The sequence below is a fragment of the Lampris incognitus genome, chromosome 1, assembly GCF_029633865.1.
Source record: "Lampris incognitus isolate fLamInc1 chromosome 1, fLamInc1.hap2, whole genome shotgun sequence".
NCBI classification, from domain to species: Eukaryota; Metazoa; Chordata; class Actinopteri; order Lampriformes; family Lampridae; genus Lampris; species Lampris incognitus.
In genome coordinates this window covers 74,163,304-74,297,157 of record NC_079211.1, presented here as the reverse complement: position 1 = coordinate 74,297,157, position 133,854 = coordinate 74,163,304, and the positions used below count along the sequence as shown (strand labels likewise).

The 133,854-nt window shown below is 48.7% G+C and overlaps 1 protein-coding gene across 2 annotated transcripts; it reads left to right on the top strand.

Moving 5' to 3' along the window:
• The first annotated feature begins 15,801 nt into the window (after nt 1-15,801).
• LOC130108544 (far upstream element-binding protein 3-like) lies at nt 15,802-75,126 on the top strand. Of its 2 annotated transcripts, none has more exons than XM_056275530.1 (19): nt 15,802-15,960; nt 22,780-22,888; nt 30,424-30,457; nt 30,824-30,870; nt 31,345-31,416; nt 31,540-31,597; nt 33,083-33,245; nt 33,513-33,611; nt 40,995-41,099; nt 54,796-54,898; nt 55,147-55,247; nt 55,514-55,652; nt 64,385-64,545; nt 65,686-65,756; nt 68,803-68,888; nt 69,077-69,145; nt 72,999-73,070; nt 73,223-73,323; nt 73,464-75,126. In XM_056275530.1, the coding sequence occupies exons 1-19, from the start codon at nt 15,868-15,870 to the stop codon at nt 73,470-73,472; spliced, it is 1,692 nt and encodes a 563-aa protein (XP_056131505.1). In that variant the 5' UTR covers nt 15,802-15,867; the 3' UTR covers nt 73,473-75,126. The 2 variants fall into 2 exon arrangements, with proteins under 2 accessions (XP_056131505.1, XP_056131511.1); XM_056275536.1 differs by lacking the exon at nt 15,802-15,960 and adding an exon at nt 16,201-16,556.
• Nucleotides 75,127-133,854: the final 58,728 nt, after the last annotated feature.

Genomic DNA, 133,854 nt, shown 5'->3' with positions numbered 1-133,854 from the left:
TTCTTTCCCATTCTTGCTTGATGTACGACTTCAGTTGCTCAACAGTCCGGGGTCTCCGTTGTCGTATTTTGCACTTCACAATGCGCCACATATGTTCAGTGGGGGACAGGTCTGGACTGCAGGCAGGCCAGTCTAGTACCCGCACTCTTTTACTACGAAGCCCCGCTGGTGTAACACGTGCAGAATGTGGCTTGGCATTGTCTTGCTGAAATAAGCAGGGACGTCCCTGAAAAAGACGTCGCTTGGATGGCAGCATATGTTGCTCCAAAACCTGTATGTACCTTTCAGCATTAATGGTGCCTTCACAGATGTGCAAGTTACCCATGATGCCATGGGCACTAACACCCCCCCAATACCATCACACATGTTGGCTTTTGAACTTTGCTCTGATAACAATCTGGATGGTCCTCTTCCTCTTTAGCCCGGAGGACACGATGTCCATGATTTCCAAAAACAATGTGAAATGTGGACTCGTCAGACCACAGCACACTTGTCCACTTTGCGTCAGTCCATCTCAGATGAGCTCGGGCCCAGAGAAGCCGGCGGTGTTTCTGGGTGGTGTTGATATCTGGCTTTGGCTTTGCATGGTAGAGTTTTAACTTGCACTTGTAGATGTAGCGACCAACTGTGTTAACTGACGATGGTTTTCCCAAGTGCTCCTGAGCCCACGTGGTAATATCCTTTACAGAATGATGTTGGTTTTTAATGCAGTGCCGCCTGAGGGGTCGAAGGTCACGGGCATTCAGTGTCGGTTTTGGGCCTTGCTGCTTTCGTGCAGAGATTTCTCCGGATTCTCTGAATCTTGTGATGATATTATGGACTGGAGATGAGGAAATCCCTAAATTCCTTGCAGTTGTACGTTGAGAAACGTTGTTCTTAAACTGTTGGACTATTTGCTCATGCAGTTGTTCACAAAGTGGTGAACCTCGCCCCATCCTTGCTTGTGAACGACTGAGCCTTTCGGGGATGCTCCTTTTATACCCAATCATGACACTCCCCTGTTTCCAGTTAACCTGTTCACCTGTGGAATGTTCCAAACAGGTGTTTTTTGAGCATTCCTTAACTTTCCCAGTCTTTTGTTGCCCCTGTCCCAGCTTCTTTGGAACGTGTTGCAGGCATCACGTTCAAAATTAGTGAATATTTGCAAAAAACAATAAAGTTTATCAGTTTGAACATTAAATATCTTGTCTTTGTAGTGTATTCAATTGAATATAGGTGGAAAAGGATTTGCAGATCGTTGTATTCTGTTTTTATTCACGTCTTACACAACGTCCCAACTTCATTGGAATTGGGGTTTGTATATGGACTACCTCCGGAGACTGAGGGATCGCCTGCAAGTGATCCATGACTACACCCACCGGATCCAGGCCAACTCCGGGGTATGGCAGAAGAGGGCCTATGTATCGTCCCGTTAGCAAGAAGAGGATTTTCCCCAAGCTTTGCAGGGGCCCTGAGAGGTCATGGACTGTCTGTCTGAGGTGGTGTAGTGGGTGCACATGCCCGGCCAGGGGCGCATGTTGGTGCTGCACCAGGACAGACTCTCTCCATACCGCCCCCTTGCTCTGCCTGTTGTTGGGGGTTAGGGGTGACAGTAGCACCCCATACGCCTATCAGTGTTTTTCTCCTCCAGTTGCACTTCCTGTGAGCCCTGGGCGGCCTGTTCACCAGCGATGGTCCCCTGGACATTTGAGGGACTATGTCTTGGGTGATGGGGTCGTTGAGGACCACTGACCTCTTAGGTGGGGGCTATGTAGCGACTGGAGGAGATGGTTTGCTGGACTGATGATGGCTATGTGCTGGGGAAGCACAAGGGAATATGGGACTGTTAAGCTCATGTTCAGATCATTGTTTTATTAATGTTGTGTTCATGTTTTGATTATTGTTGTGTTGCTGTTTGGGTGGTTGACTCGGACTGGGTAGACGATCATTGTTACGTGAAGCGGTTGTTCAGTAACCGTTGAGGAGGGGCAGAATAAAGGAGCACTCCTGGGGTCGTGCGGTGTATGGGACACGGGAGTTGCCATTCAAACTGAATCCTTGCTTCATGCCCATCCTTTCCCCTCAGTTCGGTTCTGGTGGTGTGTTTAAATTAAACAGCACTCCCGGGGTCGTGCGCTGTATGGGACATGGCAGTTGTGATCGAAAGAGACCTCTACCTCTCGTGTTCCGCGCAAACTCACCACAGTCTTGTTCTTGCAACCTGCAGATTATCTGTGTAGGACACATTGGCATGACGATTCCCTGTGCTGTATGCCAAGCCTGCCGACAGCACAGGTTAGAAATAAATACATGTAGGAAATAACTCTTGCATGCTTTATCACATTAATATTGCACCCATTAACAATTCAACAACTCAACATAGTAGTCCTAAAAATGTCCACTGAAGTGTTACAAATGTGTGTTGTGTGTTTTATCCCGGATAAGAATAATTCTTGTCGTTTTGTTTTCTGGCATGTTCATAAATCTGACCATACCACCTTTAAGTCCAGCTGGTGTTCAGTCGTCATGTGGCTGGAGAGCCAAACAGATGAATGTGTTTCCTCTCAGAAAAGCCTCGTCGCCTTGCTCTGAATAAAGGTTTGTTGAAGACCCCGAACTGCAGCCCCATGAGCCAACATGCACATGTGGATATGAGAGCTGTGAGCTGGGGAAATATCACGAATCTTCACTAGTGTTCGGTTCAGCCCAGAAAAACTACCCCCTGAGCCCTTCTCCTTCATCAGAGGTCATCAAGTAGGAGCCTGAGTATAGTTATTAAAAAAATCAATACTAAACATCTTGTTCTACTCTGCATGATCTGCACTTTTACTGGTTTACCTTTATCAGCATTTTACTGGACTGAACTGCGCTACATTAAAGTGGGTGGTCGCTGGGTCCGGTGTTCCCTCTCTGTCATGGAAACCTGTCCCTGATCCATCAGGGAGCAGCAGGAGCAGCAGAGAGGGGTGGTGGAGCCCGAACAGAGGAGAAAAATCCAGGAGAGAGAAACTTCTTCTGTCCCGCCACGTCCACCTGTGGATCAGGTGCCAGAGGGGGTAATCTAATGTCATCAGAGGTCACGGAGGGGTCACTGAAAGGTCACAAAGAGGTCACAGGGTCATTGTAGGTTATCAGTGCCTTCTGTAGGGTTGAAAATAAAACCCATCTCTCTGTCTCTCTCTCTCAGCAGCCATGCTTCCATTCAACAGTGATCTGGATCTGCGCAGACAAGAGCAGTGAAAGAAATGAAAAGCTGCTTTTCTTTTGGCTCATTTGTGTGAATAATGTCCTGGATGCAACAAGAATCCTGCCTTTTAAACACTCAAACAAACAAACGTTTAGAAGATACCATCTCCCTCATCTGTAATTGCATCGTGTCTTCTGGTAGGTCGTGGTGTTCGGCTGTCGGCAGAGGACAGAAGCAGAGGAAGCAGCTCCGCACACACCCACAGCTTCACGCTGTCTGCACCCCAGATAGCAAAACTGCTGTGGCCCGGACCCGTCCCACACCCGACACTTCATCCGGCCCACATACCGTGTGGAATGATGGCACTGTTTGCCAGATCTGGGCCAGAGCAATGCCGCATGTGCCACGTATTTTCCAAAGGTGGCCCATATTTGTTTTGTGATATTTGCGCCATATTCACCATTTACCACACGGGGCGCTGCAGGGTCACATCCAGATCACATGTTGTGAGAGCACCGCATCTTTGTCAAAAAAGGCCCTCATTTGATTTGGCCTATTTGGGCCATATTTGCTATTATACATGTGGGCCACGTCAGGCCCACATCCATTTTGTCAGGGCCAGAAGAAGGCCACCAGTGCCACATCATTGCCTGAAGTGGCCCACATCCAGAAGCTATCTGGGGAGGCTGTTCTTCTGCAGGCTGTCCTGCTGCTGCTGTACAGCTTGCATGCATGTTAAGGATATAGGTTCATGTACGTTGAGGGTAGATTTATGTTGAGGGTAGATGTGTGTTGAGGATAGATGTGTGTTGAGGGCAGATGTGTGTGGAGGGCATAGGTTTATGTGTGTTGAGGGTAGATGTGTGTTGAGGGTAGATGTATGTTGAGGGTAGATGTGTGTTGAGGGTAGATGTGTGTGGAGGGCATAGGTTCATGTGTGTTGAGGGTAGATGTATGTTGAGGGTAGATGTGTGTTGAAGGTAGATTGTGTTGAGGGTAGATGCATGTTGAGGGTAGATGCATGTGGAGGGTAGATGTGTGTGGAGGGTAGATGTGTGTTGAGGGTAGATGCGTGTTGAGGGTAGATGCATGTGGAGGGTAGATGTGTGTGGAGGGTAGATGTGTGTTGAGGGTAGATGTGTGTTGAGGGTAGATGCAAGTTGAGGGTAGATGCATGTGTTGAGGATAGATGTGTGTTGAGGGTAGATGTGTGTTGAGGGTAGATGCGTGTTGAGGGTAGATGTGTGTGGAGGGTAGATGTGTGTGGAGGGTAGATGTGTGTGGAGGGCATAGGTTCATGTGTGTTGAGGGTAGATGTGTGTTGAGGGTAGATGTATGTTGAGGGTAGATGTGTGTTGAGGGTAGATGTGTGTTGAGGTTAGATGTGTGTGGAGGGCATAGGTTCATGTGTTTTGAGGGTAGATGTATGTTGAGGGTAGATGTGTGTTGAGGGTAGATTGTGTTGAGGGTAGATGCATGTTGAGGGTAGATGTGTGTTGAGGGTAGATGCGTGTTGAGGGTAGATGCATGTTGAGGGTAGATGCGTGTTGAGGGTAGATGCGTGTTGAGGGTAGATGTATGTTGAGGGTAGATGCATGTTGAGGGTAGATGTGTGTGGAGGGTAGATGTGTGTTGAGGATAGATGTGTGTTGAGGATAGATGTGTGTGGAGATGTATGTGGAGGATAGATGTGTGTTGAGGGTATAGGTTCATGTGTGTTTAGGGTAGATGCATGTTGATGGTAGATGTGTGTTGAGGGTAGATGTGTGTTGAGGGTATAGGTTCATGTGTGTTGAGGGTAGATGTGTGTGGAGGGTAGATGTGTGTTGAGGGTAGATGTGTGTTGAGGGTAGATGTGTGTGGAGGGTAGATGTGTGTGGAGGGTATAGGTTCATGTGTGTTGAGGGTAGATGTGTGTTGAGGGTAGATGTGTGTGGAGGGTAGATGTGTGAGGAGGGTATAGGTTCATGTGTGTGTGGAGGGTAGATGTGTGTTGAGGGTGTAGGGTCTGACATCCAGCGGGTCCACAGGCTTATGTCACACCATCACTCATATTAACTATACAACAGATCATGTCTGATCACTGCTTCATTTAACTAACCCATAATAGAGTCCCCAGTTTCCTCCTCCAGTACATTACCATAATCACACAGACACTGCGGTAGGTCAAGGGTCAGAGCCCCCACAGAAAGTGCAGATGGAAAAACGCCTGCCAGGAAAGTGTCTGACAGCAGGTGAGGAGATGTGGTAGGTGAGGAGATGAGGCAGGTGAGGAGATGTGGCAGGTGAGGAGATGTGGCACATGAGGAGATGTGGCAGGTGAGGAGATGTGGCAGGTGAGGAGATGTGGCACATGAGGAGATGTGGCAGGTGAGGAGATGTGGCACATGAGGAGATGTGGCAGGTGAGGAGATGTGGCAGGTGAGGAGATGTGGCAGGTGAGATGTGGCAGGTGAGGAGATGTGGCACATGAGGAGATGTGGCAGGTGAGGAGATGTGGCAGGTGAGGAGATGAGGCAGGTGAGGAGATGTGGCACATGAAGAGATGTGGCAGGTGAGGAGATGTGGCAGGTGAGATGTGGCAGGTGAGGAGATGTGGCACATGAGGAGATGTGGCAGGTGAGGAGATGTGGCAGGTGAGGAGATGTGGTAGGTGAGGAGATGTGGCAGGTGAGGAGATGAGGCAGGTGAGGAGATGTGGCAGGTGAGATGTGGCAGGTGAGGAGATGAGGCAGGTGAGGAGATGTGGCAGGTGAGATGTGGCAGGTGAGGAGATGTGGCAGGTGAGGAGATGAGGCAGGTGAGGAGATGTGGAAGGTGAGGAGACGTGGCAGGTGAGGAGATGAAGCAGGTGAGATGTGGCAGGTGAGGAGATGTGGTAGGTGAGGAGATGTGGCAGGTGAGGACATGTGGCAGGTGAGATGTGGCAGGTGAGGAGATGTGGCAGGTGAGGAGATGTGGCAGGTGAGGAGATGTGGCAGGTGAGATGTGGCAGGTGAGGAGATGTGGCAGGTGAGATGTGGCAGGTGAGGAGATGTGGTAGGTGAGGAGATGTGGCAGGTGAGGAGATGTGGAAGGTGAGGAGATGTGGCAGGTGAGATGTGGCAGGTGAGGAGATGTGGCACATGAGGAGATGTGGCAGGTGAGGAGATGGGGCAGGTGAGGAGATGAAGCAGGTGAGATGTGGCAGGTGAGGAGATGTGGTAGGTGAGGAGATGTGGCAGGTGAGGAGATGAAGCAGGTGAGATGTGGCAGGTGAGGAGATGTGGTAGGTGACGAGATGTGGCAGGTGAGGAGATGTGGCAATTTAGATGTGGCAGGTGAGGAGATGTGGCAGGTGAGGAGATGTGGCACACACACACTTGCACACACACACTTGCACACACACACACACACACACACACACACACACACACACACACACACACACACACACACACACACAGACGATGAAACCATATGATGGAATGAACATACAGATGTTTACAGAGGGAAGGTGACCGTGGAAGTGTGTAGAACTTGGAGGTGTGTGAAACTTAGAGATGTGTAGAACTTAGGGGTGTGTAGAACTTGGAGGTGTGTAGAACATGGAGGTGTGTAGAACATGGAGGTGTGTAGAACTTGGAGGTGTGTAGAATTTAGAGGTGTGTAGAAATTAGAATTGTGTAGAGCTTGGAGGTGTGAAGAATTTAGAGGTGTGTAGAACATGGAGTTGTGTAGAACTTAGAAGTGTGTTTAGAACTTAGTGGTGTGTAGAACTTAGAAGTGTGTGTAGAACTTGGAGGTGTGTATAACTTAGAAGTGTGTGTAGAACTTGGAGGTGTGTAGAACTTAGAGGTGTGTAGAACGTAAAGGTGTGTGTAGAACTTAGAGGTGTGTAGAACTTAGTGGTGTGTAGAACTTAGAGGTGTGTAGAACTTAGTGGTGTGTAGAACTTAGAGTTGTGTAGAACTTAGAGGTGTGTAGAAATTAGAATTGTGTGGAACTTGAAGGGAGTGTAGAAATTAGGGGTGTGTAGAACTTGGAGGTGTGTGTAGAACTTAGAGGTGTGTAGAACTTAGAGGTGTGTAGAACATAGTGGTGTGTAGAACTTAGAGGTGTGTAGAACTTGGAGTTGTGTAGAAATTAGAATTGGGTAGAACGTGGAGGTGTGTAGAACTTAGGGGTGTGTAGAACTTGGAGGTGTGAAGAATTTAGAGGTGTGTAGAACTTATAGGTGTGTAGAACATGGAGTTGTGTAGAACTTAGAAGTGTGTGTAGAACTTGGAGGTGTGTAGAACTTAGAAGTGTGTGTAGAACTTGGAGGTGTGTAGAACTTAAAGTTGTGTGTGGAACTTAGAGGTGTGTAGAACTTAGAGGTGTGTAGAATTTGGAGGTGTGTAGAATTTAGAGGTGTGTAGAACTTACAGGTGTGTGTAGAACTTAGAGGTGTTTAGAACTTAGTGTTGCGTAGAACATAGAAGTGTGTAGAACTTAGTGGTGTGTAGAACTTAGAGGTGTGTAGAACTTAGTGGTGTGTGGAACTTAGAGGGGTGTAGAACTTAGAGGTGTGTAGAAATTAGAATTGTGTAGAACTTGGAGGTGTGAAGAATTTAGAGGTGTGTAGAACTTAAAGGTGTGTGTAGAACTTAGTGTTGTGTAGAACTTAGAAGTGTGTAGAAGTTAGAGGTGTGTGGAACGTAGAGATGTGTGTAGAACTTGGAGGTGTGTAGAACTTGGAGGTGTGTAGAACTTAGAGGTGTGTAGAACTTAGTGGTGTGTAGAAATTAGAGGTGTGTAGAAATTAGAATTGTGTAAAACTTGGAGGTGTGTAGAACTTAGAGGTGTGCAGAATTTGGAGGTATGAAGAATTTAGAGGTGTGTAGAACTTAGAGGTGTGTAGAACATGGAGTTGTGTAGAACTTAGAAGTGTGTGTAGAACTTGGAGGTGTGTAGAATTTAGAGGTGTGTAGAACTTAAAGGTCTGTGTAGAACTTAAAGGTGTGTAGAACTTAAAGGTGTGTGTAGAACTTAGAGGTTTGTAGAACTTAGAGGTGTGTAGAAATTAGAATTGTGTAGAACTTGGAGGTGTGAAGAATTTAGAGGTATGTAGAACTTAAAGGTGTGTGTAGAACTTAGAGGTGTGTAGAATTTAGAGGTGTGTAGAACTTAAAGGTTTGTGTAGAACTTAGAGGTGTGTAGAACTTAGTGTTGTGTAGAACTTAGAGGTGTGTAGAACTTAGAGGTGTGTGGAACTTAGAGGTGTGTGGAACTTAGAGGTGTGAAGAACTTAGAGGTGTGAAGAACTTAGTGGTGTGTGGAACTTAGAGGTGTGTGGAACTTAGAGGTGTGAAGAACTTAGAGGTGTGTGGAACTTAGAGGTGTGTAGAACTTAGAGATGTGTGTAGAACTTAGAGGTGTGTAGAATTTAGAGGTGTGTAGAACTTAAAGGTGTGTGTAGAACTTAGAGGTGTGTAGAACTTAGAGGTGTGTAGAAATTAGAATTGTGTAGAACTTGGAGGTTTGAAGAATTTAGAGGTTTGTAGAACTTAAAGGTGTGTGTAGAACTTAGAGGTGTGTAGAACTTAGTGTTGTGTAGAACTTAGAAGTGTGTAGAACTTAGAGGTGTGTATAACTTAGAGGTGTGTAGAAATTAGAATTGTGTAGAACTTGGAGGTGTGAAGAATTTAGAGGTATGTAGAACTTAAAGGTGTGTAGAATTTAGAGATGCGTGTAGAACTTGGAGGTTTGTAGAACTTGGAGGTGTGTACAACTTAGAAGTGTGTGTAGAACTTGGAGGTGTGTAGAATTTACAGGTGTGTAGAACTTAAAGGTCTGTGTAGAACTTAGAGGTGTGTAGAACTTAAAGGTGTGTGTAGAACTTAGAAGTGTGTAGAACTTAGAGGTGTGTAGAACTTAGAGGTGTGTAGAAATTAGAATTGTGTAGAACTTGGAGGTGTGAAGAATTTAGAGGTATGTAGAACTTAAAGGTGTGTGTAGAACTTAGAGGTGTGAAGAACTTAGTGGTGTGTGGAACTTAGAGGTGTGTGGAACTTAGAAGTGTGTAGAACTTAGAGGTGTGAAGAACTTAGAGGTGTGTGTAACCTAGAGGTGTGTAGAATTTAGAGATGCTTGTAGAACTTGGAGGTTTGTAGAACTTGGAGGTGTGTACAACTTAGAAGTGTGTGTAGAACTTGGAGGTGTGTAGAATTTACAGGTGTGTAGAACTTAAAGGTCTGTGTAGAACTTAGAGGTGTGTAGAACTTAAAGGTGTGTGTAGAACTTAGAGGTGTGTAGAACTTAGAGGTGTGTAGAAATTAGAATTGTGTAGAACTTGGAGGTGTGAAGAATTTAGAGGTATGTAGAACTTAAAGGTGTGTGTAGAACTTAGAGGTGTGTAGAATTTAGAGGTGTGTAGAACTTAAAGGTGTGTGTAGAACTTAGAGGTGTGTGGAACTTAGTGTTGTGTAGAACTTAGAGGTGTGTAGAACTTAGAGGTGTGTGGAAGTTAGAGGTGTGAAGAACTTAGAGGTGTGAAGAACTTAGTGGTGTGTGGAACTTAGAGGTGTGTGGAACTTAGGGGTGTGAAGAACTTAGAGGTGTGTGGAACTTAGAGGTGTGTAGAACTTAGAGATGTGTGTAGAACTTGGAGGTGTGTAGAAATTAGAAGTGTGTGTAGAACTTGGAGGTGTGTAGAATTTAGAGGTGTGTAGAAATTAAAGGTGTGTGTAGAACTTAGAGGTGTGTAGAACTTAGAGGTGTGTAGAAATTAGAATTGTGTAGAACTTGGAGGTGTGACGAATTTAGAGGTTTGTAGAACTTAAAGGTGTGTGTAGAACTTAGAGGTGTGTAGAACTTAGTGTTGTGTAGAACTTAGAAGTGTGTAGAACTTAGAGGTGTGTAGAGCTTAGAGGTGTGTGGAACTTAGGGATGTGTGTAGAACTTGGAGTTGTGTAGAACTTAGAAGTGTGTGTAGAACTTGGAGGTGTGTAGAAATTAGAAGTGTGTGTAGAACTTGGAGGTGTGAAGAATTTAGAGGTTTGTAGAACTTAAAGGTGTGTGTAGAACTTAGAGGTGTGTAGAACTTAGTGTTGTGTAGAACTTAGAAGTGTGTAGAACTTAGAGGTGTGTAGAGCTTAGAGGTGTGTGGAACTTAGGGATGTGTGTAGAACTTGGAGTTGTGTAGAACTTAGAAGTGTGTGTAGAACTTGGAGGTGTGTAGAAATTAGAAGTGTGTGTAGAACTTGGAGGTGTGTAGAATTTAGAGGTGTGTAGAACTTAAGGTGTGTGTAGAACTTAGAGGTGTGTAGAACTTAGTGTTGTGTAGAACTTAGAAGTGTGTAGAACTTAGAGGTGTGTAGAGCTTAGAGGTGTGTGGAACTTAGGGATGTGTGTAGAACTTGGAGTTGTGTAGAACTTAGAAGTGTGTGTAGAACTTGGAGGTGTGTAGAAATTAGAAGTGTGTGTAGAACTTGGAGGTGTGTAGAATTTAGAGGTGTGTAGAACTTAAAGGTGTGTGTAGAACTTAGAGGTGTGTAGAACTTAGAGGTGTGTAGAAATTAGAATTGTGTAGAACTACGAGGTGTGTAGAACTTAGAGGTGTGTGGAACTTAGAGATGTGTTTAGAACTTGGAGTTGTGTAGAACTTAGAAGTGTGTGTAGAACTTGGAGGAGTGTAGAATTTAGAGGTGTGTAGAACTTAGGGGTGTGTAGAACTTAGTGGTGTTTGGAACTTAGAGGGGTGTAGAACTTAGGGGTGTGTAGAACTTAGAGGTGTGTAGAAATTAGAATTGTGTAGAAGTTGGAGGTGTGTAGAACTTAGAGGTGTGTGGAACTTAGAGGTGTGAAGAACTTAGTGGTGTGTGGAACTTAGAGGTGTGTGGAACTTAGAAGTGTGTAGAACTTAGAGGTGTGAAGAACTTAGAGGTGTGTGGAACTTAGAGGTGTGTAGAATTTAGAGATGCGTGTAGAACTTGGCGGTTTGTAGAACTCGGAGGTGTGTACAACTTAGAAGTGTGTGTAGAACTTGGAGGTGTGTAGAATTTAGAGGTGTGTAGAACTTAAAGGTCTGTGTAGAACTTAGAGGTGTGTAGAACTTAGTGTTGTGTAGAAATTAGAAGTGTGTGTAGAACTTGGAGGTGTGTAGAATTTAGAGGTGTGTAGAACTTAAAGGTGTGTGTAGAACTTAGAGGTGTGTAGAACTTAGAGGTGTGTAGAAATTAGAATTGTGCAGAAGATGGAGGTGTGTAGAACTTAGAGGTGTGTGGATCTTAGAGGTGTGAAGAACTTAGAGGTGTGAAGAGCTTAGAGGTGTGTAGAAATTAGAATTGTGCAGAAGTTGGAGGTGTGTAGAACTTAGAGGTGTGAAGAACTTAGTGGTGTGTGGAACTTAGAGGTTTTGTGGAACTTAGAAGTGTGTAGAACTTAGAAGTGTGTAGAAATTAGAGGTGTGTGGAACTTAGAGATGTGTGGAACTTAGAGGTGTGTAGAATTTAGAGATGCGTGTAGAACTTGGAGGTTTGTAGAACTTGGAGGTGTGTACAACTTAGAAGTGTGTGTAGAACGTGGAGGTGTGTAGAATTTAGAGGTGTGGAGAACTTAAAGGTCTGTGTAGAACTTGGAGGTGTGTAGAACTTAGTGTTGTGTAGAACTTAGAAGTGTGTAGAACTTAGTGGTGTGTAGAAGTTAGGGGTGTGTAGAAATTAGTGGTGTGTGGAACTTAGAGGGGTGTAGAACTTAGAGGTGTGTAGAAATTAGAATTTTGTAGAACTTGGAGGTGTGAAAAATTTAGAGGTATGTAGAACTTAAAGGAGTGTGTAGAACTTAGAGGTGTGTAGAACTTAGAGGTGTGTAGAACTTAGAAGTGTGTGTAGAACTTGGAGGTGTGTAGAATTTAGAGATGTGTAGAATTTAGTGGCGTGTGTAGAACTTAGAGGTGTGTAGAACTTAGAAGTGTGTAGAACTTAGAGGTGTGTAGAACTTAGAAGTGTGTAGAACTTAGAGGTGTGAAGAACTTAGAGGTGTGAAGATCTTAGAGGTGTGTAGAACTTAGAGGTGTGTGGAACTTAGAGGTGTGTGGAACTTAGAGGTGTGAAGAACTTAGAGGTGTGTGGAACTTAGAGGTGTGTAGAATTTAGAGATGCGTGTAGAACTTGGAGGTTTGTAGAACTTGGAGGTGTGTAGAACTTAGAAGTGTGTGTAGAACTTGGAGGTGTGTAGAACTTAGAGGTGTGTAGAACTTAGAAGTGTGTGTAGAACTTGGAGGTGTGTAGAATTTAGAGGTGTGTAGAACTTAGTGGTGTGTGTAGAACTTAGAGGTGTGTAGAACCTAGAAGTGTGTAGAACCTAGAGGTGTGTAGAACTTAGAAGTTTGTAGAACTTAGAGGTGTGAAGAACTTAGAGGTGTGAAGAACTTAGAGGTGTGTAGAACTTACAGGTGTGTGGAACTTAGAGGTGTGTGGAACTTAGAGGTGTGAAGAACGTAGAGGTGTGTGGAACTTAGTGGTGTGTGGAATGCACCGGTGCAGCCTCTCACAGAACTGTCTGATAATAATCTTGTGGTATGTAAACTATATATTGTACACCACTTTATGCTGCACACCTGTGATCACACTACATATTGTACACCACTTTATACTGCACACCTGTGGTCACACTACATATTGTATACCACTTTATACTGCACACCTGTGGCCACACTACATATTGTACAGCACTTTATACTGCACACCTGTGGTCCCACTACATATTGTACACAAGTTTATACTGCACACCTGTGGTCCCACTACATATTGTACACCGCTTTATACTGCACACCTGTGGTCACACTCCATATTGTACACCACTTTATACTGCACACCTGTGGTCACACTACATATTGTACACCACTTTATACTGCACACCCGTGGTCACACAACATATTGTACACCACTTTATACTACACACCCGTGATCCCACTACATATTGTACCCCACTTTATACTGCACACCTGTGGTCATCCTCCATATTGTACACCACTTTATACTGCACACCCGTGGTCCCACTACATATTGTACACCACTTTATACTGCACACCTGTGGTCACACTACATATTGTACACCACTTTATACTGCACACCTGTGGCCACACTACATATTGTATACCACTTTATACTGCACACCTGTGGTCCCACTACATATTGTACACCACTTTATACTGCACACCTGTGGCCACACTACATATTGTACACCAGTTTATACTGCACACCTGTGGTCACACTACATATTGTACACCACTTTATACTGCACACCTGTGGTCACACTACATATTGTACACCACTTTATACTGCACACCCGTGGTCCCACTACATATTGTACACCAGTTTATACTGCACACCCGTGGTCCCACTACATATTGTACACCACTTTATACTGCACACCTGTGGTCACACTACATATTGTACACCACTTTATACTGCACACCTGTGGTCACACTACATATTGTACACCACTTTATACTGCACACCTGTGGTCACACTACATATTGTATACCACTTTATACTGCACACCTTTGGCCACACTACATATTGTACACCACTTTATACTGCACACCTGTGGTCACAATACATATTGTACAGCACTTTATACTGCACACCTGTGGCCACACTACATATTGTACACCAGTTTATACTGCACACCTGTGGTCACACTACATATTGTACACCACTTTATACTGCACACCTGTGGTCACACTACATATTGTACACCACTTTATACTGCACACCCGTGGTCCCACTACATATTGTACACCAGTTTATACTGCACACCCGTGGTCCCACTACATATTGTACACCAGTTTATACTGCACACCTGTGGTCACACTACATATTGTACACCACTTTATACTGCACACCTGTGGTCACACTACATATTGTACACCACTTTATACTGCACACCTGTGGTCACACTACATATTGTATACCACTTTATACTGCACACCTTTGGCCACACTACATATTGTACACCACTTTATACTGCACACCTGTGGTCACAATACATATTGTACAGCACTTTATACTGCACACCTGTGGTCCCACTACATATTGTACACCAGTTTATACTGCACACCTGTGGTCCCACTACATATTGTGCACCGCTTTATACTGCACACCTGTGGTCACACTCCATATTGTACACCACTTTATGCTGCACACCTGTGGTCACACTACATATTGTACACCACTTTATACTGCACACCTGTGGTCACACTACATATTGTACACCACTTTATACTGCACACCTGTGGTCACACTACATATTGTACACCACTTTATACTGCACACCTGTGGTCACACTACATATTGTACACCACTTTATACTGCACACCTGTGGTCCCACTACATATTGTACACCACTTTATACTGCACACCTTTGGTCCCACTACATATTTTACACCACTTTATACTGCACACCCGTGGTCACACTACATATTGTACACCACTTTATACTGCACACCTGTGGTCCCACTACATATTGTACACCACTTTATACTACACACCCGTGATCCCACTACATATTGTACCCCACTTTATACTGCACACCTGTGGTCACACTACATATTGTACACCACTTTATACTGCACACCCGTGGTCCCACTACATATTGTACACCACTTTATACTGCACACCTGTGGTCACACTACATATTGTACACCACTTTATACTGGACACCTGTGGCCACACTACATATTGTACACCAGTTTATACTGCACACCTGTGGCCACACTACATATTGTACACCAGTTTATACTGCACACCTGTGGCCACACTACATATTGTACACCACTTTATACTGCACACCTGTGGCCACACTACATATTGTAAACCACTTTATACTGCACACCTGTGGCCACACTATAAAAAGGAAGGTGACAGAGGCTTGGAGTAGCTTGTAATGGTGCAGTGAGAATACTACTGGAAAGCCCCGGATGGTGCAGTGCAGGTGAGATGTGTGTGGCTGCAGCAGGCAGCACCTTTCAGGCTCTTGTAAGAAAGCTCATGTGGAGCTTTCTTTGCCGGCTCAGGGACTCTGATCATCAGGAGTCTAACTAACACAGGACTCAGGGCCCCACGCCAGCAGCCCCGGCAGTGGGACCACCGGCACAGCTGCCTTCTGATGACACACTGACTACTTCCTGTCATGTTATTTTACTGTGTTTACTCTGTGCATTGTCTAGGGTTTATCTTTTACCTGCGGTCCTCGTGTTATTGGCGTTATTTATTTGTTAGTTTATTTATTATACCATGTCTTTGAAATGGACGCCGAGTGTGCAATAAAGTTTTGAGTGTTTTTGTCACAACACACAAATTGCAAATTAAGGAACAGAAGCGGTACAGTGTTGTGGAAACCTATGGAGGAGGTGTCAGTAATACAAAGGAAATGAGTCATTTGAAGAAGAAAATAAGACCAAGATAATAAACTTAAGAGCGGAAACGATGAAAGAGAACAACGGAAGATCAGCCGTGGCCGGAGCACATGTGTGGACGCTGCGATCGGTCGAATAAACCCGAGTTGGGAGTTAATTGATCGGGAGTCGTGCTGGAGCTCCGCCGGGCTGCGCTCCTCCGCCTGTACCACGTGACCGAACGCGGAAGCGGAAACGGAGCAGCGAGTCGCCAACAGCTGAGCAGCAGGCGGCTAATCCGGCTAACAGCTAACCAGCTAAGCAGCGAGCTAGTGGCGCTATGATGGCGGAGCTGGTGCAGGGACAGGCCTCCATGAGCCAGCCGGGGCTGAAGTCCGACGGCTTGGCCGACGCTTTACAGAGGGCCCGGCAGGTAACAACTCCCGCGGGGCTCGGAACCGAACCGATCCGACGGGGACGGGGGTCTTTTAGACCGAACCCCGACACTTTTATTCGAACTTGTCTGTCGGTAGTTCTGCAAGCTTGTGCTCAGCGCTGACGAACACACACTCTCTCTCTCTCTCTCTCGCTCGCTCTCGTTCTCTCTCGCTCCCCCCCCCTCACACACGCACACACACACACACACACACACTAGCATGCTAACTAGCTCGCAAAGCGGTCCGGAGTTGGCGACAAGCGGCACTTGTTGCTGGTTCGGCGGAGTTCTGCTGCGGGACGCGGTGGCAGGAGGACTTTTCGGGCAGTTTGGAGGCGCTGTCATGCGGAGCACGGCGGACGCGGATCGTGTCGGGGAGGCGAGGAGAAGTTTGGCCACACGTGTCACTCAGACGGGCAACCTGTTGGGGACTCGACCCCACGGCCTTCGTGTTTAAAACTAATAAGTTGGCGTGTGGGGGCTGTGAAAACCCGCCTTTGCGGCGGTAGACGTGTCTGCTGCGGCGGTTGATCCGCTTTCCAGTAGTTGGTGTGAGAGTTGGACCCCCCTCCCCCTATAGAAACCTGTTTACTGTAAGTTGGTGTGAAAGTAGGCTGACGTTATGCAACCCACTCACGAGCCCCATATATGCACCGTGGGGGTGTGTCGGGCTTCCTATAGACGGCGCGGCGGCGGCGGCGGCTCCGCCGCATGCGACTAGGGACGTTCGGCGGCCCGGTGTGGCTGTACCTGCCCGCCGTGCACCGGCGGACTGGCTGGCGTGTGTGCTGCGTGAGGTGGGACGGGATTAGTGATGGGCCGAGGAGGAGGTGGTGGTGGTGGTGGAGAGTCAGGTGCATGTGAGGTGCTGTTTTCACACCGTCTATTGAAACATGCTCTCGGGGCGAGCCAGAGCCAGCCAGGCTGCAGGACGGGCTTGGGTTTGGGTTTGGTTGGTGGCTGTCAGGTTGTGTGCAGCTAGGTGGAGGTTGGGGGGGGGGGTGGGTGGGTGATCTAGCCAGTTTCCATGTGGGGTGGAGGTCAGAGACCTCCCCTCTGGTGGAAACCAGAGTCTCTGCAGAGCTGGTGAACTTGAGCAGGAAGTTCCTGTTTTCTCTTGGTAAACATCTGCCCCGCCGTCATATCTCCTGCCCCGCGGCCTTGCCGAACATCACCCGGCCTCCACCTTCCTCTGTACTTTCAGGGCAGAGGAGTCATTTCAGCCTCTTCAACCCAACGGGTGAATACCGGGGCCCCCACTCACCGCTGGACAGGGTGGGTGAGTTTCGGCACGGTGGTTGAGGCGTACAGCCGAGATCCAGCATGGTGGCCGGTGGACCGGCTGGTGTGGGGTCAGACGGTCTGACCCCAGACAGTCTTAATAGGATTTCTTTCTTCACACGGTCGCCTTGTGAGAACGGAGTGCAGCAACGTGCCGCCCCATCACACTACCGAGCAGTGTTTGTGTCACACCGGTCCCCCCCCCCATCATAACCGGCGAGGTGCCTTCATGTGGAGTAAACCTGTCATGCCGAAGCCGAGCCGAGCAGTGTCGGTCCTCCTGATAAAAACCTGCCGTGACTAGAATCGGAGACCCGGGTCGGGTGACCCGCATCGACCCAGTCGCACCAGCAGCCAGCAGATTTGTCTTTTGCTGCTTCAATGAGAAATGGGAAGTACTTTGTTAGGGCTGTTGGCGGGCGACCCTGTCACAGTGCCAGTCCCCAGGCTGTGGTACTTCCATGACTGAGTACTTGTCTCAGTGTGGCGGTCTGCAGGCTTCACTCCTGCTTTCAGGTATTTGCTTTATAAGTTGGAGGTGGTTATCAGGTCAGTGTTGGTCGTTGTGTGGACAGACAGACGGATGTAGGGACAGACAGGGGCGAGAGAGAGAGATGAAGAGATAGACAGGTCCAGGGCCAGGTCACATTATTCCCTCCACCGGGTGCCGGTGTCTCGGGTTTGGGTTCGGTAGCCGGGTCTGTTTTGATCAAGTGTCCACATTGGGTAAGCTCTGAGCTTAGTGAGAAGGCAAACGGTGATTAGATCTTTAACGTGGTTTCATATCATGCAGGTCTATCTGCACCCACGCAGGCAGCAGCACGCGGCACCTCGTCGTGGTCCGCCGGCAGGACCCTGTCTCACCATCCGGGATCAGAAACGACAAGCTGCCTTCCTTTTGCTTTTACAACCCGGTTAACACAAGACTCGATAAGCAGATTTGATACTGGATTCAGATTTGATGATATGCTGTTGACCTCCAGCTCTACAGGTGTCGGACTCGGGGCCCTGGAAGGCCATGCTAGTCGACACCAGATATCTACAGGTGACGAACTCGGGCCCTGGCAGGCCATGCTAGTCGACACCAGATATCGGTGTGATCGAGTCATTCAAATCCATCTCAGAATCCAGCTGTCCCGAGACGATGGTAACCCTCCACATAATATGTCACACTTCAGTCATGTCCCGGCCCGCCGTCTGTGAGGTTGCCGTGCCGACCGCCGTGATAACAGAGCGCGGTCACGGCACTGTTCTGTCAGCCCAGTCCAGCAGAACCCGGCCCAGGTTCTGTTCCACAGCAGCAGCTAACCTGACAGAGGAGATGGATGGAAAGAGGAAGGGGGTGGGAGGAGAGCGATGGGAGGGGGTGGCGTACCTCCACAGGCCTCTGCTGCTCTTTTCTTCGCTTGTCTTTGTTGTAGAGATTGCTCAAGGTTATAGTGTGTGTGTGTGTGTGTGTGTGTGATATATTCTTGCGGTTCTTTGCTGGTATGTCTACTTGCCAAGGTGAGGTCAGCTTGCCAGTTGCAGGCAGGTCTTGGTCAATAGACGGTAGTGCTGTTGACTCTTTGACAGCCGGTTCAGGATGAACCCGAGCCCGTCCACATGCATGGTAAACCATATCTGGGCAGGTTCAGCAGAAGGTTTTGGTTTTGGACTATTTTGCAGGTTTCTGTGCTGCAAATACTGCCGTCAGTAAAGTTCTGCAGGTTTCCACGTCAGTGGTTCTGTTGTGAATGTGAATGATGGGTTTTAGTCTCTTCACCAGACCGCGATTCGAAGACGGTTTACTACAGTGGGCTCTCATCATGTCTGGTTTCTGCTGAAGTACCGGGCCACATCTTTTTACACATACACCACCTGTACCTAGTACCTGTACCTAGTGCTGGCCCACTATTACTTCGTACACTTCATATAATATTCAGGGTACTTCAGAACAAGGTCGCGGTCTGTATGAGGGGGGGGGTCCATATATATTTTAGCAACTTATGAATGAATCGTGCAACAATGCAGGGAGGGATTTTTGTCGTTTCTATTTAGATGGTTCAAAAAATGTATTGCAACTAGGTGAAGCATATTTGCTCAGTTCCTCAGATCAGATGCAACTTTGTGCTGCCATGTTTGTCATCCAAAAACGCCAACTGACAAACACGTCAGTTGGCGTTTTTGGATCATCGGCGGTGAGATCAAGATCGTAAATATCTCCTCATAAACGAGTAACTTGCTAACTTTTGTTCTACTTTCATTTTGGGGGGGGATTTCTTCCCCCCTTTTTCTCCCCAACATTACCCGGCCCACTACCTCACTCTTCCGAGCCGTCCCGGTCGCTGATCCACCCCCTCTGCCGATCCGGGGAGGGCTGCAGACTACCACATGTCTCCTCCCATACATGTGACGTCACCAGCTGCTTCTTTTCACCTGACAATGAGGAGTTTCACCAGGGGGACGTAGCGCGTAGGAGGATCACGCTATTCCCCCAGTTCCCCCTCCCCCCGAACAGGCGCCCCGACCGACCAGAGGAGGCGCTAGTGCAGCAACCAGGACACATACCCACATCCGTCTTCCTACCCACAGACACGGCCAATTGTGTCTGTAGGGACGCCCGACCAAGCCGGAGGTAACACGGGGATTTGAACTGGCGATCCCCATGTTGGTAGGTAACGGAGTGGACTGCCACACCACCCGGACACCCCTGAACTTTTATTCTATTAATTAATTAATTTATATTTCAATTTACAATCCAAGTCCCTGTTGGATGAGCAGATCTTTTGAAGCTCAGTAACTCTGGGGTCATCGCTACTTAAAACTCCACGAACGGATGATAAATGAGCACAACCCTTCAAAATCACCCAAAACATGTACCCCCTGACCGGGGGACCGGGGTTTACTTTGATTAAAAAAAAAAAGAAGTAAAAACTTTCTGAGAATGAGTGTGGACGACCCTCTAAATACGAACGACAGAATTCCCACCATGAAGCCTTGACTGGACTCTGGGAGGGTGGAAGAACTGGCTCCTCCATGGTCTGGATGAAGATCCAGTCCTGGTGTAGTCCAGCTGTTGAGTGACAGGTCTACATCAGACTGAGCTGTCCAGACCTGCATGAGTACATTGTAATGTAAACAAGAAGCCCAGTTATTAGCAGTTATCCTTTTACAACAGTATCAGTTATGGCCGCCCCATGAGTCCTGGTGGTGCAGTTAATGTGATGCCTACATGATTCTTTGTATAATTGTCGCTCCACGGAAACGACATATCAACCGCTTCCCCTCCATCTCCATCCTTGAGCTTGTGTAGTGGATTTCCCTCACTTTAATCTGGACGCAGTTTTATTTTTGTTGTTATGACAAAATCAGCTGACGAATAACAACTGCAAGGCGCCATCGATAAAATGGCGGCCCATTCTTTCCAACGACACCTGCTCATCCAGTGCATCCAGGTAGCGTTTGCCGCGGCGGCCATGTTTGCTGCAGCGGCCATGTTTGCCACGGCGGCCATGTTTGTTGTCCTCCAGGATCTGCTGCTTCCCTCTGATATATGCAGCTTCACAAACTGAAAGAAATCCGAGTAAGATATTAAGATTGGGCGAAAATCTAATGGCCTTTCCGGTTTTGGATTTGCCGATTAAGACCGTACCCACTTTTGGAAATCGGATAAAGGTGTCCACTTGACCATTTCAGTAATCTTTTTTGAGATACTTTATTAACCCCCGTAGGGAAATTACGCTCTGCATTTAACCCGTCCTACCTGTGTAGCTAGGATTAGTGGGAGCTGCCGTGCAGCACCCGGGGACCAGCTCCAGTTCATCTTGCCATGCCTTGCTCAGGGGCACAGACAGGCGCATTAACCCTAACATACATGTCTTTTTGATGGTGGGAGAAACCGGAGCACCTGGAGAAAACCCACCGCAGACACAGGGAGAACATGCAAACCCCACACGGAGGATATCCTGGGATGACCCCCAAGGTTGGACAACCCAAGGGTTCAAACCCATGTCCTTCTTGCTGCTGTGAGGCGACAGCGCTAACCACTGGGCCACTGTGCTGCCCGCTCAAAAGCAAAAATCAAATCTTTCTAACCCAACACTACACCGAGTAATTTTACCCATTAACACACCTTCGTGTACCCAAAGGAGGACTCGAGTGAAGCCAGCCGGTGTCGTGTTTGGTTGGAATGAAAACCCCCACACACCTGGAGGATCACTTTTTCCAATTACGAGCATTCTTCTGTCACTTTCAGAAGACTTGTTCCCCTCTCTGCTCATCCCAACAGTTTTGTGTTGCTGTTCCTCGGTTAAGCCTTGAAGACATGGATACGGTGCTGCAGATTGGCTGTCCTCGTTTCAGCCTAACGTACTCTTTTCCTGTTTCCTGCCAGTTGCAGGAGTTTGGTGTGTGTCTGTGTATTTCTGCAGGTACTGTTGAGCCCAGTGGCTTTCACGTCACTGGTTCTCGAGGAGGGTGTCCATACCCTGCGAAGGCTTAATGCAGATTAATGAGAGTTAATGAGGCGCCGAGTAACTAATGTTTAAATTTATATTCATGACTGAGGTCCCTGACACACCAGGCCAACGGTTGGCCGTCGGCCAATGTCATGCCGTCGGTGAGCATCTGTGACCCTAGTTTTTGCGGTGTGTCTCGCACCGTCGACACCAGTCGGACCCCTGTCGGCAGCTTTTCGGCCGATTCAGCATGTTTAATCGGCGGAACCCATTGGTGAGAGAGATCACTCTGATTGGCTGTTCAGCTTAGCGAATCAGTGCCATACACTAGCGAATTAGGGCCATACGCTAGCGAATCAGGGCTGTCGGCTGTAGTCTTTGCGGTGTGTTCAAGTGCTACTTTTTGGCCCAGATGGCAGGCAACGTGAGGCAACGCAACAGTTGGCCTTCGTCGCCGCTGGTCGGTTTGGTGTGTCTAGGCCCTAATTCAAAGAGTCATTTCTTGACTCGTTCGTCCTCACAGGTCAGAGAAGTTAAGCTGCAGTACCAACCTCCGCCACAAATACAAACTGGTTGAGTCCTGGTCCGTGTGCTGGGCTATACTTACTGGTACTGCTAGCGTCAAGATAAGCTGGATCATGGTCAGCATTGCCATTTGGTTTGAGTCAGTGTACTTTTTCTGATCTGAAGCATTTGCCCAGACATGGGGAACACAGAGGACATATATACAATGTTTTAAAGCAGATCAACACTGTCTGAAATGGTGTTATGGTAAGAGGTCCAGGGATGGGCAACATGACCCAGAAAGAGCTGGTGTGGGTGCAGGTCTGTGTTCCAACCAAGCAGTTACACACCTGATTCTATTAGTCAAGGTCCTTAGCAAAGACTACTGGTTGACTAATAAAATCAGGTGTGTAGCTGCCTGGTTGGAACAATGACCTGCACCCACACTGGCCCTTTCTTGACCACATTGCCCATCCCTGGTCTGGGCCAAAGAGCAGCTGAGATGTCATGTAAAGGAAGTAATTTGACGTGATGGTGAATATGATGTCCTACTTTGTTCTAAATCTGCTCTCTCTCTGTCTGTTTCTGTCAGATGGCTGCTAAGATGGGAAATGAACCGATGTCTCACCTCAACAGCTCCTCAGCAGGTGTGGAGGCCTCGCTGTACTTCCCCGGACAGAAGCGACCTGGAGAGGATGGAGGTGAGCTGCTGAAAACCACTCACAAACATCTGAAACGCTGAAAACCAACTGATGAGCAGACCTCTGGTTAACCAAACAAATGCTAACCAACGCTAACCCATCAACACGTGGTCGTCTGTGTAGCCAAGTCAGCACTTCTGTTGTGTATTTTATTAGTCACACGATTCAGCAATTACCTGCCATTTCTCCTCTTTGTGTCTTTTTTTTTCTTTTTTCTTTTGGTTCTGTTTGTGACCCTTGCCGTGAAGTTCTGCATGTGAGACAGGACAGTTTGGAGTTTGTTGGTTGACGTCAGAGGATTTTTCTCATGATGGACACTTTGACCAGTTTGTCATGTGACACCTCCGAGGATTTGATTGGCTGAATGAGTTGTCCCTTCTGTAGAAACGCAAAATCTGATGAATCATATTGGCATGTGTCACATTATTTTTTGTTGTTGTGCAGAACAATGGGCGGGGGGGGGGGTTGACATGGTGTGCAGGGTCCTTTAGACATGCATTCAATCTAAAGAAAGTAAAAGGAAATTTAAAACTAGCAAAATAATATACAGTGGCTTCAGAAAGTATCGACCCCTTCGCTTTTTGCACAAATTATTATGTTGTAGATCTGATTTTAAGTGGGTAAATTTGCCATTTTTGGCCACCAGTCTACATTAAGTTACCCATAATGACAAAGTGAAAACATGATTTTAGAGATTTCTACAACATTTATTAAAAATCAAAAACTGAAATCTGTCATTTACAGAAAGACGTATTCAGACCCTTTGCTGTGGCACTCCAAGTTGTGGTCAGGTGCATCCTGTTTGCTTTAATTGTCCTTGAGATGTACTGAGAACTTGATTGGGGTCCTCCTGTGGCAAACTGAATTGGTTGGACATAGTTTAGAAAGGCACACACCTGTGTGTGTATAAGGTCCCATGATTCACACTGCATGTCAGGCCAAAACCAAACCCTGAAGTCCAAGGACCTCTATGATCAAATTGTGGTGAGGCATGGATCAGGGCAAGGGTATAAAACCATTTCTAAAGCTTTTTGAGTGTTCCCAGGAACACAGTGGCTTTAGTGATTATGGAACGAAAGAAGAAGTTTGGAACCATGAGGACTCTAACCAGATTTGGCTGTCCAGCCAAACTGAGTAACCGGGCAAAAAGGGCCTTGGTCAGTGAGGTGACCAAGAACCCAATGGTCACTCTAACAGAGCTTCCGAAGTCCTCATTGGAGAACCTGCCAGAAGGACGACCATCTCAGCAGCGCACCATCAGTTGGGCCTTTAATGCAGAGTGGCTAGATGACAGACACTCTGGAGTGAAACGCATTTGATAGCCCACTTGGAGTTTGCCAAAGGGCATTTAAAAGACTGAGAGCATGAGGAAAAAGGTTCTCTGGTCTGATGAGACAAAAATTTAATTCTTTGGGCTGCACTTCAAACACTATGTCTGGTGGACACCAGGCACTGCTCATCACTTGGCTAATGACGATGACGATGATGATACTAATAATAAATTGTTACTATGGATTACATTTATACAGCATTTTATCTTGACCCAAAGTGCTTCACATTGAAGGCGGGAAACTCATCTTAACAACCACCAATGTGTAGCACCACCTGGGTGGTGCACGGCAGCCATTTTGTGCCAGAGCGCTTGCCACACATCAGCTTGAGGTGGAGAGGGAGGGAATCATTGAGCGAATTACATGAGGGGGATGATTAGGTGGCCAGATGGAGAGAACCAGGTTGTGAATTTCTGCCAAGGCACCAAGGGACCCCGTACTCTTTGTGATAAATGCCGTGGGCTCTTTAATGACCACGGTGAGTCAGGACCTCGATTTAACGTCTCATACAAAGGGCGGCAGCTCCTACAGCACAGTGTCCCCATCACTGCATTGGAGTATGCCACGCCTATGTTGAAGCATGGTAGTGGCACCATCATGCACCACCATGGGGTGCTTCTCAGTGGAGGGACGGGGAGACTGTGTCACGTTTTGGTTTTCTTTAGACCCAAAAGCAGATATAAACAACTAGGTTGAAGGTAAATATGAAGATTTATTGTAGACTGCAAAAGGTGAAGGTGTTGGTGAATGCCATGGCAGTTCCGACAGTCCTCCTAGCTGGCCTTTGTTCTCTTGGACAGTGTGCCCCCCCCCCATTTTTCTCTCCAATTGTTCTTGGCCAATTACCCCACTCTTCCGAGCTGTCCCGGTCACTGCTCCACCCCCTCCGCCGATCCGGGGACGGCTGCAGACTACCACATGCCTCCTCCGACGCATGTGGAGTCGCCAGCTGCTTCTTTTCACCTGACAATGAGGAGTTTCACAGGGGGACGTAGCATGTGGGAGGATCACCTTATTCCCCCCAACTCCCTTCCCTCCCGAACAGGTGCCCCGACCGACCAGAGGAGGCGCTAGTGCAGCGAAAAGGACACATACCCACATCCGCCTCCCCACCCGCAGACACGGCCAATTGTGTCTGTAGGGACACCCGACCACCTCACGGTGGCACAGTGGTTAGCTTGGTCGCCTCACAGCAAGAAGGTCCTGGGTTCGAGCTGCGGGGTAGTCCAACCTTGGTGGGTCGTCCTGGGTCATCCTCTGTGTGGAGTTTGCATGTTCTCCCCATGTCTGTGTGGGTTTCCTCCGAGGGCTCCGGTTTCCTCCCACAGTCCAAAGACATGTAAGTCAGGTGAATTTGCCGTACTAAATTGTCCCTAGGCGTGAATGTTTGTGTGTGTGTGTGTGTGAGCCCTATGATGGCCTGGCGGCCTGTCCAGGGTGTCTCCCTGCCCGCCGCCCAATGACTGCTGGGATAGGCTCCAGCATCCCTGCGACCCTGAGAGTAGGATAAGCGGTTCAGCTAATGGATGGATGGATGGATGGGACGCCCGACCAAGCCGGAGGTAATGCAGGGATTTGAACCGGTGATCCCCATGTTGGTAGGCAACAGGATAGACCGCCACGCCACTCAAGACAGTGATTTTTAATTTTTTTTTCTTGCTAAGTTTGGATATGTGTTCTAGTTTGGGTATGTGTGTTCTAGTTTGGATATGTGTGTTCTAGTTTGGGTATATGTGTTCTAGTTTGGATATATGTGTTCTAGTTTGGATATATGTGTTCCGGTTTGGATATACGTGTTCCGGTTTGGATATATGTGTTCCAGTTTGGATATGTGTTCTTGTAATTTTTGGATGTGTGTTTTTGTCTTTGTGTTGTACTGCTGTGGGCTGGGAAAACTAGATTTCGTATATGAAATGAAATGACAAAATTCCTGATTTGCCGGTCGGAAAAGGCTTTCAGGGAGACTGTATGGAAAGGTGAGGCGAGGCAGAGCAGGCAAGCTGGCAATCCAGCAAGCTGGTGAAGCAGGCAGGCAAACCTGGCAGGGTGGACAGAGGACACAAGGGAATCCTGAACACAGAAAGACATGGTGAGATCGGCAGACACGAGGAAACATAGATAAGGCAGTTAGGAAAAATACACTCAAGCAACAGGTACTAGAAGACCCAAGACAGTTGTTACCACAGAAGCAGGCTGAACACTCTGATGGTGAGTGGAAGGAGAGCCTGAGTTCTTATCCTGGAGTGCTGATTAGTAGACTGCAGACACGTGAGGCGGTGAAACGGTAACCAGAGGAAAGAGAGTGAGCCACGCCCATACCACACCCACTGACAGACACAGTGAGACAGACAGGGGAGGAGGAGACACAAGGGAGGCAGGAAGCACAGAGAAACATAAGGAAAATCCAGAGTCACGGCCGGAGCCATGATAGAACCACCCCCCCTCCCCCCTTTCAACAGGTGCTTTCAGGCAGCCCACCTGGCATGTCAGGATGCCTCCAGTGGAAGGCGTGAATGAGGGTGTGATCCAGGATTTTGCATAGTGGGACCCAACACCTCTCCTCATAGCCGTATCCTTCCTAATCCACAAGATGTTGAAAACCCCCAGCCTCAGCGACACACATCCAGGAGCCGCCGGATGTTATCAGCCGGGTGGCCATCGATGATCCGAGGGGGAGGAGGAGTGATAGCTGGAGGAGAAAAGGGGCTGGGGGAGATAGGCTTGAGAAGAGACATGGAATGTGCGATGAATCTTCATAGAGGGGGGCAACTGAAGCCTCACTGCAGTGGGGTTAATGACCTTCTCATGGGAGGACAGCCACACCTTTTGCCCAGGCTGGTAGTCAGGCACAAGGGTCCAGTGGCAGTTGGCTATATGCTGGCTCCAGGCAGCAGAAAGGAGGAGAGCGGATCAAACAGCCCTCCAAATACGGCAACAGCGTCGTAGGTGAGTTTTGGTTAACCCACTCTGTTTACTCGTTCATCTGAGGATGGTAGCCAGATGAGAGACTGGCAGTGGCACCCAGAACCTGGCAGAAAACCTTCCAAACCTGGGAGGAGACCTGTGGACAACAGTCAGACACAATATCCTGGGGAATCCCATGGAGGCGAAACACATGGGGCACCAAGAGGGCCACAGTTTCAGAGGCCGAGGGAAGCTTGGGGAGAGGAATTAAATGTGCCGCCTTGGAGAACTGGTGAATTACAGTGAGGATGACTGTTTACTTGCAGAAGGTGGCATGCCCATCACGAAGTCAATGGTGATGTGGGACCAGGGGCAACTGGAAACAGGCAACAGGCGGAGCAAACCTGCAGGTAGACGGTGAGATGATTTGCTATGAGCACAGATGGAGCCGGAGGACACAAAGGCTTGGGTGTCTTTATCCATGAAGGACCACGAGAAATGTTGTTTGATGAAGGCAAGCATTTGGTTGAACTCGAGGTGACAGGTGAGTTTGGACGAATGCCCCACTAGAGTACTTGTAACCTGACCAAATTGGGTACAGACAAGCGGTTAGCTGGGCCGTTACGTGGGCCTGGTTGGGTGCATTGCGCCTCCTGGACAAGGGCTTCCACTTCCCAAGTGACCGCTGCCACCACGCTGGAGTGGGGATGGATGGTTCCAAACGCTGGGGAGGTTTTTCTGGAGCTGACTGGCGGGAGAGCGGATCCAGTTGACATTACGGGAACCAGGGTTGTATGTGAGGGTGAAACTGAATCTTCCTAGGAATAGAGCACACCGAGCTTGACGTGAGTTCAGGCGCTTGGTGATGCAAAAAGGGTGCTCAGCTCCCTCTAACCAGTGGCTCTATTCCTCCAGGGCTAGCACCACAGCATGAAGCTGACACTTACCCACATCATAATTATGCTCAGCCAGGGAGAGTCACCAGGATAAGGCACACGGATGCAGCTTTTGGTCCTCTGGAGTACGCTAAGACAGAACAGCTCCCGCTCCGTAGTCTGAGGCGTCCATCTTCACCATGAATTGCCTCGAGGGGTCTAATGAGTAAATACCGGGACGGATGTAAAGAGCCAGCCGCTTGAGGTGGTTGAAGACAGAGTCAGCCTTGGGGGACCAAGAGAAGAGAAAAACCATGGAGGTGGGCTGGCTGAGGGGGGCTGCCACTCAGCTGAAATCTCGGTGAAAATTGGTAAACCCGCTGAAGCTGCTTTAACACTAGAACGACCAAGACGGTCATTGTGACCGTTTTGGATTTTCAAAGTTTAATAAATTTGGGGGGGGGATGGGGAGGATACAGACCTGCTGCTCTCTGAATGCTCTAAAGCTCTAAAATTGCATATATTTGCTTTAAAATGAGTTTTAGATCATCCGTCCATCCATTAGCCAAACTGCTTACCCTGCGGGGTCGCAGGGATGCTGGAGCCAATCCCAAAAGTCATGATAAGATCTACCTACAACGACCATGACCGGTCAAAATGGCCGCTCGTAATTTGCGCGTGATGGTGTGCGTCATGTCAGTATTTATGACGTGTGTTGTCGCGTCATTTCCTTCGTGAAGTTCATTGCTCTGCCCTAGAAACACACTAGCGTTCTCCAGTGGAGAGAAATAGTCTAAACTTGATGTGTGATGATGTCCAACATGTCTGGTTACAGACGCCGCTACAGATGCACCATGACTACCACCGAGGCATCGCAGTATTTACAGGCATTGGACAGCAGCCATTTTAAATAGTTTAAAAATAGTATCAAAGTTGTTAAAATGTTAATTTTGGTGTCAGTTTCATAACAGGCACACTAACATATGTAATGCATTAATATCTGGACTGGGTGTTTATCTTGACACAATATAGAGTTTAAACACCGGCTGCCATGTTGACCGCCCATGGTCGTTTTAGGTTGGAGTGAAATCCTGGTCGTTCAAGTGTTAAGGTGGTGGGTGTCAGCCATTCCCTCACGGCCTGGATCTTGGCTGGGTCCGTCTTCCCCTGCCCCTGCTCGATGATATTCCCCAGGAAACTGACTGAAGACATGTGAAATTCACCCTTTTCTGCTTTCACAAGCAGTTTATTCTGCAGGAGGCGACAGAGCACCAACCTGATATGTTGGACGTGTCCCTCCATGTCTCGGGAGAAAACCAGGACGTCATCGACATACAAAGACGAACCGGTTCACCATGTCACAGAGGATGTCATTCACAAGTGCCCGGGACTGTGCCGGGGCGTTAGTGGGGCCAAAGGGCATAACCAGATTCTCGACATGTCTCAAGGAGGTATTAAAAGCCGTTATCCATCTATCCCCCTCCTGGGTCCTGCACTGACCACTAGGGGGTCGTGGACGTATCTTTCCACTGCCTCTCTGTCGGTATGGGACAGCTGAGGGCTGGAAAGCAGAAGGGTGCCTGGGAGCAGGTCCATCACACAGTAGTAAGGCCTCACTGAGGTCGTGGGGGCGGGGCACAGGGGAAGGATCAGGCAGCTGAGACGGGGTGGCAGCGGGCTCACCCCCGGGGGGCAGGCCAGAGCAAAGGCACAACACACTCCAGCTGATTAGAGCCGGACGACCAGTCAATATGGGGTTCGTGGGGTCCTAACCGTGGGCGACCCAGGACAAGGGGAGCATGAGGAGAGGACATGACATATGATGGCCTCTCATCATACTGTGTAATGTGGTTGTTTAAATGAATGATTACACCATGTGAGGAACCTCGGAGGCGGAGGTAGGGAGTAAAACACACCTTCTCCAACTGGCATGTTCAGTCTGAGCCACACCTCGTGGAGTTATGGTGAGGTTACGCTCATCTGTTGTGTTAACGTTTCGTTATCCACCCTGCTTTGTCTTGACTTCATGCTGTCTGATACAGTGCTGCTGGTTTTTTACTGTCTCCTGTCAGGTGTCCTTGAAAGACGGCCACAAAAATACCTTATTATTATTATTGATTATTATTACTATTATTACTGTTATTATTATTTTTGATTATTACTATTACTATTATTACTGTTATTATTACTGTTATTATTATTACTGTTATCATTACTATTGCTGTTATTATTACTACTATTATGATTATGATTATGATTATTACAATTATGATTAAAAATGAGAAGTTGCATTTGTCTAACGTGTGTGTGTGTGTGTGTGTGTCTCTCTCTCTCTCTCTCTCTCTCTCTCTCTCTCTCTCTCTCTCTCTCTCTCTCTCTCTCTCTCTCTCTCTCTCTCTCTCTCTCTCTCTCTCTCGCTCCTCAGTAGGTAACCAGCTTGCAGCAATGGGGCATCAGAGGTAAGATCAGACCCACCTTCCTTGAGGGTTTCATATTGATTCTCTTTCACTCTCTCTCACACACACACACACACACACACACACACAGCAGGCAAGTTGCGTGCCAGTAAGGACAAATAGTAATGTATGGTCAGCATTTTAGTCCTGTTTGCAAATTCTGTGTGTGTGTGTGTGTGTGTGTGTGTGTGTGTGTGCAGGGTAGTAGAGTAGGCGAGTGTTATAGATCACCCTCCAACAGTCCACATCATAATCACTTATTGATGTGTATAAAAACACACACACAACACACAGCTCGCTCTCTCTCTCTCACCGTGTGTGTGTGTGTGTGTGTGTGTGTGTGTGTGTGTGTGTGTGTGTGTCCTGCAGGGTAATAACAGAAGATTACAAAGTACCTGACAGAATGGTGGGCTTCAGTAAGTATCAGCTCTCACCTCCCTCTGGCATCTCAACACATCATCATCAGTTTGTCCAAATCAACTCCTGACGTCTGCTGCTCTTCACCTCCCCTCCTCTCTTCACCTCCCCTCCTCTCTTCACCTCCTCTCCTCTCTTCACCTCCCCTCCTTTCTTCACCTCCTCTCCTCTCTTTACCTCCCCTCCTCTCTTCACCTTCTCCCCTCTCTTTACCTCCTCTCCTTTCTTCACCTCCTCTCCTCTCTTCACCTCTCCTCCTCTCTTCACCTTCCTGCCTCTGTTCACCACCTCTCCTCTATTCACCTCCCTTCCTCTTATCACCTCCCCTCCCCTCCTCTCCTCTCTTTACCTCTCCTCTCTTTACCTCCTCTCCTCTCTTCACCTCTCCTCCTCTCTTCACCTCCCCTCCTCTCTTCACCATCTCTTCTTTCTTCACCTCCCTTCCTCTCTTCACCTCCTCTCCTCTCCTCTAGTAATTGGTCGGGGAGGAGAGCAGATTACCAGGATCCAGTTGGAATCTGGCTGTAAGATCCAGATTGCTGCTGGTGAGTCTGTCTCTGTTTGTACTGTTCCACGTTTGTCATTGGTTCTTTTATTCAGTCTAAAGGTTGTTGTGTTTGTGTTGTCTCTCATTGATTTTGTGTGTGTGTGTGTGTGTGTGTGTGTAGATAGTGGAGGTCTGATCGAGAGGCCATGTTCTCTGACTGGGACTTCAGAAAGCATCGAGTGAGTCAACTTCCTCTTTACTTCCTGTTCACCTGCTCTGTGCCGTATGGTTTTGGCAGGGACCATTTCTCTGTAGACCTGCTGTCCTCACAAACTGAGCAGGACATAGCACCTCAGGTGTCCCTGCCAGGGCTCTGTAGTTCTGCGGTCCTCGCGAACTGAGCAGGACATAGCACCTCAGGTGTCCCTGCCAGGCCTCTGTAGTTCTGCGGTCCTCACGAACTGAGCAGGACATAGCACCTCAGGTGTCCCTGCCAGGCCTCTGTAGACCTGCTCTCCTCACAAAGTGACCAGGACATAGTACTTCAGGTGTCCCTGCCAGGCCTCTGTAGTTCTGCTGTCCTCACAAACTGAGCAGGACATGGACCTCAGGTGTCCCTGCCAGGCCTCTGTAGACCTGTTCTCCTCACAAACTGAGCAGGACATAGCACCTCAGGTGTCCCTGCCAGGGCTCTCTAGTTCTGCTGTCCTCACAAACTGAGCAGGACATAGCACTTCAGGTGTCCCTGCCAGGCCTCTGTAGTTCTGCGGTCCTCACGAACTGAGCAGGACATAGCACCTCAGGTGTCCCTGCCAGGCCTCTGTAGACCTGCTGTCCTCACGAACTGAGCAGGACATAGCACCTCATGTGTCCCTGCCAGGCCTCTGTAGACCTGCTGTCCTCACAAACTGAGCAGGACATAGCACCTTAGGTGTCCTTGCCAGGCCTCTGTAGACCTGCTCTCCTCACAAACTGAGCAGGACATAGCACCTCAGGTGTCCCTGCCAGGCCTCCGTAGAACTGCTCTCCTCACAAACTGAGCAGGACATAGCACCTCAGGTGTCCCTGCCAGGCCTCCGTAGAACTGCTCTCCTCACAAACTGAGCAGGACATGGCACCTCAGGTGTCCCTGCCAGGCCTCTGTAGAACTGCTCTCCTCACAAACTGACCAGGACATGGCACCTCAGGTGTCCCTGCCAGGCCTTTGTAGTTCTGCTGTCCTCACAAACTGAGCAGGACATGGCACCTCAGGTGTCCCTGCCAGGCCTCTGTAGTTCTGCTGTCCTCACAAACTGACCAGGACATGGCACTTCAGGTGTCCCTGCCAGGGCTCTGTAGTTCTGCTGTCCTCACAAACTGAGCAGGACATAGGACCTCAGGTGTCCCTGCCAGGCCTCTGTAGACCTGCTCTCCTCACAAAGTGACCAGGACATAGCACTTCAGGTGTCCCTGCCAGGCCTCTGTAGTTCTGCTGTCCTCACAAACTGAGCAGGACATAGCACCTCAGGTGTCCCTGCCAGGACTCTCTAGTTCTGCTGTCTTCACAAACTGAGCAGGACATGTGTTGTCCTCATGTGTCATCATCATGACAGTCAGAAGTCTACAGCACAGTAGTTTGCCTGTGTGTGTGTGTGTGTGTGTGTGTGTGTGTGTGTGTGTGTGTGTGTGTGTGTGTGTGTGTGTGTGTGTGTGTGTGTGTGTGCGTGTGTGAATTGTGCTCTCAGGCAGGCAAAGAGGATGCTGGCTCAGATCGTGGACCGCTGTCGGAACGGTCCAGGTTTCCATGGTGACGGTGAAGGTGGAGCCTCTGTGCAGGAGATGCTGATTCCAGCCAGCAAGGTGGGCCTGGTGATTGGCAGGGGAGGAGACACCATCAAACAGCTGCAGGTATGTATGTCTGCTGGCTTGTGCACTCGTGTGTTATTCTGCTGGTGAGGCTGCCGACATACACATCACACACATCACACACATCACACACATCACAAACATCAGGACACACACATCTGGAGGTAAAACATCTCTATGCTACCCCACTTCATTGAGTTTGAAGAAAATGAAATGGTTTCCACACACTTCATTGTGTGTGTGTGTGTGTGTGTGTGTGTGTGTGTGTGTGTGTGTGTGTGTGTGTGTGTGTGTGTGTGTGTGTGTTAGGAGCGAGCAGGGGTGAAGATGATGATGATTCAGGACGGCCCGATGCCAACAGGAGCTGACAAACCTCTCCGCATCTCTGGAGACCCCTACAAAGTGCAGGTATACACACAAAGCAGGACTGCAGCAGCTCAGAGGTGGAGCGGCTCAGAGGTGCAGAAGCTCGGAGGTGGAGTAGCTCGGAGGTGGAGCGGCTCAGAGGTTGAGTAGCTCAGAGGTAGAGCGACTCAGAGGTGCAGCGGCTCAGAGTTGCAGCGGCTCAGAGGTGCAGAAGCTCATAGGTGCAGCGGCTCAGAGGTGGAGCAGCTCAGAGGTGCCGAAGCTCAGTGGTGGAGCAGCTCAGAGGTGGAGTAGCTCAGAGGTGCAGAAGCTCAGAGGTGGAGCAGCTCATGTGGTAACTGCAGGGTTGACGGTTCCATCCTCCTGGCCACACAGTGGAGGTGGAGAAGCTCAGAGGTGCAGAAGCTCAGAGGTGGAGCAGCTCATGTGGTAACTGCAGGGTTGACGGTTCCATCCTCCTGGCCACACAGTGGAGGTGTTCCTGCACAAGACACACCTACCCCCAGCTGCTCCCATTGAACTGGTTGTTACCTTTACCTTGCATGGTTGACACTGCCATCGGTGTGTGTGTGTGTGTGTGTGTGTGTGTGTGTGTGTGTGTGTGTGTGTGTGTGTGTGTGTGTAAACTGATGACACACATAGTGCATTTGCTTCTCCACCTGGCCTCTCCACCACATCTCCTCCTCCGTTCTCCCCATCTCCACTCCTCTGCCAGCGCCTGCTGTGCACTTGCTTGCTGGTGTCCATCGTATCCGATGATGACCATCTTCTCCTATTTGTGAGTCCTTTGGTGGCTGAATAGTCTCATCATGGATGCGCAGTTGCCTGCTGTGCGCGCGCACACACACACACACACTCTGGACAGAGACGATGGCGTTTCTCATTTTACTTGACGTGTTTGTGTGTGTGTGTGTGTGTGGGTTTTAGGAGCGTGATTATTCCTGGGTGGGTACATCTGTGTGTGTTGCTCGCTGGACGTTGTGTATGGGTGTTCTTGCTCTGTGGCTGTTGTGCAATCCATGCACACCCTGAAGTGGCTCGCACAGGACATGAACTTATCATGGCATTTTTTTTTGTTTTGTTTTTTTGTGTATTTTTTTCCCCTTTTTCTCCCCAGTTGCACTTGGCCAACTACCCCACTCTTCTAAGCCGTCCCGGTCTCTGCTCCACCCCCTCTGCTGATCCGGGGAGGGCTGCAGACTGCCACATACCTCCTCCGATACATGTGGAGTCACCAGCCGCTTCTTTCAACAGGGGGACGTAGCACATGGGAGGATCACACTATTCCCCCCCCCCCCCCAACAGGCACAGGCACCCGGACCGACCAGAGGAGGCGCTAGTGCAGCGACCAGGACACATACCCACATCCATCTTCCCACCCGCAGACACAGCCAATTGTGTCTGTAGGGACACCCGACCAAGCCGGAGGTAACACGGGGATTCGGACCGGCGATCCCCATGTTGGTAGGCAACAATAGACCGCCACGCTATCCGGACACCCCCCTTATCGTGGAATTTACCCAGAGATTCACCCCACCTTCAGAGCCTTCTGTGTTTACAGCACTATTTTGCAGATCTTTGGACTTGTATATGAAATGCCATGTTGCCAAGCAGAGATGGGAGCTTGCTTTACTGCCCCTTCTGTCTGCTGATGTGCAGCCTGACCCCGGCCCTGAGCTGCAGTGTCCTCACATGCCATCTGATTTTACATCTCTGTCTGGTCTAAACATCCTTCATCTCAGTGTGTGCAGCGTATTATGATTAGAATATGGGTTAAATCAACAGATGCACACTTTGTTGTAATATCCAAAATTTGGCTGACAAAACCAGTTATTGATGAAGATATTGATCATGCATGGATACCATGTTTATTGTGCTGACGGACCAAAGAAAGCTGACTGTTGCAGCAGTTGATGTGCAGTAAAAATGTCACGTCAGGGTAGTTTTGTCTGAATCAGTCTGCAGCAGTTAGAGTTTCTGGAGGTGAATGTGGAAACTGCTAAGAAGAAGAAGAAGAAGAACGCCACTTTGTCATTGTGTTTGTACAACGAATTGTATTCTTACAATGAATGTGTTCTCTGCATGTAACTATCCTATAGACCCCTTTTCTGTTAGTAAACATAGTGACGTTTTTTCTGGGCGGAGCTTAGCTGGAGGCAAATATCCATGCCTACAACAGACAAAAGTATAGTGTAACGTTACCTTACTTACCTGATATGAAGTGTGTGCTACAAACACGAGCATGTTTGATGATCTCCTCAGGCCAGTCCTTTCGCCTTATCGCGTTTAACCACAGTTGTCGCCGATCTTTTTGCCTGGGAGTGGCAGCTGGTATGTGATAAAACTTCAAGTTTAGTTTATTACTTCTTCAATTCTGGCACCCAAAAACAGCATGAAGACATGTTGGCTAACACTAGCTAGATGATGTGCGCTGCCTGAGGACGTGATTCGTGTTTAACGTTACCGCTTCTGGCTTTGTTTTGCCTCCAGCTGACGCCCTGACGTCATCATTACGTAGGCTCTAAAAGGGTCTATTGTATAGCAGCAGTGGGCAGCTGCAGCACCCGGGAACCAACTCCAGTTCTTCTTTCCATTGCCTTGCTCAGGGGCACAGGCAGGAGTATTAACCCTAACGTGCACTAAATGACTAAATTATAGTGAAGCTGTTTTAGCTGGTGATCTTAACTGGGATTGGCTTAAGCCAGTATCTGATGAGTTTAAATCTTTTTGTGATTCCGTCAATCTTTAAGCCGCCCGCTTGTCCAAATCTTAAATGCCCTGAGCAGTCCACCTTAATTGACTTGATCCTGACGAATGTTCCTCATAAATTTGCAGCTTTTTTTTTTTTTTCAATGACCTAAGTGACCATTGTGTTGTTGCTACTATCAGGAACACTAAGGTCCCTAAATTAAAACCACACGTCATTTTTAAGAGGAATCTTAAACATGGTAATGAACAGGGATTTTATCATGATTTGTGGAGGAGAATAGAGCTGATTCCTGATGTGGAGACAGCCTGGACAGTCTTTAATGATGGCTTTACGCCACTCATAAATACACATGCCCTGTTCAGGAGCTACAACGTACAGGGGCATGATAACCCCTGGTTTCCTTCTGAACTAGCAGATGCATGCTATTTGTGAGTGTAACTTGACTTGGGCTGAGGCAGTGGTTCTCAGACTTTTTTGTCACGCCCCCCTTTGGAGGAAGAAACATTTTCATGCCCCGCGCCCCAACAAAATGGTGACAAAATGGGCCAAGTTTAACTTTATTTAAATAACATCAAGAGCATGAACATTCCTTTCACTTTTCTTTCAGTAATTTCTGTTATGCAAATAACAAACACAAGTTCCACTTCAACTTTATAAATCCTCTTTTTGTGACATTTGTCACTAGATTGCGCCATCAGTCTGTGTGTTTTTTCAAAAACAGAGAAAAACGAAATAAAATTTAAAAGTCGCTTTGCTAGAACAATAACAATAAACTTCAATCTGCACAAAAACAAAAAAAAAAACAAAAGCAAGTACAGATATTTGGGAAAAACAATGAGCAGGTCAATTTGTGAGAGCTCAAGTCTTATCACTGCTGCAATTAGTGCTGCAATGAGCCTGTTTTGCGCTGCACATCTTTTCAGAACGGGGTTGCAGGCTTGATACCGCCACTCTCAAGTCATGCTCCATGTTGAGCTTAGATCTGTACTTGGTTTTAAGTGAGGCAACAGCAGAAAAGCCCATCTCACCGAGACAAGATGTGGCGAACGGAAGCAGAATACCCACAGCCCTCTGTCCTATGAGTAGATACTCCCTCTCCACACCAAGCCAGAATTCACTCAGGGTCTGAGCTGTAAAGCTCAGCCTCAGGGTGGAGTCACATGTCACCTCCATGAACTGGTCCTCTTCAGCAGAGCTGAAATCAGCCAGCAGGTGCTGCTGTATTGAATGGATCTGTCACCCAGTCACACTGAGCACTGTTGTTTGGGAAGTATTTTTGAAAGAATCCTCTCAGGGAAGAGTTGTGCTCCTTAAGACATGACATCACTGTGGTGGCTCCAGAATCACTGGTTTCAACAAATTCAGTCAGATTCTCAAAGAAATCAGTATTTCCTTGATGAAGTCACCTGCCCCACATCTCAAGCTTTCGAGTGAATGAACTGATCTTGTCTGCCAGGTGAAGAAGGTGCTTGTCTCTGCCTTGAAGCTGAAGATTTAATTCATTCAGCTTTTGGGGGGTGTATATAGACAATAAATTGGACTGAGCTAAGAACACTGATGCCCTCTACAAGGGTTAGAACCGTCTCTACTTTTTGAGGAGGCTTAGGTCCTTCAACATCTGCCAGACAATGCTCAGGATGTGGTATGAGTCGGTGGTGGCCAGTGCTCTCCTGTTTGCTGTTGTGTGTTGGGGCAGCAGGTTGAGGGTAGCGGATGCAAACAGGCTCAATAAACTGAACCGCAAGGCCGGTGACATTGTGGGGTGGAACTTGATTATCTGGCGGCGGTTTCTGAGAGGAGGACGCTGTTGAAATTATGTGCCATCATAGACGATGTCTCCTGCCCTCTCCACGACATACTGGTTGGGCACAGGAGTACTTTTCATAATAGACTCATTCTGCTGAAAAGCACCACAGAGCGCAACAGGGGGTTATTCCTGCCTGTGGCCATCAAACTTTACAACTCCTCCCTCAGACTCAGACTGTCAGACACTCTGAGTTAATGGTCATTGATTGGACAGGCCCTGTCGGGTTTTGTTTGTGCTGCAGGAGTGCAGTATAGATAGGGTGTTATGTGCACCATGCTTGTTGATGTATATTGTTCTTATTTCTATTTCTTATTTTATCTTTATTTCTATTTGTTTCTGTTTCTATTTTCTTATCTTGTATCTTGTTAGTTTTTAGTTATTAGAGCGTTGAGTGTCTGTAATAGAACCCAATTTCCTCTCGGGGATGAATAAAGTATTCCGATTTCCAAATATATTGCTGAGATAGGCCAGTTTCATCAGAAATTGTTCATCACTAAACTTGCTTGCAACTTCATGCATACGCTCCTCCTCCAGAAACACCCGAATTTCCTCTTTGAGCTCAAAGACTCGCGACAACCCTTTACCTCGTGAGAGCCACCTAGCCTCACTGTGAAACAACACAGCTGAATGTTCAGCTCCCATCTCCTCACAAAGTGCAGAGAACAGCCGGGTCTTTTGATGAAACTGACCATGCTAACAACATCGGTCAAAACCTCATTTAGGTCAGGGCTAATCTGTCTTGATGCTAGCACTTCTCTGTATATGACACAGTGCGTCCGTTGCACATTTGGCGAGACCCTCTTTATTAGTGCCTGTAATCCCTTCATTTTCCCTGCCATGGTCTGTGTACCATCCATGCAAACGCCCGCACAGTTCTCCCATTTCAGCCCATGTTGTGTCAGGTACAAGTCAAGAAGCCCAAAGAACTTATCAGCTGTTGCTCTAATGGGACGTACTTGCAAAACAGCAAATCCTCACACAGTGACTCTGATGTGACAAAGCGAACACAAGCAATAAACAAGCGGTCTTTATTGCTGTCAGTAGCCTTGTCCACTTGTAAGGTGAAAAGTTTGTCTTTCAATTTTTCAATGAGTTGTTCTTCAAGGTCATTTGAAATGTCGCATATATGTCTTGCTACTGTATCATTGGAGAGAGGGATAGGCGGACAGCCTTCAATTTTGCCGTGCTTGTCTCATCAAACACAGTTGACACCATATCCAAAGCTGCGGGAAGTGTGAGCTCCTCTGCTATTGTGTGTGGTTTCTTGTACTGGGCAATTCTGTATGCGACTTTGTATGATGCCATTAGTGCTTTGTTGTTCACTGATGCAGCTTTTGCAAAACCATGTCCCTGCTGATGGTATGCACCAAGTTTTCTCTGAAAAAACTCAAGTCGCTTATTGACGTGACTGGGGTGTAATGTATGTAAAGGGGGTGAGCCAATTATTTCGAATACCTATTGGCTAATAGTTAAATGATCAGTATTGGCTAAAATTCTTGAAGCTCTTGTGAGTGATCAGCTAAAGGAGTTTTTATACATCAATGCCATTTTTTTATCAACATATCAATCAGGATTTAGAAAAAAACATAGCACTATCACTTCATAAGAAGCAACATTGTGCATCACCCTTTATTGAGCTGTCCAAAGCTTTTGACACAGTTGACCGTGACATTTTAAAACTTAGACTTCTTAACTCAGGATTCTCGGAGCAAGCAGTCGCTTGGTTCTCGAACTACCTTAGTAATAGATCTCAGTGCATTAGATAGGATAGTGTATGTTCTGATATTGTATCCACCTACAAGGGTGTACCACATGGCTCTGTATTAGGTACACTTTTATTCACTATAAATAATCTGGGTTAAAACATGTCAGATGCAAATTTTCATTTTTATGTTGACACTGTTATATACTGTTGTATAGTAGTTGTATTGTTTTATATACTGTTGTGCGGCAACTCTTGTACAGGCCATTGAATATTTGCAAAATGCTTTTACTATTGTCCAAAATACTTCAGCTGAAACCCATTCTTAATGCAGATAAGACCAAGCTTATGTTGTTTACCAACTCTAGGAATAGGCCACAAAATGTCGTTTCGGTGGTCACTCTTAAGGGAGGTGAGATAGAGGTTGTTAACTCTTATACCTGCGTATTTTGATTCATGACTCCTTCACTGTTAAGCCACATGTGCAGTACCTGGCGAAAAAGCTGTGGATAAAATGGATTTATTTTCGATTTAAAAAAAAAAATGTTTTATGTAATGTAAAAAAGCAACTCGTTGACGGCACTTTTTTTACCTGTGTTGGACTATGGTGATCTTTTATACATGCACGCCTCTGACCAGTGTCTTCATATGGTTGACACAGCTTGTCATGCTTCCTTAAGGTTCATTGCAAATTGTAAAGCTCTGACTCACCACTGTCAGTCGTACTCTTGGTGAGGATGGCCTGCTCTGACCACACATAGGCTCTTACATGGGTATACTTTTATATATAAGGCTATTCTTGGTCCGCTCCCACACTACCTATGTGTCTTTATCACACAGAAAAGTGCCAGATGGTACTCTTTGTGTTCTCAGGGTTTCTTTATGCTCTCTGACCCAAATGCCTGTACGGAAATTGGAGAAGGGGCATTTGTGTATTCTGCACCCTCGGCATGGAATATGTTGCAGAATGATTTGAAACTCAACAAATTAATCTCATTAAATGCTTTTAAATCCAAAATGAAATAAGTGGAGGCAGATTCCTTGGGATGTCACTGTTGTTAATTTACCTGCGTACTCAACCGACTCCTAGAAATATGTCTTTGTGTGAGAGATTTCAGGTAAAGGAGGAGTTAACATGAATTTGCTGCTTTTAAGTTGATGACATCAGACACTAACATCATGGCTGTTCACCCTCTGCTCTTCCAGGCTGCCAGGGAGTTGGTGTTGGAGGTGATTCGGGAGAAGGATCAGGGGGACTTTAGGTCCGGACGAAATGATTTCACCGCAAGGCTGGGAGGAACTTCTCTGGATGTGAGACGTGTACACACACACACACACACACACACACACACACACACACACACACACACACACACACACACACACACACACACACACACACAATCTTATACTACAGACACACTTGTGATGATGTCAGACAACAAACAAATGAGCATGGCAGGTTTTTTCCTGGCTCACACTAAGGTGGAGGTGGTACCATCCTGATCAGGCGCACATGCATGCATGTGTAGCGTGCCTTCAACTGACTCAAGCAAACACTTTGTCTTTTACAAGCAACGTATTTTAGCGGTTCTAATAATTGTATGATTGAAGAAAATTGCAATTATGACGTTAAAGCATATCTTATTTAAAAAAATAAAGGTGCCCTGTTGAACTTTAAGTTAAATACAACGTAAATGCTAATGTGTTAATTTACACACTTAGCAGCAAAGTTGTTTAAAATTAAATCGAATATAACAAGCTGTTGTTTTCATTTGCAGTTCACGTGGGCCGTCTTGCAGTATGGTTGAACATAAATACAACATAAAAGACTGCTTTAATTTACACTTCACAACTGGAAACTTCTGGAAAGTCGCAGCTCTTTTTTTCCTCTGGCAGTTTTGGCAGCACCTTTCCAGGTGCACTGCACTAATTACAACACAGCGCCACCACATCGGCGACGGCATAATGTCTTGACTGCAGTTAAAAATGACAAATCCACCACGTGCAAAACTCATTAGAAAATAATGTTTGTCGTTAAGACCCCCGTTGAGAGCTGGAGGCGGGACGGGATTTGACGGAGGCGGCTGCCTCGTCATTCTCTATGCAGGAAAAACCCTGATGGTTAATTAACACGAACAAGTGGGATGGTAAAAAGTTTTTTTTTTCTATGCTATTTATAAACTACATTGAAAGAACATGAAATTTTAAGTGACCATGCAGGTATGTAAATGACAGAGTGTAATATATTGGAGATTGAGTTGGTAGATCTCTCTGGTGCAGCAGCTATAGATGCATGATTAGCGTAGCAATCTCCGGCTTCTTCAAATCGTTCCATCCACGTTTTCGACAGCTGCTTTTCATGTCCCAATTGTTTGCTTTTGGCAGATCTTGCTTTCAGATCTGGCAGATCTCATCATCATCATCAGTTCCATATCCTACGACCTCCATAGGTTACGGAACTGATGATGATGATGACAGCTTGCTTTCCTTTTTACTGCTACCACTAGAGATGATTGCTTGGCCAGTGACTGGCTGGTCGGTCTGATATATCTGATTCTGTGCACGCATGCGCTGCATGATGGTTCACGTTGCACAAACAGCAGTAAAGACAGTAACGTCACAGCCACACACACACACACGCTAAAACATACCATTGAAAACTGCCATTTACTTTGGGGAAAGTATAACAAGTTAAATGATAAATGTTAAATGATTGATTTCCATTCATTCATCTTCAGCCGCTTCTCCGGGGTCGGGTCGCGGTGGCAGCAAGCTAAGTAGGGCACTCCAGACGTCTCTCTCCCCAGCAACACCCTCCAGCTCCTGCTGGGGGATCCCAAGGTGTTCCCAGGCCAGATTGGAAATGTAGTTCCTCCAGCGAGTTCTGGGTCTACCCCGGGGTCTCCTCCCAGTTGGCCGTGCCCTGTAAACCTCCAAAGGAAGGCACCCAGGAGGCATCCTGATCAGATGCCCGAACCACCTCAACTGGCTCCTTTCAACGCGAAGGAGCAGCGGCTCTGCTCCGAGCTCCCTCTGGATGTCCGAGCTCCTCACCCTATCTCTAAGGCTGAGCCCAGACACCCTACAGAGGAAACTCATTTCAGCCGCTTGTATCCACGATCTCACCCTTTCAATCACTACCCAAAGCTCATGACCATAGGTGAGGGTTGGAATGAAGACTGACTGGTAAATTGAGAGCTTTGCCTTCTGGCTCGGCTCCTTCTTCACCACAACGGTCCGGTACAACATCCGCATTACTGCTGATACTGCACCAATCCACCTGTCAATCTCCCGCTCCATCCTACCCTCACTCATGAACAAGACCCCGAGATACTTGAACTCCTTCACTTGAGGCAGCCACTCCCAACCCGGAGGGAGCAATGCCCCATTTTCCGCTAGAGAACCATGGCCTCAGAGTTGGAGGTGCTGACTCTCATCCCGGCCATTTCACAATCAGCTCCAAACCACCGCAGTGCGCGCTGGAGGTCACGTTCTGATGAAGCCAACAAAACCACATCATCTGCGAAGAGAAGAGATGCAATTCTGAGTTTCCCAAAACGGACACACTCCTCACCTTGGCTGCGCCTTGAGAGCCTGTCCATGAATATCACAAACAGAATCAGACACAAGGGACAACCTTGGTGGAGTCCGACACCCACCGAACCGTGTTTGACTTTGTACAGAGAATGTGGACACAGCTCTCACTTTGGTTATACAAGGACCGGATGGCTTGTAGCAACTGCTGCGGTACCCCATACTCCCGCAGTACCTCCCACAGAGTGCCCCAGGTTAAGCTTTCTCCAAGGCCACAAAACACATGTAGACTGGCTGGTCAAACTACCATGCCCCCCTCAGCACTTCCACAAGGGTAAAGAGTTGGTCCATTGTTCCACGGCCAGAACGGAATTCGCATTGTTTCTCCTGGATCTGAGGTTCGACAATCGGTCGGAGCCTCCTTTCGAGCACCCAAGAGTAGACTTTCCCAGGGAGGCTGAGTAATGTGATGCCCTGATAATTGGAGCACACCTTCTGGTCCCCCTTTTTAAATATGGGAACCACCACCCCCGTGTGCCACTCCACAGGTACTGTCCCCGACTTCCACGCGACACTGAAGAGGCGTGTGTGTGTGTGTGTGTGTGTGTGTGTGTGTGTGTGTGTGTGTTAAATGATAAAGTGGGATATACTGCAATTCCTTTTCAGTTGGATTTCCAGTTGTACAAAAAAGCTGTGTCCAGTAACCTGGAGCACTTTTTGATTTTTAGATTTGTTTGAGTGAGAGAAGGTCCTGTAACCAGGGAAAGTTTTGGAGAAGATGTAAACGTTATGTAATAGTCAGTGTTTTCTTATGAACATACAGTTGAAATTTCAATTAAATAAAAGTTACAAAAATGTTTGTGTATGCTGCCAATTATAGTAAAATATAGTATTAAAAAAAACTTGTCATTCAACCCTAAACATATTCCAGTCGTTATATGATAAAAATTGCCCAATAAAACAATTCAACAGTAAACAGAAATAAAAAGATAGTCCATGGATCACAAAGGGACTACATAACGCTTGTAAAAATAAAAAAAAGCTCTATAACGAATTCATAAAGCACAGACCATTGAAGCAGAAATAAAATATAAAAACCAGCTAACTAACATTATAAAGCTATGCAAGAAGGAATACTACATCAAAGAATTAGAGACCAATAAAAACAACACCACAGATATATGGAATGTGTTGAATAGTTTTGTTAGAAGCGGATCTAGAAGCCCAAGCTGCCCTCAGTACTTGACAGATAACGATACGACTATAAATAACATGGAAGACGTGGTCAATGGCTTCAACACATTCTTTGTAAATGTGTGGCAGGAAAAATCAATGACACACAAACAATCACAGAGGGGAATGATGGTGATTATGGGGACAGAAACCCAAGTTCAGTTTTCTTAGAGTGGTAGAAGAGAAGGAAATCATGGACATTGTAAACAAATGTGAGAACAAAAAATCTACTGACTGGAATGATGCTGATATGACAATAGTTAAGAAAGTAATCTAATGTATTGCTACACAACTAACCCACATCTATAACATGTCCTTTCACTCTGGTAAAGTTCCAAGCAAAGTAAAAACAGCAAAAGTCATACCCTTATAATATGAAACCAGAGACAGACACCAATTTACACACTACAGACTGATTTCATTATTGTCACAATTCTCCAAAATACTAGAAAAACTAGTTGCTGCCAGACTACACACATTCATTGAGAAGCACAACCTGCTGACCGATAGCCAGTACGGGTTTCAACCACACAGATCCACATCTCTGCTGCTCACTGAATAAATGAAGAAATAACTAACTGCATAGACCAAAACAAGTTTGCTGTGGGAATATTTATAGATAAAAAAAGACTTTAAGACTACTGACCACAACAGATTAATAGATAAAGTGAAAGGTGTGGTATCAGAGGGATGGTGCAGAATAGTCTAAGAAGCTATTTAAGTAACAGGCGGCAGTTTGTAAAGGTAGGTGAACATAACTCATTATGCATGGATATTACTTGTGGTGTACCCCAGGGCTCGGTTTTAGGTCCACAACTGTTCATTCTGTACTTAAATGATATATGCAAGATATCAAACAAATTGAAATGTGTTCTATTTGCTGATGACACGAATATATTTTGTTCTGGTGAGAATGCACAGCAGCTTTTGGAGGTGACCACAATAGAAATGGAAAAATTAAAATGGTGGTTTGACAAAAACAAATTATCCTTAAATTTGGACAAAACAAAGTTTATGTTGTTTGGAAATTATAAAATAAACACCAAAGTAAAAGTAGTGATAGACAATGTCCAACTAGAAAGATTATATGAAGATAAATTCCTAGGTTTGATACTAGACCACAAAATCTGCTGGAAACCTCACATAACATACACTCACTGGCCACTTTATTAGGTACACCTTGCTAGTACCGGGTTGGACCCCTTTTTGCCTTCAGAACTGCCTTAATCCTTCGTGGCATAGATTCAACAAGGTACTGGAAACATTCCTGAGAGAGTTTGGTCCATATTGACATGATAGCATCACGCAGATGCTGCAGATTTGTCGGCTGCACATCCATGATGCGAATCTCCCGGTCCACCACATCCCAAAGGTGCTCTGTTGGATTGAGATCTGGTGACTGTGGAGGCCATGTCAGTACAGTGAACTCATTGTCATGTTCCAAGAAACCAGTCTGAGATGATTCGAGCTTTATGACATGGCGCGTTATCCTGCTGGAAGTAGCCATCAGAAGATGGGGACACTGTGGTCATAAAGGGATGGACATGGTCAGCAACAATACTCAGGTAGGCTGTGGCATTGACACGATGCTCAATTGGTACTAAGGGCCCAAAGTGTGCCAAGAAAATATCCCCCACACCATTACACCACCACCACCAGCCTGAACCGTTGATACAAGGCAGGATGGATCCATGCTTTCATGTTGTTGACGCCAAATTTTGACCCTACCATCCGAATGCCGCAGCAGAAATCGAGACTCATCAGACCAGGCAACGTTTTTCCAATCTTCTATTGTCCAATTTTGGTGAGCCTGTGCGAATTGTAGCCTCAGTTTCCTGTTCTTAGCTGACAGGAGTGGCACCCGGTGTGGTCTTCTGCCGCTGTAGCCCATCTGCCTCAAGGTTCGACGTGTTGTGCGTTCAGAGATGCTCTTCTGCATACCTCGGTTGTAATGAGTGGTTATTTGAGTTACTGTTGCCTTTCTATCAGCTCGAACCAGTCTGGCCATTCTCCTCTGACCTCTGGCATCAACAAGGCATTTTCGCCCACAGAACTGCCGCTCACTGGATATTTTCTCTTTTTGGGACCATTCTCTGTAAACCCTAGAGATGGTTGTGCGTGAAAATCCCAGTAGATCAGCAGTTTCTGAAATACTCAGACCAGCCCGTCTGGCACCAACAACCATGCCACGTTCAAAGTCACTTAAATCACCTTTCTTCCCCATTCTGATGCTCGGTTTGAACTGCAGCAGATCGTCTTGACCATGTCTACATGCCTAAATGCATTGAGTTGCTGCCATGTGATTGGCTGATTAAAAATTTGCGTTAACGAGCAGTTGGACAGGTGTGCCTAATAAAGTGGCCGGTGAGTGTATGTGAAGCACTGGGCTGACTCCATGGATCCATGGTTGCAAGTTAGCATTAGCGTTTACCAGGCCTTTGGCATATACTAAGTGCAACAGGATGTTATATGTCACTTCCTGTGCGCACTAACATTTCCCGCCAATGTACTTACCAGTACACCAGCCATTAGAATAGGCCATAGTGACAGGTCTCTATGGCCTATAATGAATATGTGGTCACATCTTTAATAACCCGATTTCATTAATAACAATTACTAGTTCATATTTTACCATAAGCAAATTTAGCAAATGGAGCTTAAACAGGTGAAATGTTTTGGATTAGATGAACCCAACCAGTAGAGGGCATAGTCAGTACTAACCCTCTCTCTCTCTCTCTCGCTCTCTCTCTCTCTCTCTCAATTCAATTCAATATGTGCTTTATTGGCATGACATACACTCACCGGCCACTTTATTAGGCACGCCTGTCCAACTGCTCGTTAACGCAAATTTCTAATCAGCCAATCACTTGGCAGCAACTCAATGCATTTAGGCATGTAGACATGGTCAAGACGATCTGCTGCAGTTCAAACCGAGCATCAGAATGGGGAAGAAAGGTGATTTAAGTGACTTTGAACGTGGCATGGTTGTTGGTGCCAGACGGGCTGGTCTGAGTATTTCAGAAACTGCTGATCTACTGGGATTTTCACGCACAACCATTTCTAGGGTTTACAGAGAATGGTCCGAAAAAGAGAAAATATCCAGTGAGCGGCAGTTCTGTGGGCGAAAATGCCTTGTTGATGCCAGAGGTCAGAGGAGAATGGCCAGACTGGTTCGAGCTGATAGAAAGGCAACAGTAACTCAAATAACCACTCATTACAACCGAGGTATGCAGAAGAGCATCTCTGAACGCACAACACGTCGAACCTTGAGGCAGATGGGCTACAGCAGCAGAAGACCACACCGGGTGCCACTCCTGTCAGCTAAGAACAGGAAACTGAGGCTACAATTGGCACAGGCTCACCAAAATTGGACAATAGAAGATTGGAAAAACGTTGCCTGGTCTGACGAGTCTCGATTTCTGCTGCGACATTCGGATGGTAGGGTCAGAATTTGGCGTCAACAACATGAAAGCATGGATCCATCCTGCCTTGTATCAACGGTTCAGGCTGGTGGTGGTGGTGTAATGGTGTGGTGGATATTTTCTTGGCACACTTTGGGCCCCTTAGTACCAATTGAGCATCGTGTCAACGCCACAGCCTACCTGAGTATTGTTGCTGACCATGTCCATCCCTTTATGACCACAGTGCTCCCATCTTCTGATGGCTACTTCCAGCAGGATAACGCGCCATGTCATAAAGCTCGAATCATCTCAGACTGGTTTCTTGAACATGACAATGAGTTCACTGTACTGACATGGCCTCCACTGTCACCAGATCTCAATCCAATAGAGCACCTTTGGGATGTGGTGGACCGGGAGATTTGCATCATGGATATGCAGCCGACAAATCTGCAGCAACTGCGTGATGCTATCATGTCAATATGGACCAAACTCTCTGAGGAATGTTCCCAGTACCTTGTTGAATCTATGCCACGAAGGATTAAGGCAGTTCTGAAGGCAAAAGGGGGTCCAACCCGGTACTAGCAAGATGTACCTAATAAAGTGGCCAGTGAGTGTACATTTGTGTACATATTGCCAAAGCATGTAAAACAATGACACAGCACAACAGTGATTATAATAACAGCAACAAAAACAATGATTATGATATCCAACAACAGCAGTAGCAATAGGTGCCGTCACCCACTGTCTCTCAGGTTGTGGCAGGAAAATATAAATCTTGCTGCAATGCTCGCCGCTGGCCCCCCTCCCAGGACCACCCGCAGCTTACCTGTGTCGTCCATTTCCTGCTACTCTGGAATCACTCTCTTTTTCTCTCTCTCTCCCTCTGTGTCTCTGTCTCTCTGTCTCTCCCTTGCTGTCTCTCTGTGTGTATGTCTCTCTGTCTGTCTGTCTCTCACGCTGACTGTCTCTCTGTCTGTCTCTCTCTGTCTGTCTGTCTCTCACGCTGACTGTCTCTCTGTCTGTCTCTCTCTGTCTGTCTGTCTCTCACGCTGACTGTCTCTCTGTCTCTCTCTCTCTGTCTGTCTGTCTGTCACGCTGACTGTCTCTCACGCTGTCTTTCTCTGTCTGTCTGTCTGTCTGTCTCGGAGCGGAGCGGAAGTGTGAGTGAGTTCGCGTTTCAGCGTTTTCTATCTTTTCTAACTTTTCTTTTTTTTCGTTGGTTCGTGTTTTTTGGGGGTTTATATTTTGACGGATTTACTGTCGTGGTGGTGTATTTTGATAGTGAAGCGGGTTCGGCCGGCCCGGCTGTGAATCACGCAGACTCGCGGAGTCAGAGGCGTGGGGCTGGAGGAGCTCACATGCCGACATGGAGTTAAACTTTGTCCGAACTTCAGTTGCTTGGCAGAAGATTGCGGTTTAGCAATCGGAAAAATCGTTGGCTATGACAGTGTGAAGTCCGCGTCAAGAATTAATAGTGGAGTCATTGTGTTTCTCGACTGTATTGACAAGGTCAACGTAGTTGGGAGCAAGGCGTGGTGATCCAGGACACCTTTGTTCAGGTGGTGCCGCTGGTCAATCCGGCCAAAAAGGTCATTTTGTCTAAAGTCCCTCCGTTCATTAGCAACGACATGTTGCGGAGAGAACTGGCGAGACATGGAAAATTAATGTCCCCTATAAAACTGATCAATCTGAGCTGCGAGTCTCCACTTTTAAAACATGTTGTTACCTTCAGAAGGCAGCAGGTCTTTATGGTTCTGAGGAACAACACGGAGTTCTATCTAATTTTGAAGTTCAGAGTTGATGGTTTTGACTATGATGTGTATGTATCATCAGAGACAATGAAATGTTTTGGCTGTGGAATGGAGGGTCATCTCATACGTTCCTGTCCAGGGAAATCAACTGCTGAGCCAAGTGAGGGTGAGCCGGCAGCACAAGGCCCTGAGCAGACTGGGACTGTGGCACCGAGCTCAAAGCAGGGAGAAACGCAGCAGGGAGAAAACCAGAGTGAAGCTGAGTTTCTGGCTGCTGGTTCAGGTGCTGCTGTTCCTGGTTCGGCTAACCCAGAGACTGCTGGTTCGGGTGTTGCTGATCCAGGTTCTGCTAAACAGGGGCTGCTGGCTCGGTTGCTGACGATCCAGGTTCGGCAAGTTCAGGGGGTTGCGGGTTCGGTTGCTGCTGATCCGGGCCCTACACAGGACAATACTGTTGTAGAGGTTGTTGAAAAGTGTCCTACAGATGCTATTAACTATGATGTAATGGACACAGCCTGAAACATGAAGCAGAATGTTCTCTGGAGGAGGAACGTGTGATGTTGGTAAAGAAAGGCTCTTCCAATGTCAAGGATAAGAAGAGGAAACCTGATGAGGTGTCTCCACCTTCTAGTATAGGACAAAGGTTTCTCGTCAGAGTAGGTGTCTGCAGTCGGATGAGAGTGAAGGTGATGAGGAGAGTGATGTGGAGTCTCTGGCTGCCTCACAGATGGGGACTCAACAACAGACTGGATACTCTGTAGTGAATATTAAGAAGTTCTTGCAGGACACTAAGGGGGCCAGAAGGGTAAAAGTTGACAAAGTGTTTCCTGATTTGCAACTCTTGCTTGATTCAGTGAAGGCTTTTCTGAGAAGTCCTGGTGGTCTGGGGGAGAAAGCTTTCACTCAACAGGAAACTTTTCGTTTGAAAAAAAAAATTGTTCAAAAGGTCAGAAAGCAGTTAGGGAATGATGAATACGTTTTTCAATTTATTCTTTCTCTGTCCACTTGTTTCTGTTTTGCAACTTATTTTCTGTATTATGGAGGACACAAGATGGGGAGCTTAAAGTTAAATGGGGCAAGGAATGGTGGGAAAAGGGCCTCTCTTTTCAAGCTGTGTGCTCTTAAAAAGTTAGATGTGCTTTTTGTACAAGAGACACACAGTACCACTGATAACGAGGCTGACTGGAGGATAGAATGGACTGGTGAGACCTTTTTAAGTCACAAAACCAGTAACAGTGATGGATTTGGGATTCTTTTCTCCAGGAATTTATTCCTCAGTCTGTCGAGTCTGAGGAAGTTATTAAAGGCCGCCTGTTAAAATTAACAGCAGTGTATGAACAGGTAAAAATTGTGTTTATTAATGTTTATGCTCCAGTTGTGGGAGTGGAGAGTTTAGTCTTCCTAGATGTTTTAGATGAGGTTATTGAGAATTGTATCAGTGAGGACTATTTATTCATTGGTGGAGATTTCAATTGTACCGAGGTCAGCAGGTTGGACAGGAACCATGCAGAGCCTCATGCTGCCTCTCGCAGTCGTCTGGTTCGCCTTATTGAGGCTCATGAACTGTGTGATGTGTGGAGAGGGTTTCATAACAAACAGAGACAATACATTTGGACACATGTTAAGGACAACTTGATGTCTATGGCCAGGCTTGATCGTTTCTATTGCTTGAAACATCAGTTTAATGTGTTCAAAAGTTGTATCATCAGCCCTGTTGGTTTTTCTGATCACTCGCTAGTAATGGTTTCTGTCTTTATAAAACGTGTGAAATCCAATAGTACCTACTGGTATTTTAACACAGCCTTACTGGAGGATAGAAACTTCAAGGACCCTTTTGTCTGTTTTTGGCAAAGCCACCAAAGTACAATAACAGATTTTGTGTCTGTACAACAGTGGTGGGATATTGGAAAAGTCCAAATAAGACAACTGTGTCAACAGTACACTCAGAATGTCACACGAACCTTAATGACTTCAGTGAAAGCTCTGGAGTCTGAAGTAGAGGAACTCCAGGGCTCGGCTGAGGCCACAGGGGACCAACGCCATACTGAGGCACTCGCAGCGAGAAAGTCTCGTTTGACCAACCTGCTGGGTGTTTCAGCTCAGGGCGCTTTGGTCAGGTCCCGCTTTCAACATGTAGCCCCAATGGATGTCCCATCACACTTTTTCCTTGGTCTGAGTGTAAGAATGGACAGAAGCGGTTCATCCACAGCCTAAGATCTGACACTGGGCAGGTGCTGACGGACCATACTGCGATTCATAAGTGTGCTGTCAGCTTCTACAGTAACCTGTTTAGCTGTGAGCATAGTGAGCAGGCAGTGGCTCGGGGTTTTTATACCGATCTCCCTCAGGTGGACCGGCAGAGCAATGTAGAGTTGGAAGCAGCTCTTTCCTCTGATGAACTCTATGCTGCTCTGCAGAGTATGCAGAGTGGCAAAGCTCCTGGTATTGATGGTCTACCTGTTGACTTTTACAAATCTTTCTGGTCAGTGATCGGGGGGATCTGCTGGTGGTGCTAAATTACAGTCTTGCCAGAGGGCATCTGCCATTCAGCTGCAGGCGGGCGGTCCTCACCTTGCTGCCCAAGAAAGGTGACCCACAGTCCATTACAAACTGGAGGCCTGTGTCACTGCTTTGCACTGATTATAAGCTCCTCTCAAAAGGTGCTAGCAACCAGAATGAGTAAAGTGATGGAACAGGTGGTTATTGTGACCAGACCTACTGTGTACCTGGCAGGTTTATTTCAGATAACATCATTCTGATTCGGGACTTTTTAGAGATCTGGAAGCTGTTTGGCCTCAACGCCGGCATCATATCCATTGATCAAGAAAAAGCTTTTGATCGTGTTGAGCACGAATATCTGTGGCTCACATTGAGGGCCTTTGGTTTTGGTCCTGGCTTTATTAGCAAACTTAAGGTTCTGTATTGTGACATTCAGGATGTGCTGAAAATTAATGGTGGTTTGAGTGCTCCTTTTCTAATGCAAAGGGGATTAAGCAAGGCTGCGCCCTCTCGGGCATGTTATACTCCCTAGCATTTGAGCCATTGTTACACAAACTCAGATCTGACCTTCGGGGTATAACTATCCCAGGTTGCAGTGCACCCTTGAGACTGTCAGCCTATGCAGATGATCTAGTGGTTCTGGTGAACAGTCAGCAGGATATTGACATGTTGGAGAGGGACATCGTCCAGTTTGCCTTAATATCTTCGGCCACGATGAACTGGATCAAACGCGAGGCTGTCAGTGTTGGGGGTGTACTGGAGAAAAAGCACCTTTTGCTGGGGGGTTGATTTGGAAGGTCGGGGTGCTGAAATATCTAGGGGTGTTTCTGGGTGATCAGTCCATTCTTAAAAACTGGGAAAATTTCCTTGAAAAGGTCAAAGGTTGGTTGGCAAAGTGGAAGTGGATTTTAACTGAGATGTCCTACAGAGGTCAAGTCCTGATCATCAGCAACTTGATATCATCAATGTTATGGCATCCACTGTCAGTTGTTGACCCCCCACCAGACCTGCTGTCCAAGATCCAGGCTCTTCTTGTCGACGTTCTTCTGGGACAAACGGCACTGGGTGCCTCAGTGTATGCTGTACCTGCCGAGGGTTGAAGGAGGGCAGGGCCTGATCCACCTAAGCAGCAGGGGGGCTACCTTCCGTTTCCAGTTCCTGCAAAGGTTTCTGTACGGTCCTGCTGATTTAGTGTGGAGGTCGCTGGCTTGCACCATTCTGAGTCAGCTAGATGACCTGCAACTGGACCGATCTCTGGTTTTGATGGACTTGAAACAGCTTAACATCAAGGACCTACCTGACTTCTACTGTGGGCTGTTCAAGGTGTGGAATTTGTTAAACAAAGAGAGACTAAGACAACACGCCTCTTTGTTTTGGCTGCTCTAGGAACCAATCATACATGGCTGCTGTTTCAGTGCAGTCTGTCAAGTGGGGACAACTCTGCTGATGTGGTTCTGTGTGTCTGAGGTGGTGACTCTGGGACATGTAGTTCAGCTTGCAGGCCCAGACATGGACAATGCAGATCCTCTTGCCTCCCGCTTAGAGCTGAGATCAACTCGTGTCATCACTCTGCTGCTTAATAAATGGAGAGAAGCTCTCACAAGTGTTGAGCGGACGCTGTTGGTCCAGCATTATAATGGCTCTGTTAGACCTGATGAGAAGGATGTTTTCCCTTCAATGAACATTCCCCCAGATTTTAAGGACTGTACAGGACCTCTTTTAAAAAGTGAGAATCCCTCTGTGTTTTCTTTTCAGAGTCCAAATGGAAGGTAGTGTACAAAACGTTTGTTAAAGTTCTGCACAGGGACAAATTACATGGTAAACCTGACACCCCATGGAGGGCTCAGTTAGGTCTGAGGGACAGTGTTGGTCCTGAGTGGAGAGCGCTGTACAAACCACCATTGGTCAAAAGAGCTGCGGACCTGCAGTGGAGGGTCTTACATGGTGTCGTGGCTGTTAATGCTTTTGTCTCTGTTATTAATTCTGATGTCAGCCATGAGTGTCCATTTTGCTCTAATGGTGAAACTGTCTTTCATTGCTTCATGGAATGTTGTCGACTGCTGCCACTGTTTACACTACTGGAAAATGTTTTTGGGTTGTTTGGGGAGGTCTTTTCCAAACCCATGTTCATTCTGGGCTACAGGTACTCTCAGAAAAACAAGGCCAAATGCAGCTTCTTAATTTCGTTCTGGGGAGTTTAAAGATGGCCGTGTACCTGAGCAGAAGAAACGGGATGGAGGACGCTTGGGATGATGATGCTGGCTTTGTGTTTGTAAAATTGTTAAGAGCTCGTTTGAAAGTAGATTTTTGCTATTTAAAAATGAGGGAGGATCTGGACAGTTTAGGCAGTGCGTGGTGTTGTAAAAATGTGCTTTGCTGTGTTGTGGATGATGAGCTGATCTTGGGGAGTGTCCTGACAGGATTTAGATTCTGTCAATCTGATGTTACTGACCATGTTGGTCTTTGTGTTACAACTTTTTTGTGATTTTTATTGAAGTATTGTTGAAAGTCAAAGTCTCTCACTCTCTCTATCTCTCTGTCTGTGTGTGTGTCTCTCTCGCTGTCTCTCTCTGTCTCTCTGTCCAGGTGGCAGTGCCCAGGTTTGCTGTTGGCATTGTAATCGGCAGAAATGGAGAGATGATCAAGAAGATCCAGAATGACGCTGGGGTCAGAATCCAGTTTAAAGCAGGTGCGTTCACGTCAGTACTGGAGTGACGTTAATTCATGTGTTATGGGTGCATATTGGAGCAGTCGTGTCACACGCCTGTGCTCAAAGGAACAATGGCACCTCCAACTAGTGTGAGGAATGAACCAGTGACCTCAAACACAGCTAACCTGGGATCCACTTGCTGCTGTGTGTGTGTGTGTGTGTGTGTGTGTGTGTGTGTGTGTGTGTGTGTGTGTATGTATATATATATATATATGTGTGTCCCTCAGACGATGGTATCAGCCCAGAGCGTGTTGCCATGGTGATGGGCCAGCCGGACCGTTGTCAGCATGCTGTTCATCTCATCAATGACTTAATCCAGACCGCACAGGTCTGTCTCACACACACAGAAACACACTGTTTATCTTATCCTCCATCTGAGGTCTGTCCAGTCAACTATTTGCTGTCCTCAACATTGACTTTTCCATTCAGCTTTTATTACACAGCTTCAGAAATGGATCAAAATAGTTGATGGAAAAAGAGAAAATCCTCTGGACCTTATTAGAAATATCAAGACTACACTAACCACAAACAACCCACCAAGCACTAAACGCGTTCTTATGCTCTGTGTGTGTGTGTGTGGGGGGGGGGGGTTAGGAACGGGATGGTTTTGGTTCTGCTATGCGTGGCAGTCGAGTGAGGGGTCGTAGTGACTGGACTATGGGTTCCCCTGGACCGCTACAGGAAGTCACCTACACCATCCCTGCTGATAAGTGTGGCCTCGTCATTGGAAAAGGTAAGCTATGTCCTGTAACTCTGTACCCATGTCCTTTAACTCTGTGACCACTTTCTGTAACTCTGTAACCACTTCCTGTTACTTTGTGACCACTTCCCGCTAACCAAGATGGCCTGACGTGATTCCCAGTTCTGGAGCACCGGGCTGAGAGCCAGTTCAATCTGCCTCCTGACAGAAGAGGAGGGGCATATTCTTAAGTTCTGATTGGCTCTCATTTCCTGTCATTCATCAGAGTAAATGAGCAGTACACATGCATTACAACAACCACCAACAAAGTACTCCTACTAGTCCCTTTGCTACTTCCTGTTCAGCTATAACCACTTCCGCTTCACCTGTGACAGCTTCCTGACAAACTTTGACATCCAGGTTTCCATCCACTTAGTCCCTCATAGCCAGACCTTCATGTCATCATGCTGACGGGGTCTGGAAAAATGTGTACACCAAAGTTGGTTATAAAAGGGCAGAGGAACAGTGGGCTGTCATCATTCTTTAAACCAATGACAGCAGGCGAGCTGAGGGCAGAGCCCGGTGCTGGTGCTGTACGTGTTCTGTCCTGCCAACAACAATTTGTTTGTTCATGCTAACCAAATGTTGACTTGGACAAGATGAACACCTCCAGAACCCTGTCCTGCTGTTGTTCTGGTCAGACTTAACAAACACAGTTTGCTTTAATTATTTAGAAATGAAGACCAGCCGACGCCGCATCAATTTAAATTCCTTTTAAGGCGTTCTGTTGTCTCCATTTCTCAAACAAGTTCACAGTGTTGACCCAAAGAAGAGAGATGTCATGTTGGTTGTCAGTAGAGCACTGGTGTTGAGATACTTCACGTAGACACGTATGTTGGCAGTAGAGCACTGGTGTTGAGATACTTCACGTAGACACGTATGTCGGCAGTAGAGCACTGGTGTTGAGATACTTCACGTAGGCAAGGCAGCAGAGGACACTACTGATTCTACCTTTTAACAAAACAAGCACCAAACCGGCCAGACCCAAGGCGCACCTGTGTTGCGTTTGGAGTTGGAGTGCGTCATACTAAACGTTCCTCTCAGATGATCCATGAGTGAGTAAGTTACCACAATTTGCCATGCATAGCCCATAGTGGAAGTTGTGCGCTCGTGCCGTGGGGGGTGGGGTACACAATCCTTTTCAGTGTAGAACTGTGAGTGTAAACTCATTCAGAATTAGAATCATGTGTATTGGCCATGTAGGTTTGCACATACATGTAATGCGACTGGTTTCGTGGCTCTCTCAGTGTACTTAACATAGAATAACAACAGTACATCACAACAATCTTCACTTTTATACACACAAGGACTGACTTATACAGGTGATATAAGAGGTGATAAGGTGCAGTGGTGCAGAGAATATATCAGAGATGCTGAAATACATGTTAGCAGCTTACTGACATACATGCCTGAGGTAAATGGACATGACAGAGTGTACCAGTATACCTACAATGTACAGCAAGATGTACAGTATATACAACATGTACAGTACACTACATACAACATGTACAGTACAGTATATACAACATGGGTGGATTTATTGACAGTGTTAAGTGTTCATTTGAATGACAACCCGCGGAAAGAAACTGGTTTTATATCTGGTTGTTTTGGGGTACAGTGCTCTGTAGCGCCTACCAGAGGGAAGGAGCTGGAACAGGTTGTGACCAGGGTGTGATGAGTCTGCAGTGATGTTGTCTGCCCATTTACCGAGTCTGGAGGTGTATAAGTCCTGAATGGAGGGCAGGTTGGCACCAGTGATTTTCTCTGCAGACTTAACTGTCTGTTGTAGTCTGTCCCTGTCCTGTTTGGTGGCCAATCCAAACCAGACTGGATTATTGCAGTGTAGAACCGAATCGACAGTTCCTGAGGCAGGTTGAACTTCTTGAGCTGGTGGAGAAAGTACATCCTCTGCTGGGCCTTTTTGATGATTGTGTCTATGTTGGATGGCCACCTTAGGTCCTGGAAGATTGTGGAACCCAGAAATCTGTAGGTTTTCACCATAGACACTGTGCTGTTGAGCATGGTGTGGGGGCAGTGTTGGGGGGGGGGGACTCCTCCTCAAGTCCACTGTCATCTTCACTGTTTTGAGTGTATTCAGCTCCAGTTGTTATGGCCGCACCAGAGGGCCAGCTGATCAACCTCCTGTTTATATGCAGACTCATCACCATCCCAGATAAGACCGATGATGGTTGTGTCATCCTCAAACTTCAGGAGTTTAACAGACGGGTCACTTGAAGTACAGTCATTTGTGTAGAGGGAGAAGAGTAGAGGGGAGAGCACACATCCCTGGGGGACACCAGTGCTGAGTGTCTGGGTGCTGGATGTGATTTTTCCCAGCGTCACCAGCTGCCTCCTGTCTGTCAGGAAGTTTATAATCCACTGGCAGAAGGGGGTTGGTACAGTGAACTGGGTGAGTTTGGCATGGAGGATATCTGGGAAGATGGTATTGAACGCTGAGCTGAAGTCCACAAACAGGACCCTTGCATATGTCCCTGGGAGTCGAGGTGTTGGAAGATGTAGTGCAATCCCATGTTGACTGCATCCTCCACTGACCTGTTTGCTCAGTAGGTAAACTGCAGGGGGTCGAGCAGGGGGCCTGTGATTTCCTTCAGGTGGGCCAACACCAGTCTCTCGAAGGATTTCATGATCACAGATGTTAGGGCAATGGTCCAGTAGTCATTTAATCCTGTGATACAGGGTTTCTTGGGAACCAGGGTGATAGTGGAGCTCTTGAAGCAGGAGGGGACTTCACACAGCTCCAGTGATCTGTTGAAGATCAGTGTGCAAATGGAGGCCAACTGGTCAGCACAGACTTTCAGACAGGAGGGTGACATACCGTCCAGGTCTGGTGCCTTCCTGGTCTTCTGTCTCTGGAAGAGCTAATGCACGTCCTCAACACAGATCCTGAGTGCGGATAGGGGTTCGGTGGGGAGGGGAGAGTGGCTGGCAGAGAGTGCAGGTGGTTGTGTATTGTCGCTAGAGATAGTGAGGGGTGTGAAAGTGTGATTATCAAACCTGCAGTAAAACCCATTTAGGTCGTCAGCCATTCATCATTATTCATTCATTCATTAGTCATCGTAGCTAAGACAAAGAAGGCAACTTGTCCGAACAGGAAAACAACTCGAGGTGTCGTTCCCCGAGGCGGGGCCTTTTCAAGCTCACGGCCAATCAAATGGCTGCTTCAGGATTTCTGAGGTCTCGTTCTCCTGATTTGTTCATTTTGATTTCTGTCTAGATGATAACGATATAAAGAAAAGAACTTATGAGGCACGTTTTATGAGCCTTTTTATAATAAGAGATGACAAAAGATTTATTTCAACGTTAAATAACCACTTCTCATGTGAAATTATGCAAAAAGACAACATTAATAAAGGTTTATGAATTGAATAGAATGGAATATAATGTAAAATTAAATAAGAATATATTCCAGATACAGGAAAAGAAATTTATTGATGCTGCATTGAAAGTCAAAATGTTCACAAAGTGTGTCTCCGTTACAACATAATTGTTAAATTAATTCACAACTGTCACAAACGGGAAGCTTATCAACAAATTCTGGTCTAAAGAAAATGACCCATGGCAGTTTAAATTCCTTGGACCATACATCAGCAATATAACCTGAAGTGGAAAGTTAACACCAAACACGTCATCACGAGCTCAACAATGACTTTACTTTACTAGGCAGCTTAAAAAATACCAGATCAAACATCAACTGCTCGTTCTGTTTTAGTCAGCCAGTATTGAGTCCATCATAACATCTTCTATTACAGTATTGCAGTATTACAGTATGGTACGGTGGCACGGACACTCAAACATGGAAAAACCTGCAGCGGGTTGTCAACAAGACATCCAAAATCATAGCCAACCCACGCCCCTAAGTGGAATTTCTACATACTAACCAGACTGTAAAGCGAGCAAAGATCGTCTCCGACCCCTCACACCCTGCTCATCACCTCTTCCAGCGAAGGCGCTACAGGTCACTGTCCACTAAGACTAAACGCTTCACGGATTTATCTCCTAGCCATCAGGAATTCCTCCCTGAATTCCTCCCTGAATTCCTCCCTATCGTCCCTCCCTATAGTTCCTCCCTATCGTCCCTCCCTATAGATCCTCCCTATAGTCCCTCCTCACACACCACTGGGATAAACACCACCATTCACTTGGTTGTTGTGTGTGTTGTGTTTGTTTCTGCTATAGTGTGACTGTATTGTTGGATATGTGGATGATATGTGGAGTGTCTGCTGGTCATGGATGTGTTGTGCTGCAGAGTTTAACGTACTGTACCCAAAACACATCCTACTGGCCTTGATTGTGTGGCTAATAAACCATCTAATCTAATCTTTTGGTAATATTTTGTAAATGTCAGTCGGTCTAGAGTCGGCACACTGTCTTTACAGCTTTTACTGTAAACTGAATCTGTGTCATGTTCACACATGGACCTGACATGTAAACCTGAGGGAAGACGTATGCAGTAGACTGCTTACTTCTGAAGGAGGGTTTGCATTGTACTTATACAGTCTGTTTACTGAACCAGAGCAGAAACCAGTAAGATTATTCTGAGAGAGAGAGTGTTTCTCTGCATATGAGACAGAGAGAGAAGGGGAGAGCGAGAGAGAGTTTCTCTACATATGAGATGGAGAGAGAGAAACTGGAGAGAGGGAAGAGGTGGAGACCCATTAGCCTCCATTTAAAACCTCTTTAAAAATCATCAGCTATTCACTCTGCTGCCTGACCTGTGTGCGTGCGCATGTCACATTGGTGGTTTATTGTTGACATGACTTTCTATTAGACAAAAGTTATCAATGTTGTGTGACCTACACACACACACACACACACACACACACACACACACACACACACACACACACACACACACACACACACACACACACACACAGACTAGCAGTTCTCTCTCGAAGATATTTTGGTCAGATTGTGGATAGGATTATTTCCAGTGATGAGTAGTGTGTTGACTGGTTTGACTGCAGACCTGATAATCATATAACATTTTATTTTGAGAAGTCATGAGTTCTGTCTGTCTGTCTGTCTGTCTGTGTGTGTCTCTCTCTGTCTCTCTCTCTCTGCACTGCCTGCTGGGAGGTGGGGTGTGTGAGTGAGGGTGTTTAATGAGCGTGAGTGTTTATTGGGATAATTCAGTGTTTTTCTACTGCTTTTCATGAATCAGAATGAGTTAGAGAAAGAAATTTAATACATTAAGAAGATGAAGTGATTATTGGGAATGATGGCAATAGCAGGACCTGGGAGAGTAGGAGGAAGGCTTTAGATGTAGGTTCTTACATGAGAAAGCAAAGGGTGCTTTAATCAGAACTCGAATCTCTACCATCACAGATACAGATGCTCCCAATTTTTTTCCTTAAAGTTGAAAGAAAAATCAGAAAAATAATGTGATGATGCATCTCAAGCTCCAAATGGGACAATAACAACTAATCCAACAGAGATGAGGAAGCTGGCTATATACTTCTACAGTGGCCTGTTCAGTGCAGAGAATTGTAACTCTGTGTGGAGGAGATACTGGAGAGACTGCCTCAGTTAGGTGAAACACAGGTAGCCTCACTGGAGTCCCCCCCATCTCCTTTGATGAGATGTCTACGGCAGCTCAGCTGTGGCAAAGCCTCTGGAGGTGATGGACGTCCTTCGGAGTTTTACAAGACCTTCTGGACTCTAATTGGACAAGACTTACATGAAGTATTTAAAGACTTTGGATTCTGAGACTTTACCTTTGAGTTGTAGAAGGGCTGTCCTAACAATGTTACCAAAAAAGGGAGATTTTGGCATACTGAAAAACTGGAGACCAGTTTCATTGTTATATACATACTATGATATAATTGCAAAATGTCGGTCATATTGACTTAAATAGAGTGTATGGGTACTGTCGTACATTATAGCCAGATGTACTGTGTTCCTGACCATACTATCAAGGATAATCTGTTTTTGATACTGGACATTATTGAGATACCTAAGCTCCAGGAGCTGCACATAGATCAAGAGAAGGCTTTTGATAGGTTTATTGTTAGTTGTTCAAAATACTTGAAGGTTTTGGTGTTGAGGATACATTTATTTCATGGATCAAGTAGTTGTATTCTGTAGCCAGTGTTCTGTTAAATGTAGGCGGTGGACTCAGTCGACGTGTCTCTGTTCAAAGAGGTATTAGATAGGGTTGTCTCTTATCTGGAATGCTGTATTCCCTGACCATCAAGCCTCTTTTAATTCAGCTCAGGCAGAGTCTCTCAGGGATAACCTTTTCAGAGACCATCACTAATTCAGTTAGTTTATCAGCATATGCTGATGATGTTATAATTTTCATAATGAGTCAAAATGTTGCAATTCTCAAGCAGAAATTGGCCTTATATGAACAAGCTTCTTCCGCAAAAATCAATTGGTCAAAATCTGAGGGTTTACTACTTGGGGAGTGGAACAATAAAGAGAAGCCAACATTATCAGCTGGGCTGCGGTGAAACACAGAAAGGATGAAATGCTTAGGTGTCTTTCTGGGCAGTGATTGCTTTCTGAGCAAAAACTGGGAGGGTTTAGATGAAAAGGTCAGTGCCTGATTGTCTAGATGGACTTGGATTCAGCCTCAGTTGTCCTATAGGGGGAGAGTCTTTACTGTTAATAACTTGATTGCCTCGATGTTCTGGCACCGGTTAACAGTTGTGGAACCTCCGGACATGCTCATAAGAGTAGTACAGAAGAGGCTGGTGAACTTCTGGGGAGGCTTTCACTGGACCAAATCTGCTGTATTGTCCCTAGCAGTGTTAGACAGAGGCCAGGGCCTGATTGACCTCCGCAGTCGAATCACAGCCTTTCGCCTTCAAACTGTGCAGTGATTATTATATCATAAACAACAGCTTTGGAGTGAAACAGCATTTGTGTTGCTTCATAGGATTATGAACCTGAATTATGACACACTTGTTCCTTCTGAAACTAGCAGGCATGGAGTTCACTACGACCCCGTTCTAACAGGCTGTCCTCTGAGCTTGGGGAACAGTCTTAAATACCGAGAGAGACTACTGCCAGATTTATGGACATGTAGTGGAGGAACCCCTGTTCTATAACCTGCTGATACACTGCAGGACGCTTAGCTCCGTCAGTGTACAGAGATCCCTCACAAGAGCTGGACTTACATAGTATGTCTCAGATCAGGACAGTGGAAAACAGTTGACATTTTGAGCCAAGAGACTGGTTTTAAATCTCAGTCTAATGAAGAGGCTGTTGGAGGAAGTGATCAGTGTACATGCTGGTTTCCTCAGAGAGGCACTAGGAGCAGTGTGTGGAGAGGATCAGCCAGTTATGCGGCCGGTTTTTCCATCTTTGTCCATCCATGCTGCAGTGGAGGAGCAGGAGGAAGTGAACGGGACCATTTTGTCTTTCAAAACATCAGAACTATAGGACTTCTCAAGTACATCAAAGAAGGCCTTGTATGCAGTCACTGTAAAGGTTCTCAACAGAACATCACTAGCCAGTGTACAGGAACCGAGGTGGTTGAGTGTGTTGAAACCAGGTTCATCTCTGAAAGGCAGCTGGAGGTCCCTGTACAAACCCCCCATTGAGAAATGCACTGCGGATCTACAGTGGAGGGTGGTACATGGATCTACAGTGAAGGGTGGTACATGGCTCTACAGTGGAGGGTGGTACATGGCTCTACAGTGGAGGGTGGTACATGGCTCTACAGTGGAGGGTGGTACATGGATCTCCAGTGGAGGGTGGTACATGGCTCTCCAGTGGAGGGTGGTACATGGCTCTACAGTGGAGGGTGGTACATGGATCTACAGTGGAGGTTGGTACATGGGGCTGTGGCTACGAAAAGACATGTGGCACATATAGATCGTAGAGCAGGGAGTCGCTGTTCTTTCTGTAATGATGAGGAAACTCTACAGCACTTGTGGCTCAGATGTTCCAGACTGAGCTCTCTTTTCTCTGTCCTGCAGCGGTGGCTCAGAGGTTTAGGAGAGGTTTTGGAAGACAGTCTGTTTGTCTCTGGTCCGAGGTACATGGCAGCACAGTGCAGACGTGTCACCTTGGTTAATTTTCTGATAGGTCATGCAAAAATGAGCATTTGGCTCCGTAGAAGAAACAAAATGAAAGGCACAGGGTCCACAGATGCTACACTCATGTTCAAGGGTCTAGTGGCTGCTCAACTGAAAATTGAGTTCACGTTTTTCAAAATGATTTCAAACTTGGAAGAATTTGTTTCTGTTTGGGGATCTTGAGGTGATCTGTGCACTGTAGAAAACCAATTACTTCTTCTTCATTTCTGAAAAAGGGAAGGTGTGTATCTTTGTTTTTGCTATGTATGGGGATTGTTGTGCAGTATGTACAGGAGTATCTGTGTTAATTCTACCGTTGTTGTTTTTTTAATGTGAATGGAAAACTGGACCATTATAGGTAAAAAGAAAAGGTCTCTAACTGTCTCACTCACTCATTCACAGTACGTCTATTAAGAGCAGCTTAATTTAGTTGACAATGGGTTAATGACCTCAGGACAGTCTTGGCCGTGGTGAGCAGGAGTGGGGTGTAACCTCACTGGGAGAGGAGGAGATCTTTTATCCAGACTCCAGTCAAACCAGTCTGTAAAAACCTCAGACCTGATGAGGAACCAAGAAATATTTAAATAGCGAATTAATTATAAATAAGACTGCATGAGAGGAGCCACGGCACTAAGTGTGTGTGTGTGTGTGTGTGTGTGTGTACACACGTATATGCAGGTGGGGAGACCATAAAGAGTATTAACCAGCAGTCTGGGGCTCATGTGGAACTGCAGAGGAACCCGCCTCCCTCCACCGATCCAAACACCCGAGTGTTCACCGTCAGAGGAACGCCACAGCAGATGGACCTTGCCCGGCAACTCATAGACGACAAGATTGGAGTACGCACATCTCACACACACACACACACCACATTACGTCTCATACACACTACACACCTCGCGCACACGTCTCATGTGGCTCACATACATCGCAAACACGCCTCATCCAGGTTGAGGGTTGTGAATTCAGATCTCGTGTATGTGTGGTCTACAACATGCTGTTAGTGAGCACACTGTCAGCCCAGATGGACTAAAACGAACTGCCCTGGTCCAGTTATTCTAACCTGTGGTTTATGGCTGACTCCATAGGATTGGTTCTCCTAATCCATTATCTTCAGCTGTTGTTCAGGCCTGTCAGGAGGTTACACACTCGACCAGCAGGTGGATGTAATGAACTACTTGCTAGAATAGAAAGCCAGCTGAGGACCTGATGGACAACCACTGAACTAATCTATAACGTTTTTTTGTTTGTTTTTTGGATTTTTGCCCCCTTTTTCTCCCCAGTTTTACTTGGCCAATTACTCACTTCCAAGCCGTCCCAGCCTCTGCTCCACCCCCTCTGCCGATCCGGGGAGGGCTGCAGACTACCACATGTCTCCTCCCATACATGTGGAGTCGCCAGCTGCTTCTTTTCACCTGACAGTGAGGAATTTCACCAGGGGGATATAACGTGTAGGAGGATCATGCTGTTCCCCCCACTTCCCCCTCCCCGCTGAACAGGCGCTCCGACCGACCAGAGGAGTCGCTAGTGTAGCGACCAGTACACATACCCACATCCGGCTTCTAACCCACAGACACGGCCAATTGTGTCTGTAGGGACGCCTGACCAAACCGGAGGTAACACAAGGATTCAAACCGGCGATCCCCGTGTTGGCAACAGAATAGACTGCCACGCTACCTGGACGCCCTACGAATCTATAAGTTAATGCCAACTGTACTGGACTAGTTGTCCTACTAACCACATTGGACTGAATGAGTCGGTTTGCGGTCCATGCTCCAAATGTAAATTTGTCTCGACTCAACAGACACACAAAGACATCAGCGCAGCGTTTCACAATGCAAGAGGGAGGCATGGCAGTAGGACAGAGTCCTCCTACCACACAAGGGTCATGGTTTTAGATAATCCAGTAGGTTCATGGATCAGGAAGAATGCTGCTACTGTCAAACCACGTGTACTAACTGTCCCCGTCTTTTCTGCAGGGCTCAGGGATTATGAGCAATGGAGGTTTTGGATTCAGTCCCTTCACCCAGGGCCCAGCTGCACACCAGAAGTAAGACACACACACACACAAACTTTCAACTCACTTTCACCAGGGATCCAAACACTGTTTCTATTTGATGTGTGTGTGTGTGTGTGTTTAGGTAGATATGTCTCCATGTGTGTGTGAGACTCTTCATTGCCTCAGGTTCCTTTCATACTGATATTAAAAACTGCAGCTATCACGCAAAGAAGCACCAGGTCACCTTTTACATTTCGGTAGCATCTTTTTTTTATATAAATATTATTACCCCCCCCCCCTTTTTTTTTTCTTCTCCCCAATTGTACCTGGCCAATTACCCCACTCTTCCGAGCCGTCCCGGTCGCTGCCCCACCCCCTCTGCTGACCTGAGGAGGGCTGCAGACTACCACATGTCTCCTTCAATACATGTGGCCAGAGGTGGTGCTAGTGCAGCGACCAGGACACATACCCACATCCGGCTTCCCACCCGCAGACACAGCCGATTGTGTCTGTAGGGACGCCCGACCAAGCCGGAGGTAACACCGGGATTCGAACCGGTGACCCCCGTGTTGGTAGGCAACGGAAAAGACCGCCACGCCACCTGGACACCCACCAATTTTGGTAACATCTTTCATGTGAGCCGTCTCAAAGACAAAGACGGGTTTTTTTCTTTGTAGTAACAGCACATGTATTTGTTAACAAGCTGTAGCTCTAAAGACTAGGGTAGAAGAAGAGGATCCATGTTCACAGATTTGGTCATGTAAGTTGTGTATGCATGTTCAATAATCCAGGTAAGGAAATCACAGAAAGGTTGAATCAGTTCATCTGGACACAACATTTATTGACAGAAACATGTCATCATCATCGAACTGACCTCTTCAGTCTCAACTGACTGCAGGTATCCCACCCTTATGAACAGAAGGGGCTAAGATCTGCCGCCGTCTTACAATGCTGTGATGACCTCTATTCCCCAATCCTCTGTGACTAGTACACATGGCTATTGTAACTCTAGTTAATGCTCATGCCCATATGTACATATGAAACTGGTCATTGGTTTCGGTCATTATGCCACTGTGGGGATACCTGCAGTCACTTGAGACTGAAGAGGTCACTTATATGATTATGAAATGTGTCTGTTAATAAAGCTTGTGTCCAGACGAACTGGTTCACCTTTCTATAATTTCCTTACGTGTGTCAAATCAATCTATATTATAAAGACAATAAAAAATGCATAGAAAAAACAAGACTTGTAGAGGAAAGATCTGAATGGTGGTTGAATCATTCTCCCATAAACATCACACTGAATTTGATGAAGAAATGTTGAAGTAAAAAAGTGATCTGGTGACTCTTTGAAGCAAACATCTCATCTCATCTCATCACCAGCCGCTTCTCTGGGGTTGGGGTGCGGTGGCAGCAAGCTAAGTAGGGTACTCCCCCGCAACGCCCTCCAACTCCTGCTGAGGATCCCAAGGCATTCCCAGGCCAGATTGGACATGTAGTCCCTCCAGCGAGTTCTGGGTCTACCTCGGAGTCTTCTCCCAGTATTACGTGCCCGGAAAACCTCCAAAGGAAGGCGCCCAGGAGGCATCCTAATCAGATGCCCGAACCACCTCAACTGGCTCCTTTCGACGCGAAGGAGCAGCGGCTCTACTCCGAGCTCCCTCTGGATATCCAAGCTCCTCACCCTATCTCTAAGGCTAAGCCCAGACACCCTACGGAGGAAACTCATTTAGGCCGCTCGTATCCGCGATCTCACCCTTTCAGTCACTACCCAAAGCTCATGACCATAGGTGAGGGTTGGAACGAAGACTGACTGGTAAATTGAGAGTGTTGCCTTCTGGCTCAGCTCCCTCTTCACCACAACAGTCCAGTACAATGTCCGCATTACTGCTGATGCTGCACCAACCGTCAGTCTCCCGCTCCATCCTACCCTCACTCGTGAACAAGACCCCGAGATACTGGAACTCCTTCACTTGAGGCAAGAACTCATCCCAAACCCGGAGGGAGCAATCCACCATTTTCCAGTGGAGAACCATGGCCTCAGAGTTGGAGGTGCTGACTCTCATCTCGGCCATTTCACACTCAGCTCCAAACCACCCCAGTGCGTGCTGGAGGCCACGTTCTGATGAAGCCAACAAAACCACATCATCTGTGAAGAGTAGAGATGCACTTCTGAGGTTCCCGAAATGGGCACAATCCTCACCTTGGCTGCACCTTGAGATCCTGTCCATGAATTCACAAACAGAATCTGAGACAAGGGACAACCTTGGCGGAGTCTGACACCCACCGAAAACGTGTTTGACTTTGTGCCGAGAATGCGAACACCGTTCTCACTTTGATTATACAAGGACCGGATGGCTTGTAACACGGTCGTAAGCCTTCTCCAAGTCCACAAAACACATGTAGACTGGCTGGTCAAACTCCCATGCCTCCCTCAAGCACTTGCGCAAGGGTAAAGAGTTGGTCCGTTGTTCCACAGCCAGGACGGAAGCCGCATTGTTCCTCCTGGATCCGGGGTTCGACAATCGGTCGGAGCCTCCTTTCCAGCATCCTAGAGTAGACTTTCCCAGGGAGGCTGAGAAGTGTGATGCCCCGATAATTGGAGCACACCCTCCAGTCTTTAAAGCAAACAGCCATCAGTTAAAACCACACTGACGTGACGACGGGATGAGCAGAATGTCATCTGTATTCATTCCGTGTTGTCGCACATCTGCCGTCTCCACAACAGGAGACATGTTAGTTTGGTCTTCTCAGAGAAGCAGTGGCTGATGTCATGTGATGTGTCATGTGACGTGTCATGTGACTTGTGCTTACAACCAGGAGCACGGTGTGAACGGGTCCTGAGAGATTAGTGTCTGATAGGTTTGAGGATATTGTTGTGGACAGTTGAGCAATGATGGTTGCTCATCACTGAGGTCAGACCATTGCAAGGAGGCGGAGCTTCATAACATTTCCTGAGAAACTGTTGGTCCCTGACAGCCATCTATAATTAATGACCGCGTGTTATGTTCTAGTAGTGTGTGTGTCGATAATGAGTGTGCTGTAGCTGTGTTTGTTGTAGCCATGTGTTAATTAATGTGTGTGTATTCTGTTGTAGCTGTGGCAGTGGGCAGACCTTCCTGACTGGAGGCTGGGGAGCGACCTATCAGACCAGCTGGCAGAGTCCTGCTCAACAAGACCCTGGTAACACACACACATACACATATACACACACACACACACACACACACATACACACACACACACACACACACACACACGCGACCTTACATATATACTAATATATATACACACATATACCAAACATACTTGAATCTTGAGTCCAGTGTGTGTGTGTGTGTGTGTGTGTGTGTGTGTGTGTCTGTGTGTAGGTCACAGTGTGCCTCAGACAGGCCAAATGGACTACTCTAAAGCTTGGGAGCAGTACTATAAGAAGCTAGGCAAGTCCACACACACACAAATGTATATATGTACACAAAAGGTGTGTACAGTAGGATGTCAGAATCATACAACATGGATCAGAATACCATGAGCAGTTTCCTTCATGTCAGGTATGAACATGTGTCGTGCCTGGATTGTGTCTCCATGTGGTTTAGCTGGATTGTATTAACTGCTGGTTTTAATGTGTATTTCCAGCCTCAGGTGAGATTCAACTAAAGAGACTTGTGTTGGGTGTAATGGTTTTAAAGTGGACCGGCATTTAAACAAACTGCAGCTGTTGGTTGTTAGAAAATGGTGGAACTATTCGTCATCAGCGTGTTTTACATGATAAAGGTTTTATCTTGGTTTTCATGAGGACGTCACCAGCTTTGTGAGGCCGATCTGCTGTTCCATATTTATATGTGTGAACAGTTTCTGATTGGCTGGCTACTGTGATGTCTGCCAAGTAACAGAGTTAAACATTACTAGCACTTCTATCATTATGTCTGAACAGTGTGACCCAAACTAGTAAATCACTAGGTTATACTTTGCTGGTTAATACTAGCAACTTAGTAAAGCCTTTACACACAAACTCAGTAACACATTTATGAATGACTGGTGAAACCCTGTCCCGGTCAGCAGACACCCCTGCCCTCCAGGTTTCCTCTCAGGTGGTTCACACACAGCAGGCCTTTTCTTGTCTGAGCATACTGTACCAGTATGGAGTGCTACTGGTGTAACACTAGAACGACCAAGGCCGTCCTTTTGACAGTTTTGGATTTTCAAAGTTTAATAACTTTGTGGGGGGGGGGGGGGGGGGTACAAACCTGCAGCTCCCTGAATGCTCCTAAAACTGCATATATTTGCATTAAAATTAGTTTTAGATCAATTGCACAAAAAAAGTTAAGATAAGATCTACCTAAAACGACCATGAGCCGTCAAAATGACTTCTCTTGGCCGCTCTGGTGGCCGAACGGAATAAACCGCCGTTCTTGCAACCCGCTCGTCATGTGGCTGAGAGGTTCATATCCCAGACTCGCCGTAATCGGTCACGGCCAGAGCGTCCACGGGGTAAGGCATTTATTAGGCCACCCTTACCCGAAAGGTAGTGGGTGTAGATCGGTGTAGTGTTCGGGGACTCGTCGTTCTCCAGCGACCCCTCTGGCCCACCCGGGTGCCTGCAGCCAAGCAACTGAACGCATTTTCCACACGCATCCTTCGCGGCCTGAAGGTGATGCAATCCATGCGAGGCTTCAGCGTGTAAAATAGCGAGAGCAGCCGACACGAGTTTGAAGGAAGCTGGTGTTATGACTGTCTCCTTCCTGTGGAAACGTGAGCCAGGGGAGTTATTCGACAAGAGTTCTGGCCATATGCCATTGGGTTAATCGGGTGGGATAAGGGAAAAAACTAGAAATAAATTTTAAAAAAAAAGACTTCTCTTAATTTGTGCGTGATAGTACATGTCACGTCAGTATTTATGATGTGTGTTGGTCGCATCATGTCCTTCGTGAAGTTCATTGCTCTGTCCTAGAAACACATTAGCGTTCTGCACTGCAGAGAAATAGTCTAAACTTTTTTTTTGTTATTGCCAGCATGTCTGGTTACAGACACCATTACAGACCCACCATGACTACCACCGAGGCGTTGCAGTATTTACAGGCGTTGGATAGCGACTATGTTAAATTGTTTGAAAAATGGTATTAACGTTGTTAAAATGTTAATTTTGGTGTCAGTTTCTTAACAGACATACTAACATATGTAATGCATTAATATCACGATTGGGGATTTGTCCTGATAGAATCTACTACCACAGCACATCACCCTTATTCTTGAAAATCGGTACCAGTATTCTTCCTCTCCACTCCTCAGGCATCTTCTCACTTTCCAAAGTTGTGTTAAACAATCTAGTTAAAAACTCGACTGCCATCTCTCCTAAACACCTCCATACCAACTGTCTTTCCACTCTTCATCCTCTTCATAGCTGCCCTCACTTCCTCCTAGCTAATCCACTGTACTTCCTGATTCACTGTCCCCACATTATCCAGCCTTCTCTCTCATTGTCTTCATTCATCAGCCCCTCAAAGTACTCCTTCCACCTTCTCAGCACACTCTCCACACATCCTTGATCGCCCTAACTTGCTGCACATCCTTCCCAGCTGAGTCTAGCCAAACAGTGCAAGTCCTTTTCTCCTTCCTTAGTATCTAACCTCTCATACAACTCACCATACACATTTTCTTTTGCCTTTGCCACCTCTCCTTGTACTCCTGTCTACTTTCTTCATCTCTCTGACTATCCCACTTCTTCTTTGCCAACCTCTTCCTCTGTATACTTTGCTGTACTTCCTCATTCCACCACCAAGTCTCCTTGTCTTCCTTCCTCTGTCCTGATGACACACCAAGTACCTTCCTAGCTGTCTGCCTCACTATTTCTGCAGTGGTTGCCCAGCCACCTGGCAACTCTTCACTACCACCCAGGGCCTGTCTTAACTCCTGCCTGAACTCCACACAACAGTCTTCCTTCTTCAACTTCCACCATTTGATCTTCGGCTCTGCGTTCACTCTCTTCCTCTTCTTGGTCTCCAAAGTCATCCTACAGACCACCATCTGATGCTGCCTAGCTACGTTCTCCCCTGTCACCACCTTGCAGTCTCAGATCCCTTTCAGATCGCACCTCCTGCATAAGATATAGTCCACCTGTGTGCATTTTCCTTCACTCTTGTATGTCACCCTGTGCTCCTCCCTCTTCTTGAAATATGTATTCACCACAGCCATTTCCATCCTTTTTGCAAATCCACCACCGTCTGTCCTTCCACATTTCTCTCCTTGACACCATACCTACCCATCACCTCCTCATCACCTCTGTTCCCTTCACCAACATGCCCATTGAAGTCTGCTTCAATCACCACTCTCTCCTCCTTGGGTACCCTCTCCACCACGTCATCCAACTCACTCCAGAATTATTTCTCTCCCATCTCACACCCAACTTGCGGGGCATATGCACTGATAACATTCAGCAATACACCTTTGATTTCCAGCTTCATACTCATCACTCTGTCTGACACTCTCTTCACCTCCAGCACGCTCTTGACATACTCTTCCTTCAGAATTACCCCTACCCCATTTCTCCTCCCATTTGCACCATGGTAGAAGAGTTTGAACCCACCTCCGATACTCCTGGCCTTACTCCCCTTCCACCTGGTCTTTTGCACACACAGTACGCTTACCTTTCTTCTCTCCATCATATCAGCCAGCTCTCTCCCTTTACCTGTCATAGTGCCAACATTCAAAGTTCTTACTCTCACCTCCACACTCCTACCCTTCCTCCTCTCCCGCTGCCTCTGGAAATGCCTCCCCCTCTTCTTCTCCTTCGCCCAATAGTAGCATAGTTTCCACCGTCACCCTGCTGGCCAACAGTACCGGTGGCAGTCGTTGGTAGCCCGGGCCTCAACCGATCCAGTATGGAAATCTGATCTATGATCCGTATATTTGATTTGGCAAAGATTTTATGCCGAATGCCCTTCCTGATGCAACCCTCCCCATTTATCCGGGCTTGGGACCGGCACTAAGAATGCACTGGCTTGTGCACCCTCAGTGCAAGATACATTTATCTTGAAAGAATATAGAGTTTAAAAACCGGCCGTCATTTTGATGGCTCATGGTCGTTTTAGGTAAGAGTGACATTCCCGTCATTCTAGTGTTAAGATATCATTAGTCGAAGTCTACCAGTCAGATCAGTTAAATCCAGTCTTGCTTTGGACTGGTTCAACATTCCACCAGCTACAGACCACTTCCTCATACACTACAGGGTTTCATTGGTCTGTGTTCGCGTATTTCAGTATATGTGTGTGTGTGTGTGTGTGTGTGTGTGTGTAGGTCAGCAGAGTCAGACTCAGAGTGTGATGACTGACTACAACAAGGCCTGGGAAGACTACTACAAGAAACAAGGTGCGATGTGTGTCTGTGCTGCACTCGTCATGTACACAGGTTGCACCTTTGTTGAAATACACAATCTGATCTGATCTGTTTTGCATGTGTGTGTGTGTGTGTGTGTGTGTGTGTGTGTGTGTGTGTGTGTGTGTGTGTGTGTGTGTGTGTAGGTCAGTCGTCCCAGCAGAGTTCAGACTACAGTGCGGCATTAGCAGAGTATTACAGACAGCAGGGGACCTACCTGTGGCCCCCAGCACAGCCTCAGATCCAGGTATGCACACACACACACACACACACACACACCTGCAGACACCTGGGCTGCTGGAGCAGGTAAACGTTACTTAGTGGACCTCACTGTATGCTGAACACAAGCTATCAGTCCTGTCTGATGATATCATTTCCTGTCTGTAGGATCACTAGAGGCTGCTCCCATTGGCCCCGGCTTTGGATGGTTGTCAACGACAACAGAATTGGAGTTTCTAAGCAACGCTCTGACGCTTCCTCCCTCCTTTTGTAGAGACAAACTAAAGATTAACTGAGAATCGAGAACTCTTTCTTTCTGTTTTTTAACCTTAAAGTTGATATTTTGACGGGCAGATTTTTGGCCTAGCCTGCGGTCTCTCCACAGTATAGACCTGCTTTCCTTTTTTGTTTTTTTTTATCAAACTTGAACTTAAAGATGTATCCGTGTGGCTTTGAACAAAATCCAGTATAATCTATATTTTGTCTAGTTATATTTTCCAATAAAACGGTATCAGGCTTAGCAGTCTTGAGTAAATCAGATTATTATTTTGTCAATAATGTTTTAAAGCATGTGTCGGATTGTGATGACTCAGTTGGGTGTTTTTCTTTTTTTTTCTCTTTTTTTTTTACTTTTAGGTAGAAAAGTTTTAATGGCGTCAAATCGACTTATTCATGTTTTACTGTCGGAGATAAAGCTGTTTTGTTTTTGGTTTGTTTTTTTACTAAATCCCTGCTCGCTGTTTGTTGTCGATCTAATTTTACTTGTTTAGTCGCCATCGTGGAGGAGCAATGATGCATTTTGGTTTGATGATGATGATGATGATGATGACGATGATCATTTCTCACGTAGCTTTCGTGATTCTTTAGTTTCGATGACGTGTCGAGGGGTACAGGCTTTCGAGCCGGCGGTCCCTGCGGTCACACAGCCTCGGCAGGACGCGCGCCACACCTCCTCTCACAGGTCTTAGCAAAGACGGCGTGGGTCTGTCGTACCGGGGTGAGTCTGGTCTGCTGGCTGGTCTTCAGTCGCTAGAGGTGTAGACGGCCCGAAGAGACCAGACGGCTTTAAAACCCAGTCCCAGTCCTGGCTCTGGAGTTGAATTGAATCAGTGGTTCTGCTTTGTATGTGTGCCGATAATAATAATAATAATAATAATAATGCTAATGAGTTCTCCTGTGAAGGGGTCTATTTAAATCTGTTTATCCAATATGAATATTCAGTTTGTCAATAAGAGAAATATGGTTTATGTAAATTTTCACTCTGGCGGGTGCTCTCCAGTTAACTTTGTTGTCTTGTTTAAATGTTAAATTTACGTGTTTGTATCACCAATTGCAAAGAGAAACTGAGTCTGCTATATTCTCAAGACTGCTAGGCTGCCTGTCTCTCTCTCTCTCCCTGTCTCTCTCTCTCTCCCCATGTCTCTCTCTCCCGTCTGAAAGGCTGCGGGACGCCCGGCCTCCACACGTCCGTCTGGACGGCTGACCCCTCCCACAGCCTTTTAATGGAGCGACCCCACAGCAAGGAGAGCTGGCCTCGGGGAGTGGATGGTGATGTCACTTCCTGTCTGAACGTTATGACAGAAGCGTCCACTCCTGATTAGCTCCTCCGAGTGCCCCCCCAACCCCCACCCCTCCTCTCCGTGGGGTAGTTGTGGGTATAATGCTGTGTGTTTTGGGGGGGGAGGGGGGCAGATGTCCCAACTGTAACTCACAGATTTTTCTAGATTCTATTGAGATAGTTATGTATGTAAACCAGTCACATGACTGTTGGTGGCTGAGAAAGATGATGATGGTTATGAATAACATGAGGGCTAATAAACAGGCTCATTCTTTCTGACTGGATGTGTCTCATTGCTGTTTGTCAAGCAAACTGACTGACTGACTAACTGACTGACTGTGGTAGGAGCTGCAGTGCCTTGCAAAAGTATTCAACCCCCTTGACACTCGTCAGTAGCTTCTGGATTATAAAAGATACTCACACATGTGTTCCTGAACAGTATTATTGTTGTGAAGCCATAAGCTCTAATAGCATGTTCCCACAGCCAGCATAAGTTATGTTTCACTTACTCTTTATTAATAAAAAGTAAAATACAGTGCTTGCATAAGTATTCAAGCCCTTGTGCTCTGAAAGCTCCAAGTTTACACAAATGACAAATTCTTCCTAAAACAAACTCAGGTTAACACAAGGGGATATAACCGGTGTGCAGCTGTAAGATATTAAAGTGAGGGTCTGGTTTATGGGTATAAAAGCACTCTGTGTAAAGTTCATTAGCCGGGCATGAATTCCATCAGAACATGAAGACAAAGCAGCAGAACACTGAAGTAAGAGACAAAGTGGCTAAAGTACAGAAGGTGGGAAAGGGACACAAAACAATATCCAAGTGTTTGGATGTCCCAGGAACACTGGTCCACTGTCAGAAAGTGGAAGCTGCATCACACCACCCAGATGCTTTGTAGGATGGGCCGGCCCTCAAAGCTCAGTGTCCAAGCAAGACGTGGGCTGGTGAGGAAGGCCACACATGATCCTGCAGTCACTCTGAAGGAGCTCCAGAGGTCAGTGGCTGAAACTGGAGTAAATGTGCATGAGTCAACCATATCACAGCTGTCCATAAATCTGGCCTGTATGGGAGGGTGGCAAGAAAGAAGCCGTTGCTCAAAACTATCCATATAAAAGCACACTTGGAGTTTGCTACCAAGCATGAGAGAGACCCAGTTAGGATGTGGGTAAAGGTTTTGTGGTCAGATGAGACGGAAGTTGAGCTTTTTGGCCAAAACTCAAAGCGTTATGTGTGGTGCAAACCTAACTCTGCTCATGTCCTAAAAACACCCTCCGTACAGTGAAGCATGGCGGCGGCATAATGCTCTGGGGTTGCTTTTCCTCTGCAGGCACTGGGAACCTTGTTCACATTGAGGGAAGAATGGATGGGGCTAAATACAGGAAATACTGGAAGAAAACCTGTTGCAGTCTGCCATAAAACTGCAGCTTGGGAGAAGGTTCACCTTCCAGTAGGACAATGATCCCAAGCACAAGGCTAAAGCGACAATGGCATGGCTCAGCAACAAAATGGGGAACATTTTGGAGTGGCCAAGTCAAAGTCCAGACCTCAACCCCATTGAAAATCTGTGACACAGACTGAAAATCGCAGTCCAGAGGCGCCATCCCACCAACCTGCAAGACCTGTACAAGTTCTGCCAAGAAGAATGAGCAACAATTACTCCAGAAGAATGTGCAAAGCTTGTACATACTATAGCGAATTCGGGGGGCAGCTCGGCTGGACTGTCACAGTCGGGACGCGCACTCGGACTTCCCGCACCGCGGGCGACAACGTTAGCCAGTCGACTTAAGTGTCCGACCCGTTAGCCAAGGGCTACCGAGCCTATTCATCCGTGATCGTTACACTGCTGTTAGATGGGACTGTTGGTCTAAGCCCCTCCCCGCACGTTGCGTGTGAATGTAGGTACGCGTGATTTTTTTTCGTACCCGTTTTCCGGGAACTCCGCCTCGCGTTATTATTCTTCCCATCTGGATTCCGGGAAGACCCGCCCCTACTCTATCTCTGATTGGCTAACCGTAACCTTAACCAACCTAACCAACGGAGGCAACGAGTACTAGCCAATCAGAGGCAGAGTTCCCGGAAAACGGGTACGAAAAAAATCATGCGACCCAGCAGCAGGAAACAGGGATTGGGGTGTCGCGACTACAGTAAAGCCGCCATGCGTGGTACATCCGCTGTGATTATTTACTCAAACATGGTGTCAGAAGTGGAAGAAACCGAATGTAAATACGAGCAAAGTTGACTTGCTTCCACAGCGGCGTCGGTGACGTCGCCGGCGAAAAGAACAAAAGGAAAATAATAGGAAAGCATTAGTTAGCCCGCTGTTAGCCACGCTAGCAGCGGGCTAACCTAGGCTAACAACACTAGTGTAAACTACTAATAAGACACGTTAGCCCCTAGCTAACGGGTCTGACCCTTTAGCCGAGCGGTTAGTGATGTCGCCTTGTGGTGCAGTACACCACATATCGAATCCCGCACCGGGCAAGAAAATAACCGGTTACACTAGCATCATCATGGCGTCAAGCTTCCCGCCATCCAAGGAGATGAAAATGACCGGCAACCTCACGAGTAACTGGGACTGAGGTGCAGGCCGCAACCTGGCGCAGAGTGGTGGGCAGGGAAGGCCGTCATATAGACAAACACAACTTGGACATTACAGCGGAGCAGCAGAAAGACACAGCAGCGCTTCTCATTGCACTGGACAGACATTTCAAGCCAGCGAGGGAGGAGCGCCATGTTTGAGCGATACATCTTTGGAAACTGCAAGCAAGATGGAGGCGAGCCTATCGATGCCATCGTAACGAGACTAGGGGGAAAGGCTGCTTCCTGTGAGTATGGAGAACTAAAAGAGGAACGGATCAGAGACAGGGTGGTGCTTGGTGCTAGTGACGAGAGTGTGCGGAGTCGCCTGCTTTGACAGAAGGACCTCACACTGACATCAGCCATAGAAATACGGCTGAGTCAGCCGGGCTGATGACTGCGGACATGACAGATGAGGATAAGAGCGATGACACAGGACAGGACAGGCTGCTGGACAGTTTGCATGCAACAGATGGACGTCGGCAGCGAGTTGCATCCAGACACGATCGCCTAGACAAGCAGTGGAGTCAGATGCAGGGCCCAAGCGATAGCAATACGTGCAAGCATTGTGGCAATATGCGCAGGCGCGGAACGTGACTTTTGCCCAGGGTATGGCCATTGTGGAACAGCAAATCGTTTTGCTAAAGTGTGCATGAAGAGAAGCCAATCCATGCGACAACTGAATACAGCAAACACAGTGGCCCACGTGGACAGCACCAACACAGAGGCTCACATCTACTCAGCTGAGAGCATTGAAGCAGTCCAAGGACAGGGGGGAAATGGTTTGCCAACATAAGAATTAATAATGGGTCTCAGAGATGTCAGTTAGATTCAGGGGCAACCTGTAATGTACGACATGTCGGCCAGAGATCTGCCCGAGCCGTCTATCGGCCAAGACATTGGAATGAAGCCTCTACCCGGAGACAGGACAGGCAGGTGGAGGAAAGGACTGTGCCTTCAACAGGTGGGCCCCAGATCATACCTGGTGAATGTATGGGGGACATACTACCGGTGCAACCAGGCGGACCTGAGACCAGCGGAGAGGGAGGCTCTTAGACACCACCCTGAGCGACACAGGGAGCAGCACATTAGTCCGGCCCAAACCACAATGGGCAAGGATAAGGACAGTGACACTGGACAGTGACACAAATGACCAAGAACTCAGCCTGGCCAGGCAAACTGACCTGTCCCAGCCCATAGGCAGCTCACCACTCACAGCAACTGCAGGACAGCTCGTGGCAGGTTAGTGAAAGCGCCAAACAGACAGAACCTATAAAAAGGACTGGATTCTGGGTTATGGGTTGTTCCATTCCATTCCATTATCCAAGCCGCTTATCCTACACAGGGCCGTGGGGATGCTGGAGGCTATCCCAGCAGTCATTGGGCAGCAGGCGGGGAGACACCCTGGACAGCCCCTGAAATGCATCCAGTAGTTTTGTCAGTCCACTCCAGCCAGAATGAACATGGACTGGACACAATGGAGAAACTGGGAGCTCTCAGCAGGTCATGTGACACAGCCTTCAGAATCACTTCCTGTTGTGAGCGCGGTCCCGGGGGTCTGGTCCCGGGGGTCTGGTCCCGGGGGTCCAGCATCAGACCGCAGGTATTAATGATGAAATGAGTGTTGATGTTTCACAGACAGATGGTCCAACTAACAGTCTGATGTCATCTGTCATTAAGACTTACTGTAATCACACACAACACACACTCAACACACCACATAAACCACACACATCAACACACAACACACACTCAACACACCACATAAATCACACATGTGTAAATTATACACACTCTGCACACACACACTGAACACACACACACACACGTGACATACCACACACACACAGACAGCATGCATGCACACAATGAGCTGCGCAGCAACAACAGCCACTCAGACAACTGACATTAGAGAGAAGAGTGGATGGAGAGATGATGGAGAGAGATAATGGCTTAGGAGGTTAGGGAAGAACAGAGCCGCTGTCAGCAAGGAGGTGTGTGTGTGTGTGTGTGTGTGTGCGTGCGCGCAGAGTAAAGTGACTGGTCATAAAACAGGAAGCCTCTCTGTAAGTACAGATGAACTCAGATCCTGATTAAACTTTAAAAATTTGGTTTGGATCCCGGCCAAATGGCTGCAGGGCAACACTGACTGTCTGTCTGTCTGTCTGTCTGTCTCTTCAAGGTTTCTATGCTCTCATAACTTGTAGAATTTAAGATTAAACTGGTTCAGATGAGGAGAATGAGCTGCAGCTTGTGTGATGTGGTGTTGTGCTGAACTGAAGAAAGACCAGATGAGCACCAGACTGCTGCTAAAACTGCGTAAAGATCAGAGAAAAGCAACGAAACTACAACCAAACTAAGCTACAACCCAACTAAACTACAACCCAACTGAACTACTGCCAAAATAAACTGCAACCAAACTAAACTACAACCCAACTAAACTGCAACCCAACTAAACTACAAACCGACTAAACTACAACCCAACTAAACTACAACCAAACTCAACTACAGTCGAACTTATCTACAACCAAACTAAACTACAACCCAACTAAACTACTGCCAAAATAAACTGCAACCAAACTAAACTACAACCCAACTAAACAGCAACCAAACTAAACTACAACTCAACTACAACCAAACTAAACTGCAACCCAACTAAACTACAACCAAACTAAACTACAACCCAACTCAACTACAACCAAACTAAACTACAGTCAAACTAAACTACAACTCAACTCAACTACAACCAAACTAAGCTACAACCTAACTAAACTACAACCTAACCAAACTAAAACCTAACTAAACTACAACCAAACTAAACTACAACTCAACTCAACTACAACCAAACTAAATTACAGTCAAACTAAACTGTAACCCAACTAAACTACAGGCAAACTAAACTACAATCAAACTCAACTACAACTCAACTAAACTACAATCAAACTAAGCTACAGCCTAACCAAACTACAACCCAACTAAACTACAACCAAACTAAGCTACAACCTAACTAAACGAAACCAGTGTAAAACTAAATTAAATCAATCCAAAGTTAAACTGCACCAAGCTAAAACTAATACCAAACTAAACTAACCTTTTTCTGCATAGACCTTAGGGCTGGCCTTAGGGTGGGTGACCTTAGGGGTGGCCTTAGGGTGGGTGACCTTAGGGGTGGCCTTAGGGTAGGTGACCTTAGGGGTGGCCTTAGGGTGGGTGACCTTAGGGATGGCCTAAGGGCCGTGGACGCGGACAGCTGCAGACTCCACGAACGTGTAATACTTCTGTTTTCAGGGAAAGCTTTTGTTCAGTTTTCAAAAACTTTTTGTAACCCCGGTGTAAATACACCAGAGTTAGGTTTCAGTTAATATGTACATAGCAGTAGACATCCCATAATTTCTACACCAAAAGTCTATGTCACTTTAAGTATGTTGCATCACAACAGTTAGGGGGCGGGGCTAACGGGCGTGTGGAGAGAGCGGAGCGGGAGACGAGAGCCTGCTGGCACTCGGCCATGAGGCTTTGAGTGTATTAGGCCCTAACGGTGTTTCTGCCTCCAGGTTTGACTGCTGATATCATGTTTAGCTGTCAGCTAACACGCCACTGAAGTCTTGCTAACCTGTAGCATGTGTTTTGGGAGCTAGTCTCGTCAAGTGTATGCTGCCACATGCTACTTAGCGGCTAGTTAGCGCCCCTGCTAATGTATGCTAACCCTGCATGCGCGGACATTGAGGCTGCACACAGCGTCACCAGACAGCGCCCCGTGTGGCCGGGAAAGCACGGCTGCTCCTCTGGCAACGAGGGAGCTCCACTGTTTCCCCTCTTCATCGCCTCTAGCACCAAGGGGGATTTTCCTTCACCATATTCTTCACCGGAGCAGATGACGTGAGGAGGCCGTCACCGGACATTAAAGGGCAGAGACCTTTGACCTTTCATCAGGGGTGAGTCACCCACGGTTACCGTGCTCAAACCCAGCTCCCATCAGGCCTGCTCCGGGGTTGTTTATTTGTTTATTGCCGCTTTTGTTTTTATTTGTATTAAGTGGGCCCACTCCAGTGAATACTTCATTGTTGTTAGTTTCTGTCAAGTGCTCATTGTGAATGTAAATTCATGCAAATTAATGTTTCCTAATTGTGAATACAGGTTTAAAGGGTTAGTGCCTATATTTTTGTTGTTGAGTGAAACTTAGCACCTTAAAAGAACACTAAAAAGGGGTCTATTTTAATTTCATTTATTATTTTCTATTGTGAATAAATAATACATCTTCATGAAAGGTCATTTCACTTTTCTCGTTGTCCTCTTAATAAATATGTAATAAATAGAGGGGGTTAAAATAGTTAAAAGTGTAGGATTTTATAGGGATAAGGTTAAAGTTTAAAAATACATTTGTATCATAATATCTTACGTTGGCAGACAATTAATACTTTACTTACCTTTAAGGGGTAACCTACATAAAAACAAGACAGGGTTTATGTTAAAGGACCCAGGGCCCCACCTGTATCTCAGGTAAGGTGATACCAAGAAAGCGCTACACTTTGATTTCAAGCAAATCACCACAAGCCCTCGTTGTGCACAAGCCAATCCGAAGCAGAGAGCGCTGTGCAACTAGCTGAACAGAATTTGAGACAATCTGATCCTTTCTTAGCACTGTTGTCCTACAGAGCAACTCCTTGCAGGCGAGGGGGGGGGGGGCAGCACAGCACAGCTACTGATGGGCAGACATCCGTTGTACACTTCCTACCCTGGGCCCCAGGATAGGGCCATGCAGGCTGTAAGTTAGCCCCCAGACCTTCAACAGGTGCAGCAGATCCATGACAGAGCCAAACAGAGATACAGTCGAGTGCACAACACAAGGTACAAAGTCAGACCACTACCTGAACTTCAACCAGGGACCAGTGTTGCGGTAAAGCTGGACAATGAGAGGGGCTGGACCAAATCAGCTTCAGTTGTGCGGAAGTGTGACACACCGAGGTCCTGCACTATACAGACGGATAAAGGAGAGCTCCGGAAGAATAGGCATCACCTTAGACCCATCATAAGGGCTCCAGAGGCCCCTTCAGAAGGACAAGTACAGATGGACCGCAACACTAAGACAAACAGGGACCTTGATACACAGACGGATTTACCTGTTACCGACAGAGACCAACCCCCTGTCTCACCCACTGTCACTGCACCGGTGAGTCCAGAGTATGTGAGACGCAGTAGCAGGACGGGGAGACCACCGGTGGGATGGATGTGAGGGATGTGTTTAGAATCAAACCTGGTTGCTGTGACAGTGGCAGAATAAGCCTCTGCATTTGTGACTGACTGGTTGTCCGCCCAGTTCACCTGGGAAATGACTGGTTTAATGTTCATGCCAGTTCACTCCCGAAACTAATGGCTCATCTGTTCATCTTGGCCTGATTAAAGGTAAACGGTAAGAACAGAAATGTTACTTGTGGAAGCAGGAGTGTAAAAAAAAAACAAAAAAATGGAAGGTGAAATGTAACATATATTCATTAATAACTGTGTTGAATGAAAGCAGGATGTGTTCCTGAATTGGCTGTGCTTAATTGTTTACAAGTTTGGTGATCAACCATCTGTGATTTAAGTGCATGCCTTAAAAGACTCAAAGAAAGGGAGGTGTGTTGTAACGGCACTATTTTATAAGAGCGCAGAGCGCATTGATATGTTGTGTGACGTGTCAAGTAGGGAGTTCCAGTCGAGGGAGGAGCAACGGTTTTATATATTCAGGTTGAAGCTCCGTGTTGATGCGCTGGGTTAGTCAATACATTCATCCCCAGACAGCGGATGTGTGTTGTGACCCTACGCGTACGCCCTCTGATGACGAGATTTACGTCACGCGGACCCTGGCGTACTCACGGACGCGGAAGTATAACTTGCGCTTTAGGGTGGCGAGACGTCCCTAATTTTTCGGGACGGTCCCGAATTCCGAGCCGTTGTCCTGAATCCCGAATCCTGTCCTGTTTGTCCCGAAAATGAGACTAAACCAGAGTTTTGATTACTTGTAGCCCAACAAGCCATTGAACCCTGATTGTTGTGAAACATTATTTTGGGGCACTGTTACTGCCTACACTAATTAGGCAGGGTGGAGTGGGTGGAGAAGAGTGTCAGGAGTGATGTGTGACAGGAGGGTACCAGCAAGAGTTAAAGGGAAGGTTTACAAGATGGTTGTGAGACCAGCTATGTTGTATGGTTTGGAGACAGTGGCACTGAAAGTGTAGCTGCAGGCAGCGTCAGACAGTCACGTGACGAAAATGAATAAAATAAAATTAATTTTACGCAATGGATAATGATTACACACTGTCACATACGACACAGTCATTGTGTTTCTTTTTCATGATGACAAACAGCATGGTGGTCCAGTGGTTAGCGCTGTTGCCTCACAGCCAGAAGGTCCTGGGTTCGAACCCCAGGTCCTTTTTGCGTGGAGTTTGCATGTTCTCTTGTCTGTGTGGGTTTCCCCCGGGTGCTCCGGTTTCCCCCCACCATCAAAAAGACATGCATGTTAGGGTTAATACTGTCCATCGTAGTTAAGTTGTTGTTTTTGTCTCCTCTTGTTTCCTTGTCTCGTGCTTCCTGTTTTATTGTGATACTCACCTTGTCTCTCGTTGCCGATACCTTCACTTCCTGCCCTCCTGTGTTTCCCGCATGTGTGGTTACCTGCCCCGCCCTAATGTGTTGCACCTGTGTCTAATTGTCTCCCTCCCTAGTGGATTTAGTCTGTGTGCTCCCTGTCTTCTGTGCCAGTTCGTCTTGATCCTTGCGTGGCAGCGTTCCAGCATTTTCCCCTTGTGTTTTCCCAGTGAGAGTTCTAGATCAGACCTGAATGTTTTTGCGTTGTTTTTGGATACCTTTGCTGAGCTGATTGACCTCTGTGTACCGAACCTTCTGCTGAATAAAGGACTTGATGTTTGCCCTATCCTCGAGTGTGTTTGCATTCTGGGTCCTGCTCTAGTTCAGTGCTTGACAGTACGATCTGGCCATACATGGACCCAGCAGACACGGACTCTGCACGCTCCGTGCTTCGGGCACTCAACCTCAATATCCAGTCACAAGATGAGCAGATCGGTCATCTTCGCCACCACACAAGAGAATTAACCGACCGACAAGATTCTACCGTGATGGCGTTCGGTACACAACTGAACTTCCTGGTCGAGCAAATGCAGAAGCTGCAGATTCAGCCAGTGGGTCCAGAGCCGGTTCGCCCCATGCTTCCGGGTCCGACCGTCAGCGTCGCTCCCCTACTTCAGCCTTAGTCCCTCTCACTCTGTCCCGACCTGAACGTTTCTCTGGAGACTCCGGCGATTGCAGAGCCTTGCTCTCCCAGTGCGATCTTCACTTCGAGTTTCAGTCAGCAACCTTCCCCACTGAAAGGTCCAATATCGCCTACCCCATCTCTCACCTGACTGGCAGAGCCGAGGCTTGGGCTACAGCCGAATGAAGTCGTAAGTCTCCCATCTGCAATTCCCTGTCTGCCTTTTCCAAAGCCTTTATCCAGATTTTACCAGCAGATGGTGTACTGATACAGCCTATTCCATAGATGGCGCTGTGGCGTTACTGATATTGCGGTACACTGTGTTGTATGTTATGCAGTAACGAAGAATAAACTACGATTTTGATAATGGCACCTGGCGTGAGTAGCAGTCATTACATGGTACCAGGAGTAAATCCAGAGTAAAATGGTAAAAAAAAAAGAAGAAAAGAATAATATACGTCTTCTCGACGAGCTAAAGTTAACAGGCGATGTCCACGAGAACTGGAAAAGCTTCAGGCAGGGTTTTGAGTTTTACCTGCTGGCGGTAGGGATAGAAGAAGATGACGACCGTCGCAAGATAGCCCTGCTGCTAACTGGAGCAGGCAGATCCGCGCTGGATGTGTACAACACGTTCACGTCTACGGAGGGTGAGAAAGACCAGTTTCCCACGGTCCTGGGGACATTTGAGAACTACTGCACGCCAAGAAAGAATGAAACATACGAGCGGTATGTGTTCAGAAACAGAATGCAAAAATAAGGAGAGTCCATAGAAAGTTATGTGACAGACCTACGTCTAAAGAGCCAGTCCTGTAACTTCAGCACACCGTGTGATTCCATGATAAGAGACCAAATCGTCGTGGGAGTGCAGGACAAGAGAGCAAGGCTACTCTTATTAAAGGAAACTGACCTTACTCTAGAAAAAGCAACTTGCTCTAACTGAGACCTGGATCATGCCAGAAAACACTACCACACCCGCAGCTCTGTCTGATGTGTACTCTTTTTCTCACACTCCCAGAGCTGGGAGGCGGGGTGGTGGTACTGGCCTGCTAATCTCCCTGAAATGAAAATACTCTCTTGTTTCCATTCCACAATTTTCTCCACCCTCTTTTGAATTTCATGCTGTTACTGTCTCTTACCCAGTCAAACTCACCATCGTGGTTGTGTACCGCCCACCAGGCCCCCTTGATGAGTTTCTGGAGGAGCTTGACACACTTGTCTCACACTTCCCTGTTGATGACTCTGCACTTATCCTTCTCGGTGACTTCAACATCCACACTGACAAGCTAGATCCTCTTCACTCTTTCCTCTCCTCCTTTGACCTTCACCTCTCACCCTCTCCTGCTACCCACAAGGCCGGCAACCAGCTGGACCTTATCTTTACCAGTCACTGTCCTATTTCCAATCTCTTTGTTACTCCCCCTCCAGCTTTCTGACCACTATTTCATGTCCTACTCTCTCTCCCTCTCTTCACCCCCCTCAGCCCCTTCCCCTACCCACATGGTTTCCACCCGTAGACACCTCTGCTCTCTCTCTGCCACTAATCTTTCTTCCTCTGTTACCTCTATCCTCCCTACACCTGAATCTTTCTCTCTCCTACCCTCTGACACTGCTACTGATCTTCTTCTCTCTACCCTCTCCTCTTCTCTGGACAATCTCTGTCCCCTCACCTCCAGGCAAACTCCCTGAGGACCTTCTCAACTTCCAGTCTCTTCTTTCCACTTTCTCCTCCTCCCTTTCTGCTGCTAAGGCTGCCTTCTATTGCTCTAAAATCCTATCCACTGCTTCTAATCCTAAGAAACTCTTTGAAACCTTCTCTACACTTCTTCAACCCCCACCTCCTCCTCCTACTTCCACCCTTCTCCCTGATGACTTCGATAACTTCTTTGACAAGAAGGTAAACGACATCAGATCCTCCTTTTCTCACCACCCGGTTAGTACTGCTTGCACTATCCCACCCTCTGCACCCTCCCTCACCTCTCCACGTCCCACCCTATCCCACCTCGCTCCCCTCTCCCCCGACAAGGTTCTAAACCTCATCATATCCAGTCGCCCCACCACATGCTCCCTTGACCCGGTCCCCTCCCCTCTTCTTCAGTCTATAGCACCTGAACTCCTTCCTTATCTAACACACCTCATCAACACTTCCTTCCAGGCAGGATGCTTTCCATCTGCCTTCAAGACTGCTAGAGTCACCCCCTTCTCAAGAAACCATCACTTAACCCCTCTGACGTCAAAAACTGCAGACCAGTTTCCCTTCTACCCTTTCTATCCAAAACTTTCGAACGTGCTGTCTTTAATCAACTTTCTTTGTACCTCCACCAGAACAACCTTCTGGACCCCAACCAGTCTGGGTTCAGGGTGGGTCACTCGACAGAGACGGCCCTCCTTGCAGTGACAGAATCGCTGCACTCTGCGAGAGCAAACTCTCTTCTCTGTCCTGATACTCCTGGACCTGTCAGCTGCGTTCGACACAGTGAACCACCAGATCCTCCTCTCTACCCCCGAGGGGCTGGGTGTCACAGGCTCTGCACTCTCAATGTTTGCAACCTACCTGACGGGTAGCTGCTACTAGGTGACATGGAGGGGATCTGTGTAGGAGCCTCACAGACTGACTACAGGCATTCAACAGGGTTCGGTTCTGGGTTCTCTCCTATTCTCCCTGTACAGGACATCCCTGGGTTCTGTTATTCGCTCGCATGACTTCTCTTACCATTGTTATGCCGATGACACCCAGCTGATCTTGTCCTTTCCTCCCTCTGACACACAAGTAGAGACACGCATTGCTGCGTGCTTGACTGACATCTCGGAGTGGATGGTGACACAGCACCTGAAGCTCAATCTGGACAAGACAGAGCTGATGTTCCTCTTGGGGAAAGGTTGCCCACACCGAGACCTGGCCATCACCATTGACAACACAGTGGTGACGCCAATTCGGACTGTGAGGAATCTGGGTGTGATCCTGGACGACCAACTGTCGTTTGCTGAAAACGTTGCATTGGTTGCTCACTCCTGCAGATTTCCCCTCTATAACATCAGGAGGATTCGCCCATTCCTCACCGACGAGATGGCACAGGTGCTCATCCAGGCTCTGGTCATCTCCCGGCTGGACTACGGCAACTCCCTCCTTGCTGGCGCCCCGGCGTCGGCCATCAGACCTCTGGAGCTTGTTCAGAAAGCTGCAGCTCGTCTGGTGTTCAACCGCCCTAAGTTCTCCCACTCGACTACCCTTCTCATGTCCCTACACTGGCTCCGAGTAGCTGCTCGCATCCAGTTTAAGACTCTGGTGCTAGCCTAAAGGGCAGTGAAAGGAACAGCTCCTTCCTATCTCCAGGCCATGGTCAAGCCCTACACCCCCGCCCGACCTCTTCGCTCTGCTGCCTTGGGACGCCTGGTTGCCCCGTCGCTCAGAAGCTCTTGTTGCCGATCGACCCGGTCACGGCTCTTTTCTGTCCCAGCCCCACAGTGGTGGAACGAACTCCCTACTGATGTCAGGACAGCGGAGTCGCTGCCCATCTTTCGGCGCAGGTTGAAACCTCACCTCTTCAAGAACTACTACCATGTTACTTGTTCTTAGCCGTTATTGTATTCACTCATTTAAAAAAAGAAAATCTATTTCTTGAACTTTTACTTTAGCACTTGTTTTGCTCTTAGATGCTTGTTTAGATGCACTTATGACCTCTGATGACTAGTAGTTCTCCTGATTTCCTATGTTAAATGCACTTATTGTAAGTCACTTTGGATAAAAGCGTAGGCTAAATGACTAGTGTAATGTAATGTAATGTAACAGACAGCTGAGAACGCGGCTGCCCTCAGCTCAACACCTACTTAAAAAGAAAGAAGAATGTCCTATTAACCAGAACAAACTGCATGCCTACAATAGGTCCACCAAGCCATTATGTCCGCTGGCACAAGATGTGGTACGCGTCAGATGTGATGGACAGTGGGGGCCGGTTGCAAAATTAAATCAAGGAGACAGCACCCACACCCAGATCCTGCGAGGTGCTTACTGAATATGGCAACACACTGCGAAGGAATCGTAGTCACCTACTGAAAGTGCCACCTGCTGGTCGTGACGGACTGGAGTTCGGTGTCACTGATGGACTGAGAGTGCAGTTCAGTGCAGAGCACAGCCCACCCAGCTCCACAGCAGAACACTGACTAACCAGCACCACACCTGTCACTGGACGGGATACAGACAATTCGCCTCCCCCAGAGACTATGAGAGAGAGGCCAAGTAGACAGGTTATCAAACCAAAAAGACTAATTGAGGAATGTTAGGTATTTTGCTCATGATGAAAGAAGGGAAAAGAAAAAAGTTAAAAGGAAATGTTTATGTTTATGGAAATTTTTATTTGCTTATGGGAACACAGCACAGGAAAGGGTTGCTTATAGGAAATGTTTATACTGATGTTTAAAACTGTTTTTTTGTTTGTTATTGTGGTCTCTGAACAAAGGCAGTGACATTTTGGTATACTGTATCAGAGATTGTGTTATGTTTCACGAATGAAGACCAGAGGCCAGTGTAGCGAAACCCAAAAGGACAGACAGAAAGTGCACCGGGATAACCCGAAGGGCGATTTAATGCAGGGAAGAAAAACAAACAAAACTGCCACAGGGACAATGACGGGTGAGTCTCAGGTGGGCGTTGTTGAGACGATGTGCGCCTGGCTACCAAAGTCCGAATCGGTAGAGCAAAGGGTTGTCCGAGGAAGTCCGGGTCCGAGATCCAGGAAGTCAAGTCCGAAAGGAGGGGTCCAGGTAGAGAGACACGGAGGGAGATCGCTGGAGAGGTCCGGGGAAAAACGTGAAGGTCGCTGGGGACGAGGGAGACGCGGGGAGCCGTGGAAGTTGCGGAAGGAGGGTCGCAGGGTTCAGTATGTCGAAGCCCGGAGAGACATTTTGGCAGGCTTCTTGTAGAGGGCTGCCTGATTACCGCAGGTGTGCCTGATGGAAGATGGCAAACACCTGGTGCAGCGCAGCGCTCGTCTCCTCAGAGCGCGAGCCGAGCGCTCGGATGTTTCCGGCACGTCCGAGCTGGGGGAGTGGCTTGAACGTGCTGGGGAGGCAGCTCGGGACGGTGTAACCACAACAGGACCCCCCCCCCTCCTACGGACGGATTCCAGACGTCCCAAAAGCAAAAGGACCCAGCAGGAAGGACAGAGGGGCCCAGCGGGGAGGACGAATGGGGCCAGGGATCTCAGGCGGGCGGCCCGAGGGCTGGGAACGATCGGGAGGGCGACCAGGCTTCGGAGGCGGCGGGATGGCCGCGGGGCAAGATGCGGGACTCGCAGGCGGCCCGGCAGCCGCGGGACTCGAAGGCGGCCCGGCAGCCGCGAGGCTAGCTGGACTCGGCGGCGGCGGGGCAGCCGCGGGGCTAGCGGGACTCAGCGGCGGCGTGGCAGCCGCGGGGCTAGCGGGACTCGGAGGCGGACTGAACTCGGTGTAATATTCTCTAGAACAGTGGTTCTCAACCTTTTTGGGGTCCTGGACCCCCTGCGTATTTTTGATCTACCCTGAGGACCCCTCCACTTTATCTTGGGGGAGGGGGTTGCAATTTGATAGAAACAGTAGAAACTGCATTTTAAATTGCATTATAGCATTTATTCACTCTTTGGGGCAAAAATAAGAGCTTTCAGTTGTAACTTAGATATAGTTAACAAAACAGAATTCTTATGCAGTAACGTTCAGATAATTGTAACAAAACAGAATATGTATTCAGTAACTTTCAGATATATGTAACAACAGAATTTTTATGCAGTAACTTTTAACAATGCAAACGGGAGCGAGATCTCTTATTAAAATACAATAAATTACACTTGTGAAACAGATGTAATTAGAGAAAAAAGTCCTGTTACCCTCTATAGTTTAGGTAGATAAATGTCTCAGTCACATTTGAGTAAAATAATCCTATTTCTATAAATGTCATAGGATCTTTTTTTTAAAGATATTTTATTTTCACGGACCCCTTGCAATTACACCACGGACCACTAGGGGTCCGCGGACCCCCGGTTGAGAAACACTGCTCTAGAATATAATAGTCCGTTTGGCTATAAGAATGTGATACAAGCACTCCTATTGGCTGTTAAGTTAGCTGCAAGCTGATTGGTCCATCTGACGCATGAGGGCGCAGGGGAACCACATAATCGTCAGTCTATGTTTAGCACTCAGAGGAGTCACTACTGTGGAGCTAGCTACTGCATGATTGTAACCGTCACCGTTGAAATAAAGACACTGAACTATACAGTCGTCATCGGATTCCTCCACAGAGACAGCAAGTCAGACATGGTGTCAGAGTAAAAGCGTGAAAAGGAGAAGAAGGAAGAAACAGAAAAGTCAGAATGGACGTCGCTGGAGTTCCTGCACCCCGCATGGACTGGGAAGCTAGCAGTCTGCCCGAAGCATGGCGCAAGTTTCAACTGCACATCGAGTTGATGTTTTCTGGACCTTTAAAGAGGAAATCGGAGGAAGAAAAATGCAGCTACCTACTGATTTGGGTAGGAGAACATGGACGGGACATTTACAATACATGGACGCTCTCAGAAGTGGAAGGAAAGTTGTTGGAAACCGGTATGTAAAACCCAAAGCAAATGTGGTCTTCGCGCGCTATAAGTTCCATGGAAGGGCACAGGCAGCTCGCGAGCCTTTCGAACAGTTTGTGACTGATTTGAGACTGTTTGTGAACGACTGTAATTATAGAGAGAGTGAAGAGGAGATCAGAGACCGTATCGTTTTTGGAGTTCATTCACCGAGAGTGAGAGAGAAACTACTGAACATCGGTTCCGAGCTAACATTGGAAAACGCAATAGACGTTGCTAGGTCTCATGAACTATCACAAGCACAGCTCAAAACCATTGCTAGCACCAGCACGGGCACGCGCGAACAGGCTGTGCATGCAATCGGTCGGAATGCAACAAAGAAGAAGCACTGGAAAAGGCGCGAGGACGACACAAAATGGCGCGCAGCGTCAGACAATGCCTCATGGAGAGCGAGAGACAACAACCGCAGTAAAGATGCAAATACTGTGGGAGCAAGACTCACAGTGGAAACGAAACCTGCCCAGCAAAAGGCAAGCAATGCAACAGCTGCAGCAAATGGGACCATTTCGCTAAAGTGTGTCTCTCCAGACCAGGAAAAGGCGTCCACACTGTGGAGGAAAATGAGTCTGACAGATGCTCAGACAATGAAGAACTGTTCATCGACGCATTGACACAAGGTAAAGACAGTAAAAATATGGATCAAGTTTTCGCTGATATGCAAGTAGGTCCAAACAAAAGCACAGTCAGTTTTAAAGTAGACACTGGGTCCTCAGCTAATGTCATTCCCACACAAGCTTTTAGAAGACTGGGAATACAGAGTGCATTGCATCCCTCCACTCGCCCACTATATGACTATGGTGGTGAACGGCTCGTCATTCAAGGTAAATGTGACCTGAAATGCCAGTACAAAGGCAACCAGTCAATGTTGAAGTTCTATGTTGTTGACACACAGGCACCACCTGTGCTAGGATTAAAAGCATGCCTAGACTTTGGACTGATCAAGCTCATACTGTCTGTATCCAACACACCCGAGGTATCACTCATTGAGGAGTACTCAGATGTTTTCAAAGGAATAGGACTGTTTCCTGGTGAATGCATAATCCACGTTGACCCAAATGTAAGACCTGTGGTCCACCCACCGAGGCGTGTTTCAGTAGCCTTACGCGACCGTCTCAAAGAGGAGCTACAGAACATGGAGAAGCAACAGATTATTGTGAAAGTCACCGGACCGACTGAATGGGTCAACTCAATGGTGGCAGCAGAAAAGCCACGCACAGGAAAGCTCAGAGTGTGCCTCGACCCGAAGGACCTGAACAAGGCTGTGAAACGACCTCATTATCCTCTACCTACCCTCGACGACATCACCTCCAAACTGGCAGGAGCCTGCTATTTCAGTGTCATGGATGCTCGCTCAGGGTACTGGGCGATAAAACTCGCAGAAGAGTCGTCCAAGTTGACAACATTCAACACGGTGTTCGGAAGATACCGTTTCCTTCGTCTACCTTTTGGGTTGATCTCCGCCCAGGACGAGTTTCAACGGAAGGTTGATGAGACCTACGAAGGTCTACAAGGAGTCACAGCCATAGTGGATGATGTCCTCATATATGGAAAGAGCAAGGAGGAGCACGACAGCAACCTCAGAGCCATGTTGCAGCGCTCCAGAGAGCGAGGAGTGAAACTCAACCCGGAGAAGAGCACGATCTGCGCCACCGAGGTCAGCTATTTCGGGCATCGCATCACAAAGGATGGAGTCAAGCCTGACCCAGCCAAGATTGCAGCTGTGAGAGACATGGAGCCACCCAAGGACAAGGTTGAGTTGGAGACAATCCTCGGTATGGTTAACTATCTGTCCAAGTTTGCCCCGATGCTCTCAGACATCAACGCACCCATGCGTCACCTGCTGAAGGAGTCAAGTGAATTCAGATGGGATGCGCAGCATGACGAAGCTTTCAGGAAGATGAAAGAAGTGATCACTCGCGAACCAGGACCAGTCTTAGCCTACTATGACCCTGGTAAAGAGCTCAGACTACAAGTCGACGCATCGAAGTACGGACTAGGTGCAGTCCTGCTACAGGAAGAAAAGCCCATCGGATATGCATCCAAATCGCTAAATGACAGTGAAGTCAATTATGCACAAATAGAGAAAGAGCTATATGCTATTCTGTTCGGATGCAAGCGTTTTCACCAATACATCTATGGTCGTCATGTCATCGTGGAGAGTGACCACAAACCGCTTGAGTCCATTATGAGAAAACCACTCGCAGCAGCGCCTCCGAGACTACAGCGGATGATCCTCCAGCTACAGCGGTATGACTTCACCATCGTGCACAGACCAGGCAAGGAGATCCACGTGGCAGACACGCTGTCCCGCAAGATGACAGCCTCAGAGAAGGCATGGACATGCAGGTACATACAGTGTACAGTGGCCTGCCGGTCAGTGACACGAAACTGACAGAGATCAGAGCTGCGACTGCTGCAGACACACAGCTCACAATGCTGAGAGAGACAATCAGAGAAGGATGGCCTGAGGAGAGGAGAAGATGCCCTCAGAGAGTTACAGAATACTGGAACCACCGAGATGAACTGTCAGAGATGAATAACATTTTGTTTAAAGGCAAGAAAATCATCATACCTACCTTGCTCCGCGCAGAGATGTTATCCCGGATACACACAGGACACAGGGGCATGGAGAAATGCAAGCAGAGAGCCCGTGACATAGTGTTCTGGCCTAGGATGAACAAGCAGATCGAGGAGATGGTTGGACAGTGCCCCACCTGTCTCACCTACAGACTGTCAAACACTAAAGAGCCCATGATCAGCCACAAGATCCCGGACAGGCCATGGCAAGTAGTCGCTACTGACTTGTTCACCTGGAATCATGACAATTACATCGTCACAGTGGACTATTACAGCAGATACTTCGAACTCGACAAGCTCCACAGCACAACATCCTCAGCTGTGATACGCAAGCTGAAGGCAACCTTCGCCAGACACGGCATAACTGAGACTGTTATTTCGGATAATGGACCTCAGTACTCAAGTATGGAGTTTGAGACCTTCGCGAAGACTTGGGAGTTCACCCACACGACTACCAGTCCGCATTATCCCCAAAGCAACGGCCTCGCCGAAACGGCAGTACAGATCGCCAAGTTGCTGATGGAAAAGGCCAAGGCTGACCAGAGAGACCCCTACCTGAGTCTGCTTGAGGATCGGAACACACCTGTCGACAGCTTCAGATCACCAGCCCAGCTGCTCATGAGTCGTCGTCTACGCTCAATTCTACCCAACACACACCAGCAGCTTCAGCCCAAGGTCGTCAGTCACAGAGACACGCACGCCAGGAGAGTCCAACGTCAGCTGCAGCAGGAAAGGTACTACGACAGGTCAGCGAAGCCGATGTCACAGCTGCACGAAGGACAACACATCAGACTCCAGGAGCACGGCTGCTGGAAACCAGCAGTTGCCATCCAGCCAGCGGATACCAACAGATCATACCACGTCCGCACAGCTGAAGGAAAGGAGTACAGACGAAAAAGACGTCACCTCCTGGACACAAAAGAAACACACACTGACACTCACACCAACACAGGCACTGACGAGAAATATGGTCAACTCACAATTCACAACACATCACACGTCTCACATGCAGCGGCTGAGACAGCCTCAGAGACTGTCCACTACCAGACAAGGTATGGACGAGCAGTGAAGCCCAGACAGGTTCTGGACCTGTAATGTACAAGGGTGTAGGCGGATCGCAGCCCTTATCTAAAAAATTTTTTTTTAAATATTGTAAAATGTTCTTGTGATTTGTATTACCTCTTAAGTGTTTGATTACTTACCGTAGTTTAATATGCACCTGTTTTATTAAGAGTATTGACTCTATCAGTGATTACTATAAAATGTGTTTTCTTTCATCCGGATTGTTCATATGTTTGATATAGGACATGTGCTACTAATGTGGGAGTCTAATGTTTGACTTCAATTTCTTAAGAAGGGGGATGTAATATTCTCTAGAATATAATAGCCCGTTTGGCTATAAGGTTGATGTGATACAAGCACTCCTATTGGCTGTTAAGTTAGCTGCAAGCTGATTGGTCCATCTGACGCATGAGGACGCAGGGGAACCACATAATCGTCAGTCTATGTTTAGCACTCAGAGGAGTCACTACTGTGGAGCTAGCTACTGCATGATTGTAACCGTCACCATTGAAATAAAGACACTGAATTATAAAGTCGTCGTCGGATCCCTCCATAGAGACCGAAAGTCAGACACTCGGAGGCGGCGTGGCAGCCGCGAGGCAGACGGAACTCGGAGGCGGCGTGGCAACCGCGGGGCTAGCTGAACTCGAAGGCGGCGTGGCAGCCGCGGGGCTAGCTGAACTCGGAGGCGCCTCGGGGACGCTGGGCAGCGGAGGCTCGGGGACGCCGGGCAGTGAAGCCCAACTGGTCGAGATGGGCGTCGCCGAAACAGGTGGCGCTGTCTGGGTAGGCAGCAGTCGTTGGAGAGCGGTGGTGACGAGGCCGGTGATGGCGGCCATCATCTGCTGCTGGATGGAATGGAGGTGGCTGGCAGCGTCCTGCCCGTCAGCTGGGTGGTCGAACACTAGACTGAACTCACGGCGGAAGGCACCATAGTCCGAGGCGAGCCGCTCGGTATGGCCAACCGCCGCTATGGCCCAGCTGAGGGCTTTGCCAGTGAGGAGGGACGTAACAAGGGCTACCTTGGTCTCTCCTGTCCTATACCTGGCTAGCTGGTGTTTGAACAGGAGCTCACAAAGACCAAGGAAACCCCTGCACAGCTCGAACTCCCCACCGAAGGCCTTGGAGCAGGGAAGGTTAGGCTCGAACCGGGGTCCAGTGGGGGTTGACTCGGAGGAGGGGGAATGTCGGGACCAGGAACGGGGAATCCGGAGGCCGGGCTGGGGGCAGGGACCGGGGCCAGAGCAGGGTGGTCGCTGATCTTGGACACTGCCACAGTCAGAGCAGCGATCTGCGCGGAGAGTGAAGCAAGGGTGCTCGTCGAGGTATGCGAGTTTGCCTGGAGCCAGCTGATTTCTCCAGTGATCCGGGAGAAGGCAGTGCTAATCTCAGAATGGAATTGGGTGAGTTGAATGCCGTGGTTCTCTACCACTACCTCGAGAGCTATAGGGTTCTGGGGCTTAGGGGCTAAAAGCTCCCTGAGCGACCGCCTGCCCCTCGGGTTTGCTTTGGCTCATTCTGGCTTCGACGTTCTGTTACGTTTCACGAATGAAGACCAGAGGCCAGTGTAGCGAAACCCAAAAGGACAGACAGACAACAGAGCACCGGGATAACCCGAAGGGCGATTTAATGCAGAGAAGAAAAACAAACAAAACTGCCACGGGGGATAATGACAGGTGAGTCTCAGGCTGGTGTTGTTGAGACGATGTGCGCCTGGCTACCAAAGTCCGAATCGGTAGAGCAAGGGGTTGTCCGAGGAAGTTCGGGTCCGAGATCCAGGGAGTCAAGTCCGAAAGGAGGGGTCCAGGTAGAGAGACACACGGAGGAAGATCAATGGAGAGGTCCGGGGAAAAACGTGAAGGTCGCTGGGGACGAGGGAGCCGTGGAAGTCGCGGAGGGAGAGTCGCAGGGTTCAGTACGTCGAAGCCCGGAGAGACGTTCTGGGAGGCTTCTTGTAGAGGGCTGCCTGATTACCGCAGGTGTGCCTGATGGAAGATGGCAAACACCTGGTGCAGCGCAGCGCTCGTCTCCTCAGAGCGCGAGCCGAGCACTCGGATGTTTCCGGCACGTCCGAGCTGGGGGAGTGGCTTGAACATGCCGGGGAGGCAGCTCGGGGCGGTGTAACCACAACAGATTTCTTATAATTTGCTGTAAACCTCATTATACAGTAAGTGTATGGGGATAATTTCATTTTGTTTTCAAGTTATTGTCACTTGGTCAAATCTGGAGCATATTATGGTTTACTGAGTTATGAAGAATGTTAATAGCACTTACTTTGTGTTATAGTTTAACCGTGTATTCAACTAGGCTTATTTGTTCTCTAAAAAAAGGGAAGATGTACTGATACAGCCTAGTCTATAGATGGCGCTGTGGCTTTACTGATATTGCAGTACACTGTGTTTTATGTTATGCAGTAACGAAGAATAAACTACGCACTCGGGAATGGCATCTGGCGCCAGGTCGAGAGGCGGTCAGGGCTCTGGTGAGGCTTAGTCAGGGCCGTCAGCGGGTTTCGGGCTACGCCATAGAATTCCACACACTGGCAGCCGAGAGCAACTGGAATCAGTTGGTTCTTTTTGACGCCTTCCTGGATGCTTATCTGAGCCCCTCAAATACCATCTGGCTCCCCTCGACTTACCTGCTGACCTGGATTCCCTCGTCACCCTGTGTATCAAGATTGATAAAAGACTCCTAAACAGAGAAAGAGGACAGTCTCGTTCCCGCTGTTTGCCGCCTCGCCAGCAGGGGCTCCCGAGCGCTCCATCCTCCTCTTCATGGACGCGTAATTCACCTGAGCATCCTACGGCGCCCTCTTCTGTTCCAGAGGAACCTTTGCAGCTCGGGCGTACTCTACTTACTCCCGAGGAAAGAACGACGCATGACAGAAGGACGCTGCCTGTACTGCGGGCTCTCGAGGCATTCCATTGCCATCTGCCAGCTGAGAAAAAGAGCGAGCCCCGGTTTAGGTGAGAGGTCTCTTGAGCAGAACTCAGACTGTTTTCAGCTCCTCTCATATTCAGTCTAAAGTTACTTTGCCACCCCTTCAAACTCCACTGAACAAACTGTCTTGATTGATTCCGGTTCAGATGCCAAGCTCATGAACTACACAACAATTAGCTCTCAAGCTTTTCCGTCTTCAACAACCACTCGAAGCCAGCACCATTGATGGAAGAATTATCTGCAAGGTGACACACCGCACCCAATCTATTACACTGTCTTTACCTGATTCGCACACTGAAAGGATCAGTTTCACGTTTTCAACACTCCTCAACAGTCAATCATCCTAGGCTTCCCCTGGCTGTCACAACGCAATCCCCATATAGACTGGTCCACTGGTCAGATCCTCTCTTGGGGACATTTTTGCGCTACTAACTGTCTCAAAAGTGTGTCACCCTCTTTACCATTGTCCTCTTGTGCCGCCCCTGTTCTTCAGTCTACCCCTACAGACTCTTGAGACCCAGGACCTTTCTCTGGTTCCGGGTTGTTACCACGACCTCCGAAAGGTCTTCAGTAAGACCAAGGCTACTTCTCCTCCCCCTCATCGACCCTATGATTGCCCCATAGACTTGCTGCCGGGGGCTTCGCCCCCCAAGGGACGACTCTATTCGCTATCAGGTCCGGACACGCAGGTGATGAAAAAATGTGTGGAGGAGTCATTTGCAGCAGGCATCATCCGTCCATCCTCCTCTCCAGCAGGAGCTGGATATTTCTTCATTGAGAAGGACAAGTCCCTGAGACCCTGCATTGACTACCAGGGATTGAATGAAATTACTGTCCACAACAGGTACCCCCTTTGATTTCCTCTGCTTTCGAACTGTTACATGGTACTAAACTGTTCTCCAAATTAGATCTAAGAAATGCTTAACCATATGGTTAGGATAAGGGCGGGGGGAGAATGGAAAACGGCTTTCAACACTCCCAGCCGACACTGTGAGTACCTGGTTATGCCCTTCGGGCTCACTAATGCCCCAGCAGTCTTTCAGTCCCTAGTGAACGAAATTCTTCGAGACATGTTGAATGTTTTGTGTTTGTGTACTTGGATGATATCTTGCCCCCCCCTCCCCGGCTCGATGAACTAACTTATGTTCGCAAGGTCCTCCAGCGCCTCCTTCAGCACCATCTGTACGTAAAAGCCGAAAAATGTGAGTTTCACAGATCTGGCAGAAGGAAAGATTGAAATGGACTGTGAAAAGGTTAGTGCTGTAGTTTATTGGCCTTCTTCCAATCGCAAAGATGTGCACCGCTTTCTGGGGTTCGCTAATTTTTACAGAAAGTTCATTCGCAACTTCAGCTCTGTTGCTTCCCCTCTGTATGCGCTAACCTCTCCTCAGTCTGCCTTCCAGTGGTCCCCTCAAGCCGACGCAGCTTTTAAAAAACCCAAAGACTTGTTTCTCCGCAGCCCCTGTCCTCATACAGCCTGACGCCCGCCGTCGCCCGCCGTCAGTTTGTGGTCGAGGTAGACGCTTCTGACGTCGGGTTGGGGGGAGTGCTTCCCCAAAGGTCAGCTACAGACAATGAATTGCATCCCTGTGCTTTTCCTCTTCCGTAAGTTGTCCTCAGCAGAGAAGAACTACGACGTGGGCAACCGTGAGCTGCTGGCCATAACAGTGGCTTTAGAAGAGTGGAGACACTGGTTAGAAGGAGCCTCACAACCATTCCTGGTCTGGACCGACCATTAAAAAGTTGGATCAGCCAAGAGACTTAACTCTCGTCAAGCAAGGTGGGCTGTGTTTTGCAATCGTTTCCACTTTACTCTGTCCTACAGACCTGGCTCTAGAAACACCAGACCTGATGCCTTATCACGCCTGTTTCACTCTGAAAATCTGCTTAAAGATCCATCACCTATCCTTCCCTGTGTTGTGGGCTCTTTTAAATGGGACATTGAAAAGAAAGTTAGTGAAGTAAACACTACCTGTGTCATTCCGGCCGCCTGCCTGCTGAACCGGTTGTTTGTTCCCACTGCCCTCCGTTCTCAGGTCATCCACTGGGCTCACGCCTCTCAGATCTCCTGCCACCCTGGAGTATCCCGAACAATGTTTGTCATCCGTCAGCGGTTTTGTGGCCAGCAATGGACAAGGTGTCTGAGTATCTGGCAGCTTGTCCCGTCTGTACCCGCAACAAGGTTTCCCGTCGCCCAGCTCCTGGTCTACTCCACCCTATTCCTGTGCCACGCCGGCCCTGGTCCGACATCTCTGTGGAAGTGGTCACTGGACGCCCCCCCCCTCCCCAGAGGGTAACACCACCATACTCACAGTAGTCGACAGGTTCTCCAAGATGGTTTACTTTATTCCCCAACCCAAGCTGCCCTCGGCCAAGGAAATGGCCGTGGTTATGTTACATAATATGTTTCGCCTACACGGCTTCCCCAAGGATGTGGTGTCAAATACTCCTGCCTGTGCCCATGAGCAAGGCAGTGGAAAGAAGAACTGCAGTTGGTCCCCGGGTGCTGCAGCTGCCCACTGCTCCTATACAATAGGATGGGTTAAATGCAGAAAATACATTCATTGTACCCTACAATGACAAAATAAGGTGGCTTTCTTTCTTTTGTCATGTTCATGAAAAAAAATAGTGTTGAGTTTTGACTTTTAAGCGTTTTACTGTTGCTGTTCGTTGACACTGAATGTAATTTACTGGAGGCCACGCTACCACACCCACACCAAGCTCCGCTGTGCCGAATTTCGCCCATTTTCATCTGGTCACCTGGAGATTCGAGCTGATCAGTTACACTGGACAACGAAGATTTTGCTCGCTGAAAACCTTTGGGTGTATTTTATGGATTTTGGGCTGATGACCACGAAAATCACCTTGACATGTTCCTATCGCATACCGTTTTGTAGATATGACGGGAAAATCAGAAAAATAGGTTACATTTTATGTCTACTAGTATATTGCCCACAAAGCAAACTGTTTTGGTCAGTCCAGGCATGCCTGGACATGCACTCAGTGTAGGAACTATACAAATGTTGTCTTAGGCAGCCTGGGCATGCTGACTCAGGTTAGATGCTGGCAGACAGGAAGCTGCTCACATGTACACATGCTGTTGGGACGCATGTTGATGCACATGTTCATCAGGCAATAGCATAGTGAATATCCTTAACAATAGGATGTATTGTCTTCAGGAAGATTTAATACAGCAGTATTAAGTGGGCATAGAGAGCAGGTGGCTTTCGTTACAGAGATTCAAGATTAGTTTTTCTCGTCAATTTTATTTGTATAGCCCAGTATCACAAATTAAAAAATCAAATTACAAATTAAAAGTAAAGGTTAAAAACGGTAGAATTAACTTTTACCTGACCCACTATTAGTTAGGTTGTATCAGTGAAAAGTATGCGGCAAAAATTGCCAAGCAGCAGAAAATTGTAGTAGTAACGATAACCTGGCAACGTCTATCATCGGTTGCAACAATGCACAGCCTTTACTAACTAGCAGCGAAAACGTTAGCCCGGAAGTCTTTAGCTCCAGCAGCGACACACTGCCTCAGCTCGCAAGCAATGAAAACGTTAGCCCGGAAGTCTTTAGTTCCAGCAGCGACACACTGCCTCAGCTAGCTAGCAACGAAAACGATAGCCCGAGAGTCTTTAGCTCCAGGAGCGACACACTGCCTCAGCTCGCTAGCAATGAAAACGTTAGCCCGGACGTCTTTAGCTCCAGCAGCGACACACTGCCTCAGCTCACTAGCAACGAAAACGTTAGCCCGGGAGTCTTTAGCTCCAGCAGCGACACACTGCCTCTGCTAGCTAGCAACGAAAACGATAGCCCTGGAGTCTTTAGCTCCAGCAGCGACACACTGCCTCAGCTCGCTAGCAACGAAAACATTAGCCCGGGAGTCTTTAGCTCCAGCAGCGACACACTGCCTCAGCTAGATAGCAATGAAAACGTTAGTCCGGAAGTCTTTAGCTTCCGCAGCGACACTGCCTCAGCTCACTAGCAACGAAAACGTTAGCCAGAAGTCTCTCCAGCAGCGACACACTGCCTTTGCTAGCTAGCAACGAAAACGTTAGCCCGGGAGTCTTTAGCTCCAGCAGCGACACACTGCCTCAGCTCGCTAGCAATGAAAACGTTAGTCCGGAAGTCTTTAGCTTCAGCAGCGACACACTGCCTCAGCTCGCTAGCAACAAAAACGTTAGTCCAGAAGTCTTTCCAGCAGCGACACACTGCCTCAGCTCGCTAGCAACGAAAACATTAGTCCAGGAGTCTTTAGCTCCAGCAACGACACACTGCCTCTGCTAGCTAGCAATGAAAACGTTAGCCCGGGAGTCTTTAGCTCCAGCAGGGACACACTGCCTCAGCTCGCTAGCAATGAAAACGTTAGCCCGGACGTCTTTACCTCCAGCAGCGACACACTGCCTCTGCTCGCTAGCAACGAAAACGATAGCCCGGGAGTCTTTAGCTCCAACAGCGACACACTGCCTCAGCTCGCTAGCAATGAAAACGTTAGCCCGGAAGTCTTTAGCTTCGGCAGCGACACACTGCCTCAGCTCGCTAGCAACGAATACGTTAGTCCAGAAGTCTTTCCAGCAGCGACACACTGCCTCAGCTCGCTAGCAACGAAAACATTAGTCTGGAAGTCTTTAGCTTCAGCAGCGACACACTGCCTCAGCTAGCTAGCAATGATGACATTAGCCCGGCAGTCTTTAGCTCCAGCAGCGACGCACTGCATCAGCTCGCTAGCAACGAAAACGTTAGTCCGGGAGTCTTTAGCTCCAGCAGCGACGCACTGCCTCAGCTCGCTAGCAACGAAAACATTAGTCCGGAAGTCTTTAGCTTCAGCAGCGACACACTGCCTCAGCTCGCTAGCAATGAAAACATTTGCCCGGGAGTCTTTAGCTCCAGCAGCGACACACTGCCTCAGCTCGCTAGCAATGAAAACGTTAGTCCGGAAGTCTTTAGCTTCAGCAGCGACACACTGCCTCAGCTCGCTAGCAACGAATACGATAGTCCAGAAGTCTTTAACTTCAGCAGCGACACACTGCCTCAGCTCGCTAGCAACGAAAACATTAGTCCGGAAGATCTTTAGCTTCAGCAGCGACACACTGCCTCAGCTCGGTAGCATTGAAAACATTAGCCCGGGAGTCTTTAGCTCCAGCAGCGACACACTGCCTCAGCTCGCTAGCAACGAAAACGTTAGTCCGGGAGTCTTTAGCTCCAGCAGCGACACACTGCCTCAGCTCGCTAGCAATGAAAACGTTAGTCCGGAAGTCTTTAGCTCCAGCAGTGACACACTGCCTCTGCTAGCTAGCAACGAAAACGATAGCCCGGGAGTCTTTAGCTCCAGCAGCGACACACTGCCTCAGCTCGCTAGCAACGAAAACGTTAGCCCGGGAGTCTTTAGCTCCAGCAGCGACACACTGCCTCAGCTAGATAGCAATGAAAACGTTAGTCCGGTAGTCTTAAGCTTCCGCAGCGACACTGCCTCAGCTCGCTAGCAACGAAAACGTTAGTCCAGAAGTCTTTCCAGCACTGACACACTGCCTCTGCTAGCTAGCAACGAAAACGTTAGCCCGGGAGTCTTTAGCTCCAGTAGCGACACACTGCCTCAGCTCGCTAGCAATGAAAACGTTAGTCCGGAAGTCTTTAGCTTCAGCAGCGACACACTGCCTCAGCTCGCTAGCAACGAAAACGTTAGTCCAGAAGTCTTTCCAGCAGCGACACACTGCCTCAGCTCGCTAGCAACGAAAACATTAGTCCAGGAGTCTTTAGCTCCAGCAGCGACACACTGCCTCTGCTAGCTAGCAATGAAAACGTTAGCCCGGGAGTCTTTAGCTCCAGCAGGGACACACTGCCTCAGCTCGCTAGCAATGAAAACGTTAGCCCGGACGTCTTTACCTCCAGCAGCGACACACTGCCTCTGCTCGCTAGCAATGAAAACATTAGCCCGGGAGTTTTTACCTCCAGCAGCGACACACTGACTCAGCTAGCTAGCAACGAAAACGTTAGCCCGGGAGTTTTTAGCTCCAGCAGCGACACACTGCCTCAGCTCGCTAGCAACGAATACGTTAGTTCAGAAGTCTTTCCAGCAGCGACACACTGCCTCAGCTCGCTAGCAACGAAAACATTAGTCTGGAAGTCTTTAGCTTCAGCAGCAACACACTGCCTCTGCTCGCTAGCAATGGTGACATTAGCCCGGCAGTCTTTAGCTCCAGCAGCGACACACTTCATCAGCTCGCTAACAACGAAAACGTTAGTCCGTTAGTCTTTAGCTCCAGCAGCGGCACACTGCCTCAGCTCGCTAGCAACGAAAACATTAGTCCGGAAGTCTTTAGCTTCAGCAGCGACACACTGCCTCAGCTCGCAAGCAATGAAAACGTTAGCCCGGAAGTCTTTAGTTCCAGCAGCGACACACTGCCTCAGCTAGCTAGCAACGAAAACGATAGCCCAGGAGTCTTTAGCTCCAGGAGCGACACACTGCCTCAGCTCGCTAGCAATGAAAACGTTAGCCCGGACGTCTTTAGCTCCAGCAGCGACACACTGCCTCAGCTCACTAGCAACGAAAACGTTAGCCCGGGAGTCTTTAGCTCCAGCAGCGACACACTGCCTCTGCTAGCTAGCAACGAAAACGATAGCCCTGGAGTCTTTAGCTCCAGCAGCGACACACTGCCTCAGCTCGCTAGCAATGAAAACATTAGCCCGGGAGTCTTTAGCTCCAGCAGCGACACACTGCCTCAGCTCGCTAGCAACGAAAACGTTAGCCCGGGAGTCTTTAGCTCCAGCAGCGACACACTGCCTCAGCTAGATAGCAATGAAAACGTTAGTCCGGAAGTCTTTAGCTTCCGCAGCGACACTGCCTCAGCTCGCTAGCAACGAAAACGTTAGTCCAGAAGTCTTTCCAGCAGCGACACACTGCCTCTGCTAGCTAGCAACGAAAACGTTAGCCCGGGAGTCTTTAGCTCCAACAGCGACACACTGCCTCAGCTCGCTAGCAATGAAAACGTTAGTCCGGAAGTCTTTAGCTTCAGCAGCGACACACTGCCTCAGCTCGCTAGCAACGTAAACGTTAGTCCAGAAGTCTTTCCAGCAGCGACACACTGCCTCAGCTCGCTAGCAACGAAAACATAAGTCCAGGAGTCTTTAGCTCCAGCAGCGACACACTGCCTCTGCTAGCTAGCAATGAAAACGTTAGCCCGGGAGTCTTTAGCTCCAGCAGGGACACACTGCCTCAGCTCGCTAGCAATGAAAACGTTAGCCCGGACGTCTTTACCTCCAGCAGCGACACACTGCCTCTGCTCGCTAGCAATGAAAACATTAGCCCGGGAGTTTTTACCTCCAGCAGCGACACACTGACTCAGCTAGGTAGCAACGAAAACGTTAGCCCGGGAGTCTTTAGCTCCAGCAGCGACACACTGCCTCAGCTCGCTAGCAACGAATACGTTAGTTCAGAAGTCTTTCCAGCAGCGACACACTGCTCAGCTCGCTAGCAACGAAAACATTAGTCTGGAAGTCTTTAGCTTCAGCAGCGACACACTGCCTCTGCTCGCCAGCAATGGTGACATTAGCCCGGCAGTCTTTAGCTCCAGCAGCGACACACTGCATCAGCTCGCTAGCAACGAAAACGTTAGTCCGTTAGTCTTTAGCTCCAGCAGCGACACACTGCCTCAGCTCGCTAGCAACGAAAACATTAGTCCGGAAGTCTTTAGCTTCAGCAGCGACACACTGCCTCAGCTCGCAAGCAATGAAAACGTTAGTCCAGAAGTCTTTCCAGCAGCGACACACTGCCTCAGCTCGCTAGCAACGAAAACATTAGTCCAGGAGTCTTTAGCTCCAGCAACGACACACTGCCTCTGCTAGCTAGCAATGAAAACGTTAGCCCGGGAGTCTTTAGCTCCAGCAGGGACACACTGCCTCAGCTCGCTAGCAATGAAAACGTTAGCCCGGACGTCTTTACCTCCAGCAGCGACACACTGCCTCTGCTCGCTAGCAACGAAAACGATAGCCCGGGAGTCTTTAGCTCCAACAGCGACACACTGCCTCAGCTCGCTAGCAATGAAAACGTTAGCCCGGAAGTCTTTAGCTTCAGCAGCGACACCCTGCCTCAGCTCGCTAGCAACAAATACGTTAGTCCAGAAGTCTTTCCAGCAGCGACACACTGCCTCAGCTCGCTAGCAACGAAAACATTAGTCTGGAAGTCTTTAGCTTCAGCAGCGACACACTGCCTCAGCTAGCTAGCAATGATGACATTAGCCCGGCAGTCTTTAGCTCCAGCAGCGACGCACTGCATCAGCTCGCTAGCAACGAAAACGTTAGTCCGGGAGTCTTTAGCTCCAGCAGCGACACACTGCCTCAGCTCGCTAGCAACGAAAACATTAGTCCGGAAGTCTTTAGCTTCAGCAGCGACACACTGCCTCAGCTCGCTAGCAATGAAAACATTTGCCCGGGAGTCTTTAGCTCCAGCACCGACACACTGCCTCAGCTCGCTAGCAATGAAAACGATAGTCCAGAAGTCTTTAACTTCAGCAGCGACACACTGCCTCAGCTCGCTAGCAACGAAGACATTAGTCCGGAAGATCTTTAGCTTCAGCAGCGACACACTGCCTCAGCTCGGTAGCATTGAAAACATTAGCCCGGGAGTCTTTAGCTCCAGCAGCGACACACTGCCTCAGCTCGCTAGCAACGAAAACGTTAGTCCGGGAGTCTTTAGCTCCAGCAGCGACACACTGCCTCAGCTCGCTAGCAATGAAAACGTTAGTCCGGAAGTCTTTAGCTCCAGCAGTGACACACTGCCTCTGCTAGCTAGCAACGAAAACGATAGCCCGGGAGTCTTTAGCTCCAGCAGCGACACACTGCCTCAGCTCGCTAGCAACGAAAACGTTAGCCCGGGAGTCTTTAGCTCCAGCAGCGACACACTGCCTCAGCTAGATAGCAATGAAAACGTTAGTCCGGTAGTCTTAAGCTTCCGCAGCGACACTGCCTCAGCTCGCTAGCAACGAAAACGTTAGTCCAGAAGTCTTTCCAGCACTGACACACTGCCTCTGCTAGCTAGCAACGAAAACGTTAGCCCGGGAGTCTTTAGCTCCAGTAGCGACACACTGCCTCAGCTCGCTAGCAATGAAAACGTTAGTCCGGAAGTCTTTAGCTTCAGCAGCGACACACTGCCTCAGCTCGCTAGCAACGAAAACGTTAGTCCAGAAGTCTTTCCAGCAGCGACACACTGCCTCAGCTCGCTAGCAACGAAAACATTAGTCCAGGAGTCTTTAGCTCCAGCAGCGACACACTGCCTCTGCTAGCTAGCAATGAAAACGTTAGCCCGGGAGTCTTTGGCTCCAGCAGGGACACACTGCCTCAGCTCGCTAGCAATGAAAACGTTAGCCCGGACGTCTTTACCTCCAGCAGCGACACACTGCCTCTGCTCGCTAGCAATGAAAACATTAGCCCGGGAGTTTTTACCTCCAGCAGCGACACACTGACTCAGCTAGCTAGCAACGAAAACGTTAGCCCGGGAGTCTTTAGCTCCAGCAGCGACACACTGCCTCAGCTCGCTAGCAACGAATACGTTAGTTCAGAAGTCTTTCCAGCAGCGACACACTGCCTCAGCTCGCTAGCAACGAAAACATTAGTCTGGAAGTCTTTAGCTTCAGCAGCAACACACTGCCTCTGCTCGCTAGCAACGGTGACATTAGCCCGGCAGTCTTTAGCTCCAGCAGCGACACACTTCATCAGCTCGCTAACAACGAAAACGTTAGTCCGTTAGTCTTTAGCTCCAGCAGCGGCACACTGCCTCAGCTCGCTAGCAACGAAAACATTAGTCCGGAAGTCTTTAGCTTCAGCAGCGACACACTGCCTCAGCTCGCAAGCAATGAAAACGTTAGCCCGGAAGTCTTTAGTTCCAGCAGCGACACACTGCCTCAGCTAGCTAGCAACGAAAACGATAGCCCAGGAGTCTTTAGCTCCAGGAGCGACACACTGCCTCAGCTCGCTAGCAATGAAAACGTTAGCCCGGACGTCTTTAGCTCCAGCAGCGACACACTGCCTCAGCTCACTAGCAACGAAAACGTTAGCCCGGGAGTCTTTAGCTCCAGCAGCGACACACTGCCTCTGCTAGCTAGCAACGAAAACGATAGCCCTGGAGTCTTTAGCTCCAGCAGCGACACACTGCCTCAGCTCGCTAGCAATGAAAACATTAGCCCGGGAGTCTTTAGCTCCAGCAGCGACACACTGCCTCAGCTCGCTAGCAACGAAAACGTTAGCCCGGGAGTCTTTAGCTCCAGCAGCGACACACTGCCTCAGCTAGATAGCAATGAAAACGTTAGTCCGGAAGTCTTTAGCTTCCGCAGCGACACTGCCTCAGCTCGCTAGCAACGAAAACGTTAGTCCAGAAGTCTTTCCAGCAGCGACACACTGCCTCTGCTAGCTAGCAACGAAAACGTTAGCCCGGGAGTCTTTAGCTCCAACAGCGACACACTGCCTCAGCTCGCTAGCAATGAAAACGTTAGTCCGGAAGTCTTTAGCTTCAGCAGCGACACACTGCCTCAGCTCGCTAGCAACGAAAACGTTAGTCCAGAAGTCTTTCCAGCAGCGACACACTGCCTCAGCTCGCTAGCAACGAAAACATAAGTCCAGGAGTCTTTAGCTCCAGCAGCGACACACTGCCTCTGCTAGCTAGCAATGAAAACGTTAGCCCGGGAGTCTTTAGCTCCAGCAGGGACACACTGCCTCAGCTCGCTAGCAATGAAAACGTTAGCCCGGACGTCTTTACCTCCAGCAGCGACACACTGCCTCTGCTCGCTAGCAATGAAAACATTAGCCCGGGAGTTTTTACCTCCAGCAGCGACACACTGACTCAGCTAGGTAGCAACGAAAACGTTAGCCCGGGAGTCTTTAGCTCCAGCAGCGACACACTGCCTCAGCTCGCTAGCAACGAATACGTTAGTTCAGAAGTCTTTCCAGCAGCGACACACTGCTCAGCTCGCTAGCAACGAAAACATTAGTCTGGAAGTCTTTAGCTTCAGCAGCGACACACTGCCTCTGCTCGCCAGCAATGGTGACATTAGCCCGGCAGTCTTTAGCTCCAGCAGCGACACACTGCATCAGCTCGCTAGCAACGAAAACGTTAGTCCGTTAGTCTTTAGCTCCAGCAGCGACACACTGCCTCAGCTCGCTAGCAACGAAAACATTAGTCCGGAAGTCTTTAGCTTCAGCAGCGACACACTGCCTCAGCTCGCAAGCAATGAAAACGTTAGTCCAGAAGTCTTTCCAGCAGCGACACACTGCCTCAGCTCGCTAGCAACGAAAACATTAGTCCAGGAGTCTTTAGCTCCAGCAACGACACACTGCCTCTGCTAGCTAGCAATGAAAACGTTAGCCCGGGAGTCTTTAGCTCCAGCAGGGACACACTGCCTCAGCTCGCTAGCAATGAAAACGTTAGCCCGGACGTCTTTACCTCCAGCAGCGACACACTGCCTCTGCTCGCTAGCAACGAAAACGATAGCCCGGGAGTCTTTAGCTCCAACAGCGACACACTGCCTCAGCTCGCTAGCAATGAAAACGTTAGCCCGGAAGTCTTTAGCTTCAGCAGCGACACACTGCCTCAGCTCGCTAGCAACGAATACGTTAGTCCAGAAGTCTTTCCAGCAGCGACACACTGCCTCAGCTCGCTAGCAACGAAAACATTAGTCTGGAAGTCTTTAGCTTCAGCAGCGACACACTGCCTCAGCTAGCTAGCAATGATGACATTAGCCCGGCAGTCTTTAGCTCCAGCAGCGACGCACTGCATCAGCTCGCTAGCAACGAAAACGTTAGTCCGGGAGTCTTTAGCTCCAGCAGCGACACACTGCCTCAGCTCGCTAGCAACGAAAACATTAGTCCGGAAGTCTTTAGCTTCAGCAGCGACACACTGCCTCAGCTCGCTAGCAATGAAAACATTTGCCCGGGAGTCTTTAGCTCCAGCACCGACACACTGCCTCAGCTCGCTAGCAATGAAAACGTTAGTCCGGAAGTCTTTAGCTTCAGCAGCGACACACTGCCTCAGCTCGCTAGCAACGAATACGATAGTCCAGAAGTCTTTAACTTCAGCAGCGACACACTGCCTCAGCTCGCTAGCAACGAAAACATTAGTCCGGAAGATCTTTAGCTTCAGCAGCGACACACTGCCTCAGCTCGGTAGCATTGAAAACATTAGCCCGGGAGTCTTTAGCTCCAGCAGCGACACACTGCCTCAGCTCGCTAGCAACGAAAACGTTAGTCCGGGAGTCTTTAGCTCCAGCAGCGACACACTGCCTCAGCTCGCTAGCAATGAAAACGTTAGTGCGGAAGTCTTTAGCTCCAGCAGCGACACACTGCCTCTGCTAGCTAGCAACGAAAACGATAGCCCGGGAGTCTTTAGCTCCAGCAGCGACACACTGCCTCAGCTCGCTAGCAATGAAAACATTAGCCCGGGAGTCTTTAGCTCCAGCAGCGACACACTGCCTCAGCTCGCTAGCAACGAAAACGTTAGCCCGGGAGTCTGTAGCTCCAGCAGCGACACACTGCCTCAGCTAGATAGCAATGAAAACGTTAGTCCGGTAGTCTTTAGCTTCAGCAGCGACACACTGCCTCAGCTCGCTAGCAACGAATACGTTAGTCCAGAAGTCTTTCCAGCAGCGACACACTGCCTCAGCTCGCTAGCAACGAAAACATTAGTCTGGAAGTCTTTAGCTTCAGCAGCGACACACTGCCTCAGCTCGCTAGCAATGAAAACGTTAGTCCGGAAGTCTTTAGCTTCAACAGCGACACACTGCCTCAGCTCGCTAGCAACGAAAACGTTAGTCCAGAAGTCTTTCCAGCAGCGACACACTGCCTCAGCTCGCTAGCAACGAAAACATTATTCCAGGAGTCTTTAGCTCCAGCAGCGACACACTGCCTCTGCTAGCTAGCAATGAAAACGTTAGCCCGGGAGTCTTTAGCTCGGGCAGGGACACACTGCCTCAGCTCGCTAGCAATGAAAACGTTAGCCCGGACGTCTTTACCTCCAGCAGCGACACACTGCCTCTGCTCGCTAGCAATGAAAACATTAGCCCGGGAGTTTTTACCTCCAGCAGCGACACACTGACTCAGCTAGCTAGCAACGAAAACGTTAGCCCGGGAGTCTTTAGCTCCAGCAGCGACACACTGCCTCAGCTCGCTAGCAACGAATACGTTAGTTCAGAAGTCTTTCCAGCAGCGACACACTGCCTCAGCTCACTAGCAACGAAAACATTAGTCTGGAAGTCTTTAGCTTCAGCAGCAACACACTGCCTCTGCTCGCTAGCAATGGTGACATTAGCCCGGCAGTCTTTAGCTCCAGCAGCGACACACTGCATCAGCTCGCTAGCAACGAAAACGTTAGTCCGTTAGTCTTTAGCTCCAGCAGCGACACACTGCCTCAGCTCGCTAGCAACGAAAACATTAGTCCGGAAGTCTTTAGCTTCAGCAGCGACACACTGCCTCAGCTCGCTAGCAACGAAAACATTAGTCTGGAAGTCTTTAGCTTCAGCAGCGACACACTGCCTCAGCTAGCTAGCAATGATGACATTAGCCCGGCAGTCTTTAGCTCCAGCAGCGACGCACTGCATCAGCTCGCTAGCAACGAAAACGTTAGTCCGGGAGTCTTTAGCTCCAGCAGCGACGCACTGCCTCAGCTAGCTAGCAATGATGACATTAGCCCGGCAGTCTTTAGCTCCAGCAGCGACGCACTGCATCAGCTCGCTAGCAACGAAAACGTTAGTCCGGGAGTCTTTAGCTCCAGCAGCGACACACTGCCTCAGCTCGCTAGCAACGAAAACATTAGTCCGGAAGTCTTTAGCTTCAGCAGCGACACACTGCCTCAGCTCGCTAGCAATGAAAACATTTGCCCGGGAGTCTTTAGCTCCAGCACCGACACACTGCCTCAGCTCGCTAGCAATGAAAACGTTAGTCCGGAAGTCTTTAGCTTCAGCAGCGACACACTGCCTCAGCTCGCTAGCAACGAATACGATAGTCCAGAAGTCTTTAACTTCAGCAGCGACACACTGCCTCAGCTCGCTAGCAACGAAAACATTAGTCCGGAAGATCTTTAGCTTCAGCAGCGACACACTGCCTCAGCTCGGTAGCATTGAAAACATTAGCCCGGGAGTCTTTAGCTCCAGCAGCGACACACTGCCTCAGCTCGCTAGCAACGAAAACGTTAGTCCGGGAGTCTTTAGCTCCAGCAGCGACACACTGCCTCAGCTCGCTAGCAATGAAAACGTTAGTGCGGAAGTCTTTAGCTCCAGCAGCGACACACTGCCTCTGCTAGCTAGCAACGAAAACGATAGCCCGGGAGTCTTTAGCTCCAGCAGCGACACACTGCCTCAGCTCGCTAGCAATGAAAACATTAGCCCGGGAGTCTTTAGCTCCAGCAGCGACACACTGCCTCAGCTCGCTAGCAACGAAAACGTTAGCCCGGGAGTCTGTAGCTCCAGCAGCGACACACTGCCTCAGCTAGATAGCAATGAAAACGTTAGTCCGGTAGTCTTTAGCTTCAGCAGCGACACACTGCCTCAGCTCGCTAGCAACGAATACGTTAGTCCAGAAGTCTTTCCAGCAGCGACACACTGCCTCAGCTCGCTAGCAACGAAAACATTAGTCTGGAAGTCTTTAGCTTCAGCAGCGACACACTGCCTCAGCTCGCTAGCAATGAAAACGTTAGTCCGGAAGTCTTTAGCTTCAACAGCGACACACTGCCTCAGCTCGCTAGCAACGAAAACGTTAGTCCAGAAGTCTTTCCAGCAGCGACACACTGCCTCAGCTCGCTAGCAACGAAAACATTATTCCAGGAGTCTTTAGCTCCAGCAGCGACACACTGCCTCTGCTAGCTAGCAATGAAAACGTTAGCCCGGGAGTCTTTAGCTCGGGCAGGGACACACTGCCTCAGCTCGCTAGCAATGAAAACGTTAGCCCGGACGTCTTTACCTCCAGCAGCGACACACTGCCTCTGCTCGCTAGCAATGAAAACATTAGCCCGGGAGTTTTTACCTCCAGCAGCGACACACTGACTCAGCTAGCTAGCAACGAAAACGTTAGCCCGGGAGTCTTTAGCTCCAGCAGCGACACACTGCCTCAGCTCGCTAGCAACGAATACGTTAGTTCAGAAGTCTTTCCAGCAGCGACACACTGCCTCAGCTCGCTAGCAACGAAAACATTAGTCTGGAAGTCTTTAGCTTCAGCAGCAACACACTGCCTCTGCTCGCTAGCAATGGTGACATTAGCCCGGCAGTCTTTAGCTCCAGCAGCGACACACTGCATCAGCTCGCTAGCAACGAAAACGTTAGTCCGTTAGTCTTTAGCTCCAGCAGCGACACACTGCCTCAGCTCGCTAGCAACGAAAACATTAGTCCGGAAGTCTTTAGCTTCAGCAGCGACACACTGCCTCAGCTCGCTAGCAACGAAAACATTAGTCTGGAAGTCTTTAGCTTCAGCAGCGACACACTGCCTCAGCTAGCTAGCAATGATGACATTAGCCCGGCAGTCTTTAGCTCCAGCAGCGACGCACTGCATCAGCTCGCTAGCAACGAAAACGTTAGTCCGGGAGTCTTTAGCTCCAGCAGCGACGCACTGCCTCAGCTCGCTAGCAACGAAAACATTAGTAGGGAAGTCTTTAGCTTCAGCAGCGACACACTGCCTCAGCTCGCTAGCAATGAAAACATTTGCCCGGGAGTCTTTAGCTCCAGCAGCGACACACTGCCTCAGCTCGCTAGCAATGAAAACGTTAGTCCGCAAGTCTTTAGCTTCAGCAGCGACACACTGCCTCAGCTCGCTAGCAACGAATACGATAGTCCAGAAGTCTTTAACTTCAGCAGCGACACACTGCCTCAGCTCGCTAGCAACGAAAACATTAGTCCGGAAGATCTTTAGCTTCAGCAGCGACACACTGCCTCAGCTCGGTAGCATTGAAAACATTAGCCCGGGAGTCTTTAGCTCCAGCAGCGACACACTGCCTCAGCTCGCTAGCAACGAAAACGTTAGTCCGGGAGTCTTTAGCTCCAGCAGCGACACACTGCCTCAGCTCGCTAGCAATGAAAACGTTAGTCCGGAAGTCTTTAGCTCCAGCAGTGACACACTGCCTCTGCTAGCTAGCAACGAAAACGATAGCCCGGGAGTCTTTAGCTCCAGCAGCGACACACTGCCTCAGCTCGCTAGCAACGAAAACATTAGTCTGGAAGTCTTTAGCTTCAGCAGCAACACACTGCCTCTGCTCGCTAGCAATGGTGACATTAGCCCGGCAGTCTTTAGCTCCAGCAGCGACACACTGCCTCAGCTAGCTAACAACGAAAACGATAGCCCGGGAGTCTTTAGCTCCAGCAGCGACACACTGCCTCAGCTCGCTAGCAATGAAAACATTAGCCCGGGAGTCTTTAGCTCCAGCAGCGACACACTGCCTCTGCTAGCTAGCAACGAAAACGATAGCCCTGGAGTCTTTAGCTCCAGCAGCGACACACTGCCTCAGCTCGCTAGCAATGAAAACATTAGCCCGGGAGTCTTTAGCTCCAGCAGCGAAACACTGCCTCAGCTCGCTAGCAACGAAAACGTTAGCCCGGGAGTCTTTAGCTCCAGCAGCGACACACTGCCTCAGCTAGATAGCAATGAAAACGTTAGTCCGGAAGTCTTTAGCTTCCGCAGCGACACTGCCTCAGCTCGCTAGCAACGAAAACGTTAGTCCAGAAGTCTTTCCAGCAGCGACACACTGCCTCTGCTAGCTAGCAACGAAAACGTTAGCCCGGGAGTCTTTAGCTCCAACAGCGACACACTGCCTCAGCTCGCTAGCAATGAAAACGTTAGTCCGGAAGTCTTTAGCTTCAGCAGCGACACACTGCCTCAGCTCGCTAGCAACGAAAACGTTAGTCCAGAAGTCTTTCCAGCAGCGACACACTGCCTCAGCTCGCTAGCAACGAAAACATAAGTCCAGGAGTCTTTAGCTCCAGCAGCGACACACTGCCTCTGCTAGCTAGCAATGAAAACGTTAGCCCGGGAGTCTTTAGCTCCAGCAGGGACACACTGCCTCAGCTCGCTAGCAATGAAAACGTTAGCCCGGACGTCTTTACCTCCAGCAGCGACACACTGCCTCTGCTCGCTAGCAATGAAAACATTAGCCCGGGAGTTTTTACCTCCAGCAGCGACACACTGACTCAGCTAGGTAGCAACGAAAACGTTAGCCCGGGAGTCTTTAGCTCCAGCAGCGACACACTGCCTCAGCTCGCTAGCAACGAGTACGTTAGTTCAGAAGTCTTTCCAGCAGCGACACACTGCCTCAGCTCGCTAGCAACGAAAACATTAGTCTGGAAGTCTTTAGCTTCAGCAGCGACACACTGCCTCTGCTCGCCAGCAATGGTGACATTAGCCCGGCAGTCTTTAGCTCCAGCAGCGACACACTGCATCAGCTCGCTAGCAACGAAAACGTTAGTCCGTTAGTCTTTAGCTCCAGCAGCGACACACTGCCTCAGCTCGCTAGCAACGAAAACATTAGTCCGGAAGTCTTTAGCTTCAGCAGCGACACACTGCCTCAGCTCGCAAGCAATGAAAACGTTAGTCCTGAAGTCTTTCCAGCAGCGACACACTGCCTCAGCTCGCTAGCAACGAAAACATTAGTCCAGGAGTCTTTAGCTCCAGCAACGACACACTGCCTCTGCTAGCTAGCAATGAAAACGTTAGCCCGGGAGTCTTTAGCTCCAGCAGGGACACACTGCCTCAGCTCGCTAGCAATGAAAACGTTAGCCCGGACGTCTTTACCTCCAGCAGCGACACACTGCCTCTGCTCGCTAGCAACGAAAACGATAGCCCGGGAGTCTTTAGCTCCAACAGCGACACACTGCCTCAGCTCGCTAGCAATGAAAACGTTAGCCCGGAAGTCTTTAGCTTCAGCAGCGACACACTGCCTCAGCTCGCTAGCAACGAATACGTTAGTCCAGAAGTCTTTCCAGCAGCGACACACTGCCTCAGCTCGCTAGCAACGAAAACATTAGTCTGGAAGTCTTTAGCTTCAGCAGCGACACACTGCCTCAGCTAGCTAGCAATGATGACATTAGCCCGGCAGTCTTTAGCTCCAGCAGCGACGCACTGCATCAGCTCGCTAGCAACGAAAACGTTAGTCCGGGAGTCTTTAGCTCCAGCAGCGACACACTGCCTCTGCTAGCTAGCAACGAATACGATAGTCCAGAAGTCTTTAACTTCAGCAGCGACACACTGCCTCAGCTCGCTAGCAACGAAAACATTAGTCCGGAAGATCTTTAGCTTCAGCAGCGACACACTGCCTCAGCTCGGTAGCATTGAAAACATTAGCCCGGGAGTGTTTAGCTCCAGCAGCGACACACTGCCTCAGCTCGCTAGCAACGAAAACGTTAGTCCGGGAGTCTTTAGCTCCAGCAGCGACACACTGCCTCAGCTCGCTAGCAATGAAAACGTTAGTCCGGAAGTCTTTAGCTCCAGCAGCGACACACTGCCTCTGCTAGCTAGCAACGAAAACGATAGCCCGGGAGTCTTTAGCTCCAGCAGCGACACACTGCCTCAGCTCGCTAGCAATGAAAAAATTAGCCCGGGAGTCTTTAGCTCCAGCAGCGACACACTGCCTCAGCTCGCTAGCAACGAAAACGTTAGCCCGGGAGTCTGTAGCTCCAGCAGCGACACACTGCCTCAGCTAGATAGCAATGAAAACGTTAGTCCGGTAGTCTTAAGCTTCCGCAGCGACACTGCCTCAGCTCGCTAGCAACGAAAACGTTAGTCCAGAAGTCTTTCCAGCACTGACACACTGCCTCTGCTAGCTAGCAACGAAAACGTTAACCCGGGAGTCTTTAGCTCCAGTAGCGACACACTGCCTCAGCTCGCTAGCAATGAAAACGTTAGTCCGGAAGTCTTTAGCTTCAGCAGCGACACACTGCCTCAGCTCGCTAGCAACGAAAACGTTAGTCCAGAAGTCTTTCCAGCAGCGACACACTGCCTCAGCTCGCTAGCAACGAATACGATAGTCCAGAAGTCTTTAACTTCAGCAGCGACACACTGCCTCAGCTCGCTAGCAACGAAAACATTAGTCCGGAAGATCTTTAGCTTCAGCAGCGACACACTGCCTCAGCTCGGTAGCATTGAAAACATTAGCCCGGGAGTCTTTAGCTCCAGCAGCGACACACTGCCTCAGCTCGCTAGCAACGAAAACGTTAGTCCGGGAGTCTTTAGCTCCAGCAGCGACACACTGCCTCAGCTCGCTAGCAATGAAAACGTTAGTGCGGAAGTCTTTAGCTCCAGCAGCGACACACTGCCTCTGCTAGCTAGCAACGAAAACGATAGCCCGGGAGTCTTTAGCTCCAGCAGCGACACACTGCCTCAGCTCGCTAGCAATGAAAACATTAGCCCGGGAGTCTTTAGCTCCAGCAGCGACACACTGCCTCAGCTCGCTAGCAACGAAAACGTTAGCCCGGGAGTCTGTAGCTCCAGCAGCGACACACTGCCTCAGCTAGATAGCAATGAAAACGTTAGTCCGGTAGTCTTTAGCTTCAGCAGCGACACACTGCCTCAGCTCGCTAGCAACGAATACGTTAGTCCAGAAGTCTTTCCAGCAGCGACACACTGCCTCAGCTCGCTAGCAACGAAAACATTAGTCTGGAAGTCTTTAGCTTCAGCAGCGACACACTGCCTCAGCTCGCTAGCAATGAAAACGTTAGTCCGGAAGTCTTTAGCTTCAACAGCGACACACTGCCTCAGCTCGCTAGCAACGAAAACGTTAGTCCAGAAGTCTTTCCAGCAGCGACACACTGCCTCAGCTCGCTAGCAACGAAAACATTATTCCAGGAGTCTTTAGCTCCAGCAGCGACACACTGCCTCTGCTAGCTAGCAATGAAAACGTTAGCCCGGGAGTCTTTAGCTCGGGCAGGGACACACTGCCTCAGCTCGCTAGCAATGAAAACGTTAGCCCGGACGTCTTTACCTCCAGCAGCGACACACTGCCTCTGCTCGCTAGCAATGAAAACATTAGCCCGGGAGTTTTTACCTCCAGCAGCGACACACTGACTCAGCTAGCTAGCAACGAAAACGTTAGCCCGGGAGTCTTTAGCTCCAGCAGCGACACACTGCCTCAGCTCGCTAGCAATGAATACGTTAGTTCAGAAGTCTTTCCAGCAGCGACACACTGCCTCAGCTCGCTAGCAACGAAAACATTAGTCTGGAAGTCTTTAGCTTCAGCAGCAACACACTGCCTCTGCTCGCTAGCAATGGTGACATTAGCCCGGCAGTCTTTAGCTCCAGCAGCGACACACTGCATCAGCTCGCTAGCAACGAAAACGTTAGTCCGTTAGTCTTTAGCTCCAGCAGCGACACACTGCCTCAGCTCGCTAGCAACGAAAACATTAGTCCGGAAGTCTTTAGCTTCAGCAGCGACACACTGCCTCAGCTCGCTAGCAACGAAAACATTAGTCTGGAAGTCTTTAGCTTCAGCAGCGACACACTGCCTCAGCTAGCTAGCAATGATGACATTAGCCCGGCAGTCTTTAGCTCCAGCAGCGACGCACTGCATCAGCTCGCTAGCAACGAAAACGTTAGTCCGGTAGTCTTTAGCTCCAGCAGCGACGCACTGCCTCAGCTCGCTAGCAACGAAAACATTAGTAGGGAAGTCTTTAGCTTCAGCAGCGACACACTGCCTCAGCTCGCTAGCAATGAAAACATTTGCCCGGGAGTCTTTAGCTCCAGCAGCGACACACTGCCTCAGCTCGCTAGCAATGAAAACGTTAGTCCGGAAGTCTTTAGCTTCAGCAGCGACACACTGCCTCAGCTCGCTAGCAACGAATACGATAGTCCAGAAGTCTTTAACTTCAGCAGCGACACACTGCCTCAGCTCGCTAGCAACGAAAACATTAGTCCGGAAGATCTTTAGCTTCAGCAGCGACCCACTGCCTCAGCTCGGTAGCATTGAAAACATTAGCCCGGGAGTCTTTAGCTCCAGCAGCGACACACTGCCTCAGCTCGCTAGCAACGAAAACGTTAGTCCGGGAGTCTTTAGCTCCAGCAGCGACACACTGCCTCAGCTCGCTAGCAATGAAAACGTTAGTCCGGAAGTCTTTAGCTCCAGCAGTGACACACTGCCTCTGCTAGCTAGCAACGAAAACGATAGCCCGGGAGTCTTTAGCTCCAGCAGCGACACACTGCCTCAGCTCGCTAGCAACGAAAACGTTAGCCCGGGAGTCTTTAGCTCCAGCAGCGACACACTGCCTCAGCTAGATAGCAATGAAAACGTTAGTCCGGTAGTCTTAAGCTTCCGCAGCGACACTGCCTCAGCTCGCTAGCAACGAAAACGTTAGTCCAGAAGTCTTTCCAGCACTGACACACTGCCTCTGCTAGCTAGCAACGAAAACGTTAGCCCGGGAGTCTTTAGCTCCAGTAGCGACACACTGCCTCAGCTCGCTAGCAATGAAAACGTTAGTCCGGAAGTCTTTAGCTTCAGCAGCGACACACTGCCTCAGCTCGCTAGCAACGAAAACGTTAGTCCAGAAGTCTTTCCAGCAGCGACACACTGCCTCAGCTCGCTAGCAACGAAAACATTAGTCCAGGAGTTTTTAGCTCCAGCAGCGACACACTGCCTCTGCTAGCTAGCAATGAAAACGTTAGCCCGGGAGTCTTTAGCTCCAGCAGGGACACACTGCCTCAGCTCGCTAGCAATGAAAACGTTAGCCCGGACGTCTTTACCTCCAGCAGCGACACACTGCCTCTGCTCGCTAGCAATGAAAACATTAGCCCGGGAGTTTTTACCTCCAGCAGCGACACACTGACTCAGCTAGCTAGCAACGAAAACGTTAGCCCGGGAGTCTTTAGCTCCAGCAGCGACACACTGCCTCAGCTCGCTAGCAACGAATACGTTAGTTCAGAAGTCTTTCCAGCAGCGACACACTGCCTCAGCTCGCTAGCAACGAAAACATTAGTCTGGAAGTCTTTAGCTTCAGCAGCAACACACTGCCTCTGCTCGCTAGCAATGGTGACATTAGCCCGGCAGTCTTTAGCTCCAGCAGCGACACACTGCCTCAGCTAGCTAGCAACGAAAACGATAGCCCTGGAGTCTTTAGCTCCAGCAGCGACACACTGCCTCAGCTCGCTAGCAATGAAAACATTAGCCCGGGAGTCTTTAGCTCCAGCAGCGACACACTGCCTCTGCTAGCTAGCAACGAAAACGATAGCCCTGGAGTCTTTAGCTCCAGCAGCGACACACTGCCTCAGCTCGCTAGCAATGAAAACATTAGCCCGGGAGTCTTTAGCTCCAGCAGCGAAACACTGCCTCAGCTCGCTAGCAACGAAAACGTTAGCCCGGGAGTCTTTAGCTCCAGCAGCGACACACTGCCTCAGCTAGATAGCAATGAAAACGTTAGTCCGGAAGTCTTTAGCTTCCGCAGCGACACTGCCTCAGCTCGCTAGCAACGAAAACGTTAGTTCAGAAGTCTTTCCAGCAGCGACACACTGCCTCTGCTAGCTAGCAACGAAAACGTTAGCCCGGGAGTCTTTAGCTCCAACAGCGACACACTGCCTCAGCTCGCTAGCAATGAAAACGTTAGTCCGGAAGTCTTTAGCTTCAGCAGCGACACACTGCCTCAGCTCGCTAGCAACGAAAACGTTAGTCCAGAAGTCTTTCCAGCAGCGACACACTGCCTCAGCTCGCTAGCAACGAAAACATAAGTCCAGGAGTCTTTAGCTCCAGCAGCGACACACTGCCTCTGCTAGCTAGCAATGAAAACGTTAGCCCGGGAGTCTTTAGCTCCAGCAGGGACACACTGCCTCAGCTCGCTAGCAATGAAAACGTTAGCCCGGACGTCTTTACCTCCAGCAGCGACACACTGCCTCTGCTCGCTAGCAATGAAAACATTAGCCCGGGAGTTTTTACCTCCAGCAGCGACACACTGACTCAGCTAGGTAGCAACGAAAACGTTAGCCCGGGAGTCTTTAGCTCCAGCAGCGACACACTGCCTCAGCTCGCTAGCAACGAGTACGTTAGTTCAGAAGTCTTTCCAGCAGCGACACACTGCCTCAGCTCGCTAGCAACGAAAACATTAGTCTGGAAGTCTTTAGCTTCAGCAGCGACACACTGCCTCTGCTCGCCAGCAATGGTGACATTAGCCCGGCAGTCTTTAGCTCCAGCAGCGACACACTGCATCAGCTCGCTAGCAACGAAAACGTTAGTCCGTTAGTCTTTAGCTCCAGCAGCGACACACTGCCTCAGCTCGCTAGCAACGAAAACATTAGTCCGGAAGTCTTTAGCTTCAGCAGCGACACACTGCCTCAGCTCGCAAGCAATGAAAACGTTAGTCCTGAAGTCTTTCCAGCAGCGACACACTGCCTCAGCTCGCTAGCAACGAAAACATTAGTCCAGGAGTCTTTAGCTCCAGCAACGACACACTGCCTCTGCTAGCTAGCAATGAAAACGTTAGCCCGGGAGTCTTTAGCTCCAGCAGGGACACACTGCCTCAGCTCGCTAGCAATGAAAACGTTAGCCCGGACGTCTTTACCTCCAGCAGCGACACACTGCCTCTGCTCGCTAGCAACGAAAACGATAGCCCGGGAGTCTTTAGCTCCAACAGCGACACACTGCCTCAGCTCGCTAGCAATGAAAACGTTAGCCCGGAAGTCTTTAGCTTCAGCAGCGACACACTGCCTCAGCTCGCTAGCAACGAATACGTTAGTCCAGAAGTCTTTCCAGCAGCGACACACTGCCTCAGCTCGCTAGCAACGAAAACATTAGTCTGGAAGTCTTTAGCTTCAGCAGCGACACACTGCCTCAGCTAGCTAGCAATGATGACATTAGCCCGGCAGTCTTTAGCTCCAGCAGCGACGCACTGCATCAGCTCGCTAGCAACGAAAACGTTAGTCCGGGAGTCTTTAGCTCCAGCAGCGACACACTGCCTCTGCTAGCTAGCAACGAATACGATAGTCCAGAAGTCTTTAACTTCAGCAGCGACACACTGCCTCAGCTCGCTAGCAACGAAAACATTAGTCCGGAAGATCTTTAGCTTCAGCAGCGACACACTGCCTCAGCTCGGTAGCATTGAAAACATTAGCCCGGGAGTGTTTAGCTCCAGCAGCGACACACTGCCTCAGCTCGCTAGCAACGAAAACGTTAGTCCGGGAGTCTTTAGCTCCAGCAGCGACACACTGCCTCAGCTCGCTAGCAATGAAAACGTTAGTCCGGAAGTCTTTAGCTCCAGCAGCGACACACTGCCTCTGCTAGCTAGCAACGAAAACGATAGCCCGGGAGTCTTTAGCTCCAGCAGCGACACACTGCCTCAGCTCGCTAGCAATGAAAAAATTAGCCCGGGAGTCTTTAGCTCCAGCAGCGACACACTGCCTCAGCTCGCTAGCAACGAAAACGTTAGCCCGGGAGTCTGTAGCTCCAGCAGCGACACACTGCCTCAGCTAGATAGCATTGAAAACGTTAGTCCGGTAGTCTTAAGCTTCCGCAGCGACACTGCCTCAGCTCGCTAGCAACGAAAACGTTAGTCCAGAAGTCTTTCCAGCACTGACACACTGCCTCTGCTAGCTAGCAACGAAAACGTTAACCCGGGAGTCTTTAGCTCCAGTAGCGACACACTGCCTCAGCTCGCTAGCAATGAAAACGTTAGTCCGGAAGTCTTTAGCTTCAGCAGCGACACACTGCCTCAGCTCGCTAGCAACGAAAACGTTAGTCCAGAAGTCTTTCCAGCAGCGACACACTGCCTCAGCTCGCTAGCAACGAAAACATTATTCCAGGAGTCTTTAGCTCCAGCAGCGACACACTGCCTCTGCTAGCTAGCAATGAAAACGTTAGCCCGGGAGTCTTTAGCTCGGGCAGGGACACACTGCCTCAGCTCGCTAGCAATGAAAACGTTAGCCCGGACGTCTTTACCTCCAGCAGCGACACACTGCCTCTGCTCGCTAGCAATGAAAACATTAGCCCGGGAGTTTTTACCTCCAGCAGCGACACACTGACTCAGCTAGCTAGCAACGAAAACGTTAGCCCGGGAGTCTTTAGCTCCAGCAGCGACACACTGCCTCAGCTCGCTAGCAACGAATACGTTAGTTCAGAAGTCTTTCCAGCAGCGACACACTGCCTCAGCTCGCTAGCAACGAAAACATTAGTCTGGAAGTCTTTAGCTTCAGCAGCAACACACTGCCTCTGCTCGCTAGCAATGGTGACATTAGCCCGGCAGTCTTTAGCTCCAGCAGCGACACACTGCATCAGCTCGCTAGCAACGAAAACGTTAGTCCGTTAGTCTTTAGCTCCAGCAGCGACACACTGCCTCAGCTCGCAAGCAATGAAAACGTTAGCCCGGAAGTCTTTAGTTCCAGCAGCGACACACTGCCTCAGCTAGCTAGCAACGAAAACGATAGCCCAGGAGTCTTTAGCTCCAGGAGCGACACACTGCCTCAGCTCGCTAGCAATGAAAACGTTAGCCCGGACGTCTTTAGCTCCAGCAGCGACACACTGCCTCAGCTCACTAGCAACGAAAACGTTAGCCCGGGAGTCTTTAGCTCCAGCAGCGACACACTGCCTCAGCTCGCTAGCAACGAAAACATTAGTCTGGAAGTCTTTCGCTTCAGCAGCAACACACTGCATCAGCTCGCTAGCAACGAAAACGTTAGTCCGTTAGTCTTTAGCTCCAGCAGCGACACACTGCCTCAGCTCGCTAGCAACGAAAACGTTAGTCCGGAAGTCTTTAGCTTCAGCAGCGACACACTGCCTCAGCTCGCAAGCAATGAAAACGTTAGCCCGGAAGTCTTTAGTTCCAGCAGCGACACACTGCCTCAGCTAGCTAGCAACGAAAACGATAGCCCTGGAGTCTTTAGCTCCAGGAGCGACACACTGCCTCAGCTCGCTAGCAATGAAAACGTTAGCCCGGACGTCTTTAGCTCCAGCAGCGACACACTGCCTCAGCTCACTAGCAACGAAAACGTTAGCCCGGGAGTCTTTAGCTCCAGCAGCGACACACTGCCTCTGCTAGCTAGCAACGAAAACGATAGCCCTGGAGTCTTTAGCTCCAGCAGCGACACACTGCCTCAGCTCGCTAGCAATGAAAACATTAGCCCGGGAGTCTTTAGCTCCAGCAGCGACACACTGCCTCAGCTCGCTAGCAACGAAAACGTTAGCCCGGGAGTCTTTAGCTCCAGCAGCGACACACTGCCTCAGCTAGATAGCAATGAAAACGTTAGTCCGGAAGTCTTTAGCTTCCGCAGCGACACTGCCTCAGCTTGCTAGCAACGAAAACGTTAGTCCAGAAGTCTTTCCAGCAGCGACACACTGCCTCTGCTAGCTAGCAACGAAAACGTTAGCCCGGGAGTCTTTAGCTCCAACAGCGACACACTGCCTCAGCTCGCTAGCAATGAAAACGTTAGTCCGGAAGTCTTTAGCTTCAGCAGCGACACACTGCCTCAGCTCGCTAGCAACGAAAACGTTAGTCCAGAAGTCTTTCCAGCAGCGACACACTGCCTCAGCTCGCTAGCAACGAAAACATTAGTCCAGGAGTCTTTAGCTCCAGCAGCGACACACTGCCTCTGCTAGCTAGCAACGAAAACGTTAGCCCGGGAGTCTTTAGCTCCAGTAGCGACACACTGCCTCAGCTCGCTAGCAATGAAAACGTTAGTCCGGAAGTCTTTAGCTTCAGCAGCGACACACTGCATCAGCTCGCTAGCAACGAAAACGTTAGCCCGGGAGTCTTTAGCTCCAGCAGCGACACACTGCCTCAGCTCGCTAGCAAAGGAATACGTTAGTTCAGAAGTCTTTCCAGCAGCGACACACTGCCTCAGCTCGCTAGCAACGAAAACATTAGTCTGGAAGTCTTTAGCTTCAGCAGCAACACACTGCCTCTGCTCGCTAGCAATGGTGACATTAGCCCGGCAGTCTTTAGCTCCAGCAGCGACACACTGCATCAGCTCGCTAGCATCGAAAACGTTAGTCCGTTAGTCTTTAGCTCCAGCAGCGACACGCTGCCTCAGCTCGCTAGCAACGAAAACATTAGTCCGGAAGTCTTTAGCTTCAGCAGCGACACACTGCCTCAGCTCGCAAGCAATGAAAACGTTAGCCCGGAAGTCTTTAGTTCCAGCAGCGACACACTGCCTCAGCTAGCTAGCAACGAAAACGATAGCCCAGGAGTCTTTAGCTCCAGGAGCGACACACTGCCTCAGCTCGCTAGCAATGAAAACGTTAGCCCGGACGTCTTTAGCTCCAGCAGCGACACACTGCCTCAGCTCACTAGCAACGAAAACGTTAGCCCGGGAGTCTTTAGCTCCAGCAGCGACACACTGCCTCTGCTAGCTAGCAACGAAAACGATAGCCCTGGAGTCTTTAGCTCCAGCAGCGACACACTGCCTCAGCTCGCTAGCAATGAAAACATTAGTCCGTTAGTCTTTAGCTCCAGCAGCGACACACTGTCTCAGCTCGCTAGCAATGAAAACATTAGTCCGGAAGTCTTTAGCTTCAGCAGCGACACACTGCCTCAGCTCGCAAGCAATGAAAACGTTAGCCCGGAAGTCTTTAGTTCCAGCAGCGACACACTGCCTCAGCTAGCTAGCAACGAAAACGATAGCCCAGGAGTCTTTAGCTCCAGGAGCGACACACTGCCTCAGCTCGCTAGCAATGAAAACGTTAGCCCGGACGTCTTTAGCTCCAGCAGCGACACACTGCCTCAGCTCACTAGCAACGAAAACGTTAGCCCGGGAGTCTTTAGCTCCAGCAGCGACACACTGCCTCTGCTAGCTAGCAACGAAAACGATAGGCCGGGAGTCTTTAGCTCCAGCAGCGACACACTGCCTCAGCTCGCTAGCAATGAAAAAATTAGCCCGGGAGTCTTTAGCTCCAGCAGCGACACACTGCCTCAGCTCGCTAGCAACGAAAACGTTAGCCCGGGAGTCTGTAGCTCCAGCAGCGACACACTGCCTCAGCTAGATAGCAATGAAAACGTTAGTCCGGTAGTCTTAAGCTTCCGCAGCGACACTGCCTCAGCTCGCTAGCAACGAAAACGTTAGTCCAGAAGTCTTTCCAGCACTGACACACTGCCTCTGCTAGCTAGCAACGAAAACGTTAACCCGGGAGTCTTTAGCTCCAGTAGCGACACACTGCCTCAGCTCGCTAGCAATGAAAACGTTAGTCCGGAAGTCTTTAGCTTCAGCAGCGACACACTGCCTCAGCTCGCTAGCAACGAAAACGTTAGTCCAGAAGTCTTTCCAGCAGCGACACACTGCCTCAGCTCGCTAGCAACGAAAACATTATTCCAGGAGTCTTTAGCTCCAGCAGCGACACACTGCCTCTGCTAGCTAGCAATGAAAACGTTAGCCCGGGAGTCTTTAGCTCGGGCAGGGACACACTGCCTCAGCTCGCTAGCAATGAAAACGTTAGCCCGGACGTCTTTACCTCCAGCAGCGACACACTGCCTCTGCTCGCTAGCAATGAAAACATTAGCCCGGGAGTTTTTACCTCCAGCAGCGACACACTGACTCAGCTAGCTAGCAACGAAAACGTTAGCCCGGGAGTCTTTAGCTCCAGCAGCGACACACTGCCTCAGCTCGCTAGCAACGAATACGTTAGTTCAGAAGTCTTTCCAGCAGCGACACACTGCCTCAGCTCGCTAGCAACGAAAACATTAGTCTGGAAGTCTTTAGCTTCAGCAGCAACACACTGCCTCTGCTCGCTAGCAATGGTGTCATTAGCCCGGCAGTCTTTAGCTCCAGCAGCGACACACTGCATCAGCTCGCTAGCAACGACAACGTTAGTCCGTTAGTCTTTAGCTCCAGCAGCGACACACTGCCTCAGCTCGCTAGCAACGAAAACGTTAGTCCGGAAGTCTTTAGCTTCAGCAGCGACACACTGCCTCAGCTCGCAAGCAATGAAAACGTTAGCCCGGAAGTCTTTAGTTCCAGCAGCGACACACTGCCTCAGCTAGCTAGCAACGAAAACGATAGCCCTGGAGTCTTTAGCTCCAGGAGCGACACACTGCCTCAGCTCGCTAGCAATGAAAACGTTAGCCCGGACGTCTTTAGCTCCAGCAGCGACACACTGCCTCAGCTCACTAGCAACGAAAACGTTAGCCCGGGAGTCTTTAGCTCCAGCAGTGACACACTGCCTCTGCTAGCTAGCAACGAAAACGATAGCCCTGGAGTCTTTAGCTCCAGCAGCGACACACTGCCTCAGCTCGCTAGCAATGAAAACATTAGCCCGGGAGTCTTTAGCTCCAGCAGCGACACACTGCCTCAGCTCGCTAGCAACGAAAACGTTAGCCCGGGAGTCTTTAGCTCCAGCAGCGACACACTGCCTCAGCTAGATAGCAATGAAAACGTTAGTCCGGAAGTCTTTAGCTTCCGCAGCGACACTGCCTCAGCTCGCTAGCAACGAAAACGTTAGTCCAGAAGTCTTTCCAGCAGCGACACACTGCCTCTGCTAGCTAGCAACGAAAACGTTAGCCCGGGAGTCTTTAGCTCCAACAGCGAAACACTGCCTCAGCTCGCTAGCAATGAAAACGTTAGTCCGGAAGTCTTTAGCTTCAGCAGCGACACACTGCCTCAGCTCGCTAGCAACGAAAACGTTAGTCCAGAAGTCTTTCCAGCAGCGACACACAGCCTCAGCTCGCTAGCAACGAAAACATTAGTCCAGGAGTCTTTAGCTCCAGCAGCGACACACTGCCTCTGCTAGCTAGCAACGAAAACGTTAGCCCGGGAGTCTTTAGCTCCAGTAGCAACACACTGCCTCAGCTCGCTAGCAATGAAAACGTTAGTCCGGAAGTCTTTAGCTTCAGCAGCGACACACTGCATCAGCTCGCTAGCAACGAAAACGTTAGCCCGGGAGTCTTTAGCTCCAGCAGCGACACACTGCCTCAGCTCGCTAGCAAAGGAATACGTTAGTTCAGAAGTCTTTCCAGCAGCGACACACTGCCTCAGCTCGCTAGCAACGAAAACATTAGTCTGGAAGTCTTTAGCTTCAGCAGCAACACACTGCCTCTGCTCGCTAGCAATGGTGACATTAGCCCGGCAGTCTTTAGCTCCAGCAGCGACACACTGCATCAGCTCGCTAGCATCGAAAACGTTAGTCCGTTAGTCTTTAGCTCCAGCAGCGACACGCTGCCTCAGCTCGCTAGCAACGAAAACATTAGTCCGGAAGTCTTTAGCTTCAGCAGCGACACACTGCCTCAGCTCGCAAGCAATGAAAACGTTAGCCCGGAAGTCTTTAGTTCCAGCAGCGACACACTGCCTCAGCTAGCTAGCAACGAAAACGATAGCCCAGGAGTCTTTAGCTCCAGGAGCGACACACTGCCTCAGCTCGCTAGCAATGAAAACGTTAGCCCGGACGTCTTTAGCTCCAGCAGCGACACACTGCCTCAGCTCACTAGCAACGAAAACGTTAGCCCGGGAGTCTTTAGTTCCAGCAGCGACACACTGCCTCTGCTAGCTAGCAACGAAAACGATAGCCCTGGAGTCTTTAGCTCCAGCAGCGACACACTGCCTCAGCTCGCTAGCAATGAAAACATTAGTCCGTTAGTCTTTAGCTCCAGCAGCGACACACTGCCTCAGCTCGCTAGCAACGAAAACATTAGTCCGGAAGTCTTTAGCTTCAGCAGCGACACACTGCCTCAGCTCGCAAGCAATGAAAACGTTAGCCCGGAAGTCTTTAGTTCCAGCAGCGACACACTGCCTCAGCTAGCTAGCAACGAAAACGATAGCCCTGGAGTCTTTAGCTCCAGCAGCGACACACTGCCTCAGCTCGCTAGCAATGAAAACATTAGCCCGGGAGTCTTTAGCTCCAGCAGCGACACACTGCCTCAGCTCGCTAGCAACGAAAACGTTAGCCCGGGAGTCTTTAGCTCCAGCAGCGACACACTGCCTCAGCTAGATAGCAATGAAAACGTTAGTCCGGAAGTCTTTAGCTTCCGCAGCGACACTGCCTCAGCTCGCTAGCAACGAAAACGTTAGTCCAGAAGTCTTTCCAGCAGCGACACACTGCCTCTGCTAGCTAGCAACGAAAACGTTAGCCCGGGAGTCTTTAGCTCCAACAGCGACACACTGCCTCAGCTCGCTAGCAATGAAAACGTTAGTCCGGAAGTCTTTAGCTTCAGCCGCGACACACTGCCTCAGCTCGCTAGCAACGAAAACGTTAGTCCAGAAGTCTTTCCAGCAGCGACACACTGCCTCAGCTCGCTAGCAACGAAAACATTAGTCCAGGAGTCTTTAGCTCCAGCAGCGACACACTGCCTCTGCTAGCTAGCAACGAAAACGTTAGCCCGGGAGTCTTTAGCTCCAGTAGCGACACACTGCCTCAGCTCGCTAGCAATGAAAACGTTAGTCCGGAAGTCTTTAGCTTCAGCAGCGACACACTGCATCAGCTCGCTAGCAACGAAAACGTTAGCCCGGGAGTCTTTAGCTCCAGCAGCGACACACTGCCTCAGCTCGCTAGCAACGAATACGTTAGTTCAGAAGTCTTTCCAGCAGCGACACACTGCCTCAGCTCGCTAGCAACGAAAACATTAGTCTGGAAGTCTTTAGCTTCAGCAGCAACACACTGCCTCTGCTCGCTAGCAATGGTGACATTAGCCCGGCAGTCTTTAGCTCCAGCAGCGACACACTGCATCAGCTCGCTAGCAACGAAAACGTTAGTCCGTTAGTCTTTAGCTCCAGCAGCGACACACTGCCTCAGCTCGCTAGCAACGAAAACATTAGTCCGGAAGTCTTTAGCTTCAGCAGCGACACACTGCATCAGCTCGCTAGCAACGAAAACGTTAGCCCGGGAGTCTTTAGCTCCAGCAGCGACACACTGCCTCAGCTCGCTAGCAACGAATACGTTAGTTCAGAAGTCTTTCCAGCAGCGACACACTGCCTCAGCTCGCTAGCAACGAAAACATTAGTCTGGAAGTCTTTAGCTTCAGCAGCAACACACTGCCTCTGCTCGCTAGCAATGGTGACATTAGCCCGATAGTCTTTAGCTCCAGCAGCGACACACTGCATCAGCTCGCTAGCAACGAAAACCTTAGTCCGTTAGTCTTTAGCTCCAGCAGCGACACACTGCCTCAGCTCGCTAGCAACGAAAACATTAGTCCGGAAGTCTTTAGCTTCAGCAGCGACACACTGCCTCAGCTCGCAAGCAATGAAAACGTTAGCCCGGAAGTCTTTAGTTCCAGCAGCGACACACTGCCTCAGCTAGCTAGCAACGAAAACGATAGCCCAGGAGTCTTTAGCTCCAGGAGCGACACACTGCCTCAGCTCGCTAGCAATGAAAACGTTAGCCCGGACGTCTTTAGCTCCAGCAGCGACACACTGCCTCACTTCACTAGCAACGAAAACGTTAGCCCGGGAGTCTTTAGCTCCAGCAGCGACACACTGCCTCTGCTAGCTAGCAACGAAAACGATAGCCCTGGAGTCTTTAGCTCCAGCAGCGACACACTCCCTCAGCTCGCTAGCAATGAAAACATTAGCCCGGGAGTCTTTAGCTCCAGCAGCGACACACTGCCTCAGCTCGCTAGCAACGAAAACGTTAGCCCGGGAGTCTTTAGCTCCAGCAGCGACACACTGCCTCAGCTAGATAGCAATGAAAACGTTAGTCCGGAAGTCTTTAGCTTCCGCAGCGACACTGCCTCAGCTCGCTAGCCACGAAAACGTTAGTCCAGAAGTCTTTCCAGCAGCGACACACTGCCTCTGCTAGCTAGCAACGAAAACGTTAGCCCGGGAGTCTTTAGCTCCAACAGCGACACACTGCCTCAGCTCGCTAGCAATGAAAACGTTAGTCCGGAAGTCTTTAGCTTCAGCAGCGACACACTGCCTCAGCTCGCTAGCAACGAAAACGTTAGTCCAGAAGTCTTTCCAGCAGCGACACACTGCCTCAGCTCGCTAGCAACGAAAACATAAGTCCAGGAGTCTTTAGCTCCAGCAGCGACACACTGCCTCTGCTAGCTAGCAATGAAAACGTTAGCCCGGGAGTCTTTAGCTCGGGCAGGGACACACTGCCTCAGCTCGCTAGCAACGAAAACATTATTCCAGGAGTCTTTAGCTCCAGCAGCGACACACTGCCTCTGCTAGCTAGCAATGAAAACGTTAGCCCGGGAGTCTTTAGCTCGGGCAGGGACACACTGCCTCAGCTCGCTAGCAATGAAAACGTTAGCCCGGACGTCTTTACCTCCAACAGCGACACACTGCCTCTGCTCGCTAGCAATGAAAACATTAGCCCGGGAGTTTTTACCTCCAGCAGCGACACACTGACTCAGCTAGCTAGCAACGAAAACGTTAGCCCGGGAGTCTTTAGCTCCAGCAGCGACACACTGCCTCAGCTCGCTAGCAACGAATACGTTAGTTCAGAAGTCTTTCCAGCAGCGACACACTGCCTCAGCTCGCTAGCAACGAAAACATTAGTCTGGAAGTCTTTAGCTTCAGCAGCAACACACTGCCTCTGCTCGCTAGCAATGGTGACATTAGCCCGGCAGTCTTTAGCTCCAGCAGCGACACACTGCATCAGCTCGCTAGCAACGAAAACGTTAGTCCGTTAGTCTTTAGCTCCAGCAGCGACACACTGCCTCAGCTCGCTAGCAACGAAAACATTAGTCCGGAAGTCTTTAGCTTCAGCAGCGACACACTGCCTCAGCTCGCAAGCAATGAAAACGTTAGCCCGGAAGTCTTTAGTTCCAGCAGCGACACACTGCCTCAGCTAGCTAGCAACGAAAACGATAGCCCCGGAGTCTTTAGCTCCAGGAGCGACACACTGCCTCAGCTCGCTAGCAATGAAAACGTTAGCCCGGACGTCTTTAGCTCCAGCAGCGACACACTGCCTCAGCTCACTAGCAACGAAAACGTTAGCCCGGGAGTCTTTAGCTCCAGCAGCGACACACTGCCTCTGCTAGCTAGCAACGAAAACGATAGCCCTGGAGTCTTTAGCTCCAGCAGCGACACACTGCCTCAGCTCGCTAGCAACGAAAACGTTAGCCCGGGAGTCTTTAGCTCCAGCAGCGACACACTGCCTCAGCTAGATAGCAATGAAAACGTTAGTCCGGAAGTCTTTAGCTTCCGTAGCGACACTGCCTCAGCTCGCTAGCAACGAAAACGTTAGTCCAGAAGTCTTTCCAGCAGCGACACACTGCCTCTGCTAGCTAGCAACGAAAACGTTAGCCCGGGAGTCTTTAGCTCCAACAGCGACACACTGCCTCATCTCGCTAGCAATGAAAACGTTAGTCCGGAAGTCTTTAGCTTCAGCAGCGACACACTGCCTCAGCTCGCTAGCAACGAAAACGTTAGTCCAGAAGTCTTTCCAGCAGCGACACACTGCCTCAGCTCGCTAGCAACGAAAACATTAGTCCAGGAGTCTTTAGCTCCAGTAGCGACACACTGCCTCAGCTCGCTAGCAATGAAAACGTTAGTCCGGAAGTCTTTAGCTTCAGCAGCGACACACTGCATCAGCTCGCTAGCAACGAAAACGTTAGCCCGGGAGTCTTTAGCTCCAGCAGCGACACACTGCCTCAGCTCGCTAGCAACGAAAACGTTAGCCCGGGAGTCTTTAGCTCCAGCAGCGACACACTGCCTCAGCTAGATAGCAATGAAAACGTTAGTCCGGAAGTCTTTAGCTTCCGCAGCGACACTGCCTCAGCTCGCTAGCAACGAAAACGGTAGTCCAGAAGTCTTTCCAGCAGCGACACACTGCCTCAGCTCGGTAGCAATGAAAACATTAGCCCGGGAGTCTTTAGCTCCAGCAGCGACACACTGCCTCAGCTCGCTAGCAACGAAAACGTTAGTCCGGGAGTCTTTAGCTCCAGCAGCGACACACTGCCTCAGCTCGCTAGCAATGAAAACGTTAGTCCGGAAGTCTTTAGCTTCAGCAGCGACACACTGCCTCAGCTCGCTAGCAACGAAAACGTTAGTGCGGGAGTCTTTAGCTCCAGCAGTGACACACTGCCTCAGCTCGCTAGCAACGAAAACATTGGTCCGGAAGTCTTTAGCTTCAGCAGCGACACACTGCCTCAGCTCACTAGCAACGAAAACGTTAGTCCGGAAGTCTTTAGCTCCAGCAGCGACACACTGCCTCTGCTTGCTAGCTACAAAAAAATTAATCCGGAAGTCTTTGGCTCCAGCAGCGACACACTGCCTCAGCTCGCTAGCAATGAAAACGTTAGTCCGGAAGTCTTTAGCTTCAGCAGCGACACACTGCCTCAGCTCGCTAGCAACGAAAACGTTAGTGCGGGAGTCTTTAGCTCCAGCAGCGACACACTGCCCCAGCTCGCTAGCAATGAAAACGTTAGTCTTGAAGTCTTTAGCTCCAGCAGCGACACACTGCCTCAGCTAGATAGCAATGAAAACGTTAGTCCGGAAGTCTTTAGCTTCCGCAGCGACACTGCCTCAGCTCGCTAGCAACGAAAACGTTAGTCCAGAAGTCTTTCCAGCAGCGACACACTGCCTCTGCTAGCTAGCAACGAAAACGTTAGCCCGGGCGTCTTTAGCTCCAGTAGCGACACACTGCCTCTGCTCGCTAGCAATGAAAACGTTAGCCCGGAAGTCTTTAGCTTCAGCAGCGACACACTGCCTCAGCTCGGTAGCAACGAAAACGTTAGTCCAGAAGTCTTTCCAGCAGCGACACACTGCCTCAGCTCGCTAGCAACGAAAACATTAGTCCAGGAGTCTTTAGCTCCAGCAGCGACACACTGCCTCAGCTCGCTAGCAATGAAAACGTTAGTCCGGAAGTCTTTAGCTTCAGCAGCGACACACTGCCTCAGCTCGCTAGCAACGAATACGATAGTCCAGAAGTCTTTAGCTTCAGCAGCGACACACTGCCTCAGCTCGCTAGCAACGAAAACATTAGTCCGGAAGATCTTTAGCTTCAGCAGCGACACACTGCCTCAGCTCGGTAGCAATGAAAACATTAGCCCGGGAGTCTTTAGCTCCAGCAGCGACACACTGCCTCAGCTCGCTAGCAACGAAAACGTTAGTCCGGGAGTCTTTAGCTCCAGCAGCGACACACTGCCTCAGCTCGCTAGCAATGAAAACGTTAGTCCGGAAGTCTTTAGCTTCAGCAGCGACAC

Excerpts from the sequence above, each read along its gene's own strand:
- LOC130108544 (XM_056275530.1), top strand. The coding sequence starts at position 15,868 with ATGATGGCGGAGCTGGTGCAGGGACAGGCCTCCATGAGCCAGCCGGGG. Across the intron at positions 15,961-22,779 it reads CTTTACAGAGGGCCCGGCAG|ATGGCTGCTAAGATGGGAAA; the intron begins GTAACAACTCCC and ends TGTTTCTGTCAG. Across the intron at positions 54,899-55,146 it reads CAGAATCCAGTTTAAAGCAG|ACGATGGTATCAGCCCAGAG; the intron begins GTGCGTTCACGT and ends TGTGTCCCTCAG.